General features: G+C 40.7%; 2 protein-coding genes across 3 annotated transcripts; one reads left to right on the top strand and one right to left on the bottom strand.

Annotated features, from left to right (window-relative positions):
* The first annotated feature begins 30967 nt into the window (after positions 1-30967).
* plppr1 (phospholipid phosphatase related 1) lies at positions 30968-96137 on the top strand. Of its 2 annotated transcripts, XM_056233897.1 has the most exons (8): positions 30968-31182; positions 49605-49701; positions 75532-75720; positions 81644-81776; positions 85729-85979; positions 90782-90958; positions 91970-92101; positions 95406-96137. In XM_056233897.1, exons 2-8 carry the CDS (start codon positions 49642-49644, stop codon positions 95436-95438), a joined length of 975 nt encoding a protein of 324 aa, XP_056089872.1. In that variant the 5' UTR covers positions 30968-31182; positions 49605-49641; the 3' UTR covers positions 95439-96137. The 2 variants fall into 2 exon arrangements, with proteins under 2 accessions (XP_056089872.1, XP_056089873.1); XM_056233898.1 differs by lacking the exons at positions 30968-31182; positions 49605-49701 and having other exon boundaries at positions 75502-75720.
* Positions 96138-106552: 10415 nt separating this feature from the next.
* Positions 106553-128517, bottom strand: grin3a (glutamate receptor, ionotropic, N-methyl-D-aspartate 3A). The gene is made up of 9 exons (XM_056233899.1): positions 127380-128517; positions 119846-120450; positions 116151-117201; positions 115920-116065; positions 110526-110641; positions 110263-110414; positions 108718-108882; positions 108487-108557; positions 106553-107683 (listed from the first exon to the last, which is right to left on the bottom strand). Exons 1-9 carry the CDS (start codon positions 128091-128093, stop codon positions 107347-107349), a joined length of 3357 nt encoding a protein of 1118 aa, XP_056089874.1. The 5' UTR covers positions 128094-128517; the 3' UTR covers positions 106553-107346.
* Between the last annotated feature and the right edge of the window lie 15662 nt (positions 128518-144179).

Genomic DNA, 144179 nt, shown 5'->3' with positions numbered 1-144179 from the left:
GGGAGAGACTGTTATATACACCATAGCCACGCCCATTCTGGCGGGCTATGATGCAATGAGCGCGCGGGCGCCTCTCATTGGAAGCGGGTTCAGCCCCGCTCTCCCATAGGCTTAAGCAGTTCTCTCTGAGCGAACCAATGAGCTGCTAGCTAGCCTGCTCTAGGTCTGCCGCAGAGGAACTGCGTTGTCAATGGATACAAATTATGAAATAATTTTTTGGCTTCAAACTCTCAGCAAAGATGAATCTTTCCCGCAGCGTAAGCTAGCTTACGCAATACGAGAGAACCTCTCGTAAGAGAACCATGGGTTGCCTATCTATTTTACAAAAACGTACCTGTGGCAACCTTTCTGAAAAACGCCCAAAACGTTGCGTTGTGCACGTTTCACAACAGTTTTAAAGTGAAGTGTCAATTCAGTGGCGCCAAAAGCATGTTCGTTTTTTTCCTGAACAGAAGAATGTGAATATGACAACGTTTTTACATGTCCGCAGTTCTGAATTGAAATATCCGGTGAGTGGCGCTAAAAGATTAATGCTCGATCACGTTTTAAAATAACGTACACCTAAACCCTAAACTTATCCGATAGTGTTAACAAAAGCAAATGTGGCATAAAAACGCAATTGTAACCATGCCATTTTAGCTTGTTTTTAAACTCTTTCATCATGACTTTTTTACGAGATTCGCACCCGAGCTCTCCGCATCAAAAGTACAAATCTGAACCAGCAGAGCTACTGAACAAGCTTGGTATGCGAGAAAAGCCGAACATATGGAGCTGGTTAAGTGATGCAAACTCCAAAATATATTAGTTTACAAATCATGCACTATGGTAAAAAGTGTTTTGAGGTCATGACATAATTGTGCAAGGAGCAGCGTGAAAACAAGTCATTATTAATCCATAATCTGCCCTGTGATCATAATTGTGTGTGAAAACGATTAAAAATTCTTGCTGGTTTACTGCCTAGTGTTCATTTCTCTTAGAAACTGGTACGTGTTTTGATGATGATCCAATGATGCCACAGTTACGTTTTTCCAATGAGCCTGTGTTGCTATTTTGGGTATCATAAGGACTAGCCTTTGGCTAAAGTTTGCTTGGCTTTAAGCAGTAAAGTCTAAAGTGATGTTTTATGACATGCTACGTTGGCATTTATTCATTGATAATTTTTCTGTAATATCGTTTATTAGCTTTAGTGCTCCTCTGGTGTCTTGTCACATGTACACGTATGGCTTTGAATGTGGCACAACTAATCATACATTTTAATGCTTAAGTTTAGTTTAGTTAGATCGTTTAATGCGATCACATTTAGCTTAAGCTTTGGGTGGTTGCTGCTTATGTTTAGTTCAGTTACCTTGGTTTTCATCCGTTTCTATGGTATTTTATTGTTTGTTTGATTAATTAGCACGCCTGTTATTCATCGCATTGATTGGTCTGGTATGAGTATTTAAGTCATGTGTTTTCATTAGATATAGTTGCATTATTCTGTTATAGTTTTCATAGTTTCTGTATACCGAGTATCTTGTTATTTTGAGTTTATGCTTTGACAGAATTGTTGCACCTAGATCCTGACTTTTCCATCATTACCTGCAACCAGCACTTTCATTTACTGCTGTATGGAGACACTTCATGGGTGAAATCCATGCAATAGGATCCAATAGGAATCCACGCAATCTGGAACTACTTGTGAAGGTGAAAGATTTCTCCACACATATTTCACATTGTGTTCCAGTTGGTCATGCGAATTCAACAGAAGCTGCTTGGTTTGAAAGGGATTTCTGTATGAGCTGTGCTTCATAAATTGCTAAAATATTGACAATTGACGTTTTGCCTGCACATTTTGGTTGAATTTGCACCTTAAGGCTTTGAGTTAACATGAAACCAAAAATGTACCTCTTTAACACATTTCTATCTGTCTTATTTTGTGTGATTTGTCAGTGCACATAATTCCAAAGAAAAATATGATGCCTTCATAATATTTAATCTAAAATGAATAACTTGCTTTGCCTCTAAAAAAAAAAAGTTCCCTTTTTGGCTGATACCCTCTTATTTTTCAGTCTCTCCCTTCAAAGCAGCTGTCATAGAGAAAACACTTATCATGATCCAATCAATTCCTAATGGGTAAAGCGAAGCCAAAATAAATAACATTAGAGAAGTAGAGAGAAGTAGGTTACGAATGCTATTTCATGTTGACTTTAAAGCTTTGCACAATCTCTGGGTCACTGAATTATTTTGATAGCATATGTGGCACGTTTAATTACTTCACAAAATGCCGTGGGCAAAAAACATTGAGCTGTGAACAACTGCAGAATACAGAGAACACATAGGATATGCCACTTTTGTTGCTTTGATGTTTTTAAACGGTGAGATTATTCTCTTACATCATCAAACAGAGAGACTCATTAAATATTCATTTAATTCCTAGTTTTTATATGTCATCAGTGGGTCCCAAAAGCTGGTTCCCGAGGGAAATATCAACAGCTGTTATGTTTTGAGTCTGTTTGTCACATTTTGAGTTTGTTTCTGATCTTTTTTCCTGTTCTGTGTTTCTTAGGGTACGTTTACACGAAAACGATATGCTTAAAACGGAGACGTTTTTCCTTTGAGTTCTCCGCGTACAGATGACATCATTGTCAAAACGATCCCCATTCACACGGTTCGCGAAAACGACTAAAAACGCTGTATTCTGCTGGCAGACCATTAGATGGCGATGAAACACTATAGACTGAACACGTAATACGCATGTGCATGACATCATCGTCTTCAGAGATTCGAGTTTTTGCTGTTTACACGGAGACCGTTTTCAAAAACTTGCACTTTGAAACACGTTTTTAAAAGTTTGCGTATTCAGGCATCCAAAATGCTGTTGTCGTGTAAATGAACGGCCAAAACTCAGAGATTTATTGAAATTTTTTTGTTAAAGATGTTGTCGTGTGAACAATTAGTTCGCTTTCTAGTTTGCTATTTAGTTCTGTCCTTTGCCTGTGTGTTTCCGGTAACTGATTTGATTTGAGTTTCAGTTCAGGTGTGTCTTGTTGATTGGTCTCATTAGTTCCTCGGTTTGCTGTGTATTTAAACCCTCAACCCTGTGTGTCTTTCAGTTCTTTGTCAGTTCTATGTCATTACTACATTGGTTGTTCAGTTCCAGAGATTCTTCAGTGTTTTGTAAAGTTTTGAGTTTGTTTAATCAGGCTATGTTTACACGGAAACGAGAGTTACAAATGTAACTACGGTTCTATGAGTTCTGGATGACCGCCAGAGGCAGTGCTTCCCACTGAATATTATCTCTCTTGCTCATGCTCAGGTCGAGTCTAATAACAACAAAGTCATCACATGACCAGGTACGTCATGGGGATCCCCTCTATTTAACCCCGTGACATCCTGCAAACTGTCTCTATACAGAATCTTCTCGCGAGACTCCGAGTGACAGGTGCTCTGGCGGTCATCCAGAACTCATAGAACCGTAGTTACATTTGTAACTCTCGTTCTATTTCGTTCTTACTGACCGCCAGAGGCAGTGCTTCCCACTGGATGACTCATAACAACAAGGTCACAAGGAGGCTACTCCTAACCTTAAGCTGAAGTTGAGGGTCCCAAGAGGACAGCCGCTTCCAGAGCACCAGGGGCTGCCACATTAACCCTGTAGTATCTGGAAAAGGTATCAGTGGATGACCAATTAGCCGCTGCACAAATGTCCATTAGAGGTACACCTTTTAATGCTGCCCAAGATGTTGAGATACTTCTTGTTGAATGGCATTTTATGCCAGCTGGCACTGTCAGGTTGTTTTCCTTATATGCTTGGACAATGACCTCCACCACCCAGTGTGACAACCTCTGCTTTGACAGAGGCTGCCCTTTTCTTGGCCCGCTGTAGCAGAGAAAGAGTTGGTCTGACCGTCGCAGTTTCTCTGTGGCCCTCAGATAGCCCCGAAGGGCTCGCACTGGGCATACTTGTTCCATTGGACTGCGCTCTTGTGTGTCAGACACAGAACGATCAAGTGCTACCAACTCAATTGGTTGATTCCTAAATGAAGTTGAGAGCCTCTTGGGTAGGAATGAGGGGTTAGGCCACAATGTCACCATTGTTCCATCCGCATTCCAACGCATACAGGACGTATTGGTTGACAATGCGTGGAGCTCACCAACACGTTTGGCTGACGTTATTGCCAAAAGGAATATAGTCTTTATTGAAAGCCACTTCAGGTCACAATGCTCCATTGGCTCAAATGGGTGTTGTGCAAGTGTTCTTAAAACCAGACTGAGGTCCCATGCGGGTACTCTAACGGTTGGAGCAGGGTGCAATCGCTGAGCACCTTTCAGAAAGCGGGTGATTAGAATATGTGACCCTAGTGATTGACCATTTACCTTTACATGCTGGGCAGAAATTGCAGCCACATATACCTTTAGGGTAGAGGGAGCCCTGTTATTGTCTAGCAGTGACTGCAGAAAACATAACAACATTGGCACTGGGCAGTGGTCTGGGACCAAACTTCTTGGTGTACACCAATCAGTGAAAAGCTTCCACCTGCAAGCATAGATATTCCTGGTGGAAGGTGCTCTAGAATTCAGGATTGTGTTTTGCACCTTAACATCACAAGACTTCAACAGTAATTCTGGCTCTTCAGCGGCCAGACACAGAGCTGTAACCGATCTGGGTTTGAGTGCCAAATCTGCCCCTGCAACTGAAGGAGCAGGTCCTGCCTCCTGGGTAGGCTCCAGGGCTCCCCATTGAGAAGCCTGCATAACATTGGAAACCAATGTCTCCCTGGCCAGTTCGGTGCCACCAGGAGCATCCTGTAGTTCCCTTGAAGAACTCTGTGGAGAGTTGGCAGAATTAAGGGGTTCGGGGGAAAGGCATAGAGTAGAAGATTTGGCCAGGCATGTGCTAACGCATCCTGACCCAACGGGCTGGACTTCTCTGTCCAGGAGAACCACAGGGGGCAGTGGGTCGAGGTCTCTGAGGCAAACAGGTCCACCTGTGCTCTGCCAAATCGTCGCCAAATCATCTGAACAACTTCTGGATTGAGTCTTCATTCTCCTGGCAAAGGTCTGTGGCGAGACAAGAAGTCTGCCACCACATTCGACACTCCCGGTATATGCATCGCCCTGACGCTTGCGAATCGAGGGAAGGCCCATGTCAGGAGGTCTTGTGCTACTCTCAAGGACTGACTGGACCTCGTGCCGCCTTGATGGTTGATATGATATACCACCGATGTATTGTCCGTTCTGATGAGAATATGGCGATTCTTTAGGGCCGGCGCAAAATGCTTCAGAGCTAATTGCACTGCTTGGAGCTCCAGGGTATTTATGTCTTTTGTGGCTTGCTCGGGTTTCCATAATCCCCTGATCATCCTGTGCTGCCACACTGCCCCCCAGCCACTTAGTGAAGAATCTGTCTGTATTATCTCCCGGCGAGAGGGAATCACACCCAGAGCTACCCCTTTCGTCAGGAATGACCTCCTTTTCCATTGTTTCAAGGTAAGAAGGCATCGTTCTGTAACTTTGACCAGCCTTCTCCTGTGCCATGTGGGGTTCAGGTGAAGACTGTTTACCCATCTCTGATAAGGGCACAGCGAAAGTAGGCCCAATGGTATCAATGCCGCTGCTGCTGCTAGCATGCCCATCAGTCTGAGGACCGCTCTGAATGGCAGCTTGACCTGTTTCCGAAAATGCTGGAGTAAGAGCAATATGCTGTCCACCCTCTGAGGTCATGGGAATGCTTTCATTGATCTCGAGTCTAGAGTGATGCCTATGAATTTCACAGACTGACATGGGGTCAACTGACTCTTGCTGAAATTCACCCTGAGACCCAACTGAGTGACATGGGCAATCAGCTGATTGGTGTGTTCTGTTGCCTGCCCTTGAGATGGAGCACAGATGAGTCAGTCGTCCAGATAAGGGAGCACCTGTACCCCCCTGGCTTGTATTGGGGACAACGCTGCCGCTACACACCTGGTGAACACCCGAGGGGACAGGGACAGCCCAAATGGTAGGACTCGGAACTGATAGACCTGACCTTGAAATGCAAAGCGGAGAAAGGGTCTGTGTTGCGGTGCAATTGGGATATGAAAATAAGCGTCCTTCAGATCTATTGTGGTGAACCACTGTAGTGGTCTGACTGCCTGAAGGACCTCTGTTGTGCGTAGCATGTGGAATGGTAAAACCTTGAGGGACTGATTGAGGCCACGAAGGTCGAGAATGGGCCTTACGCCGCCATCTTTTTTCGGAATTATATAGTACACTGAGTAAAACCCATTTAGCCGTGCTGACCATTTTACTGGTTCTATGGCGTCCTTTTCTAGGAGTTCGGCTACTTGTCTTGACAATGCCAGTGAGCTGTTGGGGTCTTTGACAGTAGTCATCTTGACCCCATTGAAAGCAGGGGCCCGCCGTCGGAATTGCAGCCTGTACCCATGAGATAGCGTTGCTATTAACCAAGGGTCTGAAGTGTTCTCTTTCCAGAAATTGAGCTGCTGGTGTGAAAAACGTCCGACGGTTGGCCCCAGGCCTTCATGCCCTGCGAGCCTGGGCTTTATTGTCTCTGGGGGGGGGGGGCGCTGACCTGACGCCCTGCCCCTTGGAGCCCGAAATACTTGTTGTCCTCGTGCTCTGGGGTACTGCACATGCTGATCTAGTTGCCTTGGCTGGCTCCTGTGAACAGCACCAGAACGAACTAAAGGTTGAGAGCGAGTAGGATACCGTCCCCCATACCCTAGTCTAACTTGTGATGGTGGAGTTCCCCTTAGGTCTGCCAGCTGCTGTCTGGTCTTATTCGTCTGAATGCTCTGTTCCAGAGTTTGCTGTGCCGCTGGTCCAAACAGTTGGCCTGGGACTACAGGGAGGTCACGAAGTGTTCTCCTACAGGCCTCTGACAATGGAGACTGTGCCAGCCATACTTGCCGGCGTGCCTGAGTGAGTGTTGACATGAGTCTACCCAACTCTCGTGACATGAACGCGAATGCTTGCAATGATGCATCGCTTAGTATTTGGGCTGAAGGATCACCCCCAATAGGTTGGAGAGACTGGGATAGCGCCAGCATAAGATGGGAGAGTGAATTCCCTATGCGACCCATGCGTGCTGCAGTATTGTACGCTTGACTAAGAAGATCGTCCGTTATTCTGCACTGAGGTCGTGGGCAGCGAGCATTAGGTCTCCAAGCCTCTTCCAGTGATATGATAAAAGAGGCGATAAATGGATCCACTTTCGGCATCTGACCCAGGCCATAAGAGTCTGGTTCGTGCATTGCTGCCAAGGCCCTGCTTGCTGTGGTATGATGAGTAAGTGACTTGGGATTAGCCCAGCACCTCTGTAGTTCCCCAATATAATCCTTGGATGGGGGAATGCTAAGAGCAGATGGTTTTGCCGTTCCTCTGAAAAAGGCACTGGAGGGAGCTGCCACTGTAGGGGCAGTGTCCAGGCTTAAGCGTGCCAACGCAATCTGAAGGGCTTGTCTCACCACATCCTGATCTGATTCTACTCCTTCAGCTGAACCCTGTGCCGAGTTCTGAGAGTCATCATGAGAGAAGTGAGAGTGGCTTACTGATAAGAATTCCTCATTTCCCTCCTCCCGAAACTGGTTTTGAGAGGCTGCCATGGACAGCATATCCTCCTCAGGAACGGGTAATTCCTTAATAGGGATTTCTCAACATCGGTGATGTCTCCCTTGGTTGCAGATTTAGAATTAAAGACTTAATCTGGGCAAACTCTGAGGTCAACACCTCCACTCTATTGGTTAAAGAATCCTCTCTATGTCTCTTACTGGTAGAGCCCTCTCACCGTTTCCACCCTTTTCCGCTTAGCCGGCACTTTTCCCTGCCGAGGGGCCTCTGAGGTCAAGAGTGCCTCTACTGCAGCTAGTCTGGAGGTTCTCCGCTCCCACGACATGGTGCTACAATTCATACAGGCATCCTCAGTGAGGCCCTGCTTCAAATGTTCCAATCCTAAGCAGGATGGACAGCAGTCATGTCCATCGTCCTGCTGTAAAGTGGCCCCGCACACAGTGCACGTCAGGCTAAGCTGTTCCATACTGCCACAGCAGTGCTTTATTGAAGGCCAAGCGAGAACACTCTGGTAGCCACAAAAATTCTATACGGTAAGGTACCGAATAATTATTTATTTTATTTTTTTACACAGCCAAACTAGTGGTAATACTTATCCCACTGTTAATAGAAGTACCAGGTAGGTAGCAGTCCAGAAAACAGAGCGAAAACACTCGTATATAACGAAACTGCTTGAAATATACTACCTATATAAGAAAAAACAAACAAAAACAATGAAATTGGATGTACATAGCTACATGTGTAAGACTATGTAATTTATAAAAATACTTACCTAATTTGAATGCTCAATATGAATACAAACAACTGCCGTGAACGCCGATGGTCTGTAACGAAACATATATTGTTGTTCCTGGAGCGCACACACTCTTACTGTTCGCGATAATTAATCACTATGTGGCTTTTCTTCGGAGCGAAACCACTCTGATATGCCACTTATACACGTTTCATCAAAGAAACAATATGTGCTTATAAGTAACTTACCGCGCTCTGGCAGCGACCGGAATAAACAGTCGTGTTCCAACAAAGCAAGTTTGTCTTCAATCCGCCGCAGCCTCTGGAGGACGCACAACGCGCGGAAGAACCACGAAAATGACAAAAATGTCATTTTCGTCAACAAAATTGTTTGTTTGCAAAATTGTCTCCAACAAAAATGTTTGTTACTAGGCTGTGAAAGACGGAATCCAAGTATTCTGAATGAAAGATTTTTCTCTTCGACCTGTAATCTGCACGTATGCGAGAAGATTAAAAAGAGACAGTTTGCAGGATGTCACGGGGTTAAATAGAGGGGATCCCCATGACGTACCTGGTCATGTGATGACTTTGTTGTTATTAGACTCGACCTGAGCATGAGCAAGAGAGATAATATTCAGTGGGAAGCACTGCCTCTGGCGGTCAGTAAGAACGAAATAGAACGATCTGAAGAAAAAACGCAAAAGTGGCGTTGCGTTATCACTTTTTATTCTGCGTTTAGACGAGCGTTATGGTTGGGAAATCCGCGTGCATATATGGTGACGCAAAAGTGTGTGAAATTCGATGTAGGCTAGTATGCACTCCAGGCGGCTAGGTGGCAATGTGAAGCACTGCCACACAACAACACCAATATCTGAGAATATTTTGTACAACTGTTGAAAATATTCTTGTATGTTTTTCAGAGCTGCTAGGTCAAATTGAAGGTCCGACGTATGGAAATAATCTGACATTGTTGGTTGTTATTTTCCTGTACTGGCGCATGCCTGTGACGTAAACGCGTACGCGACGAGAGCCACCGTGAGCAGATTTGCGTTTTTACCGTTTAGACGGAAACGCGACGGTGGAGCGTTTTTAAGATTTCCACTCTGGAGGGTGGTTTCACTTTTTTGCGTTTTTAAGCCCCCAAAACGCCGTTGCCGTGTAAACGAAAGGCACATCCGAAAAAATATTTTTACGTTTTCACCCGGAATCGTTCTCATGTAAACGGGGCCTAAAAGAAGCTGCTGCATCTAGATCCTGACAACTTTCCTTTGGGCTGCAACCAGTGATCGTGACAACAGCAGGGAGATAATGTATGCAATAGCTGTTCTGAGTGATATAAAGAGCGATTATCTTTTATATTTATATCTGAGCTGAGTGTGTGAGATAGTGGGACCTGTGTGCCGATAGGAAAAAGCAATTGATTTAACTTTGTTGTCGAAATTAAAATAGATTTTTAGATTTTATGATGTTGTTTTTATGGTTGTTTTCCTTCAAATGTTTAGTTTTTTATTCTGGTCACTTTCTTCAGACTGCACACAAACATCCATGTGTATAATCATGTTTTTAAATGAACACTGAAAATAATACTTGGGTAAGAATTATCTAGGATATTTAAGATGTATTATAATATTTTTTACTAATTATTGTATTTTAAATTAAAGAATCCAAAGGGAATCACTATTGGGAATTAAGAATTCAAGAATTCATTACATTTATATAGCGCTTTTCTGATGCGACGGCAGCCATGCTGCGCCAGATCGCCCACCACACACCAGCTTACTGGTGGAGAGGAGACAGAGTGATTAAGCCAATTGGTATATATGGGGATTATTAGCAGGCCATTATGGACAGAGGCCACTGGGCAAATTTGGCCAGGATGCCGGGGTTACACCCCTACTCTTTCGAAAGACATCCTGGGATTTTTAATGACCACAGAGAGTCAGGGCCTCGGTTTAACGTCTCATCCGAAGGACGGAAATAATTAGTCAAATAACTCCTAATGTAAAAGAATCTAAATGGTCATAACAATATTTTTTATATGGTATAGTTTTGACATGTTGTCTTGTCTCCAGGACAGGAAAGCATGATCATAACCACCCACAGTTTCTCCCAGACATGTCTGCAGCAGGAAATGATTCCGATATATCAAGATCAACACCACCTGACATCAGATATTTCTTTCCCTTAACATTCCCAAAACATTTAAGGACCTGCAGCTTTAGGTCAAGGGGTAAACGTTTGCTTGGTTAGCCAAAACTGAACATTCTGCAGGCAAAAAAAAAAAAAAGAAAGAAGAAGCTAGGGTTGGGTTGAAAATATTAATTTCTCCATTTGAATCAATTATCATTTTCAGACAAAAAGGATCGTTTTGTAAAAAAAAATCGATGCTGTTTTCGGTTGATGTGTGAATAAAACTTAACTAAACGATAGTAGCGGGCCTCCAATCCAATAAATCACAATAAGTTTTGTTACTTTTGATATGAAACAAAGCCTCAGCTTTCGAATAATGTCAATTTTAATACGAAATTCAAACAATAAAGATCGCTGTAGTGCGAAGTGCATATAAACTGATCATCTTCTCCGCTTTACTACTAGTTACAGCATGAAATATGCATGAATGAACATCAGAAGGTATGTCGAAAGATATAGTACAACTTACTGAAATTTATCATGTAATCGTTCAGTGTTTTAACCGCGGAAAGATGTGAATAAAACTGCTTGTGGACAGTAACGTTACATTTACCTGAGAAATGTAAATCTCATGGGACACAATATTGCACCCGTCTTGCATTGGTTGTACACTCATCTTTGCAAATATCATCTGGTTATTCCATTCATATCAAACGAAGTATAGTGATAAAATAGCATGAGCAGTGTGATGATAGTGTGCTAATTTGGAAGGTGTATTGAATAGCTGTTGGTCCATTATGTCAGAAGCAAAACCATTGAAATGTCATACATTAAAATGTATTAAGTTGCTACAAATAAAAATAATTTGTGAATCTTAAATGAAAATACAATGGAGCACATATGCATATAGCCCTGTGAAAGAGAAAAGATTCAACACTGTCTCCTTATTTACATGCACACATGGCCTTGTTGTCCAGTCATGTGCGAAACAAACAGAAACCATAAAACACAGACCTACACCGTGACGAAATCTGATTCATGGTGTGTGTGTTTCCCGCATAATCTGCTGTTCTAACTCAGCCATGTTTTCTGGAGATCACTCCTGCCATTGCATCCGTTGTGATGTTACCATGGCTACATTCTCTCCGCTGAGGTTATTTTTAGTGTCTGCGAGCTCTCACCGCAGGCACACACGTTCTGTGCTGAGCCAAGATGGCAGCAACGGAGAAGAATGAGGAATATTGTGGCTGTGGATTGTCTGTATTGTCTCCGCTAAAGAAGATTATGTGTTTGGAATAGCAGCAGTGTTCTGGAATATAAACACATGGGGTTGAAACAAAGAAAACAGACAGTAAACAGTGTTGGGATGTGTGTATCACAGCTCAAGCAAAGCACTGAGAATGCACACGATATCAGATTCCCCATTGGTTTTGGGTTTAGATCACTTCTTTTTGGCGTGGATATGTGAACTGTTCCTTCTACACTCTAAGAAATTAAGGTTCCAAGAGTTTTTGTTGTTGTTGTTTTTGCAGCGATGCCATAGTAGAACATCCATTCTGGGTTCCCCAAAGAACCTTTCACTGATCAGTTCTTACAAGAACCATCGTTTTCTTAGTGTGAAGATGCAATGGGATAATTTCGTGGATGTTAAAAGATCTTCGTTGATCTATAGAGGCCAATAAAGAAGCTTTATTTTTAAGAGTGTGAGAAGTACATTTTCATGCCCCCATCATATCACCTTAATATACTGGATAAAATACGCAATAAAAAAACTAAAACATTTAAATAATATTTATTAGTTTTCTTTTATCCCAGTATCATAAAAAAAAAAAGAACATTATAAAATATTTCACATAATTTTAGTACTTTTAGTACTGCTGGTTACCAGACCAATCAGTGTAGTAGTTGTCTTTCACCAACAGAGGGGGCTGCACTGATTGGATGCATGCCTCTAATTTATTCATGAAGAAAATCAAAATAGATTTTTTTTTATGGAATATTGCAGGAATATAATATATTTATTAGAAATGATTTACCCGTACACATCATTATTATTATTTTTAATTCATGTTCCCTGATAACCTTTAATCAAAATCACTTCCCCTCTTCTTGCATGATGTGTTTACTGGCGCGAGGGCGGGGCAACCTGTCACTCACATGAGATCCACCAATAGCAAACCACAATGATCCAACCATCAAATCAATTCCCCTTGGACAAAATCAAGCCCTGCCTTACATTTGTTCTTGTCCCAGAAGCCGTTTCACTCGGATATGTCACAGTAGGGAAGAGAAGACTATTACAGCTTCCGTTTCATGTCGACTTTAACCTGGACAGGAGCAGAGCACTATTAGAGACGTTGTTATTGGTTTCAAGGTAGTAGTACATTAAAGAAATAGTTCACCCAAAAATGAAAATTATCCCATAATTTACTCGCCCTCAAGCCTTAAAAAAAAATGTTATCCAGTATATTAAGATGATATGATGGGGGCCTGAAAATGTACTTCTTACACTCTTCCTATTCTATATGACGTTCTTCTTTCAGCCGAGTAAAAAGTAATCCAAACATTAATAAATATGGTTTTTAAATTCCAGATTACGTATGACGTAGGCATAGCGTAAGCCCGTATGGATTACTGTTATGATGGATGGATGCGCTTTTTGGAGCTTCAAAAACTCGGACTCTTTTCAATGCAATTACAAAGCCAGGAAGAGCCGGGATATTATTTAATATAACTCTGATTGTGTTCGGCTGAAAGAAGAAAGTCATAAACACCTAGGATGGCTTGAGGGTGAGTAAATTCTAGGATAATTTTCATTTTTGACTGAACTATTCCTTTAACTATTCATTTTAAAGTAATTTGTTTTTATGTCCTGTATAACGGAGCCTGAACAGCGTGTGGGATTGGTTTGCACACAAGTTTTAAGGCTCTTGAATGCTCTGCAATAACAATGCAGTAATTCCACCACATGCATCTAAAATATTGTTTTCCATTTGTGCTCAAAATAACAGGACTCATTAGGAATAGTGAAGATCCTCTCCAAAAGCGCAAATACAATTTGTATTATGTTTTCATATATATATATATTTTTTTGCTAATGTGTTTGTCACAGTTTTGGATGATGTTTTCGTCTTAGTTTTCGTTTTTGTGGACTTTTAGTTTGTTATTTTCAGTCACATATGTTTCCTTTGTTCAAGTTTCCCGCCACTTATCAGTTGTCATGGTGATTCATTTGACCTGTATGTATTTATCGTGTATTTAAGTTAGTTGTTAGTGGTATTTTTTTGTGGTTGACACAACTGTCTCGCATTCGCACAGCGCTGGTGATGGTGACATTTCTGCTATTTGCATAGAAATAATTGTCTTAAACTCTACTGCTGTGAAATGTCACCTACGACCAAAACACTGTCATCTGTAGAAATGTCTGCAGCACAAAACAACATCATCATGACAGATTACATCTGTAATATTACATCTGTAACTTGGCCTCTCTATTGCCATTTGTGGTTGAAACAAAAAAATAGCGTCTCACTTGTAGTTCTTTTATGTCAGGGTTTTTCAGCGTGGATAAATCTGATGGTTTGAGAAGTCCTTATTCTTACCGGTGAGCATCATATCAGAGCGGAAGTCCCACTGACTAAGAATGATTAATAATTGGAGGAATTATATTATATCTTCCACTGTGGTTCAGGTCTTTTGATTGCACTCTCAGAAGTTCGAGATTTCTTCGTTTCACAATAGGTGACCCCAGAGATCAATGAGGGTTGCCGTTTAGAATGGTCCAAGTTCATATTCTTTGCAACACTAACCACACAGACAATATAGCCATGCAGTCATGACGTAAACACACATGGTCATATGGGTTTCACTTTATTTTGATGGTCCCTTTAACACATTCTGTTGACTATAAGTAACATTGCACCTACAAGTCTACTAACTCTCATTATAGTGTTAGTGGAGTATTAGTAGACTGGTAGGGTTAGAATAAGTTGACATGTACTTGCAAACTTACTTATAGTCAGTAGAATGTCCGTTGGGGTGCATCACAATAATGTCTCTGCAAATCCGATCTGGCAACTCAAAATGTTAAATAATTGTAATTCAGTCACAACAGACTGGGCCATCTGACCAATCAGAGCAGAGTATATGTCCAAAACTAAATTACGAACCTCAAATTTAACATAATAAAGGCACTTTAATCATTAAATATTTGTAATTTTACTCTGTCCAATCTTTGTAGGCTATATACACTCACCTAAAGGATTATTAGGAACACCATACTAATACTGTGTTTGACCCCCTTTCGCCTTCAGAACTGCCTTAATTCTACGTGGCATTGATTCAACAAGGTGCTGAAAGCATTCTTTAGAAATGTTGGCCCATATTGATAGGATAGCATCTTGCAGTTGATGGAGATTTGTGGGATGCACATCCAGGGCACGAAGCTCCCGTTCCACCACATCCCAAAGATGCTCTATTGGGTTGAGATCTGGTGACTGTGGGGGCCATTTTAGTACAGTGAACTCATTGTCATGTTCAAGAAACCAATTTGAAATGATTCGAGCTTTGTGACATGGTGCATTATTCTGCTGGAAGTAGCCATCAGAGGATGGGTACATGGTGGCCATAAAGGGATGGACATGGTCAGAAACAATGCTCAGGTAGGCCGTGGCATTTAAACGATGCCCAATTGGCACTAAGGGGCCTAAAGTGTGCCAAGAAAACATCCCCCACACCATTACACCACCACCACCACCAGCCTGCACAATGGTAACAAGGCATGATGGTTCCATGTTCTCTTTCTGTTTACGCCAAATTCTGACTCTACCATCTGAATGTCTCAACAGAAATCGAGACTCATCAGACCAGGCAACATTTTTCCAGTCTTCAACTGTCCAATTTTGGTGAGCTCTTGCAAATTGTAGCCTCTTTTTCCTATTTGTAGTGGAGATGAGTGGTACCCGGTGGGGTCTTCTGCTGTTGTAGCCCATCCGCCTCAAGGTTGTGCGTGTTGTGGCTTCACAAATGCTTTGCTGCATACCTCGGTTGTAACGAGTGGTTATTTCAGTCAAAGTTGCTCTTCTATCAGCTTGAATCAGTCGGCCCATTCTCCTCTGACCTCTAGCATCAACAAGGCATTTTCACCCACAGGACTGCCGCATACTGGATGTTTTTCCCTTTTCACACCATTCTTTGTAAACCCTAGAAATGGTTGTGCGTGAAAATCCCAGTAACTGAGCAGATTGTGAAATACTCAGACCGGCCCGTCTGGCACCAACAACCATGCCACGCTCAAAATGGCTTAAATCATCTTTCTTTCCCATTCTGACATTCAGTTTGGAGTTCAGGAGATTGTCTTGACCAGGACCACACCCCTAAATGCATTGAAGCAACTGCCATGTGATTGGTTGATTAGATAATTGCATTAATGAGAAATTGAACAGGTGTTCCTAATAATCCTTTAGGTGAGTGTATATTCCAGACCTTCACCAAACATTTACACATATTATTTGTTAATATTATTAGGACTAAATGCATTAACAAAAAATATGAGATTAATCATGATTAGGTATTTTAATTTATTGACAAACCTACTAGAGATAATATCATGGAACTAGACATGCAATTTTACAAAACTGAGTAATTTTAAAACGTACTCGGTTACTAACGTAACCTCGGTTCTCTCTAGAGAGGGAACGAGTACTGCGTAATAGCTTTACGCTAGGGGAAAAACTCTTTTCCGCGAGATATTGAAGCCAAAAATTATCCTTTAATTTTTTATTAATGCAAAACGCTTTGCAGCAGCAAGCAAACATAGGCGAAACAGCTCGCGCGCCTATTGGTTGCTCTGCAGCAAATGCAGCAGCCTATCGAGAGAGACTCTGCGTGACGTAATGACCAATGGGGGCAATTCGCGCCCATATCGTCACGTCCCGCCAGAAGGGGCGTGGTCTCGCCCTATAAATATGCTCGTTAGGCTGATACAAGCTGGTTTTTATCGCTGAAGCGAACCAGAGCGTATTCCACGCACGGCAAGATACGCAGTACTCGTTCCCTCTCTAGAGAGAACCGAGGTTACGTTAGTAACCGAGTACGTTCTCTTACGAGAGTATCTCTCGTACTGCGTAATAGCTTTACGCTAGGGGAACACAATGCAACACGCCGTGCGTAAAGGGATCCAACACCAAAGTCCCAGGGGCCGAAGCCCAGGGCTCATGTAGTGCATAATCACCATAAACTCACATAGAGTAAAGGAAGAGAGGCTGGAAGCGTCATTCCCTATAAAAAAAAAAAAAAAAAAAAGCACCCAGCGGGGCTATTATATGACCATCAAACGCGCAGCCAGGGTGAAAGCATTCAGCCTGATCTGGGCGGCCATACGTGAGTCAACACTCATGGGGCTGCAGTAAACTCAGCATCTGGGCCGCAGAGCGGGGCAGATAGCACTGAATTTAGACCGCCAAAAGCTTAGCTTGTAAGGCGGGTACCTCCAGGTTATAGTATTTTATAAATGTAGACGGCGAGGCCCAGCCTGCGGCCGTACAGATATCTTGCAGGGAAACCCCGCTAGACCATGCCCACGAAGAGGCCACGCCTCTCGTGGAATGCGCCCTGACACCCAAGGGGCACTGTAAGCCCTTCGCAGAGTAAGCGAGCGCGATGGCATCCACTATCCATCTGGATAGGCTCTGTTTTGAGGCGGCGAGTCCCTTGGAACGCCCGCCGAACAAAACAAAAAGCTGCTCCGTCTGTCTGAAAACAGACGAGCGTGCCACATAAGCTCTCAATGCCCTGACGGGGCAGAGGAGACTTGCATCCTCCTCCTCACTGAGAACCGGAAGGGCAGACAGGGAAATGACCTGGGCCCTGAACGGCGTGTTGAGGGATTTCGGGACATACCCGTGTTTCGGTTTGAGAATGACCTTTGAGTCATTAGGCCCAAACTCCATACACGACGCGCTTACTGAAAGCGTCTGTAGGTCCCCTATGCGCTTCACTGAAGCGAGAGCCATGAGAAACACTGTCTTGAACGACAGGTGTTTCATGTCCACCAGCTGGATTGGCTCGAACGGGGCGCCTTTCATGGCCTCCAAGACCGTGGAAAGGTCCCACGTCGGGACTGAAGGGGGCCTTGGAGGGTTCAGCCTCCGAGCTCCCCTAAGGAAACGCACGACTAAGTCGTTTTTCCCAAGCGACTGGCCAGACACCGGTTTTGCAAACGTTGCTATGGCCGCCACATATACTTTGAGCGTGGATGGGGTCCTGCCCTTATCCAGTAGCTCTTGAAGGAAGGAAAGCACTTCCGCAACCCCGCACTCCACAGGTGAAAGGCTCTGGGCCTGACACCATGTAGAGAAAACAGACCATTTCGAGGAGTAGAGCCGCCTGGTAGACGGAGCTCTAGCCTGCGCGATCGTGTTTAACACTCCCTCTGGGAGGCTAGCGGGTACCCGTTGATGGCCCATGCGTGCAGGGACCATAACTCCGGGCGAGGGTGCCAGATCGAGCCCTCCGCCTGAGAGAGGAGGTCTCTCCTCAATGGTACAGGCCATGGGGCAGTGCTGGTCAGCTGCATCAGGGCAGGGAACCACGTCTGGTTCGTCCAGAGCGGGGCTACAAGCAGCACTGGGCATCCGTTTTCCCTGATTCGTTCCAACACCTGAGGCAGGAGCGAGACAGGAGGAAAAGCATACAGGGGGCAGCGGGGCCAAACATGAGCCAGCGCGTCCTTGCTTTTCGAGAAAAACTCCGGGCAATGAGCGTTTTCTTGGGACGCGAATAGGTCCACCTGAGCTCTGCCGAACGTCTTCCACAGCAGCTGGACCGTCTGCGGGTGCAGCGACCATTCCCCTGCTGGAACGTTGTTCCTGGACAGTCTGTCTGGTCCCACGTTCAGGTGACCAGGCACGTGCGCCGCTCTCAGTGAGAGCAGGTTGTGCTGAGCCCAAACCAGGAGGCGTTCCGTCAACCTGTAAAGGTTTCGTGACCTGACGCCGCCCTGGCGATTTATGTATGCCACCACCGACATGTTGTCCGACCGGACCAAGACGTGGTGGCCTGTTATCTGGGGACAAAAACGCCGTAGCGCTTTGTCGACTGCTATCATCTCCAAGCAGTTTATGTGAAGGAGCTTTTCCCGTTCTGACCACAGGCCAGCTAGCGGTCTGCCCTCGAGCAGCGCTCCCCACCCCGAGGTGGAGGCGTCCGTAGACACCACCTTCACGCTCGAAGCGGTCCCCAGACTTACACCTGACTGATACCAGTCGGTTTCTCCCCAAGGTTTCAGAGCTGAAACGCACTGAAGGTCGACCCTGAGGCGAAACAGACCCGCTGTCCATGCCCTGGGTGGAACCCGCGTCTTCAGCCACATCTGCAGTGGGCGCATGCGGAGCAGGCCCAACTGGAGTACAGAGGCTGCTGAGGCCATCAGCCCCAGCATTTTCTGAAACCTTTTGAGCGGGACTATCGCGCCGTGGCGGAAGGATTTCACGCCGCGCTGAATATTTAGCACGCGCTCTGGTGACAGGCGTGCTGTCATGGACAGCGAGTCCAACACGGTTCCCAGAAAGGAAATTTTCTGACTGGGAGACAGTGAGCTCTTCGCCCAATTGACTGTGAGGCCCAGCTTCTCGAGGTGCTCGAGCAATGCGGCCCTGTGTTCTATGAGCTCCGATCGTGATCGAGCTAGAATCAGCCAATCGTCCAAGTAGTTCAGAACTCACATGCCCTGAAGTCTCAGGGGCGCGAGCGCCGCGTCCATGCACTTCGTAAATGTACGAGGCGCTAGGGACAGGCCGAACGGCAGGACTGTGTATTGATATGCCTGGCCCTCGAAGGCGAATCTCAAAAATCGCCTGTGATGGGACGCTATTTGTATTTGGAAATAGGCGTCTTTCAGATCTATCGACATAAACCAGTCCCCGAAGCGCACCTGCGCGAGGATTTTCCTGGTCGTAAGCATTCTGAACTGGCGCTTCACAAGCACTCTGTTCAGCTGCCGCAGATCTAAAATGGGTCTGAGACCCCCATCCTTTTTCGGTACCAGAAAATATCTGCTGTATAGGCCCCCTTCGCTCTGAGCCTGAGATAAAGGTTCTATAGCCCCTTTGCTCAGTAGTTTCGCTATTTCGGCATGAAGTAGATGAGATACTTCGTTTTTCACCGTAGTTTCGACGCGCGCCGTATAACGGCGCGGGCGTCGAGCGAATTGTAGCGAATAGCCTCTCTTTATAGTGTTCAGCACCCATTCTGAAACCCCGGGAAGCTTTGACCACGCATCTGCGTGAATAGCTAGAGGCAGAATGAAATCCGGGCTCTGGCCGCGACAAAACGGCAGCTCGAGAGCCTGGGCATACTGGGAACACAACACCGTGTTTACAGCGTTCGAGGCGGGGGGCGCGCTGATCACAGCGGGCGACCTGGCCGCGCTCAGCTTTTTTATGGCAGATTGTGCAGAAAAAGCGAGCGGGGGAGATCCCGTGGGAATCGGCGTGTCTGTGAGAAAATGTGGGCGCGGGGCTGCGGGCACATTTAATACACTGAAAACACTGTCGTTCATGGCCGACTGAATGTGTGTTGGTTTCGTTTTTACAGAAACCAAGGGACACGCAGCATGTAGTGTGAGCGGGCATGGTGACATGGGCGCGTTTACTACATTGTTTGCACAATCGACCTGAGTCGAGTTTATTTGTGCTAGCCCTGCACCGTGGCAGGCTGTGTCTGGGTGTGGGAATGGGCACTGGGTGGGCATTCTTACAACACTCATAACACCATCGGCCGTGGCCGGATTGTTTGTGCGAGCCCTGCATTTTTGCGGGCTGTGTTTGTGTGTAGAAATGAGCCCTGGGTTGTAGGCATTTTCAATACACTCATAACACCATCGGCTGTGGCCGGAATATGAGAAAATACACCATTTATGTGATTTATCTGGGTCGCCGTGGGAACAGCATTAGTGTGCAGGCAAGCGGGCATGGTACTGGCTTGCTTACTGCAAAATACACTGGAACAGTCACATTTTCTGGAACTGAACGAGCGAAAATTTCAGTGGAAGTCTGGCCACGGCGAGACTGAAACACAGTCAATTTCCTAGGAGGCTAGGAAGACTTGTGTTGGTTTCGTTTTACAGAAACCGTGGTAGTGTATGTGGGCACTGGGTTGTGGGCACATTCACTACATTTAATGCACAATTGTGCGAGCACTGTACCGTGGCGGGCTGTGTTTGTGTGTAGAAATGAACACTGGGCTGTGAGCATTTTATTACACTTATAACACCATCGGCTGTGGCCGGAAAACCAGAAATACAATGATTTTTCTGGGTCGCCATGGAAACGGCCTTTATGTGCAGGCAAGCGGGCCGTGGTACCAGCTTGTTTACTGCAAAATACACTGGAACAGTCGCATTATCTGGAACTGAACGAGCGAAAAGTTTCGGTGGAAGTCTGGCCGCGGCGAGACTAAATTTTTATCTGCTGCGAGAGCCGGGATCGAACACGGGTCTCCCGCGTGAAAGCTTCAGGTTCCGCCACTGGGCCACAGGGAGAACTACACTAGCGCAAGCAGATAAGAGAGCGTCATCACAGTTTTGTGTGTGTCGGCGTTTGTATGCAGGTGTGCGTGTTATACAACAGGCTCATTGCTGCAATAATGACATTTTCAGCCGCTCAAACTAGGAGCTGAGAAATGTTTGAGAAATGGAGATTAATCCGGCCTCGGCGGGGACTAAAACACACTCTTTTCTCATTTGCCGGTGACGCACGCCCATAGAATGCTGGCCCGTTTCCTTGACGACTCGCGGACAGAAGGCGGAGGTCCACAGAGCTCGCCTGTTGCGCGGCGGTTGCGCGGGCGCTTCCCAATCGAGGCCGATGCTATCCACGGCCTGAGAGAGCAGACGCATCAGCCCAGTCTCAATGCCGGCTCTCTTACCAGTGGTCTGGCGGGAAACGCTAGCGGAGGGGAGGTCCACGGAGCTCGCCCAATCCTCGCTATCGGATGCCAGAAGAGAACACACCTCGGTGGGTTCGTCAAACTCGTGGATGGACGCGGCGGCAGGCGGCGGCCGTTGTCCGTCAGTGAGCGACTCGAGCGAAGCCGGCGAAGCAGGCGGGCGAACCGGCGAGCTTTGGCGGGCTGGAGATAGCTCGGGAGCGCGCTGGGCGCGGCGCTTTTTACGGCGCGGCGTCACGGCGGGCTGTGGTGAAGGCTCGGAGAATGATGCCAGGCGCGTCCTCAGAGTCACCATGGGCAAAAGCTCGCAATGAGGGCATCCGCCGTCAGCGAGCGCGATAGCCGCGTGATCCTCACCCAGACAGGAAACACAGATGACGTGTCGATCTCCATCGCTGAGCGGGGCGCGGCACGAGCCACAGGAAGGCATCTTTAAAAAGACGCTGCTCTTTTTGTGAGAGAAGTGTAAGTCGCGTCAAGTAAGCGAACAAACACTTCTCAACAGAGAAATACACACAGAGTATTTGAAAGGATATATAACGCCGGAAAGCGCAGCAGGTACGGCAGATGAAGGCGGCGAGGCCAGCGACTCCAGAGCTCGTCCCGCTGAAAGGCTTGCTTCGACGGCGCGGCTTCTCACTCCGGATCCAGCGATGCGTGTGCTTCGCTGAAGAGGTAAAAATCAGCTTGTATCAGCCTAACGAGCATATTTATAGGGCGAGACCACGCCCCTTCTGGCGGGACGTGACGATATGGGCGCGAATTGCCCCCATTGGTCATTACGTCACGCAGAGTCTCTCTCGATAGGCTGCTGCATTTGCTGCAGAGCAACCAATAGGCGCGCGAGCTGTTTCGCCTATGTTTGCTTGCTGCTGCAAAGCGTTTTGCATTAATAAAAAATTAAAGGATAATTTTTGGCTTCAATATCTCGCGGAAAAGAGTTTTTCCCCTAGCGTAAAGCTATTACGCAGTACGAGAGATACTCTCGTAAGAGAACATCCCCTGTAATAGGAATTGCACATGATATTCCCCGAGGTCTGCTGGGACTGCCCTGTGTGCAATATGATGAGGAGAACCAGAATCACAAATGTCACAGAGATGTTCTATTCGGAAGCGGTTGAATCTGTTATGCTGCTATATTTGTATTTCTCCTGGTTTCTCACGGATCCGCTGAGCCAGAGACGGGAAACCCAGCAGGGATCATTGAGTAAACCCATCACACGAGAGGTCAGATATTTCCACGCGACTTACTTTCTCACGCAAACACAAACGTCAACAGTCTTTCTCTGCCTAAGTTAGAGAGTCTGAAGACATTTTTCATTCTGTCTCTGAGGTATTACTGTCTGTGGCCATGCAGGAGAAATTAGTTTATACCTGACAGTGGTAAAAAAAAAAAAACACTTTAAAGATGAAGTGTGCCATCTGGTCCACTGGCAAAAACTGCAATCATAATTGCAAATACGAGAGTAAAGTAAGTAACTAATTTTTTTTTTTTTCTGTAGAAATGAGGTGAAGTTCATGCTTTTCTGTGTAAAAGTCCTGCTTTTATAGTAAGATTTTGTTTGTGGTTTGGTATATTCATATTCATTGGTTTTAAAACATTCAATATCCGGTGTCATTGCACACCATTAGTTGTGTTTCCATTCAAAGTTGGAAATTTATCTTATGCACAAAATTTGAATATCGCATAAAACATTTGCGAATAAAGCAGCGTTTCCTTCTGTTTCCAGCACAAAATAATAAATTGATGAAATTGATCTTCTGGTTAGTCCGGTTTTCCAATCACATCCACATGAGTGACTTTATAATCCGAGAGATTTATTCAGTAAATGTGCTTCCATCGTAGTTTATGCGCACGTCGTCTTATAAGATAAACAGTTTATCTGCCTTAATTGAGCGCATGCGTTTGTTATGCACATTTTTAGAATTCATGCAAATCCTGGCATTTCCATCCAGTGTTTTTTATGCAATATCCCAAAATGCACATACATATAAGACGGTGTAAATATAGCTATAAACCTCAAATCTGGTGCAATGTGTCCTTATGTGCCACGTTTGAACATACGTACAGATAATTTGAGGATATCTAAGATTTCAAAATAACCACGGTTTCACGTTTTCAAAAATCTTAATCTTGTTATAAATCATCTTAATTTGTTAGAGTTTTATCTTTTTTGCTCTACTATTGAGAACATTTTAGGACCTAAATCACGTGATATCATATATATAAAAAAAACATATCAAACTGAAATTAATTCAAAGCACTCTTTAGTATATTTACTGATACAGAGTGGTCTTAAAAGCAGTTGTATGGGTAGATTTCGAGCTGGGAATGAAACGAGGAATACCTTTGTCAGGGTGGGTTGGTCTCCCTGGGGTCTCATTTACAAAATATTGGCTCAGCCAAACTGTCTACACATTGATTTAGTGCCGTCCTAAGATACCTATGTCCCAGCCTCTCGCATCGCCATGGCAACCCCTCAGTGCAAGGGCCGGGGATGTTGTGTTACTTGATAAAATATCAGTCGGGGTCTATGCATACAGATCACCCCTCAATGCTGGCTTTGCCAAGAAGCTGTTTTAAAGTTAAACAACCATTAAGACCTCAAGAATCGATGATGTCTGCGGCTATAATTGTGTATATAACTATACTTTTAGATTCTCTGTGCTTGGGAATGCCTCCTTCAGTATTTTGAAGGGGTTTTATGGGTTAAAGAGCCTGACATTTTCTATTTTAACAATTACAACATGTTTTCTGAACCAGGAAGCATTCATACAGTCTATGTAGAACACAAAGGATGCTTATTCTCAAACTTGCTTTGACCTGGTGCTGTTCATCTCAGGATCCCAAGGCCACTCATCCTCAGCTTTCATATGCAAACATTTATGTTCTGATAAGAATATTTTGGGGCTCAATGAATTTCACCTTCTACTTTCAAGGTTTTTCCACTTTTATGTGGTGCGATTGAGTCCAAAAGCGTCGGACCTCAAACCTCAACCTCAGTCAACACAGTTTACTCATTTACTAAATATCAAACTATAACATTTCGGTACGATTTGTGCTGAAGGCGAGCAGAAATGAGATATGACTTCTCTCTGCTTGCAGTGCGTCAGTCACGCTGGTCTGTAAAGTGAGTGAGACGCACACAAACACAGTTTTATTGAATCATGCGCCATCAATAGCGGTTCACTTCTGCGATTGAGTACGATTGCCTTCATATCAGCAGTGAACCGTACTGGAGTTCACATGAACCGTAGTGCCGTACCGCCACCGTTTTTACGTGGACTCGGGTACGGTTCACGGGTGCGTTCACATCATCCAAACGAACCGAACTCTGACGTCGATCAAACCCGCGTGGCACCAAAAGCGCTAGTGTAGCAACCCAGGGGTTTGGTTGGATTAAAACGAACTCAGGTGCGATTGCTGGCGCTTTCACACTTGGTTCGATTGCCTGTTCCGAACCCGAGTTCGATTGCTCCCCCCGCCCCCGCCCCCGATGGACTGTGTTCACATTATATTATTTGTATCCGAACCGCGGTACGCTTGCGTCATCAAGCTGCAGCTGGCGCGTAATCATGTTGCTAGGTAACCGGCGCCGCTATGAATGAAAAGGCGTCAAAATGGATAGAATTGCTCGCTTCACATTTGTTCTTCTTTTTTTTAAACTTTGGTTTTGTTTTCAAAGAAAAGATACAGAAACACACTTGGGTATGTCTGCCGCAAAAGTACTAAAATCGTTCCAAAGACAGCTGGGTGTCAGCCGAAGAGAATTTTTGCGGAGGCAAGCATAAATCATCTCTCTGCTCGCAGTGCGTCAATCCCGCTTTTCGTCAAGGTAAGTGTACACACACACACACACGCACTGACGACTGTCCTGTCGACCACATTATACATTATACGTCATCAATAGCGGTTCACTTCCGCGGTTTGGTTCGATTGCGTTCATATCAGCAGCGAACCGTACTGGAGTTCCAGCCCGTTCTCATCCTTTGGCGTCATACATGTGACGCTTTGTACATTTCGTTGAAATCTTACGCACATGGCATCCTTTAGCATCAATATGAGGCGCAGAACCCAAGGCGTCATACAGGTGACGCTCGTCTAAATCGGACGCACATGGCATCCTTTAGCATCAATATGAGGCGCAGAACCCAAGGCGTCATACAGGTGACGCGCGTCTAAATCGGACGCACATGGCATCGTTTAGCGTGAATATGAGACGCAGAACCCAAGGTGTCATAACCGTACCCTACCCCAGACCTAAACCTACCCATAACAGTGCGTGTTATATTGACGCTAAAGGATACCATGTGCGTAAGATTTTGACGAAATGTCATATGGCGTCACCTATATTACGCCAAAGGATGCGAATGCGTTGGGAGTTCACATGAACCGTACCCCAGACAACCTTTTTAAGCAGACCCGAGTACGGTTGGCGGGTACGCACCCGAGTTCTGAAGACAGCGTTCACATCATCCAAACGAACCGAACTCTGACGTCATTCGAACCCGGGTGCGCACCAAAAGTGCTAGTGTGAAAGCCCCAGCCCCCTTAGTGCGGTACATTTGAAGAAGTGTGAACGCTGCCATCTGAACCCTGGTTTGTGCCAGACAACCGGACCGAGACGCTGAAGAGATGAGTCTCTCTCCGCTTACAAATGAACTCTGGTGCGGTTCATCTGAAATATGAACTCAACACGGGTCAAAGACATCTATACGAAGCAAAAACAGGACATGATGTCACAAGATGTGACCCTGAAAAGGACAGATTGCTCAAGCACACCTGTTTTTTTCTAGTCATAGTTCCTCTCTGTTGTTCACGAGTTCACACTTACAAATAAGTCAGATAGAATAAATGCATGTTTGGCGTGCTGTCCGAGGAGAGGGCTCCGGGCCCGAACCCAGAGTTTTTCACAAATCAGTATAATATGAGGATTTGATGCACAAGAAACATTTATTATTATTATCAATGTTGAAACAGTTGTTGGTCTGTCAGTTGTACAGTTTTTTTTTTTTTTTTTTTTTTTTTAGGATTCTTTGATGAATAGGAAGTTCAAAAGACTTTTGTAACATTATAAATGTCTTTACTGTCACTTTCGATCAAATTAATTATTCCTTGATAAATAAAAGTATTGATTTCTTTCCTCCAAAAAATAAAAATAAAATTCTCACTGACCCCAAACTTTTGAACGGTAGTGTATATATATATGCTTCCACTTGTGGTGATAGGGTACACTTGTAATTGTTTGGTGACGAGTTGATTGGAATGATTTATTTGAACGTGCTCCTCCCGAACCTTGTTTATAAAACATCATTTATTGTGATAACTATAGTGTGAACTCTGCTATTCTTTTATATTTAGAACGATTTTTAGGACTAGGCCTATATCATCATTGTTAGTTATCTTTCATGGTGTGAACAAGGCAAAAGCTGAAGCACAAATAGAAAAGTAATACGGTCTGATGAGTTGTCTTTCACCAGCTTGAAGTACACAAACACACAATCTGTGATGCCAACTGTCTGTGCGGGACCTGTAATGGTTTAGACATATATTTCATGGGAGTCTTTAGAGCTGATGATTGTTCTTAATTGTTGTTTTACAGAGAGAACATGAGGCCATTGTCAGGCCCAGATGCACTCATATGCTGCAAACACAAGATCCATATAATAATACTAAACGGTCATGCTCCCATAATGCCATGTAAACACATTAAACTGGGTATGAACGTCAGAACAAGCAAACTCCTGTCACCAAATAGATATTACCAAGATATTAAATAGATATTATCAAGATGCTCTTTGATTTAGTTTTCCACTAATGCAATCAAATTTAACCAAATATGTAAATAATGTGATCAAAAGTATCTAACTAAAATATTATAATTTAACCAGAAGACATATCCACAACTCGCATATCTACACACTGCCGGTCAAAAGTTTGAAATCAAATTAGTCTCTTTTTGAAAGAAGTCTCTTCTTAACACAGTCTCATCCCAAGACGTTATATGACTGACGCTTTTGACCATACGTCCACATCCGACGTTTTATATATATATATATATATATATATATATATATATATTAAAAAGTAATTGATGTGATCAAAGCTAAGTTTCCAGTATTATTACTCCAGTCTTCAGTGTCACATTATCCTTCAGAAATCAGTCTAATATGATGATTTGATGATCAAGAAACATTTCTGATGATTATTATCAATGTTGAAACCAGTTTTTGCTGGTTAATCTTTTTTTTTTTGTGTGAAAATGGTGATACTTTTGTCAGGATTCTTTGATGAATGGAAAGTTCAATGAACAGCATTTATTTGCATTTATTATATTACATTTACTACAGCATTTACTAAACATTTTGTAACATTATAAATGTATTTACTGTCCCCTTTGACAAATTGTCACTCAATTTAATGCATTCTTGATGAATAACGTTTTATAAAGAATACATTTTTTACAATCACCACAAATGTTTGAATGGCATGTTTCTTGAGCATCAAATCAGTATAGAATGATTCCTGAAGGATCATGTATTTATAATATATACATTATATATATATATATATATATATATATATATATATATATATATATATATAGCCTACAGTTAGTGTGTGTGTGAGTGTGTGTGTGTGTGTGAAATTAGTTATTTCAAATATAGCCTTCAAGGAATGTCAGATGAGATTTTACATTTATTAATGCAGCTATGGAATGAGGATTTGGCCTGATAGTTAATGATTAAACACAAAGGAGGGTCTTCCCCTCGCAGACGCACTGAGCTGCTGGCCTGAGGGGGGAAACACACACACACCACAAAGCAACATGCGCTCTCTGCATTCCTCCAGTCTCTTTGTCCAAACTGCATACATTAAACGCTTGACGGCACATCCTTCCCGCAGACAGATGCGTGTGTGTAGCGCCTGCCACGACACATTATCATCTAATAGCATTGAAACATCATTCTGATTGGAGGGCGTTAACAGGACGTGTTCTTATTCGTAAACATGCTTCAGATGGACATAATTTGGCGTTGAGGTTTGGGTTTTTAAGACGAAAACAGTTCAAACACGAATGGAGAATCCCGCGCTCTGTTCTGTCAGTAGCATTCACCTCATAAACACTCTCACAACCTTTTCTAATTATTAATTCAAGAACAGACGCAAACGTAGTCAACTGCGGGTCAAATCACAGTAGGCTCATGTTTGGAAACCATAAGGGGGCCCTGCTCGTTTGTCTTTACTTTTCACATTTGAGTTTTGTCCACTGTCCAAATCGCAAATGAATCTTTTGAACCGATTCTTTTTAATGATTCGGTTGAAAACATTTGCGAAGTTTAGGAGTAAAAATGTGAGTTTGGGACAATATTGTTAACATTATGGGCGATGTGTAGTAATTATTAATTACCAGTTATTATTAATATAACGAACTCTGCTTAAGATTCTAGTAGCCTAGTGATGCTTGAAAAATAACACAACAAACAATCTATAATTCATACAGTATTGTGAAAACAACTGTAAACCGCAAAATTGTCAATTGTTATCTAGAGAGAACAATTTGATTAGTGATTGTCAGAACATTTTTAGATTATAAGACAGTAATTAATTTGGTCACGGGGACATTTTTAATAGGCTAGTGGATAACAACACTAGCAATAGAAAAGCAATGGCAAAAAAATGTGCATTGTCTGTTGCTCTTAGTGTAGCAATAGACACAGAGGTAACTTTACCAAGCAGTTTTTTGATGGTCAAGGCAGCACGGCTAGTTTGAACCTGTTGTAAAATCTTTGCATTTTCTTCTCTTTAGTGACACACAGTATATCCAGTGAAATGGCTTCTTAAACAAGAACAAATATAGGGGCGGGGCTTGATCTTGTTGAATTGGATGGTTGAATCGTTGTGATTTGCTATTGGTCAGTCTTATGTGAGTGACAGGTTGCCCTGCCCTCGCGCCAGTAATCACGTCATCAGAGAAGAGATGTCACTAGAGGGAGGGGATGAGATTTTGATTAAAAATTAGGCTACGTGGCGCATTAAAAAATTAAAGCTGCAGTCGGCAAGTCTGGCAGATTGAGTGGATTTAGGAACATTTTGAATGTTTACAACTCTCATGCACCTCCCCCACTATCAACGGATACCCTCCCACAGTCCCCGAGTTCATGCTCGTCAGTGCGTGTGCACCAGATTTTCAGTGAACGCGCCCGTCTCATCAGCATCCATCAACACCATGGAGTATTTGGAGGTATGCTGTCCTGGCTAATCTACCGATAGATTGCAATTGCTAACGTCATTTATACTCTAAATGAGCTTACTTGATTTTCCGCCATCACTCTTCGTTACTGCGCGAACTTCCACGAACTTCAGGCGTGTGCATGTGATTGTAACGTGCGCGAGGGGTGGCGTGTGCCCGATCTGTGATTGACAGTCAGATCTCACACCCCCCCTGCGCTGATTGGACATGATGAATCGGGAGCTGTGGATTTTTGCAAAACAAATAACACGCTCCAGGTGGAGTTAGAAGCTCTGGTTTTTTTCTAAAGCCACTTTATTTATGTTGTTCTGTCAGATTATAGTGTCGATTTCACTGAATATGATTAAAAAAATGTTGCCGACGGCAGCTTTAAATAATAATATAGGCTATATATATATATATATATATATATATATATATATGTGCAGGGATAAAAAATTTATGATGCTGATATTGATATTCAAATTTCATCAAAATATCTTCATTTGTGTTCCGGAGATGAACAAAGGTCTTATGGGTGTGGAACGACACAAACTTAATTAACGACCGAATTTTTGGGTGAACTATCCCTGTAAAGGTGCAGTGTGTGATTTTTAACGGCATCTAGTAGTGAGGTTGCAAATTGCAACCAACAGAACTTACGGTGGCCGAAAGGGAAAAGATCGTCGTCTGAGACAGCCGAGAGTAGCCAGTTAAGCAATAAAGTTTCTATACAAAGATAAAGTAAGAAAATATGTTTCCTAATTATTCAGTAAAACAATATGTTATTGCGAATGTTATTGTTAGTTGTTCATCATTGTGTCAGTGTTTTATTCGCTGACTATAGCTAGCTTCTTTGCACGAAGAACAACATAGTGACGAAACGCGTTTGTCCGTTTAGGGCCACATGGCGGTGCAAAATGGCGACTTAACACAGGGGACCCACGGTGTATGTAGATAGAAACTGGCTGCTCATTCTAAGGTAATAACAAACATAACAGTTCATTATGTAATGTCTTTACACCACTGAAAACATTTATGTATATGATAGGCTATTGCATTTCCGTCAACAGATTCTCCTAAATATTACACAGTGCACCTATAACAGTTCTCAAAAATGACTCGGAATCGATTATTTTATGCCAGTTCACTAAAACCGTCCGTCCGAGTAATTAAATGAAAAGAATTCCTACCCAGAATTTCCCTATTTTACAACTGCTACTGCTAGGCTTCCGAATATTAATTACATCACGCTGATAACCCTACTGGACGAGCGTCGCGTTGCGTCATAAATATTCATGAGGCAGGACTGGCACATTCGGGCTCCCGGGCGGCTCCGCCTCCCACTATTCTCAGCGTCTCTCTCTCTCTCTCTCTCTGTGTGTGTGCGTGTGTGTGTTTGTGTGTGTGTGTGTGAACTCCTTGAGCATTCACGATCGCCTCTAATCACTGATCTCCAATCAAACACCAAACCCAGCTTCGCAGAAACGCGGCAGAAAACACAGATAATGGAATATCCGTTTTCCGAATCTATGGCTAAATGAACACTGATGGATTAATTGGGGGAATAATATACACCCATCGCACGGTAAGTTGTTAGAGGAGGTCGGAGGGGTGAAATGATGAAGCATGTGGTAGTTGTTGCAACCTGCTATTGTCTCGTGCGTCCACTGATATTTTGTGTCCGTTTTACATTTGTTGGCAAGGAAACGGCGAGATTTCTCAAACCTCCTTTTATTTGGATATCCAAAATAAATACGAATGAAAATGCGGTAATGGTGTGTAATAGTAAATCGTGTAGAACTTGGGTTGTTCGGACACCTAGTGAAAGCTATGCTGGAAACAAGTGATCTTCTCATACGTTCTTGAGCTTCATCTTCATGATGATTGACACTTGTCCTCATGGCATGATGCATCAGCTATGTAGAATTCGCGTTTAAAATGCACTAGTAGGGAAGTTTCAAAGATTTTGTGCTTTGACAAACGAATTAAATGATAGGAAGCCTCTATTTACGAGCGTTGTAGTTGATGTTTATGCATTTGCATGGTTTATCATCTGGGGTGTCAGTAATGCTGGCCACACAGATGGCTCCACATAAGCCTTGGGGTTCAGCTCATAGGAAAATGCATTCAATCAGATACATATTTTGGACAGAACTGCAGAATTTAGTGATCTGTGTAATGATTCAGGGTCTCCTGCAGAATTTTTGGGATCTTACTGCATGCAGAGAACAGAATGCAGGACTGTAGTATATTCTGAAGACATGAAGTGGTCACATGATGGGGAACCCTCACATTAGTGGGCAACACATTGCATTGCATGTTTAAAGGATGGTCTCTGGTTGCTGTGGTTCCCCAAATTAGGGGTACGGAACTTGAAAATGCATTAAATTAAAAGTGATTACATGTATTTTGTGTGGATTTTAGTCCGTTTGACTCTCGCTACCTAATACTGGATTAGTAAATTGTAACCCATAGAGATACAAATAAGGCGTGTTTATTGGATTGGTAAAATATGGGTGTTTGGGCATCTGAATGAAGTCTCAGTTCACTGAAAAAAATGTACAAAATTAATCTTGTGCATCTGTCCCACATGAATCAAGTAAGTTAAACAAACATAATTTGTTAATGTAACTTCAAGATCATGGAATTAAGTCATTTTAAGTGACCCAATTAAGTAGTTTCAAAGTGAATTTTATATGGCTCCCTCCCTGAGTCTGACATGATTCAGGCATTTGATTTCAAATATTTTTGTCACACAACTGAATATATAAGACTGCATTAGCTAGTTAACAAACTATTAGCTAGAAATAGCACATTAGCATCTTAAATGCTAATCAATAAATGCTCCTTCAGCAAAGCAGTTTAGAAACTAGCAGTGTCAGTCCACAGCCTATGCTCCACTCTTCTCCACAATGGTAACCTAGTGTAATTTAAAGGGTTTTAATAAATCCAACATAATTGAACATTAATACACACACTATAGTATCAACAAGGCTTCCCCTCTTCTCATCTTGCTCAAAGACACATAAAATAACACTTAATTTCAACATTTGCTCTCTCTTGATTCAGCCATATTCAAAGCAAGCTTGGAACTAACAAGCACCCCTGTTCAGTTAATGCAACACAATCCGTTTGTATTGGGATTACATGAATGATTTAAGTAAACTTCAATTTTACATATATTTAAGTGGATTGAACACAATTAAATAAAGTTAGGACAAAATGTATAGCAATTGTGTTGCTTTAGCTCATTTTAACTGAGCAATTTGAACAAGCAGCAAAAATATTTTTTTCAGTGTTGGTTATTCAACCAAATTTGTTTTGGCTTTTAAAAGTTTCATTCTAGAGTGACTTTTTTGTGACATGGTACGATTTTACTACTATTTGTACTTACTGTACATGGGTGCCTTCAGGATTTCATCTGATGTATGGACTATGGACAGAGAGAAGATTTATCAAACGTTTAGAAAAAAAAAAATGCAATTATTACCCTATTGGCTTAGATCATATTAGTTTACTCTAGTATGTTTAACTTAACTTTATTACATTTGTCAAACAAAATTTTCTTATGTTGGTCTAAAGTGTAAACCAGCAGTTTCATTCATCATCATAGCCTACACTGTATGTAATGAACACATAAGAAAAGACTGCCCATAGCCTGAGCACAAGCGTTCAAAAAAAAAGTTACAGAAACTCCTTTAAATGTCCAACATACCTGACCATTAGGGTTGGGAATTGAAAATCAATGCCAATTCTGGAATCGGATACACACAAAATGGTCATAATATATCCTCGTAAACCCAGTCGGCTTTGTCTTAAGTGAACATAAACAGTTGGGAAAGAAAACGCATATATTGGATCCTGCATGAGGTGTAAGGGTGTGTTCACACTTGGCAGGTTTGGTTTGGTTAAAACGAGCTCTGGTGTGTTTGCTCTGTTAGTTCATTTGAATTAGTATAAATGCTGCCATCCGAAGTTGAACCCTGGTGCGCACCAAACAAAAGCGGACAGAGACCCCTGAAACGATGGGTCTTGGTCAGGGTCGCGGGAAGTCGGGGTGTTGGGGTTGCGGCAGCATGTTTAACATTTAGTCATGTATTAGTAATAAACATTTTAAGTGTGGGCTATTAAAAAAAATGTTATTTATATATTAAATTGTTTTTTAAAACATACGCGCTGAGTCTGACATCATAGTGTGACTGTTTGCGTAGAAAGAATTCGTCAGCTATACTCCTGAGCGCAAGTCCACCGCCGGTGTTGTGTAAGGAGGTGCTCTAGGCAGGGTTTTGTGTTCATTTCTATTTCCTGTCGCTGTGGTGGCTCTTTTATTTTATATGACAGTGTAAACTGCTCAATAACCCTTTTATTTAAAGACTTAATTTATGTCCCATTGCATTACGATTGAAAGCAGTATAAGGCCAAAAATGTGATGTGCAGTCAAATGTCCGGGGGTGTTACCGGTGGTCAGCCGCAACACTGGTTACATCACTTGCCCACAGCAGCATCATTTTTTTTATAGTAATAAAAATTGTTCAGTTACTTAGAGTACATACAATTAAAAACTGAACACATCTGCTCAATTCAGCATGATCCGAACAAGAGTTGCAGCAGGATTCAGATTTCACCTCACTCTCGACTGACAAGACGATGGCGGAAGATCTGGTTTCAAAGCAAAATGTAAAAGCTCCTATTTAAGCGAGTTTATCATTGTTCTGATTTGTTGTTTTTCATTAAGAATAATAATGAGCCCACCATTCAAGCAAGTGCTGTGCCCGAATTGCCGCTAATTTGAAAGCGAAAGTAAAACGCGCATGGTCATTCATAACGGTGTGTGTCCACTGGCACGGAGCAGAGCGAGCGTTTTCAGTTTGAACATCCCTTTGGAAGTTGAGCCTTCCAGTGTGACCGGTGTTGTCAGGAACCATGACTAAATGCATTTGTTATTTTTATTTTTTTTATCCGGACCAAAAGAACCAAGAGAACCGAACTACAAGTGCGAACACACTCTTAAAGTGACATCAGCCTAATAAACCTATTGCCGCCTGGGCCATTAGTGAATCAAAATACAAAAGAAAAAGAAAAAAATCACTCATTGATCTTGACTGAGTAACTTTAAAAAACATGAATTAATCTATGTTTTATTTATAAAAAAGAAAACTATGCAGTGTTGTTTTACATTTGATTTCAATTTCTGAACTTAGTTCAGTTGTATATATTTGTGATATTTCTAATTTGCTTAGCCTATTTCTTTCTTATTGTATACTGACTGTTTACTTGCCTTTAAATAATGCTTGAAATGTATAATAGTCTAGTTTATTGGTTGGTTGTTCTTTAAGCTGCTGATTTTTGCCCATGGTATTCAGCTGCAGTGTTGTTTTGCAAAAAGACTAAGAAACAAATGTTTTTTTTTTACGATATTGGAATTGAAACTGGGAACCGGTAAGCAGAATCGGAAGCACAGTGCGTACAGCCGTATTTAATTATTTACCTCTCATATACTAAATATGTTTTTGAGCTTTTTGGAGCAAAAAGTAAGTCAACCGTTGTCCGTGATTCTTGCCAATTAGGACATCTTCTGTCATTCCTTCAATTCTCTCAAATCACAAAGCCCCATCGCTAACCCTAACCCTAAAATCTGATTGCCTGATAGGAGTTCCTGGACATAAAAGGATGTTGATGAGCATAGCCTGTCTAGGAAAAGAGAAGGCGGAAAAGGAAAAGCCTTACAGAGGGGTTCATTTAGTAACATCTGTACATGTGGAGAACACATGTCTGATAGACGGATTCAGACTGCCTGAACTGTCAAAGAGGAGGCTAATTCCTGCTCCTGGATTATTCATGGCAGTTGTGAAGAAATGTCACAATTTTCTGTGATAAGAGAGCTTACAAATATGATTTATATTGGCATTTATCAGCATCCCCCCCCCCCCCCCCCCCCCACCACCATCATCCAATGGTGCGAGTTTGAGTCGGGACGAACCCGTTTGTTGAACAATGGATGAATGTTTTCTTGTTTTTTTTCATATATTTAATTTACGATGTGATTGAACGTAGTCACCACCTTCAAACAACTACAGAACACAATTACTTGACAATATTAGTAAGTTCATTATATGTTAACTTTAGCGTGTTTTTCCATCTACCAGAAGGCTGGTTTAGGGTTTCCAGAGTCATAGAAGAAACCTGGGAATTTAAAAATGGAAAAATTCATAAATCTACAGATACACTACAGTTCAAAGGTCTGGGGTCGGTAAGATTTAAAGAAAAAAAGAAAAAGTTTTTCTGCTCACCAAGCCTGCATTTATTTGATGAAAAATACTGGAAAAATGGTAATATTGTGAAATATTATTATTTAAATAACTGTCTTCTATTTTAATATGTTTTAAACATATTAAAGTTTTAAGCATCATTACTCCAGTCTTCAGTGTCACGTGATCCTTCAGAAATCACTCTAATATGATTTGATGCTCGAGAAACATTTCTTATTATCAATAAGTTTCATATTTCTGTGGACATTGAAAGATTTTTCCAAGATTCTTTGATTAGAAAGTTCAAAAGAACAGCATTATTTAAAATAGAAATCATACAACATGTATTTTCTGTCACGTTTAATCAATATAATGCATCCTTGCTGAATAAAAGGACAAAAACCCTTACTGACCCCACACTTTTGAACGGTATTGTGTGTACAGAATATATACTTTGTTTATTCGGACTGTATATTGCGTGGACTCTGCAAAACAGCACAAAAACGCAGCAAATATCATGTAATTTGTTTAGTCAAAAAGAAAAGCAAATATTGGGACTGCTTTCCTGAAGATCTGATGGTTCAGCAAATGAAGCGCCACACTTGATGTATGCTAGCTTCAGTAGGAACATCTGTGAGACTGAGACAAGTGCTGTGTTTGAGCACATTGTGTTTGCCAAGGGCTTATTTGTAGATGTTCATTTGGAAAGTGTCCTGGCAGGGTATGAGCAACATAGACGTCTACTTGATTGTTAAGTTGTAAAAGCACCATTTAATTGAAACCGTTAAGAACTGTGCCAGGTCAGATATCCGTCAGACGGGAAGTCGGCCGGAATGGAGAGAACAGGAAGATGAAGAATACCGAGATCCGCTGTGACCCTTTTCATTCTGCTGAAGTTTCTTTCTGAAACTCTGTTCGAGTGCCGTGGTTAATTCTCTAATCGGAAACGCCTCAGTCAAGATTTTAATTACCCAGCAGTTGAAATGCGAAGGAGAATCACGGTAGAACAACGGCGGACTTTCCTGTCTGCCAGTAATGGATTTTCCCCCGTCTGTTAATTGCTGGTGGATTGGAAAAAGGATATAGCGCAGAGCTCTTGATTCGTTTGAAGCGAGGATTATCCACGCGAGACTCTTTGGATTTATGTTTTAGTTCCAGAGAACACATTTAAACTGAACTCTGCTTGACTGCGCTTCATTTGCTCATTTCTGCGCTGGCGTTTTTAAAACGGGTTAGATGAATACTTAACCCTTCAGAGTTAAAAACATAATTCAGTGTCACAGTTAATATACAGAATGTCAGAGCGCTGCTCCATGCACATGCTAACACTGGTTTGTAATGTTTTCTCCTGGAAATGTGAGTGGCGTTTGCCATTCAAAGCTTTCTAGAGAGTTGTGGCTGGTTATTAGGTGTTCTGTGTGGTTCATAATGTTGCTCTGTGGTCACCAGGGTGTTGCTTACAGCATTAGCGTTATTGTTCTGCTTTCTAGGGGAGCGTCTCTTGACCAAATTTCCATATACCTAGGTCTGGATGCCATTAAAAAAAAAAAATTTGCGATATTTTGTTTTTCTGTAGCTATATTTCAATATGAAAATACTGGAATTTTCACCAGATGACTTGAATAATATTTGGATAGAATTATCCACAGTATAATAATTGCGGTGATTTTGTTGGGAAGTTATTTTTTTTTACTGAAACTTTGTGTGTTCACACTTTTGTCTGATTCTTTACAAGAACCAGCTCAAGCCCTTTCAGTCAAAGACTTTAGATATACAGATGATGCACTCGTATTAACGGGAGGAAGTACAACGTGCAACTGTGAACTTACAATACCAGTATTTACAGCTTTTCTCAATTTTTTTTTAAACGTTAAACCCAGGTTTTTTATTATTTTATTAATCAGTTGACTTGATTGAGTTGACCAATGAAATCTGCTGCGGGGCAGGGTTTGCGTATCAACATGAAAAATGTTAATTATAATTTATACCATTCTGAAAAATATTGATAAAATAGTTCAATAATACAATTGAATACAATTATTTGTATTCTATGTGTTTTAAAAACCCGCAATGTAATGGAACTAGTGACAGATCACTTCTTCCGAATTTGGCAACATCCAAGTGAAACGGATTATCGGAAGAAAAAAAAAGTAGGGAGGGGTCTTGGTTGTTGATTGGTTGGATGCAGATCTGAATGCGGGCTTGCTGTGAGAAAGGGGCGGAGTTTACAGTATGTGGACGAAATGATTGGAGAAGTCCAGCATAAGTCACCCGAGAGAAGTCTGCCGTTTCACCAGAAGTTCGAGTTATGACATTTTAAACATTACAAGTTCAAAAAAGTAAAAAAAAACAATATGATGGATGATAAGATCCTTAAGGCCGCATTTACACTGCAGGTCTTGATGCCCAAATCCGTTTGTTGACTATCTGATTTTTTTTTTTGGATGACCAGCTGTCACCTTGTAAAAGTGACCCATATCCAGGGCCATATCGGAGGCCTTTGGGCTCTTGAGGGCCCCTTTATCCACAGAACTATTATCTACATTCACTCAATCTTCTTAATCACAAGTCGCAAATTATCAGCCTTTGGTTTTGTTAATCGCATTTATTCCTGCAAAATAATGAAGATTGTGCATCTTTTAACGTCTGTCTGTCTGTGGCTTCATGAATGAAGTTATGCTTCATATAGAAAGATAATAATATAGATTGTGCTGTCTCAACACAGAACTACTTATAATGACACCACTTCTTGAAATGAATGTTTTGTGATTAGATGTGGACTGCGGTCTTGAACTGAACGTGTCCGGTGTGCGATACCTGTGAGTTGCTAGACGGAGTTCATCTTGACACTTCTCTGGACACATGCATTCAAAGCGATAAAGCGTCATTTTAAAGAGACCATCAACTCATTATAAAATGTGGTTATAATTTTTTTTTACGGCATCACCATGCATTAATGCGGCCCTGACCATATCTGATATCTGCATTTACACAATACACTTTTCAGACTTTTACCTTCTGGAAGGCGTTACAGTCTGGTTAAAACAAGAACTACCAGGTTACGGTATAGCTTTTTTCCAGTAGCTATAAAGACTTAGACTATAAACAACCCAAGGTAGTCAATCACAGACATATATGTTGAGCACGTGAACACGATGGCCAATCACAGACATATATGTTGAGCTTGTGAAAACGATGGCCAATCACAGACACATATGTTGAGCTCGTGAAGACGATGGCCAATCAGAGACATATATGTTGAGCTTGTGAAAACGATGGCCAATCAGAGGTGTTTAGCATTTTGAGCGCTGTTGAACGAATTCATAGAGGGAAATGCTTGTATCGTCACATTTTTTAGATTTCAGTACCGACTTGGTACCGAAGCAGGTACTTTTGACAACAAAGAGTTGACGTCATTTGTCACTATCGCTTCTTCAATGACGTATTAAACGACTCGCATTGACAGGAATATCTGATCTGTCTGCTTACATGGCAGACGAAAATAAATTAGTATCTGATTCAAATCATATTTATTTCCTCATATGACTGAGGCCTGAAACCATTCTGAGAATACCGGAATCCATGTTTTTTTTTTTTTCTGCTTACACGTTCGTGGGTCATATCCCATCTGTGCCATATGGGAGAATTGGGTCACTTGAGCCATATAATGTAAATGCAGCCTAAGATGCATTTAGAAAATGGAGGAATTTACATTTCATGCCAACTTTAAGCTTAGAGTTTTGAGCCGTTAGCTTAGCAACATGCTAACACTTGTATCTTTGTTGAAATCAATAGCATCTAACGCACATGAGGAGAACTAATTGAGTTTTTCTAAAGAGTCTGTGCCTATGAGGAGCGCTCCACTTCAACCGTGGACAGGAGGCAGCTTTCTATGTTGTGTAGTTTGTGTACCAGTTGGTGCTTCATCGTTTATCGGAGCTGGGCCTCATGAACCCCCAGTACATTAGTGGCTTCTGACTGGTATCACATTACACTGATGGCAGTCAGAGAGACGTTTGTGCTGGAGAAATGTCACAGCTTGTCCCTCGGGACAGTGCTTGGATCACAGGCTCAGATACAGTATACAATGAGCTGGACAGATGCTGCGTTGGCTGGGATGGACACAGCCAGAGGGCTTTATCTGACATCAACATAGTTCTGGAGGATTTCCTACACATTCATGCAGATGTCTTGCAAACAGCTAGTTTGTCTTATACGGTATTTTTACGGTTCTGAAAAACCTAGACAGTCATTGCATTGGTGATAATAGAGGGCGAGCACATTCAAATATTTTAAGGGGCATAATGAAAATGTACTAGAATACAAAAAGTACACTAGGATTTAAAATATTTATACAAACACACACACACACACACACACACACACACACACACACACGCACAAGCACACGCACACAGATTATCTCGCCGATACTAGTAAAATCTTTATATTGAATAATGTGTTAAATCATGTTCTTAGTCTCAGCCTATTAAATGCATATATAATGAATTAAATGCCAGATATAGGTTATTGAGCCACCAAAATACCAATAATAACCAGGAGAAAAAAATATTTATGCATAATGCATGACTTTTTATTATAAACAAACCTGAAATAAACTTGAAATCTATGCTATTTTTTTTATCAAAAAATGTTAAAAATAATATGCAGTGCACTCTTGCTCTTATCTCTTATCTGCTACATATTACAATATAAACACCACAAAGTAAACATTGGCATATTACATCAATAGCAGATCATAAGAAATTTCTTGGCATCCTCTTAAAGTTTAATGATCAAATTATAGTCTGTATTGCCATTCCTGTTTAAGACCTCTTAACATAATAAAGAAGATTGTTATTCCACTTAAGGTATATTTTTAAGACTTTTTAGGACCTTCAATTTCATAATCTCTTTTTATTCTCACTTTTTATTTTCATCTTAAAGTTTGCATACATCTATATTTATTCCCAAATAAATATAAAATGTAGAAAGTGTTTTTTCACTTTCAATAATGCAACAGTTGCCTAATATTTTTTTTCAATAAAACATGCTTTATTAAAACACTAACTTAAATTAGCTCGTCTCACAATATATTAAATTGTTTATTAATATTACTTAACATTAATTAAGACAATACATTAATTTAACATAACATTAAATGCCTTTTTCATTATACAGATATGAGTTTAGTAAACTTATAATTCTGTGAACAAAACCAAGGCTTTAATGGCATGCCCAGTATATTTAAAAATGTTTTGGAGTTAAATTCAATTTATGGGATATAATACAGCTAAGATGACAATTGATTGATGCACTTGATTAGGATAATATGATTATTTAAAATATTTCATATGAGAAAGATATTGGTATATTACTGACATTTTGATTTTTTTACCCCCACATGTGAATGAAAGATTTATTTTGTGTTCTGGGTTTTAACACATAAGTGCATTTTTAAAATATATAATTTCAATGTACACTAAATATTTGGAAGTCTGGTCGCAGTCTTTTTGACAACATTTAAAAATCTTATACTAATACTCAACTGTTTAAATGTACTTAACATGGGGGTGATTTTTTTTGTTGTTGTTTTTTGTGTGTGTGTAAAATGCTGTGTTATGTTAAAAGGGGCATATAATACCCCTTTTAACAAGATTTAATATAAGTCTCAGGCGTCCCCAGAATGTGTCTGTGAAGTTTTAGCTCAAAATACCTCACAGATAGTTTATTATACCCTGTTGTAAATGAATTCCAATCATTTTTGATTGGAAGGAAAAACATGCTGTTTTCATGCATGTATCTTTAAATGCAAATGAGCTGCTGCTCCCCGCCCCCTTTTCCAGAAGAGGGCGGAGCCTGTACAGCTCGTGCCTCCGATACTTTTCCAAAAACTTAAACATCTGTTTGGTTTTGATTATCATCTCTATCGCAGTCACACTCGCACTCATGCGACATTGCAGTTCTTCATTATCATGAAAGTTTATTATCTGCATGCGTTTTAAAGTCCGCACAGAGAGCTGGATGTCAGACGGAGCGTCCCGTGAGTATTAAACTAAGTTCTCTTTCACGTCTTATTGCGCATAAACTGTCAAATACACGCAAGGATATGTCAAAAACACAAAGTTCACATAAACACAGGCGGTTATGTCGCATGTGTATATTAGATCTGTGTATTAAAGTGAAAGCAGTGTAATAACAGTATCTACTGCTATATGTGCTGTTAATATGAATCAAAGAGCAAAAGAAAGACTGAAAATCAATCACTGCTCTCGACTGAATAACTTTAGTAGCTTTAATAAGAATACATTTCTTAGGTGAATGCTGCTGTTAAATGCTCTGGTGAGGAGATAAACATGGACTGTGTTCAGCTCAGTGAGGGGAGGAGCTATGCTAATAAGGCGGAGTCTGTCAGCAGTTGTGGGCGTGGCCTAATCATATGTGCCGTCACAAAAACTAAAGTCTGCAAATGGCTTGTTCTGAGACACTGCTTATGATTTATGTGGATTAAAAAAATCATTATAGGGTGGTTGTGCACACACACAGGATTTTTGCATAATAGGTCCACTTTAATGTGTTAACGTGGGTATTGAGGAACTTATAGGCACCCCCTCCAGCTGGTGATCCCATTAGCAACTGCCTCGTTCGCCTATGCCTAGAAACGGCGCGTTATACATGAGTGATGGCTCAAATTGTGTGGCTTGTTGAAGAGGGTTTCTGATGCTAATTCTAATAATAAGCAGTTGGCATTATGGATGATAAAGCAGAAAAACTCATATACTTGGTCTGAAGGAAGGACCCCAAGCGATAGAGACTGGTGGGTGGACTCTTTCGACTTGGGCCGGTAAACAACAACCTAGCAATGCTCTAACATCCACCCACAATACCCTACAATAGCATCATTGCAACAAGTTTGGCACAGGCAAGTGCAAATCCATCATACACATACATTTATTCATTTAGCATACAATAGTAAGGTGTACAAGTGAAGAGCACCAAATGACCACAGATGGAAACTTAGTTACACTTAAAATGAAAAAAAAATTGCCTTTAGACACTTTGGGGTCTAATGAATAAATACCTATAAAATGTATGAAATTAGTTCTTCAAAAACGAACCTGCAGCATATAGAAGAAAGCTATTGACAAAAGTGGTTCAAGACATGAGACAAGGACTAACATTTGTACTACATCCACCATGTTCCCCTTATCATGTGACCAACCAGCATCAGTTGTCACTTCACTGCCATTCACAAATCCCGTCCCGTGGCCTCATGGGATTGTGAAGTGTGCACTTGATGGACACTTCACAATCTCAGCGGAAGTTCTTGCCAACTGTTTTTCGAACACACCACTCTTTTGGCTTACTGTTTTCGATTAGTATTTTAATATTTAGTATTTTTTCCCCTAAACACAGCATTGGGTCACAATCCATTTGGTTTTTAAGCCTATGTTCCTAAAAAATCTGTTACGTATAAATTTGTTCACGCAAACATAGGAAGTCATAAATGCTGACAATTTTTTTTTTTACAAATTCTATGTTTTCAGTTTTGTTTTATTTTTGCATTTTGAAAAGTATGAAAAAAGCAGTTAATTAATATAAATTATGGATGCACAATATATCGGCCTCCATATCGGTATCGGCCGATATATGTTCATTTTTAAGGTTATCATTATCGGCCCAATAAGAAAATTTGGCCGATATATTAAACCGATAAATGGGATTTAAACCGCCTGTCGCAGATATATCGGTATCAGAGTATATGACGCAGATATGCCGCCAATATTAACTTTTTTTTTTTTTTTTTACAGAACGTATAACGTGGATAAAATGCTTGTAAATTGTGTAACTATGTAGTTTGTCCAGCATTGTTTGCTAATGGCGACCCAGGTCACTGTAGTGACACCGGTCAACCCTCTGACTTCAGTAAGGAGGTCTCTTCTTCAGACACGGTGTAGACACGGCCCACACATTAGCTTCCACTCCACTGACAAGGTATGAAACATGGCTAGCTAGCTAATGTAGCAAACGAGTATGATAAGCTCGTTGTGAGTAAAAGACGGGGGCATTGTTTATTTACTTTATAGCATTGCATCTCACCAGGTGACAACATAGCGTTAAATCACCATTCAACAGACTCATGCCACCACCGCACTGGTAACTAGTTAGCAACTTACCTTTAAGACACCGCTTGTCTGCTGCCTGAACAAGACCCTAATAATTTTAAGCCCTAATATCGGTATCGACATGCATATCGGTGCATCCCTAATATAAATACAATAATGCTGCATCATTATTTGTATTATTTATTAATAAAGTGATTCAGAGCTTCACAGCATATTTCAAAACAAAACCCTGCATTGTTCTTTTTTGCCAAATAAAGCAGAGCTTCAAAGAGCTACACAGCAGAGCTTCAAAGTAAAAGTAAGACAAGGAAAAGTATTGATATATTTGGCGTAAGTTGACTTGCGTAGGCCGTCTTCTGGAAGCTAGTTATTTTAGTTGATAAAGTTTTAAATATGGATATTTTTCTTACACAAACGCATCGCTTCTCTTCAGAAGGCCTTTATTAACCCCTGGAGCACTTTTATCATGAATAGATGCACTTTGATGGACTAAAGACAGACACCCATTCACTGCCATTATAAAGCTTGGAAGAGCCAGGACATTTTTTTTTATATAACTCCGATTGTATTCGTCTGAAAGAAGAAAGTCATATACACTTGGGATGGCTTCAGTGTGAGTAAATCATGGGCTACTTTTTTTTATTTTTGGGTGAACTATCCCTTTAAGGAACTGTTTGATTGAATGCAGCTGTGTTTTCCATCAATCAGAGATATAACAAGAGATAACATATAACTTGTTGGCAATGTAAGACTTCAAGCCTTGCCTCTGACAATGTGCTTGTACTTTGTGAAGATGGACTATTGGGGCTTCGCTTCTCCTGAAGGTGTGTTTTTGATTTTAAGTGGCCATCATAGATCTTCTTTCAAGTCCAGTCAACTGTGTTTTGACAGGACTTGCAGAAATCCTTGGGATACTGCTCTGCTCCTACCTTACATTTCAGACGGCCTCTTTGGCAAGCTCTCAAAATCCAGGTATTGTGAAATGTATTCATGTAGCACCAGTCAAAAATCCTACAGTACTTACTTACTCGGGCGACATATTGTTTGAATAGGCTATATGATTTGTAGGACTTTCTTCCTGTCAGTGAGTCTTGCTGTAGAATGAAGAATACGCTCTGAAATGCGAATCATACGATCTGAGTTTGTTCGTATTTTTTTCGAGTTGTAGGTAAAATCTCACTAATTTGTAAAATACTTACAAATTGACTTGAGATTGTGTTGGGTTTTCAATGATCAAGTTCCACTTTTAGTACTGTTATGTTCGTAAAAGAGAGGTTATATTTGTTTCCAACATATTAATGTCCTTTTTGTTTTTGTTTACCAATAGTCCATTTCTCATTTTAATAGCCTACCAGCTGTGTGTAGGATTATATGCAGAACCGGTTCAGTATATTGGTAATTAGTACTAGGGATGCACCGATATGCACATTTTGGCTGATACAGATAACCAGACAAATCGGGTGGTGATGGCGCAGTGGATAAGACACATGCCTTTGGTGTGAGAGACCCGGGTTCGAATCCACTGTGAGACACCAATGTGTCCCTGAGCAAGACACTTAAACCCTAGTTGCTCCAGAGGCGTGCGACCTCTGACATATATAGCAATTGTAAGTCGCTTTGGATAAAAGCGTCAGCTAAATGAATAAAAAAAAAAAAAAAAAAAAATAACCAATAATTCTTTATATTTGAAAGCCGATAACCGATATTGGCCGATAAATCTAAATCCATATTTTATATAATTTTTGAGAGCCTACAAAAACAAAAGTCTCTATTAAAAGCCATGTCCCAAACACACAATTATAATGTTCTCATTATCATTTTATGCAGCTTATTTGACAGCACATTACACTTTACTGTATTCTCCTTTTTGAAGTGATTCCAGTCATATTTCAAGCAAATCAAATCCATCATGGCGAAAACTGCGCATCTGAAGTGTCTCAGCTGAAGGAAAATAATCAATTTTTTATCGGCTTCAATATATTGGCCACATTTTCTTATATTAGCCGATACTGATATGGAGGCCGATATATTGTGCATCCCTAGTAATTGGTATTTTGTTTGAGAAGTACATGTAACGCTATCACTGCAGCTACACAACTGTAACATTGGAATTGCTCAAAGCAAAACAATACTGTGTTATTTCAACACAGAAGGGAGAACATTGTTCATTTAAAAGTTCATTTGAATGTATAACTATGTAACAAAATATTGTGTTAGTAGATGAGGTTTATTTGTTTTATTTATGTGGATATGTGGGTTGTTTCAGAAGAAGCGGTTGTTTGTATTACCAAAATACATTTTTCCACTCTTGTTCCCAGTTTTGCCAGTTTGATGGAAGTGTTAGTTTCATGAATCATTGTCTGGGCCCGAATGAAAGGATGTTTAGTATTGCATTGCCATTGATGCAGTAATTCGGCACAGGCTAAAGGAGTGACCAGGGCTTCGGTTTTTCCAAGAACAGCAGATGGAGAAATATGTAACTGCTCCATGACAAGAGCATATTTATTTCCAGGGATATTGGTTGATTGGTTGTTTCTTTGGAGACTATTATGGGGTGGAGACAATTCAGGACTTGGAAAAGCCTTTCATGCGTGGGTAGATGGGTAAACAGGGGTGTCCATAGGTGGCCGATCACAGTGACTGGGATGTATGCTGTAAGATTATTTTTTCATTTCTTTGTATTTGTGAAATGAAGTAGCAGTGAGTGAAAATGTAGTAAATCCCACACCAGGGTTCCTCAAATCTGGCCGTGGTGGGCCACTGCTCAAACCCTGATCAAATTCACATACCTGTGATTGTCTAGTAATATTTAGTTTAGCTTGCTCAGGTGTGTTCGATCAGGGCTGGAGCTGAACTCTGCAGGGCATTGACCCTCCAGAAAGCCTGTCCTACACTGATTGTTTTCAGTGTACCTTTTAGAGTTACAGTTAGGACCAGACCATTGACCCCAGTTGCAGAAACTTAGCCACTATGTTAAGACTGTGTCTTAATCTGACCAACTAGCAGTTAACCAAAGGGTTATTCCATCTTTATTTTATTATTCAAATCTACCTTTTTTTTGTAACTACTTTTGTCAAACTTTTGGGCTTTATACTCACCGGATTACACCTACCGGTTCTCAATTTTATTTAAGTGAAAGAAAAAAGCTTGTTTTTTCAATTTTTTTTATTTCTGTTAATTCTCTGTGATGGTGAAGATTGATATTAAACATTATTTTGATATTTTAGAAGTGAAGAGAAAACCATTAGCGTTATTTTCCTCCTAAAAGATGGCACTTGTTTTGATATTTTGATATCTAAAGCAATGACATTCAGACATTTTGAAATGTGGCTTAAAGTCGTCATGAAAGGGAAGTGGTGATAGTCTTTTCTTCCCTATTGTGAGTGACGTATATCTAGGGCAGTGACGGGGGCAGTTTTTTGGTAATCGGCGGTGGTGTCTAAATGCATTTTAGGCCATGGTTTATCCAGAAGAGAGATGGCAGACTGAACAACCTCACATGAAGCTCATGAAAGCACAAGAGCAGCACAAGCATTTGTAATGCACTGAATTTTGATGCAATAGTTCACTGTGAGTGTGTGATGTGTATTTGCTCTAGAAAACATAGATAGGCACTCAATTAAAGAGTCTCCATGGAAAACAATTGGCAGTTCTGATATGTGGCTTTAAATTTGCTATGGAAAAAGTTTGGGTCAGTTCCGAAACTTGCTGGTCATTGTCTCGAGAGCTTGACCCACCAACTACCTCCTGTCATTTCAAATAGGATGGAAGTTTACCTCAGGTTGGTGGAGACTGTTGATTTCTTATTTTCTTTGCTACTGGCGTCACCAAATGGAATTACAAAAACAATAAATGATTTAAAACAAGTTCCCAAAACAGTCTCCTCTTCCATCGGTTAGTCAAAGGGCACATTTACACCAGTCCTGTCACTTAATGCTTGTTTTACTGATCAGATAGCTATCTGATTTGTTAAAATGGATCCATGCTGTATGCAAATTTGAATTCACGTCAACCAAAGCAACAGATATGAGCTTTATTTTATCTATCATCAGCTAATTTCAAGATCAAAGACCGCAATAGAAGAGAGAGTGGGATCAGCACTGGTAAGATCATTTAGTTTAATTACTTTTAATGAAGATGATTGTGTGTTGAGCGTCGTCCGCAACTTACTTCCAGTGATTTCGTGTTTCAGTAGCGCTTTCATATCTGGCTGAGACGCCAGAAAGCCTAAAACTTGCTCTCTCTCACGTTTATTTCTTAACATTTTGGGAGGAGTAAAATTCACATACGTGGTTTCAACAACCATATGCATTTCCACTTGTCCAGTTTGGTCTGGAATGAGTTTCAGACCACCTCCTGAAGTGGTTTGAGTGATGGGATTTAAATCTGTCTTGAAAGCGTTTCGGAGGGCATTTACACCTGGTCTTTTCACGGCCGGATAGATATCCCATCAGAGGAAATGCATGAGTGGACCGGGTGTAAACAGGTCCAAGTATTTCCACCCCAAACCTACGCCATGTGTTGTTGCATCAGGCTGGTTCAAACGTTCAACCAGAGCAACGTTTAGATAGTCACAATGCCAGTGTTTATACTTTTCTGAGAATAAACTTATAAGCATATTAAGCTGGGATAGGAGAAAATATTTTGAAATAAAATAATGCACATTTCTGCTTTAATTGCTGCCCTAGGAGACGGCAAATTTGCATAATGAATCTCCTGTGTAAAAGGTTTTTTGTTTTTGTGTATGTATGAATGATGTATGAAAAGAAAAGCAGAAAAAGTGTGTGTGTTTAACCTTGTGTTTCTCTAATGAGAATGTTGCACAGTTAGTCTTTTTTCTGTCATTCTGTCTTTGTTCTGTTTCCGTTCCACTGACTGGATGCCCTTCAATTTCGGCGTTTGTTATGAACTCCTATTTGTTTTGGTTGTGGCATATACTGTTTTGGGTATTCCACAATTCATTTGAAGACATTTATGATTTAGCTGAACTCATTTGCAGTGGAATATTAGCAGTTTACGACCTCGCACAGTTTGGGTCAGAATACCGAAATGTAAGTAGCCAATGCAGTAGAGCTGTGAAGCTTTGTAGCCATAAAACTCAGAGGAGAATTAGCATTGCCAAACCACAGGTTTTCTCAGGAATTTTCTTATACTTTAAAATAATTGTTTTCTTTGAATATATTATTTAATTAATATTATTATTTATTCCTGTGATCATTACTCCAGTCCTCAGTGTCCCATGATCCTCCAGAAATCACTCAAAAAATGATATGATGCAAATTTTTGTGTAAACTGTTTTTTTCAGGATTCTTCAATGAAGTTCAAAACAAAAGGATTATTTGAACACTTTTGTAACGCTCTAATGTCTTTGCTGTCTCTCTGATCAATTTAATGCGTTCTTTGCTAAATGTATATAAAGTTTTTGATGCACCAGACGTTTGAACAGTAGTGTGTGAATTTGTGACATGAAATACGTTACTTTACAAGTGTAATGGGCGATTTACTATTTCTTGTTTCTCCACATTCTTTCTCCAGTTTTTCTTGTCTCTGCATTTCACAGAATGGTAGTAAATTCATGATTTTTATTAAATGCTCTATTAATTGTGACTTTTTTTTACTTCTTTCTCCTCTAGATTGCCAGTTGTGGAACTTAGACTGAATTGATGCAAAATGGCTTCAGATAATACACACCGTAGTTACTCCATCATACCATGCTTCATATTTGTAGAGGTAAGTTTCTTTTACAGCCAAAACAGTAATATTTAACTGTATTTATATTTCACTTGCTATCATATTCTGTTCTCCATTTATCGTGCTGTTCCTTACTCTCTGATGCGGCTTTAAGACGTCCTTTCTTTTCTGAAACTGGCTGGATATTTAATTTAAACTTCTGTCAAATCCAGTTTAATCACTGGGAACTGTGTGCCGGCACTTCAAAGCGCTCTTCTCCCTCCGCGAGACGAGTTGTGCATATCTCCCAGACAGCACTGTTGGGTTTGTGAGATGAACCGCTGTGCCATTTGCCTGAACATGAGAACATGCGATGCCAGATATTCAGAGCTGTGTGTTGCTGATACTGTGGAAAAGTATTTAGGACATCCAGCTTTGTTCTACAGCAGAATTATGTGCTAGTATGGGATCATAAACTATGTGGTGGAATTGTAGCCTGGTGGTCAAAGATCTATTTTTTCAAGCTCTGCAAGGGTTGAGCAGTGAACTATCATCACCATTGGATCTTTGATCATGATGCCTCGGGTTACTCATGGAGGGTTTAAGACACATGGAGAGAGCTACCTATACACCTTCACATTCATCTCAATGGCAGATGCTAGGCTGGATCAGGAAATATTGAATGCTTGTCAAAAGGATACCTCTTTCTCAACTGACAGTGAGTTAACGTCAACCGTGTACTGTATATACTGTACATCCTACTTACCTGAGTACATACACTCGCATAAAAACAATACTATATAGCAAATCTATCTCACAGCTCTGTATATAAATTGGGATATATATACAACTTTATACCCATATATATTTAACTTTACAGTACAGTCCTGTAAAGTTGCAAATCTCAACTATAATATATTATAACTGTATTATAACCCAGCTATAAGTATGGCCAACTTTATCTGCATACATACAGCATGCATTTAAAGGACTATAGCATATCTCAATTTTTGTATCGCTTGCATCATTGCAAAATGTAAACTATATCATCGTTCAACTCTAATCTGCTAAATGTGACTTTAGGGCATGAAGATATTGAGATGTTATAAACATTGACTTCATGATTTTCTGTAAAGCTACTTTGAGACAATGTGCATTTTCTCAGTTAGTATAGGGAGCTATTTTCTTCGGTTGCCCCTTATGTGTGGGGTTCCTCAGGGCTCAATGTTGGGACCAGTCTTGTTATCCCTTAATATGCTTCCATTAGGAAATATTTTTGATAAACATGGCATTCATTATTCATTTGTATGCTAATGATTCTCAAATTTATCCTCCAGTGAAACATGGAGAGCAATTTTCTCTCCAGTCTCTTTATGAATGTCTGGCTGAGGTGAAGTGTAGGTTGGCAAAAAGTTTTCTTCAGCTGAATGAAGTTAAGACTGAGTTTATTCTATTTGGTAAAAAGGGATGTGTGAAGGACGTTAATGATCATCTGGGGATACTTCCAGAAAAAAAAAAAAACGTTCTAGTGTAAAACCCTTGGTGTCATTTTTGACACAACTGTTAGACCCACCTGAAAAACTTAAAGCTGTGCTTATTTCATTTGTCTCTTTATCCCATTGTATTTATTTGTGCTATCGTTTGCAGTTTATTTATTTTTTTCTTATTTTATTACTGACTGTTTACTTGTCTTTTTTTGTTGTTGTAAATTTAGTTAAAGGTTTCAGATAAAGCCTGCCTGTGTAAAGTATTGCAACATCATTATTATTATTAAAAATTATGATAAAATGATAAAAAGATAAGATGATTAAAAAAAAGTTTGGCATCGCAGTATATATGGCAGTGGTATTAAAAATGGTATCAAAATATCAATATTTTTCAAGGTATCATTTCAAAGTTAGAAATTCCAGTATGTGACAACACTATAATTCATATTAAAATTATTTCTTATAATTTGTATCATTACACTTGCAAGAGTTAACTCTTGAATTCATTTAGAAAAATATGCACACAATAATCAACAAATTATATAAAAAGAAATCCATATACACATTTAGAGAGATTAAAATAAATAAAATACCTGGTTCTGTAACAACACCTTGTGATCTCCGTGTCTCGCACTCGACGCCGCGAGTCGGGCTTCAAACCAGTGTGGTTTGGCCTATTAATAGCTTCTCACTGTGGTGTTGATTTATATGCTGCATCAATGCATCATGTTTGTTGTGCTATTAGTTTATATCAACATCTTTTTGCAGTATCCGCTTTAATTTTTTGTCTTCAGAAAGACAAGTTGCTGTCTCCTCTAATTTGAATGAGGATGGGGCATCAACATCTACGCTTGCCGTCGCCATGTTTGCTACTGTTTAACGCAGGAATTGCACTTAGGAACATTTTCACGATTTTCTTAGAATTTATCTTTTGAACTTTTTTCTTCGTCACCATGAAATCAAAATTCATAATTCTTATTTTCAATCGAATATTGCAGTATTCATCTGAAACTATTTTTTTTTTTTAAATTCATGTCTCATAATCTTGAATCACAATAACTTTCCCTCCCTCTTGCAGCTCATCTCTTCTCTTCTCTGATGATGAGGGCGGGCTGTCAATCACATGAGATCCACCAATAGCAAGCCACAACCATCCAATCAATTCCCCACAGACAAAATCAAGCCCCGCCCTACATTTGTTCCAGAAGCCGTTTCACTCAGATATACGTCACAATAGGGAAGAAAAGACATCGCAACTTCAATCTCGATAAAAAAGTCAATGTTTACATTAGCATGGTGAGCTTCATGTTGATTAATGTCAGAATATCGCATTCCAATATGTGACAGAGAAACAGTGAGAAATTGTAACTTTTCAAGTAATCCTCCATTGCTAAGAGCACAATCGGTGCACGTATCTGATGCTTTACTTAGCAAACACCACTAATTAGTAAATTATGATAGTGACTAGAGATATATATAGTCTGCTATTGCATACTTGTAACTGTTTTTGATTTTTAGTTGCCTACTGAGTGTGCATTTGAATGACAGCTAACTTCGCCTTTTAGTGCCGGTGATTCTTTCCTTTTGTGACTGCTGCCAATGTGAAATCCCTCTATTTTACGCAAAGTGCCAGGCCACTTGCCAGACGGTGTTCGAGAGAAATCAAATACTAGTAGGTTCTCAAACAGACTACAGTTGGGACTTTTCATGCAAACAGAGATGAAATACACTTGAAAACACAGCTTGTCACAGAGATTCCTTTCACAGGGCGAACCCTCAATTCCACAGTGCTTTCCACTAAATGGACATGTGTGAGTGTGTGTGTATGTGTGTGTGTTTCTGTTCCTCTGCCTCTGGATCTGCTTGAAGCTTTCAAGACACATCAGAGACGGAAACTAGGCCACACAGAAACGATCATGCCGTCTAATGCTTGCTTAGTGAAGATGTGAAGGCGCTGAGAAATACAGTCGTGTGCTCAGTTTCTGTAGAGAGATTATTCCTGCGAAAAGGCTCTCGATCTGAGAAGCGTATCCAATATGGTGACATATGCCTGCTACCTTTCTCTTCCAGCTACTGACTGTGCAGGAACTGGACACTGGCCATCTTCTGATCATGTTGTTCCTGTTTATGTGGTCAGTGATTGGGCTTGTTTTTCACTGATCGACGAATAACAAGTCAAATGAGCAATGAATAATTTGGCTGCCGCTATAAGATCTTGTCTAGTACAAATAATTTGGTGGGGTTTTCTTGGTTATAAATTTCTGTTAGACTGACTTATTTGAGGCAAACTACACATCTATCCTCACCAGTAATGACGACCGTATACCTGGACCACATCACAACCATCTGTTGACCTATTTTCAGTGTTAGCTCTCATCAGAGTAATATTCAGGCATGCAGGCTATAATTATATAACGCATGCATAGTTACTTAGTTATAGTGTTGGCTTCAAAAGGCAGTTTCATGAATTTATAAAAAAATAGATTTTTACCCATGATGCATCCAACACATTCTATAATAATGAATATTGTAACACTTGACGTCAACACTTGACGTAAAGCTAGTCAAATTTGTAGTTTTCTTATGACTCATTAGAACTACAGAAACGCGAACCGATCTGGCAATCTTACATAGCGTGGTTACAGCAGATATAGGACCGCAAAGCGAATCCAGAAGTGCCTTTCCCCCTGTTAAGACTTAATGAACCACTGAAACGATTTTGGAAACATTATTTTAAGGTAAAAAATCTTACTTGGTGTTGCTTTAAGCTGAGGCCATCCTTAAAAATATTTTGGTTTGCAGTAACAGCAAAAAAAAAAAAAAAAAAGGGTCGGTAGGAATTCAAGATTCAATGTAAAAAAAAAAGGATAATTTTGGTCATGGTGATTAGGTCGATATGAATTTAAACAAATTTGCATATCGTGACGTCACGGACTGGGTCTTCAACCCCCATGCCTTCGGGCGCACCATTGCGAACCTCATTCCGATACAGGTTATAGACCACAAACAATTTGAAATCTTTGCAAAAAAAAAAACATATTTATTGCATTAATTCCAGCTGCATTCATTTGGAAAAAAATAGGCAGAAAAAAAAAAGAAAAAAAAGGAGCTACTAGATTTCAATGAAAGTGGATTTTCAGAGGGAAACAAATAAATTAAAATGACTAATCTCACCAGCGCCGCGCCGACCAATAAAACAGCGCGTTTGGCACCATTCGTTTACATTTGACCCATACTGTTACAAGCCCCCTTTCTGGTCTAGGGGCAGGAAAGGAGGGTAACAAAAAGTTGCAGGGAGAGAGTGAGAGATTTGACTCATAAACATCTGCTATTATTAACGGAAATCAGTGTGGTCAAATAGCTAGGCGCATTGTAGGAAACTATAGGCCGAAGTAGTCCTGACATATTATGGAATGGTCGATTTTCTTTTGTGCAATTTAGTAGGCTACATTTCGGTATGGGATGTGCTGTTTTATTGGTCAGGGTGGCGCTGGTGAGATTAGTTCGCGCCGCTCTGACCAGGGGCGTCATGCAAGCCAAAATTCTGGGGGGGCACAATCTGAGACGTTGCAATTGTTTTCTGACGGGTGATATGGATCATGTTTCTCCCCCTGACATTTTTTTAATTCTGGCTGCGAAACATACTATTTCAATGCAGTTTGGGAGGGACAGAAATACCTTAACGGAGCTAGCAGCAACCCTCCTCTATCTGAGGACTAAGTTAAAGTATATGTGCATCTTATATGTGCATTATAAGATGTTTTGAAGGCCAAAAAAACTCCTAAAGTTGAGCTTTGACTGATAGGCTTTTCATTTTTGTCTGTCAGTGAAGAAAGTAAACATAGGGTCAACTGATAGGTTGATTTATGAATCATTTTCTCAGACGAATTTATTTACTGAAAGCTACTAGGAAAGCTAGGTAGCCTAACTAAGTTATTAAATTCATTCACAGTACACATTCATTATTGATCTTATGCCTAATACAGGGCCGTAGACAGGGCTTTATAATCACAGAGGTCCTAAATTTGAGGTTGGTAGGGGGTTCAAATTTTTTATTTCTCTGATATGTGCATTTCAAGACGTTTGAAGGCCAAAAAAAGGATAAGAAATAGCTTTAAAACCATGTCAGTGGGCAGATTATTTGTCAATACCTGCTCTCACTTCTTATCCATCACTCTTTCTTTTTCTCTCAGTCTCCTGATCTTGCCTTCCCCTCCTAAAGCTGAGCTTTTTTAATTTACTTAAGGCTACAAATTGTACTATATTAATTCTCAATATGTACACATTCATTATTAATCTTGTGCCTAACAATGAAAACGTCTTTTCCCCTCACAATGACAGTAAACTATTAGCCTACATTACGAGTCACGTTACATAGGCCTATTTTCAGTTAAAAATGGCGAAATTAGACAAAAGTATATTCGTGTGCCTGATTATTTTTGTCATTCGTTTAACATTTATGAACTAAAAAAACTCAAATATGAAATGTTTAGTTTAGCTACTTACATCTCGCACTTGACTGTACACTGAAGCGTCGAGTCTCACTGCTAAAATTCGCGCTCAGCTTCTGTGAACATAAAGCCCGCCTACTTTGATTTGATTCGTCATCTCAAATATTCTGACATTGACGAGCAGTGACAGACCAATGAGGCTCAGATGAACACGCACGCACACACACACACACACCATGTCCTCTGTTTCTGACGTGCGCTCTGCTCGGCACCGCTGCGGATTGAAGATGAACAACGCGCTGAATCTGATTATAACAAGACTGAAGAAATAAAAAATTATCAGGGAGGAAAAATCTGAGGGGGCACGTGCCCCCTCACTTTGAATGGGCATGACGCCACTGGCTCTGACCATTGGCTGCCGCAAGCAAACACTTCTCCTGCCCTGTCGAGTCTGTCGCGCTCGCGCGTCTCGGTCCATTGAGCCACGCAGATTACAAGTCAGCGCAGCGCGAACTCTGTAACACACCGCGCCGTTTCGTCCTCCTTTCGGTGTGTTTGGCTTCCCACACTTATGTGTGTTTGTTTATCAGAGCCTGCAGTTGCTGTGTGACGCGCGTTCGCGGTGGGCATTTCATGACGAGCTGGACGCGCTCCGAGAAAAGGCCGTTAACATCGATTCCCTATTTGAATTTCGAATAATGAGCGACTAAATGTAGGCTCATACAGACGTATTTCACAAGCAGCCGCGCCGCAGCCATCATCACCGAGCGCGAACCATTGACAGTGAATGAAACGAAGCGAACGCACAGGCCATAGTGTGACATGCGTAAACCAATGGTGTAAACATAATCATAACGCCACGCCACGGGTTTTAAGAAAGAACGTAGCCTACGCAATTTATATTCACAATACTTACTATAATAAATGTATATTATTTGATTGCATTTGTATTAGTTGTTTGAAGAGTAAAAAAAAATTGGTCGGTCTTAATGCAAGTTTACAACCGGCAAGTCGGTCGGACTAAAAGGGGAAAAAATAATAATAATTGGGTCGGTCCTAATTTGACAGGGTCGGTCGGGTTACGGCAAACAATAATATTTTTAAGGATGGCCTGAACAAATCTTTCCCCTGCAATTGATGGAATTTTCCATAATTTATGACACAACGCTTCCCCACCAATGCGTCCATGTTCTCAAAATGAGCATTAAAAACTTGTGCACTCAATTGAGTCAGATAAAATGTGTATCCGATAAGAAAAAGTATGCATAAACGACGATGGAAACACATCATTTATTACACATCACACATTTATTACCGAATAAATTCCTCGATGCGCATCAAAAAAGACGTGACTTTGCGATGGAACGGTATAACTGGACTAGCCAGCGGACCGGTCTCGTTGCACAGCATCTGCATTTGTTGTACTGTTTGTTTTGAAATGGCTGAGCAAAGTCTGTCGTCAAAGTGGTTCGGTATAATTCCCTCCCAGAACTGTCTAACACGACTGCGTTCCCGAACAGCAGCATCTGCCTCCAGAGCAAGATAACTTTATTGCGTTTCCTCTGCGTGTTCTGAGGTGCAAGTAATTTATGATATATGAACTAGTTATATACAGTGGCTTCTCCTACTGCAGAAACTTCCATTTTTCTTAGTGATATTTAGCGCCAAGAAGTGATGATTTTGTTCTCTTCGACTCACTAGATGAAAACGGTGCTTTATTCGCAAATGTTATATACAATTTTGCGCAAATTCGCAACTTCAGATGGAAACATAGCTAGTGAAAATGATCAAAAATTGATTGATTGATTGACCAGTGCGATCTATATAATTCACTTAGGCATTGTGGGAAACACTGCAAGTAGATATAGAAACATATAGTAGATATAGTGGTAGAAATTACATTTGTTCACCATTTTGTAAAGTTCTATGTTCAGTAGGAAATAAAAGGCAAATAACGATTTGCTTGTGCGTATTTTACGAGTAAAATAAATGGCTTTGTGCAGTGAATTATTGGCTGCTGAGAGTATGAAACTAGTGAAATTCCAAAAACTTTTAGAAACTAAACACTCAAACCATCAAGACTGTTAATCACATCTTGTTTTATTTTTTTCAGCCAATAGGTCAATGACTTGACGTACAATTTTTTTTTTTTGCCTATATATAATTTATTTTCATATTTTTTTGAGGACATGAAGTAAAAATCTCCACATGATACAAAGGCCCTGATACCATGAAGACATTTCTGAAAAGAAACCTTATTTCTTAGGGGAAACCAAAAGAATACAACTTTTGTCCACAAAATCAAAGTCATGTGCTGCAACTACATGTAGAAAAATAGACGATAATTTGACCTTTTGTGTATTTTTGTGAGTTTATGTAGTATATAACAATGCAAAATAATGTTTTATAGTGAAAACTAATTTTGGCTCGCAAATTTTGGACCCTGCCTTCCCGAGGTCTGCTCCCTGTTAAGAAACCACCTATTCCCCAATAACATCAGACACAATTAATTATTCATCCTAAAAGTCCACCCACAAAGTGCTGTGCTCTCCGCTCTGAGCTGTAGTTTTGTGTCTCTCTGTGTGTCTGCAAGAATAGTTGAAATTTTTTAAAGCTGAAGATTTATCTGCAAATTTTTCGGACTGAAACTAAACTAAGAACCTGAACAATGTTTGAATGGTTAACATTAGCCACTTTTCCACTGTCAAGCCAAACCATTTCATTGCTTAATTGGTTTCGGTTTCCACTGTGGGGCTGATAACAGAGCTCTTTCGAATGTAATTCAAATGCGTCAGTCGTTGCCTTGGTGAGTCAAGCGCTCACAGACTGTATGAGATGTAAATAACATCCCTGTTAAGGAGAATGGTCAGGTATTGTTAATAACTTGATTACTTTGCTCAAATAGCGCGCTCTGCCAGCTAAAGAGAAATTGGTAGCCAGGCAACAGACAAGTGACCAATCCTGAGTGCCGATGTCACTACACGCATTCTACCAGTTAGCCAACCGTGATGGGAACTCTGGGCCGAGAACGCTTTGTAAACATCATGCCGAGCTTAATCAAGCTCAAGTGGAAATATAAATCGAACCTTTCCTTACCGTTCCTGGAAGCGTTCGGCTCGGCGGTGGAAAAGCAGCTATTGTAGGCCTCAAGGTAGAAAAATGGACTATCCAGCAAACTGTGGAAGTCAGTTGGAAACTGCATCCTGATTTAAACGTTTCCCCCCAATGAACACACACTATACACTGAAAAACAATGGTGTAGAAACAATTGTCACTCAGAAATTGCTAGTAAATCTCGCAAACAATTACCAAGAAATGGCAAGTTGTAAGACCTTAAAGCACATGCGTAAAAGGTATAGTTTTATTTAGCTAGGATGTAACTGCCTAGATGAAAAAAAGACAATTTACAGCTAAAACAGACATTTTATTAAGGAAATATGTTTTAGAACTTTTTGATAGTTATCGAGGTTGAGCCAAAAAGTCAGCGAAAGTACGTTTTTTAAATAATCTCAGATATTTAGCGAACGGTTTGATTTCCAGCGGCGGTCCTAGAGGCAAAGTTGCTCAGAATGAGGAGTTCTACCATGTGTTATGAATGTTGTGGGCATGTGCGAAAAATCACACGATTTACAATCGTTTACACTCGCGAAAAGGTGCCCCCAGTGGCCAATTTCTTTCGAATTTATCACAGGCATAAGGCTACTTTGAACATTTTGGCTTCCCGTCACAGACGTCAATTGAAATTTAGACTTTTTTTGATAATTATTGACAATCAGATTCCAGATAATCTTTATGCACTGGATTGGTTCCGACTGGGATTCCAAAATACCCGAAAATTTCACCAGAGTGACGTTCGAAATCCGAGACGTGTGTTTTGTTGTTGGGCCAAGGCTTCCAACGATATAAGACAGTTGAGCCTACACCGACAGTTCAGGAGGTATGAGCGATTACGTACTTTTGCTGTCGCTGTAGCGCCCCCATCAGGCCGATTGGGGCAAGCCTTGGTGATGTTGTAGATGCAGTGGGTACTGGCATCCCTCAAAGTTTCAAGTCTCTGCGACTTACGGTCTGGTCGATCACTTTTAGGGGAAAATGCTGATCCTTGGAAATTCAATCAATTACAAAAGGGTTTCAGCGCTACGTGCTTGAACCCCTAAAACGCATTTATTACAGTGTACCTTCCAACATCGACAAATACTCTGCTTTATCCACACTGTTGTAGACCGGTTTCAGCATGAACTGCATGTATTGTGCTGTCAGTTGATACTCAATTGCGTATGATTTCAAATGCATTGCGTCAGAAGATGCAAGAATGATAAGAGGATTTCTGTTCTTTTAAACCCCACAGAGAATCAGAGATATACTGTCAAACTGTCTCCGTTTATTTGTTATGTTCATGGAAGAATGTAGTGAAGCTGCTCAAATCCAGGCGTATAGCCATGATTGACACCTGCTTTAGAAAAATGTTGGCGGCATTGACAACAAATCTGAATACTAAAAACAACAAATGCTTTAAGTGCTGCCTGTCTAATTATTTGTATGAGAGTTTAGGACAGGCCCACTGGGGAATATTGGAGACGTAATTAAACTATTAAAATAAATGAGCTGAGTCAAATTTGACTGAGTAAACAGATCTCTCTTTTTCCACAAGCACACATTAAGCCTAGAATCTTTAACCCAAAATTGGAAAATGCCATTTTTTATACTCTATTTCATGTCATTTCTTAACTTGTATGCTGTTATTTAGCTTTTTTTTTTTCTAAATCTTTGAAGGTCTTTTTTTCCCATAAGATGAAGGTTCTACCAAATGAAACTGATATTTTTTTTTACAGTCATCTAGTCTGCTCCTCCACTAAACCTCTGAAATCTCATTCACATTCAGATTCAAAAATGTAATTACAATGAAGGATTACAATGAATTATGTCATTTCAATGAATAATTACTTATGACTCATTATGGTTATTGTATATTTCGTAACTGATCACAAAGTGCTAATAACAAATGTCTTTACTATCAATTTTGATCAATTTAATGTCTTTGCTGAAAAGTATTCACAAAAAGTTTGGTGGTCACAATGCACTGTCATTATATGTGGAAAAGAAGAGTGTGAATACTATTTTATTTTAGTGTGTTTTATAGAAACCACATTAGAGTTTGAAACAATATAAATAAACAATAACAGAATTTACATTTCCTTGTGAATTATTCCTCTAAGCATGTGATCTTTCTTATCTTGTGAAGTCTGGTCACATTAGTTAGTAGGTCATGTCTCTTTGAATATTTAATTGTTTGTGAGCTTCTTTTGATGTTTATTTTAGCAAAAATGATCATTATGCAAATTATTATTTTCTTCTCATTTACTTTAATTTGTAACCAGCGAGAGCTATTTCAATTAACTACCCAATTAACAGAAAATATCAATAAGTTGATGTAAAAATCGAACACAGCTTCTGCCTCCATTGTGTCATTAGTAAGAAAACAGTATTTTTGCATTTTAAATTGATTCAATCTTTAAATTCATAGGAAAAAAAGATGATCAGTTGTTATAATATCTGCCTAATCCTCAAGGCCTTGTTTGATCATGCAGTGTCAAGCGCACTGCCACACTGTAAACTATTTTTACAGCACGCATTACGAAAATAGAGTGCATCATCTCCTCGTGTAATTGGTTTGATTCTGCGGTGAACAGAATGATGAATCATGGTTCTCTGAAGTCGTTCATCATGTGTGTTTTAGGGCCGCGTCCCACTGAACCGCTGGTGTTGTAAGTTGTCTGACTTGTCGTGTTTATGATGCATACAGCCTGTTATGATTGATTCTGCTTGTCTGGAACAGCTGTAGTGTTTGGTTTTAGATGTGATGTGCTGACTGTGTTGTCGCCTCTCGTCGGCTGGGTCTCGGTCAGAAAGCTGTGCTTGAACGCACCAAAATGACTAAAGCCGTCTGTCAACTAGCACGGCCCTATGGCTGACGGTCGGCTTGGTGTGGACTGGATTTTTGGCATCTTTCTGAGGATATGTGAGTGGTGCTTGTCCACTGTGATTGGGTGTTCTGAGTGGTTGTTAGTGTGTTGCGAGACGGTTGCTAGGGTCGTCTGGGTAGTTGTTAGGTAGCTTATTGCGGGTCCAATCGAAAGCCTATCCAGTCTCAGTGATTTTTTTTTTTTTGTCTAAGAGATTCACTCGAAATTGTAAAATCTATCATTATTTACCCATCCTTATGTCGTTCCTAACACAAAAGAACATTAAATAGAATAGGAAATTATGAAAGCTTCTTTCCACCAAAGAATTAAAAATAAACAAGGTAATTGCGAGTTATAGAGTCCAATTCTAAGGAACTTAGAGACTTTATTCCTCACAATTCTGACGTTATAACACGAAATTTGCGACTTTTTATCTAACAATTCTGACTTACAATTGCGAGTTTAAATATCGCAATTCTGACCTTTTATCTCAGAATTGCGTGATATAAAGTCGCAAATTTCGTGTTATAAAGTCAGAATTGTGAGATAAAAACTCAGAATTCTGAGGAATAAAGTCTCTAAATTCCTTAGAATTGGACTCTATAATTCGCATTTGGCTAAGCCACACCCTAGAATGTAGATTGACCAATCACAGCGCAGCCAAGAACGAGCTCCCACAGAGGTCCGACACTTTTTCACAGCGCTCCATTGACTTTAACACAGCCGTCTCATATTTTTGGTCTCTGCAGGCTATTACCGTCGTAGTTTTATCAAAAATATGGTTAAACGTTGTGCCTGGTACGGTGGCCCAGTAGTGCACAACACAACGACATTTAAAAAGCAAACATAAGTTCACAACACAACGGAATTAAGCCACAACACAACGGAAAATGAGCCACAACACAACGGAAAATGAGCCACAACACAACGGAAAATCTACAAAACAAAGAAATAAAGCCGCAACACAACGGAAATGCTCCCGACCACTAGAGGGCTCTCGGGCGCGATAAAGTTAGTTTTCCTTGCCATTGTTCAATAGAGTCAGCAGTCTATAAAAAATATATCAACACCACGATTAGTTTTAACAGTATGTATAGCTAACCATCATTCAAAATCACCTACGTGCATTATAGCTGCATATTTATATTTTTTATATTTATAGAAAGCTTTGACGCGCTACCACAGCGCATGATCCCTAAGGGAACGTCTGTCAATTCCTCCAAGTTGTTAAAACATGTTAAATGTCACAAAGCGTGTGGTTCCTATTGTGGCCAGACTGACTTATTACAGGTGGAATTGTGCCATTACTTTCCTGTAATTCTGCAATTCGCCAAATGGTTTTTATTTGAATTTATCAAATAATATTATAATAAATTATACGTTTTAACCACTTGGTGGAATTGGCAGACGTTCCTTTAGGGATCATGCGCTGTCATAGCGCGTCCAAGCATTCTCGTGTATAAATACGCAGATATAATTCATGTAGGTTATTTTGAAGTAATATTTTATATCGATATACAATGGTTACACTTAAAACTAATCGTGGTATTGATATATTTACGTTAGACTGCTGACTGACTCTGTATTGAACAATGGCAAGGAAAACTAACTTTATCGCGCCCGAGAGCCCTCTAGTGGTCGGGAGCATTTCCGTTGTGTTGCGTCTTTATTTCGTTGTGTTGTAGATTTTCCGTTGTGTTGTGGCTTATTTCCGTTGTGTTGTGGATTTTCCGTTGTGTTGTAGATTTTCCGTTGTGTTGTGGATTTTCCGTTGTGTTGTGGCTTAATTCCGTTGTGTTGTGAACTTATGTTTGCTTTTTAAATGTCGTTGTGTTGTGCACTACTGGGCCACCGTAGCCTGGGGCATTTGTAACACAGATACGCGTTTCCCAGAGAGGTTGGAGGGGGTGTCCGTTTTTTCCCCTTCCCAAACCGAAGTCAAATCCTGACAAGTGTCGTCTAGCACAAGCTGCTAATAAATACAACGTTATACTCGCGTAGTCCGTTTGCTTTGTAATAACGATTATAGAAGTGAATAGAGACCTACCCAGCTTTGCATGAACAGTGTTGCTCCTTGATATTGTGAGTCCCAGCCTCCGTCTCCATTAGTAGGATATGCGGTGGTTCATTTTTTGACTGTGACCAGTATGCTTTTGCCTCTATTTGGATGCCATGTTGTTCCTTGCGTTTCACCTGTATGTCGTGAATATAGCCTTCAAACGTATATTGCAGACCCTTTGCCTACTTCCATCAGACACTTTATTTGCTGCTTTATAAAAGTTTGATAAAATGTCAGCAGGAAGAGCTGTCACAGCATAAGCCATGTTGATACCAGACCCCAGATGAAGTTTGTTTGTCGGACGTAGCAACAGTAACTAAGGGGGGGCGGGGCTTAGCCAAAGGCGAATTGAGAGTTTATATCTCACAATTCTGAGAAAAGATGTCAGAATTGTGAGATATAAAGTTAATTTCTCGCAATTCTGACTTTGTACTTATTTCTCAGAATTGCAAAATATAGAGTTGCGAGATGTAAATTCGCAATTATGACATAAAAAGTCGCAATTATCTTTTAAAATGTTTTCTTCTGGCGGAAACAAGTTTCCATAGAAAGAGGAGCAAGTTCGGCAAAAGCCGGATACGAACTCTGGTCATTTTGCGTCACGACATGTGCCTTTTCCCAACACTATTATTGCTTTTGACAAGCATCTTCTGTAATTTTGTTTTGCCCAACCAGACATTGCAAAAACAAAAGTCTCACCATTAAAAGCCATGTCCCACGCACACAATTATAATGTTCTCATTTTTTGCAGCCTATTTGAAGGCACATGTTGCACTTTACTGTATTTTCTTTTTTTGAAGTGATTCCAATCACATTTCAAGCAAATCAAAAGCATCATGTTGAACAGTGCGCATCTGAAGTGTCTCAGCTGAAGGAAATAATCCATTATTTATCGACTTAAATATATCGGCCACATTTTCTTATCTAGCCGATAACATTAAAAATGAACATATATCGGCTGATACCGATATGGAGACCGATATATCGTGCATCCCTAGAACAACATGAGGGTAAGTAAATGATGACTGAATTTTCATTTTTGAGTGAGCTACAGTATAGCTCTGGTCCTTCATTTACTGTAAAGTAAAGGGGATTTTTTTAATCAATTGGACTGTTTTATTATCCATATGGCAAATCACAAGTCCGACTGCTTAGAAAAGTAATATCCTTAGTTCTTAACAACCCCCAAGATTTGCACCATCAGCACAAAAAACACAATGCAGGACAAAACCTAAACCTATGAAGCTTAACTGAGAATTGTATGGTCTGTGGTGGAAGACGAGTTTATATGTGAATTGTTTTTTTTCCCCGCAAAGAATTTTAATTTTTAGATGAACAATTCCTTTAAAGCAGCTTGGCATCCATTGTGATTTGGCTATTGTGTAGAGGGTGGCATTCAGATGCTGTGGTAGTGGCAGTTTGAAGGGCTGATGACACAAAGTAGGGCTGCATGATTTGGGGAAAAGATCTATTCTCAGAAACATTGTGTTAAAAACATTTTTTTTGTTGTTGTTGTTGCTGTAATTCTTTATAGGGCTGCACAATTTGTCAAATATTGTGATTTTTATATTTGATAGGCCTTTTGTGTATAGACTTAGATCTTTGAGTTCAGCTCATGAAAAATGGGGGCAAAAACAAAAGTGTTGGGTTTATAATTTTGTTCAGTGTATACATATGCATAGAATACCCGGATGACCTGCAACTTTGGTCAATGAGCTGTAAGTAATTACACATTTTAGTATGTCTTTCTTTATTGGTGAAGAATTTGACTGGATCAAATAAAAATGTAAGATAATGACCAGATGTCACTCACAGACAACGAGGTTTTGTCAAAATTGTAGCATAGTACTGTTTGTAATGCCCACTCCACTGCTTAGTAGGCAGTATGCAGTGATTTCAGATCAGTATGTAAGCAAGCATCTCTCTCTCTCTCTATACACACATTCTGTCGGCCTTGTCCGCGTTGTTCCCTTGTGTAGTCGCGCACTGCCCTCTGTAGGAGAGCTGAGGCAGTGTGTGGCGTCTGGCTTGTTTTGTATCATGCTGATTATTGCAGTGTGTTGGGAAATGATCACATGATCTCACGGACGGAGCTGTAATTAGTGTATCCAGCATAAAATCACTTTAACAGCGGAACAGATTTGGTCTTAATCATCCCCCCTTTACGCATTAAAGATGTGATGAGTGTGTTGGCATGAGATACTAATGAGACTGTTGTATCAAAGACATGAGAAAGAACAGTTAGTTGTTAACCAAAATTGTACTTAGTTTTAAAATCGGTGTTGTGCAAATCTTTATTAACAATGTATATTAACTGTTTTTTGTTTCATTACTCTTGAAAAAGAAGTGCACTTAATTCTATTTTGCAAGGTTATTGCTTAGTCTTTCAAATGAATTGTCATTTTTAATTACTAAATATTGGCTTTATCATGACAATATCACATTGACATAATACACAAATGGAATGACTTATTTGCAATTATTAGAAAATGAAAAGAAATATACTGGACACTAAACTGAGCAGTTGTATTAGGGTCCTCAGTTGCTCGGGCCCTAAAATTAGACCATGTCGGAAATGTTCAAACTCAGTCCATGAGAGTGACGGATATTACTTATTTGTAAGGCAGCCTTTCCTTCCGTCATATAAAAGCCTGTTTAATAAGCTCTAGGGAGAGATCTTGGTGTTGTTTGTAGTGCAGTGTTTTTCTGGATCTTCATGGGATTTGCTCAGAGCTCTTTGTTGTAAAGCGCTATTAAGTGTACTGTGTTCAGTCCTTAGGGTTCATAAGAAGAACACTTTCATGTTCTCGGAAATACTTTATTACCCACATGTACGCTGTAGTTTGACATTCTGTGCATTCACAGGGCAATAGTTCAACATATATTTGGAACAAATAATGTGCCTTGCCTAATTATTAAATAGAAAGCATTAAAATGTAATATAACAATGCATCATGTTGGATCAGTAGGTTAAAAACAAAAGACATTAAAAAACAAAAAAATTACAGGGCCCCCAGACTAATATTTGAGAGCAGTAGAACCAGTGCCACTGAGTTCAAAAATAAGTAATAACAAATTAAATTGTAGGTCATCACATTAAAAATAACATTTAAATTGGATAATATTTAGAGCTTTGAAGTGTAATTTAGACTTAATCGAATTAAATTGCAATTACTTAATTTCAATCTACTTAACTTAAAACTAACAAGTTTTTCTGAGTTTTGTCTACTTAAATTGAGAAAAATAAGTAACCCCAACTTATCGTACATGAGTACTTTTAATTCACTTGTGACTGATTTGATGTAATCTCCTTTTTATTAATTTCTTTAAAGTCTTCACACAAATTGTAGGCTATACAATTCTTAAATATAAAATTGTTCAAAACAACATTGTTTATTCCTGTACTTCCATAAACCCCACAAAAAACCTCTTCTCTGAGAATTTAAATTGTCAATCTTACTTTTAATTTCAATATATTCAGAAAAGCAAAAATTGTATTCAAATCTACAACATTCCCCTTTGACTAAGTGGAGAAAGCACTTTTTCCACATTAAAACTCAGATGGTTCTGCTGATGCTGTAAAATGGTGGCACCAGTGCAACCACTATAGCAAAATGTACTCGCACCAGCAAGAAATGTAATCAAACTGATATAAAAATGGATTGTTTTGATCTGGATTAGCCACATTTAAAGCCATTGTAAAGTAGCCAATATAAACAGATTTGTAACTGCATATAAAAATACTTTGAAAATGCACAACACTCATAGCAATCCATAACTATTTTATGTTTTGCGAATTTTTTGCTAATTTGTTCCATATAAATCACATCAAATAAATTCAAAAATTCATGCAAAATTACCACCCCATGAAATAGTTGCTTTCTTCACATGAGATCCTTTTAAAATGCACCAATGTACAACATTGCTGCTCAACCGTAAACGACTACACTTCATTACCTGACTTTAACACTGATTTTACCCGTTCAGGCCGAGTGGAAGTCAAGAGCAGAGCACGAAGCTCAGGAAATAGAGATGGTAAACAAACACTCAAATTGGCGTGCCACAATGGCGGAAAAGCCTTGAATAATTGGCCAGCCTGCTATGTAACACAAATGTTTGCTAGCGCTAGCTATTAAAATAACTAGCTAACAACACTGGCAAGCTAGATAACATTGAATCCTGTATCTAACTAACAAGTTAATACTACTTGCCTCCAACTCACATCGCAGCACTGTTCTGAAATCCTTTCAAAGTAATGTAGCTAAAGCCACACTAAATGTCGCTAGATGACTGCGGTAATCAATAAGGTACCATGGTATGTATCAAAGCAATGTAGCATAGGATTGCTTCCTAATATTACCTCAAGTGATTTTTGTAAGGCTGTCTATTCCAGTGAAGTATTAATTTTACACTTACCCTGAATAACCCTTATGTTCCACCTATAGTCTGATATTCTGAATTCAGCTACTAAAAAGAAAAGTGCCGTGTCAGTGGTTAGCGACTGTAATTGGGTTAGACATGCTTCCCTTTCGGCACTGTATGATGCCCTTATATTATCGCTTATGTCAAGCATGAGGAATCATACGTCGGCTCATGAAATACTAATGAGGTGCTGACTCAGTACATTGCTGCAGGGTTGAGTTTGTGTTGTTTCAGACTCCGAGTTTGAGAAGTGCAGTGAGACAATAGTCAACCAGCTTTGATATGCTCTTCTCCTGTCCTGATATGACTTCTGATGTGGTGGTGTGGCCTATCACTTGATTTAGAGGTTGGTGTCGTTGCCTAGGGGTTAAAACAATTTCTTGCAAGAATAATGTGGAAACAGAATTTGTATTTAAATCCCATCGTTCATCTTAGACCGTTTTCAGACTTGTTGATCTTTTGTTCTGAAACAGGGACATGAAGGGAAATAAAATTAAACCAACTAAAGAAGAAAAAGTGTCAGGTTTCGAAACAAACGCTTCAAACGAGCCAGTTTTGAAAACTAAGGTTGGGTTGAAAATGATTTTTCGATTTGAATTGATTCTCATTTTGATAAACCGATATCGATTCTTAAATCCCAAGAATTACTCTTTTTCTATACTGTGATTACATCTATAATTACACTTTTGAGACTTCCCTTTCACTTTAACCCACCCTTAAACTTACCCAGACCACCAAACCTGTTCCTAATCTTACCTGTATCCCACCTCAATAACAGCAAATGTGTTTTACAATACTAGAAAGGAATCACTTGCGCATCAGCCTAGCCAGTGCTAGGATTCAGGTTTCTATAATTTACACTCTTAGTTGATTATAGACCACGTACACATTTTTTTTTGTATATGTATGTATACATATGTATGTATGGGTGTATATCTATGTGTATATGTATATATATATACACTCACCGGCCACTTTATTAGGTACCCCATGCTAGTAACGGGTTGGACCCCCTTTTGCCTTCAGAACTGCCTCAATTCTTCGTGGCATAGATTCAACAAGGTGCTGGAAGCATTCCTCAGGGAGTTTGGTCCATATTGACATGATGGCATCACACAGTTGCCGCAGATTTGTCGGCTGCACATCCATGATGCGAATCTCCCGTTCCACCACATCCCAAAGATGCTCTATTGGGTTGAGATCTGGTGACTGTGGAGGCCATTTTAGTACAGTGAACTCATTGTCATGTTCAAGAAACCAATTTGAAATGATTAGAGCTTTGTGACATGGTGGAAGTAGCCATCAGAGGATGGGTACATGGTGGCCATAAAGGGATGGACATGGTCAGAAACAATGCTCAGGTAGGCCGTGGCATTTAAACGATGCCCAATTGGCACTAAGGGGCCTAAAGTGTGCCAGGAAAACATCCCCCACACCATTAAACCACCACCACCAGCCTGCACAGTGGTAACAAGGCATGATGGTTCCATGTTCTCATTCTGTTTACGCCAAATTCTGACTCTAACATCTGAATGTCTCAACAGAAATCGAGACTCATCAGACCAGGCAACATTTTTCCAGTCTTCAACTGTTCAATTTTGGTGAGCTCTTGCAAATTGTAGCCTCTTTTTCCTATTTGTAGTGGAGATGAGTGGTACCCGGTGGAGTCTTCTGCTGTTGTAGCCCATCCGCCTCAAGGTTGTGCGTGTTGTGGCTTCACAAATGCTTTGCTGCATACCTCGGTTGTAACGAGTGGTTATTTCAGTCACTGTTGCCCTTCTATCAGCTCGAACCAGTCTGGCCATTCTCCTCTGACCTCTGGCATCAACAAGGCATTTCCGCCCACAGAACTGCCGCTCACTGGATGTTTTTTCTTTTTCGGACCATTCTCTGTAAACCCTAGAGATGGTTGTGCGTGAAAATCCCAGTAGATTAGCAGTTTCTGAAATACTCAGACCAGCCCTTCTGGCACCAACAATCATGCCACGTTCAAAGTCACTCAAATCAACTTTCTTCCCCATACTGATGCTCGGTTTGAACTGCAGGAGATTGTCTTGACCATGTCTACATGCCTAAATGCACTGAGTTGCCGCCATGTGATTGGCTGCTTAGAAATTAAGTGTTAACGAGCAGTTGGACAGGTGTACCTAATAAAGTGGCCGGTGAGTGTATATATATATATATATACCGGCCACTTTTTTGTTTTGTTTACTTTGGCGTAAACAGAATGAGAACATGGAACCATCATGCCTTGTTACCACTGTGCAGGCTGGTGGTGGTGGTGTAATGGTGTTGGGGATGTTTTCCTGGCACACTTTAGGCCCCTTAGTGCCAATTGGGCATCGTTTAAATGCCACGGCCTACCTGAGCATTGTTTCTGACCATGTCCATCCCTTTATGGCCACCATGTACCCATCCTCTGGCTACTTCCACCATGTCACAAAGCTCTAATCATTTCAAATTGGTTTCTTGAACATGACAATGAGTTCACTGTACTAAAATGGCCTCCACAGTCACCAGATCTCAACCCAATAGAGCATCTTTGGGATGTGGAGGAACGGGAGATTCGCATCATGGATGTGCAGCCGACAAATCTGCGGCAACTGTGTGATGCCATCATGTCAATATGGACCAAACTCCCTGAGGAATGCTTCCAGCACCTTGTTGAATCTATGCCACGAAGAATTGAGGCAGTTCTGAAGGCAAAAGGGGGTCCAACCCATTACTAGCATGGGGTACCTAATAAAGTGGCCGGTGAGTGTATATATATATATATATATATATTTTTTTTATGCCTATGTATGGTAGAGCCCGACCGATATGGTTTTTTGGGGGCCGATACCGATATTAGGGAGTAAAAAAAGCCTGATACCGATATATCGGCCGATATTATTTATGTGTATATTATAATACAGTAGCAATATTATTTATGTGTATTATAGTACAGTATACCAGTCAAAAGTTTGGACACTTTCCTATTGGTGTGTACAAACTTTTGATGGGTACTTTACACAGTAGCTATAAACAGAATAAATATATTTTATAAACACGTTTTGCAATGATCACTCAAATGTGGTAATCAAACACTTGTGTGACACAGATAGCCTATGTAATGGAGGCAGGGGGAATGATAGAATGAGAATTATACAGCTGAGCTGTAACCAAACTGGTTTGCATTGCATGTTATATTATATTATATTATACTCTAAATACTGTTGCATAATCTTCACTAACGACTTTGTCTTTTAATTTAGTCATAACTTGTATCAATAAATATATAAAAAGTGTCACTGACAAAACCTTATTATCTTCTATTTTTACTCTTAATTCCTCTAATCTCTACCAGTGGAGGAAGAACTCAGATCTTTTTACTAAAGTAAAATTAATAATATCATAATGCAGGGCTCCAGACTAACTTTTCCACTGGTTGCACTGGTGCTACCAACTTTCTCAGTTGGTCGCACCAGCATATGATTTGGTCGCACCTTTTTTTTTTTTTTTTTTTTTGCTACATGCCATGGGATTAATCAATGCATGCTGATGAATAGTGGTTTTAATGGACCAAGGCTAGCAAAGGCTTTCTGGGTTGCAGCAGAAATACCTGTAATATATTAATTATCATTGCCAAATTTCAGGATTTTCATGGATTTTGGACAGTAATTTTAATCTGTAATTTTAAGCATTTTACATTTGAATTATATACAATCTATCTATTTACATTTGAATTATATTCTATCTATCTATCTATCTATCTATCTATCTATCTATCTATCTATCTATCTATCTATCTATCTATCTATCTATCTATCTATCTGTCTATCTGTCTATCTGTCTATCTATCTGTCTATTATCATCTTTCTATCTTTTAAAAATCATTAAACATTCAAATGTATGCATTACATTTTAAAAGATTAGAGTATTATAATAAACTGATACAGATTTTTCGTTATCAAAGTTTATAGTTTTAACTAAAAGCAGAAATCTCACACTCCTTACTTCTGCATTTTATAATAATTTCCTTTTCCTCTGTCGAGCGATCATGAGAGTAATCGCTCGACAGAGGAAAATATAACCGCTGAAAAGACGTAGGAGGAAGGGGCTCTGTGTTTCGTGAGACCATTTTTATCATTTTTATATGCCTTAATTCGTGAATTCGTAATTGGCGCGTTTCACCATCAGTGTGCAATGCGCGTGACGTCTACGTTCGTCAATAAATAAACTGCACGTGTCTTGCGGAAGAACACTGTAGCCGGAACTTCTCTCCGTTAATGTCTATGGCGAGTCACGCAGGCACTGGGCTACTCCGCACTTGAGCCGACCCCGGGATAAAATAGTCCGAATATAAACACTTATTATAGGCGTACCGTAGTGATTCAGAATAAGTCATAAACACGGTTTGGAAAATGGATTCATGATGTAGCCTACTCGTTCATTTTGAACATAAGTTACGGACTGCAGCAGCTGATACAACGGCGTTCTGTCGCTCAAGCGTCCACTCGCACAAATGCGACCACATAACATTTTAACTCGCACATTCTCAAAAAATTTTAAATTAAACGTTTTTAATTACATATGTACAGTACTTTTATACTATTTTAAATAATTAGTAAGCAAAATGTACTAAACGTGAAACTAGGCTACTCTTAATGCAAAATGGCCCTATATAAAGTGTTATAATTATATACATTTTTGGAATATTGCTTGATGTTGTAACGTAGCGTTATCAGGCAGAATGAGCTTTAACACTGTCTACACCGGACGCGGCCGTTATTGCTCGCGTCGCAACAGCTGTTTACCCGAGACAAAGCAGAATCAGTTTACCGTCGGAGATTTGTCGCTCGCGCCACGCATTTTAATCAATGTTTCATCAACCAATTGCCTTAATAAATAAGAAGTAGGCCTAAATATAGCAGACAATATAATCAGGACTTCTCAGCTGCGCGCTTGCAATAGTCACAAGCTCACACAATACGTGACAGAGGCTTGTAGCAGAGAAATCAATTCTGTGAATTACACTGCGCAAATCACAAGTAGCCTAGGCTACTACCCACCGGATGAAGAAGGGTTGGCTCTACATAAAATACCATTTTATTTTATTTTATTTTTCGTGTTCGCATTTATGAGGAAAAAACAATGTTACAGACGCGACAGTTCAGCACTAAGGACGTGAGCGCTTTGAAAGCGGCACTAATGCTTTGAAACTTTCACATAGACATCAAACAGAAAGCACAAAACCTTTCGTTTCAAAGTGAATTTCGTTTTGTATTAATTGTATCTTAATTTTAATCAATGTTTCATCAACCAATTGCCTGGATTTAATTTATAAGAAGTAAATATAGCAGACGATAGATAATCTCGACACGGAGGCGCCTGCGGGTGAACTGGAGCTCGTCTCATGAACCGAAACTCAGCGTATAGACCTGAGAATTGAAATATATCTATATTGAAATGTCTACTTTTAAACAGAACAATTAAAAACGAAAGACAGACAGACTCATGTAATCGTATGAAATGTGCATTTCTCTCTGGCACGCGTTCACTGAAGATTGCGAGTCAGCATCGTCAACTTCATCTTTGGCTGACACTGACTGAAAACACTTGTTTATTAATAAACAATTAAAATGTCTCCTTGCTATATTTGTTGTATTCATAATCATTACTTTTGCCAGTTCTTGTGACAGCTTTTAGGTGCTTTATTGGCAGCGCCACCCTTACATGAATCACCGCACCCGCATTTTTTTAAATATTCATTTATCGGCCATTATAAATGCCGATACCGATAGTTAGGAAAATGCCTAAAATCGGCCGATAATATCGGCCCGCCGATATATCGGTCGGGCTCGTGTGGGTGTGTGTATGTATGGTTTAGACTTGAGTGCTTGTATAAGATTGCGTAATTGTTGCACCACACCCACCTAGGCCTGTGGCCAATACCTTGAATTTTGACTCTTTAAATTCTGTATATTGTTGCCATTGACTGTTTGACTCTGAAGAAGACGCATGTGCGTCGAAACGTTGGCCATTTTGTACTAATAAATATATTAAAACGTTCTGTGCTCCGGTCCTGCTCCTTGGTCCTAGTTAGACCTTGGGTCCTTTTTCTCAGAGTGTTTTACAATACCTTAAAGGAGTAGTTCACCCCCCCCCCCCCAAAAAAAAAAAATTTAAACCTAAGATTCTTTGTTTGTTCTTTGTTTTTGTTTTGAACACAAACGAAGATATTTTGAAGAAATATATAGTATTAAGAGTAAATTATGCATAATTACAAGTAACTAGCCCTAAACCAGACTCTAACCCTAATCGTAACTATATACAGTATTAAGTAGGCTACATGTAGTTAAATATTACTCCGTACTTATTTGAGTAAGTACAATGTAACCATTTTTTTCATACTATGGAAGTCAATCAAAGCCGTGTTTCCACCAGAGGAACTTTACCCAGAAACTAGGAACTTTGGGGTGGTACTCCGTTTCCACTGCAGGAACCGCGGTCTAAATTAAGTTCCATTTAAAAATGTCCCACCCCCGAGAGTTCCTGAACTTTGAAAAAGTAGTACCTCGCAAGCAGGGACTTTCTGAGGGGGACATTTTTAAACGGAACATAATTTAGACCGCGGTTCCTGCAGTGGAAACGGAGTACCACCCCAAAGTTCCTAGTTCCTGGGTAAAGTTCCTGCAGTAGTACTCCGTGTGTTTCTACCACAGGAACTTTACCTAGGAACTAGGAACAATGTATCGTGTCACAATATATCGCAAAACTAAAATGCATTATGTATCATGGATAGTGACAATATGTATTGTGTATACTGTAGTTTACCCAAAATGAAAATTACTGTGTGAGAAGTTTTAAAACTAGTTTTAAACTAAAAAATAAAATCCCAGGAAAAGTACTACCTAGCAAGCAGGAACCGCGGTCTAAATTAAGTTCCGTTTAAAAATGTCCCCCTCAGAAAGTCCCTGCTTGCGAGGTACTACTTTTTCAAAGTTCAGGAACTCTCGGGAGTGGGACTTGGGCGCTGAACATGCTGATTGGTTGAGTTCATGTCGCATTTTCATTGGTTGACTCAACGCAGCATTTCATTTCATCCACCATTTCTTTTTTTTTTTTTAAATGCGGTACTACGTCACCAGACTAATTTGCCTAGTCTTCACTGTACTTTAGTGGGAATGCATAAAGCAACAGATCTGGGGGGAAAAAAGCTCCTTGAACAAATTGTTGCGGCTAATTTCGGTGGTAACGTGGCTAAACTGTGCCTTCAGCTGTACTCTCTGCAATGCTGTCTCAAATGTTTCATGAAAGGCCCTTTATGTAACCCTGCTGGAAATGAAAGAGGATACAAATATGACTTCCGAGTGGGCCTAATGCAAACAGAAAAACAGATGGACACCGCTGCTTACAAGAGGTTTTCCGAGCGGAGATGAGACCAATTTTTGAGAAGTGTTGGCGAAATGGTGAAAGATCTCGACAGATACTTCTGTTAAGTTTGTTTCTTTATGCTGTCTTTCCAGTTGGTCATCATGGCCGGGACGGTGCTGCTGGCGTACTACTTTGAATGCACAGACACGTTTGGGATCCACGTCCAGGGCTTCTTCTGTAATGACGCTGACCTGATGAAGCCGTACCCCGGGCCGGAGGAGAGCAGCTTCATCCCTCCTCTCATCCTCTACTGCGTGGTGGCAGCGGCGCCCACTGCCATCGTGAGTACACATGGGGCAAGATGGTCCAAGACTAGTCCTCCAAACTAGTTTACTGACTAGTTAATACTGAGGTCAACTTGTTTTATAATTATTTTTTTACATTTTAATTCTTAGTTTCTGGTGATTTTAATCATTGTGAGTAGCAACGGTTCAAGATGTTCGACAAGTCGTCTAAATTAGTTTACTGACTAGTTAATTACTAGGGGTGTAACAATATATCATGTCACAATATATCGCAATACAAAAATGCAACATGTATCATGGATAGTGACAATAATGTATTGTGTATAGTTCACCCAAAATTAAAATTACTGTGCGAGAAGTTTTCAGAGTTTTAGTTTCAGTACTACATTAAATATAATGTATAAAAATGCAAAGGGGGAACATTTGTGAAAATATCTACTCAGTGACAGAGGGCAAGCATAATCGTCTAAAATAATTCTGTATTTTCAGCTGTATTTGTGTACATTTTGCTTTTTAGTTTCTGGTTTAAGTAAGTCATTTTACAAGGTAATGAGGTAAAGATAAAAAAGTTAACTGATATTAACAAATGAAACCTTATTGTAAAGTGTTCCCTTTTAAATGAATAACCTTTTAAAAATAATTTAAATACATGAACACCAGAGGGCACTGCAATACCAACACACACAAATACTACATGCATGCTTTTTTTTGTTTTATAGTGTAAAGCATAAATGGGGAATTAAATGTAATCTCCAGAGTGGGGTTTCTGTGTGACCCATATCCTTTTAATAGGCACATGGACCATAAAACATCAACCACTAAAGACAATTAGAGTGAATTTATTTCATTCTGCTGAAAATGATGATCTCAGTTTTACAGCCTTTGTTTGGGCCAAATGTAATATGAAGCTGTTAGGAGTTATACAGATTAGACACACCATGAGGATGTACGCAATAATTTAACTGTATATTTTATTAAGAATAACTACATCCCACCACTGACATTGAAGTTGTTATTCTTGATGTGCTGGAGGTTGAAATGAACAAATTCAGTGTAGATCCTTGTCATGATTCTGACTTTGGTTTGGTCAATCAGTATCCAGACAAAAGGAAGGAAATTAAGCTTTTATTTTTAGACTGTTATGATTTATTTTCCATTCTGAGGTTATTTTCACTGCAGAATAAAATGTGAAGTGTGTTTCCAGAACCTGAAGTTTGGGTGTTCTGGGTGGGCGGTTACTGGCTCAAAAACCCACTGTCAAGTATCTATTATATTCATATGAGGTTTATTGTTCGTTTTATTGTTGGCCAGGCAAACATCTGATGGTCTAAATAAGTAACACACCTCTCCTCAACAAGCCTCAAGATCTCCTTAGTACATAAATTTAAGCAGTACAACAAATACTACTACCATACTTTATAAATATTTTATTATTATTATTTGTGTTGCTTTTTAATTGTGGTAAAATGAATTGGGAATATGTATCGAAGCTTGTTTGCGGCACAACATAAACATTTTGTTTTACAATTTTGTCTTTTCTCTCACAATTGAAAGTTTATATCACAAAATTCTGAGAAACAAATTGCAAGAAACAATCTTTTTCTTTTCTTGTTTTTCTCTGAATTTTGAGACAAACTTGCAGTTGCCTCATTGCAAGAAATTAAGATATGAGATGAGCTGCAATTACCTTGTTTGTTGTTTTATTTCACAATTCTGAGTTTACAGCTCATAGTTCATACTTTTTTTCACAATTATGATATATGAAGTCAATAATATTGAGAAATAACCCTGCAATTGCGAGAAAAATCAGCACTGTGAGATATAAGTCGGGAATTGGCTGGGAATAAGCGAATTAATTAATGGCACTTTTATTTAATTGAGTTGTCTTTGACTCTTTTGTGTTTGTTTTGTGATTGTGTGATCTAATTTGTTCTGCTATCTTGGCCAGGTCTCTCTTGAAAAAGATATTCTATATCTCATTGAGGCTAATCTGGTTAAATAAAGGTTAAATAAAAAAATATATATATATTTAAATTTAGCTTCTTTTTTTTTATTCTGTGGCGGAAATCAATTTCCGTAGATATGCATACTGCAAGTAAAAAAATATATTTATTTTTGCATAATTTTATATAACAATTGATTTATTAAATGGAATATTGCTCATAATAGCTTTGATTACGTTCAGGCTGAATATGTATTAATCTATATCCAACCTGTAGGTTTCTTGTACCTTTTTCAAACAGTTTTGGACATTCCTAGTGTAGTTATTAATCTTTATAACCCTGCCTATATCTCAAGCAACAGACTGGAGTTTCATCTGTACTGTACTATTATTCTAAGAGATGAACACTGCAGTCCAATTCCACCATACCAAGCTCAGAAACCAGCTTTAAGCAAGCCAGAGTTTTACTCTAGAGATAAAGAGAGTGACTCCCTGTGACACAAACTTTATTTCTCCTCTGTATGGCTGAAAATAGAAAACCTCTTGCATTTGGTAACTTGAGAATTGGTCAGTGGCTGAGTAATATCTGACTTCAAAGTGGCCTGTGAAATGCTGTATCTTTCAGGTGAAAATTCCCCAAACGGCTCCACTTTTGTCATTATCATTCTTTTCAGCTCAAAAGGTCTTTCTTGGTAAATTCCGTCTTTTAACTTTGCTATTATGTTTTATGACTGTTTTGCCGTTTGTATAGGGACGTACACATGTACAACGTGACTGATGCTGTGGGAAACATGCATCCAATTTAGCAAATCTACTTTATTAAACTGTCAAATTGAGATGTTTTTAAGTTTCGAAAAGAGTCTACACTATTTATATTGATTTTCTAATGATGTATGTTAATGGAAAAGAAACTTGTATAATTCCTTTGAATCCTTGAAGAAAATGTACATGCAATTTTATCATTGATGTTCCCAGCATAGATAAATAAAACACATTTTTGTGTGAGGAACAGACAATTTATTTAAAGTCGGCATGAAACAGAAGTTGCGATAAGTTTCGATTAGTTCAAAATGGCATATTTAAAAGTTTTTTTTTATTTATTTTTTATTTATTAATTCATGCCTTAAGTTAAAATAGCTTGAATGTAACTCTACACCCTTGCCTCATTTAGTATATGTGGAACCATGAATATTCAAATTAGCCCCGCCTCCACTCACTCACACCAACTCAGGCCCTGTCCCAAATGGCACACTCCGGACTTGTGGACTTCCTCAGAGTCCACACTTCGGTGACGTCATGTAGTGCAGACCTATAGGGCCCTTAGCGCGAGTCAACGAGGGCGCATTGAGAGGGATTTTTGGGACAGACTCGATCGTCACGCCGGAAACAGGAAGACGGTCTGATTGTTATGGACAGGAGCTACAGGTTCGGGGAAATATGCTGCCTATTGTTGTTGTGTTTAAATATGACTCAGTAAAGCCATGGAGCGTGTGCGTGGAGCCTGCATCTATGCGGGCTTCGCGGAAGACCGCTTCAAGGGTACAAAGGGGGCGCTGCTGAGCACACTTCAGAGCGTTAAAATGCTAAATGGGACGGCCTACGGATTTGTAGACTCGGCGAGCACGCGCAGTTTAAGTCCACGAGACCGAAAGTCCGCATGAAGTGCGCCATTTGGGACAGGGCCTCAGAGATCCACTTAGTCAACTCTTCTGAGGTAAACCAAAGTCCCTTTCTATATCTATTGTCTTTGGGTAAACGCTGCATATGGCAAGTGGAAATATTGGTTTAATTCAGCCATATATGTTTGAACCAGAAACTGATTCAGACGAAGAGGAAGAGTGAATTATACAGGCTTGTATACAAGTTGATGTATCAGAAAGGTAATGCATTTTAATGTATCGCTCTCTACAACGTCGGACACATAACGGTAATTAATATGATTAGCCTTTTGCTTGACTACGTTATCAAACATCTAATAATGTGTTGCGAATGTTACACAAACCATGTTTCCGTTCATCATCTCAGAGTCAGACCACTGCCTTCTAACAATCATCAGAAACACTTTGAAGAACTCATATAGTTCATCATAACATCATATGCATAATTCACCCGCTATATTGCTAAATGTACATGATTTTTCATATCAACAGAAAAATATACCGGGATAACCTGGCATCTCTCGAGACTCACCTGCTAGTTCACTGTTAATGATATGCTAAAGCCCGCTGGCACGTTGATCTGATTGGTTACACGGTAGTTTGTGACGTCAGAAACACCAGCGATTTCAAAGCGTGTTTTTGAGACTGTCTTTGGTTCACTGCAGTTTTAAGGAGAAAATACTCAGAAATGGTTTTGACTTATGAATTTACACATGGTTTGTCTTAAAGCGTATTAAAAACACCACATAGACAACATTAAAAGCTTGATTTTCACCACAGGGGGACTTTAATCTCAATTGTCATTTGTGTTTAGATTGAATATGAGCACATATGAATCATAATCAAAAGGCATTTGGTTCTGAATGATGTACTGTATGTTGTAGCCAACACAATCTGCTAGTTTGATTATGCATAATTATGGATGAGATTTTAGAGATTTGATGGAAGGAAAGTATGGAGAGAAAAAAAGAGCTGTGTAAAGATTCTTTGAGATGTTACTATTGTGCGCCGCAAATAAAATAACAGCATACGGGTTTGGAACAACGTGAGGGTGAATAAATGATGACAATGTTCATTTTTTTGGTGAGATATTGCTTAAATGTGACTATAATATTTGATGTTTATGCTTTGAATATTGCTACTTTTCAAAAAATGAAATCTGTGCCAGGTGACAAAGTTTGAATTTGGTTTGCACATCGTCATTATTATTACCATTAGTGCGAAACGCCATGTTTAGTCACAGTTGGCTTATTAAAAATAATACAAGGGCGAAGTGAACTGATCATTAGAGGTTCACTCAATTTCACGGCACAAAGGACTTCTAAAACCTGACTTTGCGAGTAAAATGGAGATAGAAACTCTTTGAACAAACTCTTTCAACAAAGAATTTCTAAATATGTCATTCTAACATTCACAATGTCCCAGAACATTATTTAGAAACTTCCAAGAAATCATCACGGTTATGATATCACTATATGAGTGCCCACATTTATACACTTTATGACCCGTCCTGATATACAATGGTAAATGGACTGCATTTATATAGCACTTTCAAAGACCCAATGGCCACCAAAGCGCTTTACATATTGCCTCACATTCACCCATTCACTCACTCATTCATACACCGACGGCAGTGTCAGCCATGCAAGGCGCCATCCAGCTCGTCGGGAGCAGCCGGGGTTAGGTGTCTTGCTCATGGACACCTCGACACTTGGTCAGGTGGGACCGGGGATTGAACCACCAACCTTCTGGTTTGTAGACAACTTACATGACCCACTGAGCCACTGCCGCCCCACAAGGTTTTGAACCTCACAGACGACTGCCTCATAAACAATAAAAACACCAACATAAAGTCCAGGCCTGGTCCTGTCTCGTCTTGGACTGTCATCGCTCCTCCTTTTGTCCTTCCGGATCTCCTTCCATGAGACTTAAGGCCGTGTGGCACGCAGGAGACACTCATTAGCACTCGCGCCACTGGCCTCGCTCCGTTCCCAAGGCTCTCGGTTCTCGGCTCTCACAGTGAAATGTACCAAACAAACAAATAATGCTAGTACTGAGACATTCACATAAATAAGCACTTTCCAAGCATTAGGATCCTTTGGAAGGTAATGGCATTTCAGGTGGATAAATCTGGAACCGTTCTTTACCGTCCTTGGAACCGTTCAGCCCGACATTGGGAAAGTGACCATTTACACCAAAGTGTGACTGTTTTTGGTGCAAGACAACTTGAATAACATAATGACTTAAGAATATAGTTCCTCCAAGTAATGAGCAAAATCCCAAAATATATAATAGACATGAATCTCGCATTATGCATTAATTAACTGCTTAAATCAATTTTTTTTATTTCTGTCTGTAGATATTTGTTGGGGAGATCTCCATGTATATCATGAAGTCCACTAGAGAAGCCCTAATAGCCCAGGAGAAAACCATTGTGACTGGAGAGTGCTGCTACCTAAACCCTCTCATCCGCAGAATCATTCGCTTCATTGGTGAGTCTTCTGTTTTCATTAGTGTTAAACATTTCAGCTCAGGATTGTTTGGGTCCAATATGGATTTTCCAGTTGTTACAACTGATGGCACCACGGTGAGATAATGCATAGTTGGGATTTTTGCTAATGCAATGACAGTGATTTCTCATAAATAAAGGCAAAACAAAATGAAATGTTTATTATTATGGATGTAAGGGATGATTACTGTCAATTTCTTGACATTTAAAAAAAGATATATTTTGATCATGTATTATAAATGATAAACAAGTTAATGATAAAGTAAAACATTAGTCTGCAGTTTGCTTATTGAATGTTAAAAATTATTCAAATATGTTGTTGAATGGCTATAATTTCTATTCTTAAAGTAATTTTAATCTTAACATTTGAAAGAAAAAAGTTTTAGTGGTGTTGGCATTGATAGCACTTAGTAAAAATATGCTGTTAAGCAAATATCATTTAAAATATACTTTGGGAACACTGTGTAAACATATTTATTAATTTATTAATTAATTTAAAATTTGAAAGGGTCATGAAACCCTAAACTTAATTTTTCCGTAATTTTAACAGTTATGTGTGTTGAACATCATAGAAGATAATGTTACCTTCCTTTAGTTTTAACATTATTTTTATCTTCCGGGTTCAAATTTGTCTTCGTGTCAACATCACAGGATGTACATGCTACATCGATGACTCAACTAGTGTTGTCAAAAATGTCAATATTTCGATATGTATAGTTACTGAAATCTCTATAATGGTTACAATACTCCTTTTCTGCAGTATCGATACACCGATCCCAGCTGCTCTGTCTTGCTCTCTTCTCTCTGACGGTGAATTGACACATACCTTGCATTACCACAGGTTTCGCGCTCACACCAAAAGAGTGCGCACCACTTAAATGATCAAATACACAAAATTATGTCAAAATGACCGTCTTGGCGAGTATTCAGTTAAACACAGTCAGTTTTGGAACTTAAATAGTTCAAATAACGCTTGTTGTAACAGTATATTGGATCCATGCATAAGCTCTTAAAGTGACAGCAGCCTAATAAATCTGCTGCGAAAGAGAAAATCACTCACTGCGCTTGACCTGAATCACTTTTGTAGCTTTAATTGCAAACAATAATCTGTATTTAATTTTACAATGAAGACTACCCAGAGCTATTTTACATTTTATTACTTTAATAGTATTTCTTACCTGAATACTACAGTTAGACCCACCTGAAAAACTGTTTTACTTTTCTCTTTATTCTATTGTATTTGTTTGTGCTATCATTTGCAATTTGTTAATTTGTTCTTATTGTATTACAAACTTATTACTTGTCTTTTTTCTGTATATTTAGTTCAGAATTTGAAATAAAACCTCCCTGTGATATGTGTACGCTCTCTAATTATGAGATAATAATACAAATATCTGTATGACAGTATATTATGGTATCGAATATCGATATATATTTCAAGGTATCTGATCGAAGTTGGAAATTCCAATATTGTGACACCGGTAAACTCAAAATTGTGTCTCATAATTAATAATGAGACTGCTTGTCCTTATCTTATCAGAAGATGCCTCGCTTAATTATTCGTGACAACACGCGTTGATTTCCTTTGACAGACGCTTGAGACTGCATACAGAACAGGGAGATCGCATACAGTAAGTAAGAGATGCATTAATGGAGCAAACAATTTGTTTTTGCTTTGTAAGTTTCTGCATCATATAAAATCTCTTCAGTAGATCCTGAGTCTTCGACACAAACACGATTCATCCACACACTGTGAGAGGAACCGGTCTTTACAGCTAATAAAAATGCCTCAAAATAAGCCTAAAAAGTTATACATTTCCAGAGCATCGCAGAGTACAAATGCGAATGGTTGTGTGCTTATTTGTGCATTACATTATTGCTGTCACAGGATATGTACAGTATTTGACATTTGGCTCTCAGAAGTAAAAGTGCAAGACACATCCAATAAATCTTTGACAATGTTTGGTGGTATGATTTACCTGGAGATTTTAAAGTAAAACCGCAGAGCTGTGGCTGTTTTATTGATTGGGAACAACACCACCTCCAAAACGCATCAATTTTAAATGTTTTCTACAGACATAATGAGAGACACAAACACAACTTTCTATGAAAACTTCCACTCACCGTATTTCTTTTATGCAGTCAAATTTCTTTTAGTACACATTTCCATGTTCCCAACCAAGTGCTCGATGTAAAATGAAAGTAAAAGCATGGGGAGCACTTGATTTAATGGATGTGATGCATAATGTAGTGGGGATTCTGGTAATGGTGTCCTCTGAGGCTTGGGATTGCAGTGATATGGACCATCGTATTGCAGCCTTTTCACAATATTGAGCAGTTGTGGCTGGAGAGAATCCCAGCACTCTTTTTTTTTTCTGTTTCACTCCAGCTGTGGTCTTGTTTTCAGTAGCTCAACTTTTTGGTCATATAGGAAGCCTTCATACTTTCAGAGGCACCATGAATTGTAATCTAGTTCACTCCAAGACACACAATTTCACAGTCAAACAAGTGCCACGGTAAAGTCCACTGTAGGTGAGTTTAACAAACCCAAGTGCAGTTAAAGGGATAGTTCACCCAAAAATGAAAATTAGCCCATGATTTACTCTCCCTCAAGCCATCCTAGGTGTATATGCCTTTCTTCTTTCAGACGAATACAATCGGAGTTATATTAAAAAATGTCCTGGCTCTTCCAAGCTTTATAATTGCAGTGAATGGCCGTTTCTGTTTTGAAGTCCATCAAAGTGCATCCATCCATCATAAAAGTGATGGATGGACTAGTCATTGTTCGTTTTACTTAAGTTTTCGCAGTTCCCCCTATTAAATCCAGTCACTCAGCAGCTCTTTTGCCACTCAGTCCGGCTGAGGTGTGTGTTCCGGCGGGAAAGTGACGTCAACGCATGCCCTCTATAGTGCACGATACTGAACTGAGTTCTCTTCTAAGTCTTTTTGTACTTAAACTGACAAATACACACAAAAATATGTCAAAATATGTCTGTTATGTCTTAAGTGAACATAAACAGTTGACAAAGAAAATGCGTGTAACAGTATATTGGATCCATGCAGCTCTTAAAGTGACAGCAGCCTAATATTACTGCTGCCTTCTCTATAATGTTAATCAATCAACAAAAGACAAAGAGAAATTCACTCGCTCTTCTTGACTGAATAACTTTTGTGACTATTTGTAATGTATATTTTATTTATAAAGTCCAGTTCAGTTTCTGTCCCTGAATACCTGAAAAACTTATAACAGTTTATTTTAATTGTATCTTTGTTCAGTTGTATTTAATGCTTGAAATTTAGTTCGGCTGGTTGTTTTTGCTATGGTATTTTAAAACCATAGGCAAAAGTTCCTTGTGTAAGTGTTCTTTAGCCGTGGATTTTTGTTCATGGTATTCAGCTACAATGAGAAGACTTTGAACTAATGTGAATGATATCTAAGTTTTTTGTTGTTGTTGTTTTTTCACTCATTGGAATCAAAATTAGGAATCCATAAAAATCGTTAAAATTCAAACGATACCCAACCCTAGACAAGATCACATGAGGGTAACAGGGAATCACATGAGTCCCAGTAAAAGACATGACATGATAAACATAAATTGAAAACATGAAACGAGAACCGAAATCATCTGGAAAAAGTCAGACTGAGAGAGTTCACATAACTAGAGGACATCATAATTACATGCAGAAGATATTAAGCTTAGTGGAGTAGTTTTGTTTGTGCCAAATGGTGTATGCAAATGTAGCTTTTGCTCTAGTGGGCATTTGTAATTACTTCTGGATGAAGATAAAAATAACACTGTTCCATCAAGACTGCATTGGTATTCATGGGCGTCCTCCAAACCCTTGTCTGATTTGCTTATATTTTCAGAGCTTTGATTGGGAGTAACAAGCTGAATATATTTTTGCCTCTTTTTTTTTTTTTTTTTCTACCGCAGGTGTCTTCGCGTTTGGCCTGTTCGCCACCGACATCTTTGTCAACGCCGGCCAGATCGTGACTGGCAATCTGGCGCCATATTTCCTGAGCGTCTGCAAGCCAAATTACACTGGGTTGGATTGTCACTTCAGCCACCAGTTCATCGCCAATGGAAACATCTGCACTGGGAACCAGGTGGTCGTGGAAAGAGCCAGGAGGTCTTTCCCATCCAAAGATGCTACGCTCAGTGTCTACTCTGCCGTCTATGTTACTGTAAGCATCCTAAATAGAGTCGTTTTATTTCGTATGTGTTGACCTGGTTTCAACTGGCCCATATTTCATGAGTTGTTAACTTTGAAAAGAAGTTTGCTTTACACAACCATGTCCAGTGCAATAAAGTGGCAAGTGATTAGTCTTGAAATGCCTGTCACTGGAAACTTGAAACATGGTCAATTGCGTGAATAAGTTGTATACAGGGAAAACAAGGTGAGCTACACTGCATTTTAAATGTAAAGACGAGGGGCTAAAGAATTTATTGGGTCCCACTTTATTATATACTACTATGTAATGACCTCTAAATTAACCATTTGATACAATGCACTTATTGTGTACATGCATGATTTTGCATTTGTACGTATATTCAGAGCTGGATTAACGCAAAGGCAAACTAGGCACGTGCCCGATTAGCGGGAAGGTGCCCAGACAGAGGGATAAAAATAAAAAAAATAAAAAAATGTACAAATGTCCTATCTACAATTTATTTCAATATTTATTAATTAACTAAAAAAATAGTGACGATGTTTATCTTAACCATAGACTGTTACATTACGTCACATTAACGCCAGCCCATCAGGTGCTGCGAAGCAAAAGCCTAAATAGGCACGCAAAGAAGCACAGCTCGTAATGCAGGTGTGTGCGTTGTCGTTATCTATTTTGGAGTGATTGCAATGTATTCTAAATATAAACTTGTACTGTAGATCAGCGTCATTTCTGGGAAAATCTCACCGCTTTATTTCGAGTTTAAAAGAGCGCGAGCGTCATTAACGTGTCCAGACGCGGCGCTTTGAATTTGCGCGTACAATGAATAACATCGTGTCGGGAGCTGACTAAAAACGCTACAAAAGCAAAAGACAAGACGTTTGTATTCAAAGTTAAAAAGCCAACCCACTACTACATTTTTAAATGTTTCAAATAAAGGATCTCATGGGTCTATCTTCTAAATTCTGCTGATGATTATACCTGTCTGACATCATCGCCTTCTTACGCCAATAATATTAGTTTAGAATTTTTTTTTCTAATCAGTAGCGATCGTGTCTTTCTCTTCCACTTCATTTGTGTATAGCATATTTAAGCTAGCAATGCATAATATCATATTACTTATTTTAATAATATGACAATATCTGCAGTCAATATTGATTAAATGGGAGGGGAAAATCATGCCCATACCGCAGCAATGAAAAAAATGATAAAAGCATATATCACTGAAGTGGTATTCTGGAACTGTGAATAAATTGAATAAAACAGCAAAATAACAACAATAACAATAACATCTTCATTAAACAAAAAAGAGATTACCTTAGATAAAGTTTGATTAATATATGTACATACCGTAGCCTACTGGTAAAAAGTCTGGACCAATTACTATTTTTAATGTTTTTGATTTTTTGTTTTTTTATTATGCTCTACAAGCCTGCATTTATTTGCTCAAAAATACAGCAAAAAAAACAGGAATATTCAGCAAGGATGTGTTAAATATATCAAAAGTGATAGTGAAGACTTTTTTAAAACAACTTTTTAATAATCAAAAAAATCCTGAAAAAAAGTATCACAGGTTATAAAATAAATATTAAGCACCATTTCGAACATTTGATAATAAATCAGAATATTATAGTTTTCTGAAGGATCACGTGACACTAAATTCAGCTTTGCATCACAGAATTATATTTTAAAGTATAGTAAAATAGGAAAACCATTATTTAAAATTTGAATAATATTTCACTATATATTATTTTTCTGTATTTTTTATCAAATAAATCCAGGCTTGATGAGCATAAGAGACTTCTTTCAAAAACATAAAAATAGTAATGTGTCCAAACTGATGTACTGTGTAAGTAAAAATATACAACATTTAAAATTAAATGTTGTATAAATTAAAAGGTTAGGAATCATATTTGTTTCAAGAGTTTTTTTATTGGTGGTGGGGGGGGGCCTCCAACATAAATATTGCCTAGGGCCTCCAAATGTCTAGAACCGGCCCTGCGTATATTTAATCATATCTGAATGTAATTACAGCTGTAGTTAATTTCTGTGATTACATCGATAATTACACTGTTTAACCCACACCGCCAACTTGTCCTAATCGTACCCATATCCCTCCGCAATAACAGCACAACATAAACACAATAAGTACATTGAACTTAATTAGCCTTTCTAACGCCAGACCACGTATCATTTAGAATGATACGTGGTCTGGGAACCAAGTTAATTTTCTCGTATTTGAGGCGTGGTTTACGAATGCCCAGAGCCGTTTTTTGGGTGCTACGAATGTCTATCAAATGCGCCTGTACGTAGCTCATAGCCAATCGTTTCAATTATACCAGATGACGTATGTAGAGCGACAGACATTAGACGAGGAAGACGACGATGGGTCAGAGATTTATGTGTACACGAAACTACTTAGAACACTATCTAATTAAGGCTGCATCGAAAGGTAACTTTGCGTCTGCTGCCATGTTGGATCCATAGATATACACAAATTCGGCGAAACACGGAAGTAAAGCAGCGCCGCCATTACTGCGGGCCTTTGCTGCTAAGAAGTAGCGTTGGTCCCGTAGGCGGCTGTAGCAGATGTTAGCTGTACGAAATGTTATTTCTATGTAGTTTTTTTTAGTGCGTATGCTGTCCAGTGATGCCGGGAAGAGCGTGTTGTGTGTTTGGCTGTTTTAACAACAAATAAAAGCGTTTGTGAAATTCACAAACCTTGCGCATTGACTGCCCATGTTTACGGCCATACGGATTACACAGAGTTCCTGGCGCGGGCGCGGGCGGTAATGCTCTCACTCTGTGTGTGAATTCTGTATGCTGGCAAATCCTCTAATTATAACAAACAAAGTGTATATATTAGGAAAGATTCATTGTGCAGTCAGCTTCATTGATAATAACAGATATGTGTGAGATCACGATGAACTGTTGTCAGCTTTTTAGGAATTATTAAGGGAGCGCACTTGCGCGCATTCAGTCATGACAAACCATGCACGCAGTAAACTGCTTGCTTTTATAACAGTGTGGTTTGTGTGTGTTAATGCTTTAATGAGATAATTTATCAGGAGCATTTATGCTGATGTGTATGGTGGCGACACGTAGGCTAACTTGAAACTATTTGGAGGTACAGAGAAAAAAAGTATTTTTGCGGGCGGGAGAAAGTAACATAGAAAGTAGTTGCAGGGCTCTCAAGTGTCACGCATTTCGGTCTTTTGTCACGCTCTCCCGCCACACATTGTATTTCTCACACTGAAAAACTATTTATAATATGTAATATGCCGCAGCGCCCAACATTTCTCTGGCCGCGCCGCTCTCACCATGGAACCGGCAGGAATCAAGCGCGTCTCGAGGAAGTTCATGCAGTCGTGTCCTCATATAGGCAAATAAACAGCTCGAGCGTCACATGTGCTTCAGCGTGTGTGTGTGTTAAATGAAACTGCGCGTCGACTGCACCATTCATTCACAAAGAACACGTAGGATTCGTATTTAAATAGTATTATTGCGGGGTATAGTATTATTACAAAACAATAGTAGGGGAAACACTGAGTTATTTGCAACTTGTGAAGCTTAATTGTGAACATGTTAGTAAACACAGCTAATAATGACAGCGTTCGGTTTTATTGTTGTCATCAATTAATACACGTCTTAATTACATTACATTACATTTGGCTGACGCATTTTCACATAAATACATTCTGTTGTCAATAAATTACCTTTATCTGTAAGTTTTGGCCACTACCTGACATCATCTACCCAATGTTCCTTTTCACCAGACATTTTCTTTCATGAGCAGGATCCGCTTTTATTGAAACGTCATTAGAGAGCACCCGGCAAGTGTCACAGCGTCACCCTGCAGGCCCGCAGTAATGGCGGCAGGCAAGATGGCGGCGCCCATAGAGTTCGCGGCGGATTTGTGTATAAACACACTGCTTCGGTGTGTCGTTATCGTCTTGCTGCTCCCTCCCCATTCTGTGATTGGTTCCCTAGATGAGGCGAAAATCTGGACCATGGCATCCATACTGCCTTGCAGCGTGAATAAACCCAGGCTTGAACTTAATAATATTTTAATAAGTGCATAGTAGTTAAAGATGTCTAATATAAAGTTTATTCTTATGCAAAGTTGATACCAATACTAGAGAAATTCTCAATAGAAATCAAGATGAATATGCTATTAAAACTTGCATTATTGTATAAATGTTATCAAAATAAATGAAACGATGGCATGCGTCCTTCAAATATTTCTCAGTTATGTAAGGTCATAAAAAATAGAGAACAATGGTACAAATTACAAGTAAAAAAACAATAGAAGACACAACTGTTTTTCACGCGTCTAACGGAATTATTCAGGTAAACGTTTAGTAAATAAAATGCAATACAAAAACAACAAAGTACAAACGTAAAATACTTAACTAAATGATTGATTTTTATTGCAAAAAACAAAACATTTATATATGCCTTTACTAGATATAACCGACATTACCATACGAAGGCAATTTGTGTAACTACACATTTTGTCAAAATTGATTTTATTTCTCACTCTCTCACTGATTTCGGCCTTTAATGCGTTTCATTGTCAGATTAGTGATGTTGAATTGCCAGGGTTTGTGTTTTTTTTCTTTATCTCTCTTTCATGGGTATAAGAGGTTATTTTCTCGGATTCTGTTCTTTATAATTGGCAATAATTTCCCTGAGGTGGAGCAAGCGCTGTGTGTTTATTTAAGCTTCATTTCCTCAGTCACCTGCTGCTGCACAACACATCCAGTTAATGAATCGGTTCCTTAACGTGTGTGTGTGTGTGTGTTTGCCTGTTTCAGATGTACATCACAAGCACCATCAAGACGAAAAGCAGTCGTTTGGCCAAGCCTGTGCTCTGTCTGGGAATCCTGTGCGCTGCTTTCCTCAGCGGCCTGAACCGCGTATCAGAATACCGCAATCACTGCTCGGACGTTATTGCTGGCTTCATATTAGGAAGCTCCGTTGCTCTCTTTCTGGTGGGTTTCATAATTTGCTGTCATTGTTTAACTCAAATAATAAAATAAAAAAATCTATATTTTCTCATTTTTAAATATGTTTTTTATTGTCTTATTGATATACAAAATACAATATTGTGCTCTGTATATGAAAGTGATATCTTTAGTAAATAACATGATGCATCATAAAATTGGTAAAAATTTGATTATTTTGGTTGTCATGATGCTTTTTTTTTTGATATGCAAGTATTTGGATGAACATTTTTTTTGAACATTTCCTTTAAAATTTTTGTTCATCAAAGAATCCTGAATACATACTATCTATACTATATACAGTATATACTATATATACTGTATTTGAAGCAGCACAACTGTTTTCAACTAGTAATAATCAGAAATGTTTTTTTTAAGCAGCAAATCAGCATTTTAGAATGATTTCTTTAGGATCATGTGACACTGAAGACCATAATAGCGGTCACATGATTCTCGGCTGCTGAGAATTCAGTTTTGCATAACAGAAATAAAATACATTTCAAAATATGTTAAAGTAGAAACCAATTATTTTAAAATGTATTTAATAATATTACTGATTTGACTGTATTTTGAAACAGTGCAATAATGCAGCTTCTTTCATAGACATTAAAATATCTTACAACTCCAATTTTTTTTACCGTTATTGTACATTTAGTATTATTAATAATTGTTAAGCTCCACCACATTACCGACCAATAAGCTAACTTAGCTTTTCTGTTCGCCATATTTTTTGACTGAAGTATTACAGAAAATCTTCCTTTCCACTAGTTTTCAAAATCCTTAGGTTCCATTTTATATATAACGGCATAAGTTGTAAAATAAAAATTTTTTTCTCTTTTTGAATTTTTTTGGTGTAAATCATATTTTTTTTTGATGATCAATAATTTTATTATTATTATTTTTTACAAATTTATATTGAGAAATAAAGTTTTTTCATGACTTTGCTTTAGTCGGTATGATAACCATCCCAATCCTCAAAAAGTTCCTTTCTCACCGTAGGGAATCTGTGTAGTGAACAACTTCAAAGGGACCCTCTCCACTCCCACCAAACAGAAGCAGGAGGATTACCGCGGGCTTCCCTTGATGACGTTCCCTCGTGTGGAAAGCCCTCTGGAGACTCTCAGCGCACAGGTAATGCCATCATCTGTGGCCTTCAGTAAATCATCCTTCTCACAATCAGCTCTTGCTATTTTACACACACTCTAAAAATAATGTGTTGGCTCAACAAAAAAAATGAACGCAACAATTTGCATCAATGTTTTTGAGTTATGACAACTTTGAGAATGTAGCTTGTCAACCAACAAGCTACATTGAGTTAGAGGAACTTAATAATTTGTAGCATAAACACATTTTTTAGTAATCAACTTAAAAATCTAAGTCGTTTGAACTACTAGAGTTGTAGCCCTGGAACCAGTTAACCGTATCCATTTCAGTTCAAATCAACAGCTGTCATAGCACATGCTAACATAACTTATTTCGCGTGTATATTTAATGAACAAGTTAGAATTAACTCTTCATTCCAACAGTTATTATCCTTATCCAGTCCGATGCAAAGCATGCTGGGAACTAGAAATCCACTGCCTAATTTATCAAGACAATTTCATTACGTTACTACAACCTAATTAAAAAAAGCAGATTAACGCATAAATTTGAGTTTAAATTAACTTAATATAGTCTGTAATGTAATGATCAGCATTATTATGTCAACAGAACTCGATAAAATAATGTTTGCAACTTAAAAGGGTTAATTAAAACAATAAATTAGCATTTTTAACTTGCAACTATGCATTCATGTAAGTTGTGGTAACAGGTCCCATGAATTACTTTTTAGAGTGATAACTTGCATTAAGTAATTTCTTTAAGGAATATCACACAACCCAAGAGTGTTGCACTGAATATCAGGATCGTTAGAATGAGATCATGCTGATATTCAGTACAACAGCATGAATGTGATGTTACAGTTATATAAACAATCATTTCATCTAGAGTAACTTAAATTGCAGGCACAATGTGGTTTAGTTGTTTTCACTTCGCTAACACGTCGCGTATATCAATATTTGCTGAGAAAAGCCAGCAAATTAAGCTAAACTATCAATATCAATGACTACATTGTGGCACACTAGTAACTTTCCCTATCCATTATCACTGACTTTCAGTCCACAGCAATGCATTTTACTATAGAGATGCTTTGGTTGAGTTAGTCGTTCACACATGACAAGTTCTTGTTTTGTCTGCAATTGCTTTATTTATATATTATTTATTCTATAATATATATTTTTTTGTAATTTTTGGTATACAGGTCCTTCTAAAAAAATTAGCATATTGTGATAAAGTTCATTATTTTCCATAATGTAATGATAAAAATTTAACTTTCATATATTTTAGATTCATTGCACACCAACTGAAATATTTCAGGTCTTTTATTTTTTTAATACTGATGATTTTGGCATACAGCTCATGAAAACCCAAAATTCCTGTCTCAAAAAATTAGCATATCATGAAAAGGGTCTCTAAACGAGCTCTTAACCTAATCATCTGAATTAACTAATTAATTCTAAACACCTGCAAAAGATTCCTGAGGCTTTTAAAAACTCCCAGCCTGTTTCATTACTCAAAACCGCAATCATGGGTAAGACTGCCGACCTGACTGCTGTGCAGAAGGCCATCATTGACACCCTCAAGCAAGAGGGTAAGACAGAAAGAAATTTCTGAACAAATAGGCTGTTCCCAGAGTGCTGTATCAAGGCACCTCAGTGGGAAGTCTGTGGGAAGGAAAAAGTGTGGCAAAAAACGCTGCACAACGAGAAAAGGTGACCGGACCCTGAGGAAGATTGTGGAGAAGGACCGATTCCAGACCTTGGGGGACCTGCGGAAGCAGTGGACTGAGTCTGGAGTAGAAACATCCAGAGCCACCGTGCACCGGCGTGTACATGAATGGGCTACAGGTGCCGCATTCCCCAGGTCAAGCCACTTTTGAACCAGCAACATCGGCAGAAGCGCCTGACCTGGGCTACAGAGAAGCAGCACTGGACTGTTGCTCATTTTTGCATGTCATTCGGAAAGCAAGGTGCCAGAGTCTGGAGGAAGACTGGGGAGAAGGAAATGCCAAAATGCCTGAAGTCCAGTGTCAAGTACCCACAGTCAGTGATGGTCTGGGGTGCCATGTCAGCTGCTGGTGTTGGTCCACTGTGTTTTATCAAGGGCAGGGTCAATGCAGCTAGCTATCAGGAGATTTTGGAGCACTTCATGCTTCCATCTGCCGAAAAGCTTTATGGAGATGAAGATTTCATTTTTCAGCACGACCTGGCACCTGCTCACAGTGCCAAGACTTTTTTTTTTGTATTAAAAACACTTCTTTTATTGGTCGGATGAAATATGCTAATTTTTTGAGATAGGAATTTTGGGTTTTCATGAGCTGTATGCCAAAATCATCAGTATTAAAACAATAAAAGACCTGAAATATTTCAGTTGGTGTGCAATGAATCTAAAATATATGAAAGTTTAATTTGTATCATTACATTATGGAAAATAATGAACTTTATCACAATATGCTAATTTTTTGAGAAGGACCTGTATATAAATATGCAGACTGACCAAGCTGTTTTTTCAGTGTCTTACGCCATGAGCCATGTGTGAAATTTAAACGCGTTAAACTTTTCAAAACTCTATAGAACCCAATAACCTGCATGTTTTTAATGAAATGTCTTTATATATATATATATATATATATATATATATATATATGATGTATAAATTAAGAGGGATCTCATAGCGTCAGGATATTACACAATAATTAGTGAGACAATAATTTTGTAAATTTTTAATCATGAAATATGTATTTCCAGTATTCGCCTTCAGCAGTATTCCCAACATAAGTTTCAATCTGGCTGGTATTTGCCTTGCGTTTTGTAAACCCGACTGAAATGTTAATTATTTGGCTCCTTAATAAAACCCCCAAATGGCTTTGATTTTGCAGTTTGTCTATTTATTCTCCAAAAAGAAGCATTTTGTCACATTATACAGCAGGGAGTTCCAATGCTGCTTCCTTCAGGCACTGTTTTCAGCAGGGAATGTCTTGTCAGACAGATCTATCGCCAGTAAAATACCTGGAGCGCCTGAGCAACAGATGTGTGTCAGAGTAATCCTCCTTTGCTTTGGACACCCGCTTAACACCCCTAGAGCATTTCTAGAGCTGGCTATGCAAGTCACTGTGTTTGGGAAACAAGGAAAATCATGTGTTCTGTCACGATCTGGACAAGTACAATAATCAAAGGAATTGGCATTGAGAAATGACATGTTTTGCTCCGTGTCTCTCTGGTGTTTCTGTTAAATGCGCCTGATGGGTAATAAGCATTTAAGTGACAAGCTAAATGGTTATTATAACCGCCTGCAACGGCACAGCACGACTCTGAATCCAATTGTGTTTGTCTTTCAGAACCATTCGGCGTCCATGACTGAAGTCACATGACTAAGGGGGCAGCACAGAGTCACTTTCGCTTCACCTCAACACTTCTAGGCACAAAAAGTTTTTTGTACTGTGGCATACTGTAAAAAAAAAGAAAGAAAGAAAGAAAGAAAGAAAAAAGACAGTATTATGTTGTAACTAGTTGTACCTAGAAGCAGCTGTTTTGTACATTTTGTATAAGAGAGTGCTGTAGCTTTCCCTCATAATGTCAACACTGCTCAATTCATGTCCAGATTTCTGCCTTCTTTGTCATGTTTTACATCACAAAGTAAATATATACAGTCTATATATATAATGTAATTCAAATATCGATGTTGTTATGTGGTATTTGTACAAAGAATGATTTTATTTAGATTTTTTTTTTTTCTGTACATTTTTGGACAAAGATCATTTTGTATTCTTTTTGTTAACTGTATAAAGCATTTTGATCAACTTTGCCTGCTGATTTTCCAGGAATGTTTTTGGTATACCTATTTTTTGGTGTAAGTTTGAAAGAAAACATGTTGAATTGTTACACGTCGTTGTATCGGATTCTCCTCGGGCATCTTTGAATGGCCATGTACTCAGCATGTAATACACAACACTGTTTGAATAACCTGTTATTCTCGACTTGTGTTTTGTTTTTCTTTAAAGTCGGCATTTCATTTGAAATGCTAAATATATTTTCCTGAGTAGTCTGTCAAATAAATAGTCTGTAGCTGAGTCCAATAATTTGAGTTGGCTTCATTTTTAAGAATGTTAATGTAGTTTGTGCCATAATTTCGTGATGACAAGAATGCTTTTAATCTTATTACTTCCACTTTAGTTTAAAACACTTTTTTTCAGCCAAGTGGTGTTTAAAGGTGTCCTATTATGCTTTTTTTTGGTACAAATATATATATATTTTTTCAGCTCGTTTCAAGCCGCAACACCAGCGTTCAATGAATGCTTTTTTTTTTTTAACAAATCTAACAATAACCACTCATAACAAACATAAGTATAGGGAAAATAGAGAAACAAAGAAATAACAAACAAAATAACTACAACAAAATATTAAAGCTGTATTAATTGAATTAAATATTAATTGTGAAAATGCTGACATTAGACATAATGATTGTAATTAGCAATCATTATGTCTGACTAATTGACACAATTAGCCTATAACTTGCCCATTTTATAGGCAAATAGACCAAAGTAGAGATTGACATTGTTACCAACATTGTTTTATGAAACAAGCAATGGACATCAAATCTGATTTGCAAGCACATTTCTGAAAAGGCAAGACAATGTTAATTCGGTTTTTTTTTATCACAGACAGTTTTGCTTTACCCTTTTGCTCATTATTTAAATTGTTAATTTCGAACAAAACTGTACAGTGAACATTATGTAGCTTTAATAAACCCAAGTTAATTTAAATGCTATATTCAAATTAGGCCTAAATCTTTTATTGCAATCCAATCTGCCCAGTACTTTAAGAAGCTTCATAAAGCTTCAGTTAAAATTGGTCTTGTACTGTGTGTGGTTCTCTGGGCAGAACCCATGTGACTAAAAGAAATGTGTGAGGTGGGAAAAATCCATTTCACACTGCTGAAAAAATTACTGTCATGAGATACAAAGTTTTCAAAAAGTTTCTTAGAAAACTCTGGAACCCAGGAACTGTAGAATCTGCAATACCTGCTACAATGATATCGGAAAGAAAGAAAATGGCGCTACTTAGCAAAAAAGATGAAATGTAATATTCACATTAGTTGTGTTATATCACATTAACATGAAATTAATGAATTGTTTTATAAACTTTATAGCTTTTACTTTATGCCTTTCTGGCCAAAATAACTTTCAGCATTGCAGTCTTAAATCCAGCAACTGCTCTTTTCACATCTATCACCACCACCTTTGTCTGTCGTTTTTCCTCCAAGCGATAATAGGATTATTATGAAAAATGTTCCAGCATTATAGATGGTATTAAGCTTTTGCTTGCATAACTCTCTTCTTGATACACCAGTGCTCTGAACAGCCGTCAGATGTACGTTTTCCTGAAAGTTCCTCTTTTGAACTCTTGGAATTATGCAGTTGAACAGCTACTAAAACACAACCCCATTCTTCATCGAGTAACACTAATGATGTGCTGTTAATGACCAACACAATTTAATGAACAACATTGAGCACATGGTTTAAACCATCTATTGAGGAGAAACAACTCAGAGGATCTTGAACTCTTTGAAAGATAACTTCCCAGTGAATGCAGTTTTGACCACACACTTCTCTTCACAATAGAACTCTATGCCAAAATACATTTCAGCAGAAGAGTCTGTAAGAAAAAAAGTGTTATTCTCCAGTTATATGGGCGAATTAAAACAGATAGTTGAATACATAGCAAAAAGTTTGGAGTAAACAAATCATTGCCCACCAGCACCAAATCCTCATCCCAGCTGTGCGTTTAGTTTGAGAGAATTGTTTCTGCTTCAGGGTTTGAATGACTTGGAGTCATTAACGGACCAATGCACCACAATGTCAGTACATCTGTGATCTAAAACAAAAGTTATCCAATCTGACAATGCCAAGCAAAGGCATTAAAGATGGAATTGACAAACTTTTCAATTTGAGGTGAGCTAGCTTTTGAAATTATTCTAAAGTACTGTAGCAGTGGGTGTTTTTTCGGTCAGAGAAACACATCATGTTAGTTAGAGCCTAATTTCAGTATCTTCAGCCTCAAGTCATTATTATACAAAGAGAATGAAAAGTTGACTTAAATCTCTAATAAACATCTCGAGGGGTTTAGATGCAGACAGTTCATGTGCGAGGGCTCTGAAGCAGCAGTGAGCTGTAGACGGGTTAGGAATAGGGTGGTTTAACTGTGCCACAGAGGAGCCATCTTTGCCTTTTAGAGGATTCAAATTCAGTCTATGCGATAATTAACATCTGCTGAAAATCATATCTTGCCTGCTTGTGTTCTTACGGTCTTTGTAGCACCATACAGTTTTACAGAATAAGATTTGTATGAATTATCATACATACAGTGGCACGGAAAGGTTTGTGATATTTGGTATTCTCTTTTGATTTATATTTGGAGAACAAAATGGTTGTTCATTTTCAAAATTAAATGTAATGTTGCACAAATGAAAACATTTCAATTAAAATAGTTAACATTGACTCCCTATAATTAACCCTGTGAAAAAGTAAATTAATATTTGTAAAACTAATAAGTAACACAAGTAACCTCTTAGTCTTTTCCATTTAGAAGTAAAGGCTTGCATTGTTTGATTGAGTCTAAGAACCTTAGACATATCTTTGTAATACTTTCCAAATAAATATATCTAATTTTCTTAGCTGTTTTGGTATGTACCTGTATTAATTTTGTGGTGATATAATGGAAAAGTCCAATATACACTCACCTAAAGGATTATTAGTAACACCTGTTCAATTTCTCATTAATGCAATTATCTAATCAACCAATCACATGGCAGTTGCTTCAGTGCATTTTGGGGTGTGGTCCTGTTCAAGACAATCTCCTGAACTCCAAACTGAATGTCAGAATGGGAAAGAAAGGTGATTTAAGCAATTTTGAGAGTGGCATGGTTGTTGGTGCCAGACGGGCCGGTCTGAGTATTTCACAATCTGCTCAGTTACTGCGATTTTCACGCACAACCATTTCTAAGGTTTACACAGAATGGTGTGAAAAGGGAAAAACATCCAGTATGCGGCAGTCCTGTGGGCGAAAATGCCTTGTTGATGCTAGAGGTCAGAGGAGAATGGGCCGACTGATTCAAGCTGATAGAAGAGCAACTTTGACTGAAATAACCACTCGTTACAACCGAGGTATGCAGCAAAGCATTTGTGAAGCCACAACATGCACAACCTTGAGGCGGATGGGCTACAACAGCAGAAGTACCACAGGGTACCACTCATCTCCACTACAAATAGGAACAAGAGGCTACAATTTGCAAGAGCTCACCAAAATTGGACAGTTGAAGACTGGAAAAATGTTGCCTGGTCTGATGAGTCTTGATTTCTGTTGAGACATTCAGATGTTAGAGTCAGAATTTGGCGTAAACAGAATGAGAACATGGATCCATCATGCCTTGTTACCACTGTGCAGGCTGGTGGTGGTGGTGGTGTAATGGTGTGGGGGATGTTTTCTTGGCACACTTTAGGCCCCTTAGTGCCAATTGGGCATCGTTTAAATGCCACGGCCTACCTGAGCATTGTTTCTGACCATGTCCATCCCTTTATGGCCACCATGTACCCATCCTCTGATGGCTACTTCCAGCAGGATAATGCACCATGTCACAAAGCTCGAATCATTTCAAATTGGTTTCTTGAACATGACAATGAGTTCACTGTACTAAAATGGCCCCCACAGTCACCAGATCTCAACCCAATAGAGCATCTTTGGGATGTGGTGGAACGGGAGCTTCGGGCCCTGGATGTGCATCCCACAAATCTCCATCAACTGCAAGATGCTATCCTATCAATATCGGCCAACATTTCTAAAGAATGCTTTCAGCACCTTGTTGAATCAATGCCACGTAGAATTAAGGCAGTTCTGAAGGCGAAAGGGGGTCAAACACCGTATTAGTATGGTGTTCCTAATAATCCTTTAGGTGAGTGTATATGTGATAAGGTTCAGTTCAGACAGGAAGGAAGAAGACAGGGGTCGGCTTGAGCTGGGACGTTCACTTTTATTTAGGTCATAAAAATAAACAAACAGGTGCGCACAGAGCGCGTTCACCGTGCACAGGCACAGCCAAAATATAATAACTCAGAATTCGTTGCAATCTCTTTCCACAGCAGCACACGCGAGGTCCCAGCTCGTTTCTCTCTCTCCTCTCGCTCTCACACGCCGGCTTATATCCGGTCTCTCCACGCCAATTACTGAAATCAGACACAGGTGTTCATCATCTGCACTTGACCTACTTACGCTCCGCTCTGCTCCGTCCTCTCTCTCCCGCTACAGACTCCGCAAAACCACGCCCCCCTCGCCACATACCCCCACCGCCCGACTCAGGCTGGGGAGCCATCCGGACTGCAGCCTCCCCCCCCCCTCCTCCTGGAGAGGAAATCAGCTACAGCCATCTGTACACCCGGCCTGTGGATCACCTGAAATTTAAATGGTTGTAAAGCCAGATACCAACGGGTGATCCGCGCGTTGGTATCTTTCATGCGGTGGAGCCACTGCAGGGGAGCGTGGTCCGAACAGAGGGTGAACTCCCGCCCCAGGAGGTAATAGCGGAGGGTGAGAACAGCCCATCGGATAGCCAAACACTCTTTTTCAATGGTGCTGTACTTCGTCTCTCTCTTAGAGAGCTTGCGACTGATGTACAGCACCGGCCGCTCTTCACCCTCCACCTCCTGGGACAGTACGGCGCCCAACCCCCTGTCCGACGCGTCTGTCTGCAGAATAAAGGGGAGAGAAAAGTCAGGAGCATGTAAGAGCGGACCGCCACACAGAGCAGCCTTTATGCGGGTGAAAGCCTGCTGACACCGCTCCGTCCACTGAACCATATCTGGTGCCTCCTTTTTAGTTAGATCAGTCAGCGGGCTGGCGGTGTCCGAAAAATTAGGTACAAACCTTCTGTAATAGCCCGCCAGCCCCAGGAACTGTCTAACCTCCTTTTTGGTCTTGGGTCTTGGACAAGTCGCAACTGCTGCCGTCTTGTCAATTTGTGGACGCACCTGTCCATGACCCAAGTGAAAGCCCAGATATCTTACTTCCACCCGCCCAACTGCACACTTCTTCGGGTTGGCCGTGAGCCCCGCCCCTCTCAGCGTCTCTAGGACAGCTCGCAAATGCTGCATATGTCGCTGCCAATCGCCACTATAAATGATAATATCATCAAGATATGCAGCGGCATATGCAGCATGCGGCCGGAGAAGTCGGTCCATCAACCGCTGAAAGGTGGCTGGAGCCCCGAACAACCCAAACGGAAGAGTAACAAATTGGTGTAATCCAAACGGCGTTGTGAAAGCTGTTTTTTCTTTAGTCATGGGAGACAAGGGGATCTGCCAATAACCCTTGGTTAAGTCCAGTGTCGAATAAAAACGAGCGGTACCTAGTCGATCAAGCAATTCGTCAACTCTAGGCATTGGATATGCGTCGAATTTCGACACTGCATTCACCTTCCTGTAATCCACACAGAACCGAACTGAGCCGTCCGTTTTAGGGGCTCGCCCAGTCACTGTTGGATTCTTCTATCACTCCCATTTCTAGCATTGCCTCTAATTCAGATTGAACTACCTTTTTCTTGTGTTCCGGTAATCTATACGGCCGGCTGCGAACAATCACGCCCGGCTCAGTCTCAACATGGTGCTGAATGAGATTCGTTCGACCCGGCAGGGGTGAAAACACATCAGCAAAATCTGCTTGTATTGATTTGACATCAGTGAGCTGCGAGGGTGAGAGGTGCTCTCCACCAGGGGCCAGAGCGAGAGATTGAGATTTTGAATTCACTTCTGGCCCAAGATCCTCCTCCCCACTTATTACCGTCGCCAGCATCACTGATTCTGCCTCCGACCATTTTTTGAGCAGGTTGAGGTGGTATATTTGATGTGCTCCACCCCTGTCCGTTCGAGCTACCTCATAGTTGAGATCCCCAACTCGCCGTGTGACCTCAAAGGGCCCTTGCCACTTCGCGAGTAATTTTGAACTAGACGTAGGGAGTAACACAAGCACTTTATCTCCCGGTGTAAATTGACGTAGTCCAGCCCCCCTGTTGTACAACCGACTCTGTCTGTCCTGGGCCTGCAACAAATTCTCCCTTGACAGCCGCCCCAAAGTGTGGAGTTTTGTTCTCAGGTCCATGACATATTGAATTTCGTTTTTACTATCAGAAGGTCCGTCCTCCCAAGCTTCCCTAAGGACATCCAGCACCCCACGAGGCTGACGCCCATAGAGAAGCTCGAAGGGGGAAAACCCCGTGGAGGCTTGTGGGACCTCCCGTACAGCGAACAAGAGGGGTTCTAACCACCTATCCCAATTTTTGGCGTCTTCGTGTACGAACTTTCGAATCATGGATTTTAACGTGCGATTAAACCGTTCGACCAAGCCGTCTGTTTGTGGGTGATAGACGCTGGTTCGAACCGATTTAATGCCCAACAACTCGTAAAGCTCGCGAATAGTACGTGACATAAACGCCGTGCCCTGATCGGTGAGAATTTCCTCCGGAATTCCCACCCGGGAGATTAGTTGAAACAGTGCACTCGCCACGCTTTTAGCGGAAATAGTGCGGAGCGGCACTGCTTCAGGATACCGCGTTGCATAGTCCACCAGGACCAATGCAAAGCGGTGTCCCCGTGCTGACCGTTCTAATGGCCCGATGAGGTCCATACCAATTCGTTCGAAGGGGGCCTGCATCAACGGTAGGGGGCACAATGGTGCTTTTGGGGTGGCCGGTGGATTTACCAACTGACATTCACGACATGCCGCGCACCATCTGCGCACATTTTCGTGAATGCCCGGCCAAAAGAACCGGGCCATGAGACGGTTTAGTGTAGCTGTCTGTCCTAAATGCCCGGCCATAGGATTATAATGAGCCGCCTGGAAAAGCATTTCCCGACGGCTTTTAGGTATCAATAACTGGGTTGTATCTTGTTTTGTCTGGGCATCTTGGGTCACCCGATACAACCTATCTTTTAAAATTGCAAAATAAGGATATGAGAGCGGTTGGCCAGGAGAAAGAAGCTGTCCTTCGATGGTACGAACCTGTTCAAATGCATTTTTCAGCGTTTCATCCTGGGACTGTTCCAAGGGAAAATCATCACGCCCAGGGAGGATGGTTCGCTCCTGAGCACTCTGCTCCCCTGAAACAGACCCCAGCGGTTCCAGATCAGCCTCCACCAGCTGTGCCACCGCGATCCTATCCTTAGGTTTTTTTTCCCAAGAGGCATCCGAACACAAATACCCCAACAATTTATTAAACAACGGCCAATTAGTACCCAAAATTATCGGATGCCGGAGGTGCTGGTTAACTGCCACCTCTATTCTATGCTTTTCTCCCCTAAATTGAATATCCACAGGCAAAATAGGATACTTCACCACTTCCCCGTGCACACACCGAACCTTAACCATGCGGCTATTATCCAATGCCCTCGGTTGAATCAGGCTTGGATGAATGGAGGATTGGTTACATCCTGAATCCACCAAAGCCTGATATGTACCCCCCTTGATACTCACTGGTATTTGGTATAGGCCAGCCTGATCGGGGGCAGATTGTGGCGCATCGGGGACCCGGATCAGTGTCCCCACCTCCATCACTGGACACCGGTCAATGAAGTGTCCCGGGTCCCCACAGCGCCAACAGGCCGGCCCAGACTTTACCACCGCCCTGGCGGCAGGAAGCGGGTCAAGCGATTGACGTGGAGAGAGCGGCATTGGATGTTGTGGAGAGACGAATCCAGGGGTCGAGGTCCCTCCCCTGGGAGGAGCCCTGGGCGTGGCTGTTGGCTCCGCCGGATAACCCGACCTCCAGCGGGGCGCTGGCTTCGGCGGGAGCCCTCCACGTGACCTGGGGAAAGGGACAGGTTTGGGAAGAGAGAGAGAAGGAGAGTGAGAGAGAGAGGCAGATGGTAAGGGGTCGCCGACCCCCGGGCACGCCACCATCTGATCCTCCGCCAACTGGATGGCCTGATCCAGCGACGCCGGGCGGTGGCACTGGACCCACTGCGCAGTTCCTTTCGGCAGCCTGGCCACCAACTGCTCCAGCACCACACGATCGATCACCTCCTCGACGTCGCTGTCGTCGGCCATCAACCATTTGCGACAGCAGTCCCGGAGCTGCTGTGCCATCACGAAGGGTCGGCCGGCCTCGTCCAGGGTTAGGGTCCTGAACCGCTGTCGATGTTGCTCCGGGGTCCGACCGACCCGCTGAAGGATGGCACGCTTGAGGTCCTGGTAGACCAGGAGATTCAGGACTGGCAGTTGGTGTGCGGCTATCTGCGCTTCCCCAGACAGCAGAGGGATAAGCCGCATTGGCCAGTCCTCCATGGGCCATCCCCGGTCCTCTGCCGATTTCTCGAATAGGTCCAAGAACGCCTCTGGGTCGTCCTGAGATCCCATCTTGTTGAGAGGCAGAGGAGGTGAATGGTCTTTAGATGCGGGGATGGCCCGAACCTCCCGGTCCACCCAGCTCCGGAGTAGCTCGCGGTCCTCATGCTGAGCTTGGAGGAGCGCCTCGAACCGTTTGTCCTGCTCCTCCTTGATCATCAGCATTTGTTGGTGTTGTTCCTGGTGAAGACCGGCGAGCGACTGGATTACGTCTGCAAATGGTGACGCTGGCGGGGTCTGCATGGCGGCGGCGATCTTCTTCCCTCCCGGGTTTCGGCACCAGTGTGATAAGGTTCAGTTCAGACAGGAAGGAAGAAGACAGGGGTCGGCTTGAGCTGGGACGTTCACTTTTATTTAGGTCATAAAAATAAACAAACAGGTGCGCACAGAGCGCGTTCACCGTGCACAGGCACAGCCAAAATATAATAACTCAGAATTCGTTGCAATCTCTTTCCACAGCAGCACACGCGAGGTCCCAGCTCGTTTCTCTCTCTCCTCTCGCTCTCACACGCCGGCTTATATCCGGTCTCTCCACGCCAATTACTGAAATCAGACACAGGTGTTCATCATCTGCACTTGACCTACTTACTCTGTAGCTCTGCTCCGTCCTCTCTCTCCCGCTACAGACTCCGCAAAACCACGCCCCCCCTCGCCACAGTATACATGAAATTTAAATTCATCAGAATTTAATTCATTCATTCAGCACTGCTTCTATTGAAGGGGGAAACCCGGAACTGACACATTTTCATTATGTGTACTTAATTTAGACTTAAAATTTAGATATACAACAAAGTTTTGTTGTTTAGTGGTAAATATTACTGGAAAGAAGTTCATAGTTCAGGGAAGGAGGAGACGGGAACCGTTGAACGTTCAACATAACTTTAATGACAAAATAAAGAAATCACAAAACGAAAGTAATGTGGCAGCCCCTCATGGATAACTGCTGCATAAACAAAAACAAAGCAGCAACTTAAATGTCCCAAGCCTGGTCTTCTCTCATCCTTCACTGTCATCACTCCTCCTTTTATCCTTCCAGAGCTCCTCCGTGGATCAAGTCCGGTGTGACACACAGGTGTCGCTCCACGCTCTTCTGGCCTCGCTTCGCTCCCATGGCTCCCTGCTCATCACATTTACCCCATCGCCCTTTGCAGACTGCGCTTCAAGGCCTTCATGGTGGTCACAGTACCTAGGGGTAAGTATAGACGAGGCGAGAGAAAAGCAGAAAGAAGGATGCAGAGAGACAGAGGCAAGAGAGGAAAGAAAAAAAAGAAAAAAATTCTTGGTCCGGTTCCCAAAACGCACAGTCATCCGGTCCTCCACCAGCTGGTTAAATCCTCCGTGATGCCTGGTGGTGGCACTGGATATCTCTCGATGGACGGCCCTTAACTCCACTGTCTCCTGACTGGAGGCGACGGCTCCTTCCATGTCGGTATCAGGCAGCGAGTCCTGCTCCATTCTGCCTGCTCTTACCCATACGGCGGACAGGAGCAGACTCCATCAAACTGTGGTGACTCCTCTGGCTCCTTCCGATGGCAGCCGTCCCTCCCATGCTCAAGCAGAAGGCAATGATTTCATCCGTCCCTCTCAGGCAAATCACTCCTCGATGGCGCCACAGATTTCCCACAGCGACAAGGGCTCTTTAACAGCGCATTCCTCCTTCCTCCCGTGTTTCGGCACCAATGTAATAAAGTTCAGGGAAGAAGGTGGCGGGATGGCCGAATGTTCAACGTAACTTTAATGACAAAATAACAAAAAACAACAAAACAAAAGTAAAGCGGCAGCCCCTCATGGACAACTGCCACCTAAACACAACATAAATGTCCCAGGCCTGGTCCTTCATTGTCATCTCTTTTCTTTTTATCCTTCCAGAGCTCCTCCGTGGGACTCAAGACCGGTGTGACTCATTAACCACCGCTCCCATGGCTCTCAGCCCCACCCTGCTCATCACATACACCCCATCGCCCTTGGCTAAACAACAACAAAACAACAACATAAATGTTCCAGGCCTGGTCCTCTCTCGTCCTTCATTGTCATCTATTTTCTTTTTATCCTTCCAGAGCTCCTCCGTGGGACTCGAGACCGGTGTGACTCATTAACCACCGCTCCCACGGCTCTCAGCCCTACCCTGCTCATCACATACACCCCATCGCCCTTGGCTAAACCACAACAAAACAACAACATAAATGTCCCAGGCCTGGTCCTCTCTCGTCCTTCACTTAAAAAAAGGAACTGGAAATGTTAGTTGGAATCAGAATTGGAAACCAGAACCATTCATTTCATCTGATTCTCATAATGGGCACACCAGATCTCATCCAAATTAATTAATTATATTGAAAAAGACACTTGAAACTAATTTTAGAAGATTTGAAATAAATAAATCTCACACAAATATATCTCAAAGCCATTTTAATTTATATAAACATAACCATTCAAGGTTAACAGTGTGTGTTCAAGGTTAACACTTTCTTGTTACAACTCCAGAGACAATGGCGTGGCTTTCTTCTTAGAATCAATATGCAGGAGACGCTATCATACATCACAGTTTGACACCTTAAATAAATGTCATTTTGACACATGAATGTCTTCCCTTTAGGCAGTTACGCACTGTCTTTTTCTCGTCCCCACATAAAAACAAGGTATCCTCAGAATTGAACTTCTGGGAATATCGAAATACACACCGCTTATATCCAATTTGACTCCATCTGTCCCTTTTTCAGGTTCAGTTCATTGAGGAATAAAAATTAAAATTAAAAAACGAAATAAAAAAGGACTTCAGAGAATGTGCTGAGAAAGTCTTGCTTCCCTTAGGAGCCGCAATTGAAATAATCACCCAGTAGGTCCAAGCCTTTGAACAATGTAACCCATAAAACTCCAGCCATATTTCCCACAAGTCTAGGACTCGGTCGAAGTCTCTGTCTTCTGATACTGCTCCAGATCTTTTTTCTTCTTCATGGCAAGCTGCAGTTGCTTTTTGATAAGCTGGATTTGTGTTTCCAGTTCTGTCAATTCCTGTACTATTGGGTTCTGGGCTAGGCCCAGCAAGTCGGTTTTTCCGTTAGATGTGGCCTGTAATGGAAGCTGTCTCTTCTCCTGTGGGGACAGCAGTTCTTTACAGTGTGAACATTCCAGGTCATTTTGTTGTCCATCTTGATTGGACAGTTTTTGCCTGTTGCAGTTGGAAGTTCCCAAAGAGTTCCATGGCATTTGTTGGTTGTTTCCAACATTGCAGCTTAGTCGGGACAAGAATGATATCACAAAATCAGTACATAAATACACAATTTAGGAAGCATGTCATGCAAAGTAATAGTTGTTACAATAATGAAAATCCTGTCATCATTTACTCAAACCTTATGTCATTCCAAATCCATATGACTTTCTTCCGTACAACACAAAAAGAGAATTTTTGAAAGATGGGTTGCTCTTTTCCATGCATATGCACCAAAACAAATCTATTTTTACTTGTTTGCTATATTAAGTGTTCTGAAGGCATATTATATATTTGGGTGAGAAACTGTCACTGAAAATCTTCAAATCTAACCTGGCTTTCCTTGTCGTGTTCATGAGAGATGCAGAAATCATGAATGAATTGTTCTAGTGGGTCAAATCTTTTAATGAACTGCCTCATCTGTTTCACAAAATTGGTCTAATAAAAATCAGAACAACAAATAATGCCTTCAAAAGACCTTTACTAATATTGTAGCACACAAGTCATGTGACTAATTGTATGATATATGGTGTTTTATGTCATTTTTAGAAATGCGAAAGCTCCAATTTATTGTAATTACAAGAAAAAGACGAACAAGAACGTTCTTCAAAATTTCTCTTTCCATCCTGGAATAAAGAATGTCATATCGATTGCAGAGTTAACTAAAACTATTTCAAATCTTGTTTGTTAATAGAAATAAAGCTGATAAAGCCGAATAGAAAATGTATACTTAAATTGAAAGAAGCACAATTATCCGAAAATGACACTACTTCAGGACTTGAATTCAATGTTGCTTGAATGCTAGACAGTATTTAAAAGCAGTTTACCTTTTCTCCGGTTTTGCAACAGTCTGTAATTTGTCTTCTTTGAAAGTCGGGTTAATTGCTCGATGTAATCTCTGAAAAACAATTAAATTAAGTATTATTCAGGGAAGAAGTGCTAAAAATTTAAAAGTGAATACATTTGGAAAATCATTCCCTTGATGCTACAACGTGTCACCAAGATTACATGTAATTATGTTTAATAAAACCAGCCTAGAACTCTACAAATGCACGTACTTGACTGGTGTGGAGCCAGTACTTAAACTGTGACGACTCCGGTATTCTGGGTATCAGCCAGCGATGGACGATGTGTTCACCTAGTGTGGTGAGGAGAGACAGGGCCACTCCGATGCATAGCATGACAAATAACCCTGAGAAGTGCTTTATCCCCATCTGTAAAGTCTGGGGATGACAACGGAAAGTCAAGGTTAGAAAAGAGGAATAGTTCACCCATGAATGAACTTTAGCATTTAGTCACCCTCACATAAAACCCCTTATTATTTAGCAAAACACAAAAGGAGATCTTCTGCACAACTTAAGTAGCCAGACATTTTTATTGTCAAACAAAGACACACACACACACACACACACCAAATTAAAAGTAGTTTGAATGACTCTGTGCTTGATATTCCAAGTCTTGTGTGTGAGGAACAAATCATTGGCTGGAGAGAAACATTTTCAGAGAAAAATGCCAATCTCTGAAATCCCTTAAACTCAAATGAGCGAACAATACATTTGTGTTTGAAGAAAGAAAATAACGCATGATTGGAATGACACGAGGGCGAGTAAATCATGACGAAAGTGAGATCTGACATTTTTCAATAGGATAAAATGTTGTTGGTTGTTAAATGTAAGTTTTAAAAGTAGCATTATTTAATACCACAAGTTATTTTTCTTTTGAAATAATTTAATACCTTTATTCACCAAGGACGCATTAAATTGACAAGTGACAGTAAAGGGTTTTATAATCTTTAAAAAAAATATATATATATATATAAAATAAGGATCTTTTGAACTTTATTTATATCAAAGAATCCAGAAAAAATAATTAACATTTGAAAAATTTGAGGCAATGAATATATTCAAAGAAAAAACAGGTATTTTAAATTGTAATAATTTTTCACAATATTACTGTTTTACTGTACCTGATCAAATAAATGCACATTTGAAAAATAAGAAGCAAAGAATATATTCAAATAGGAAACGGGTATTTTAAATTGTAATAATATTTTACAAAATTACTGTATATCTGATCAAATAAATACACATTTGAAAAACATCAAGCAAAGAATATATTCAAATAGAAAACAGGTATTTTAAATTGTAATAATATTTTACAAAATTACTGTTTTACTGCATATCGGATTAAATAAATGCAGCCTTGATGAACATTAGAGACTTCTTTCAAACACTAACACACACACACACGCACACACACACACACACGCACGCACACACACACACGCACGCACGCACACACACGCACGCACGCACGCACGCACGCACGCACGCACGCACGTACGCACGCACGCACACACACACACACACACACACACACACACACACACACACACACACACACACACACACACACACACACAAATGTCAGAACAATGATTTAGGTGATTTAGTTTTTTTTTGTTGCAGTCCTAAAAAAGACCCTTCCATAAGTCCCAGCCCTGAATTGTGCATATTAATATAGCCTAACTATATCAATCCTATATTTCAACAGTGAACACAAAATGAATGCATTTCTGATTTTCAGTTTGTATCATGACTTACCTCTGTGACTGCAAAGCTTCTTTTACCACAGGGTACCACCTTGTACCACTTATCATGCAGCGTGTCCATAAATCCATCAGATTTGTACTGACTGACCAACTCAGAGATATTTGAAGTCAGAGGAGAGTTCTGTTTGAGCCCAATGCCATAGCCTGTGAACAGAAGGATTATTTGAGCTATTAGAGCAGCGTGTGCACAGTAGTTCATTCACTCTGTAACCTATAAACAAATAACAAGCGACTAAGAAACATTAATTTACTTGCCTTCAATTGCAAATGGCTTTCCAACTGTCAGCATTTTGCAGTCTGCATCAATAGACACTTCATAGTCTAAAAGAGCTTTGTCCATTATAAAAGCATCCAGCTTTTGGGGATCATCCCTGAAATAGTATCAAACAGTTTGCTAATATACTGTGAATGTACAATGTCATGTAGTCACAATATGAACTTTTGATCGTTGAATCAGTCAATTAGTCCTGAAGTCCTCACAATGAATTAAAACTACTAGAACCAACTACCTATTCATACTCATAGGAGGGAACATAGAAAGTCCATAACCTGACTTTACTACTAGCAGTTGCATCCTTGTTTATCCTATGCGATTCAAAATGTTATCTTGTAAAAACACGTGTTGGATTGATTGAAAAGGACAGACCTTGCTAACCTTCTTAGGGAAATGTTGCAAATTTCATCTACTTCTCCTGAAATCTAATCATTCTGTCCTGCTTGAAGGAATTATATACTGTGGCAATATTTTGGAGTATGTGGTCTGATTTGAGGGCCGCATCAAATCATATCCTGAAGGTTGTGGAGACTCAAAAGAGAAGTTTCAGACTTGCAACAGAGGATACGAAAGGAGGAAAACATCTTTAAAATTGAGTTAAGTGCGGCCTGTCGAACACATCCGTGACGTCTGAAAACTCTTGCCATTGACTTATTTGCTTTGGTCATTCCTACAATTACAGTTTTTCTCAGTCGCTTTGGTACATTTCTCGAATCATCCTTGACCTTTGCAAAACAGTAAGTGCATTTCTCAAAACAATTTGTACAAATAGCAAAGCACCATGGATTAGCTGCAGAAGCCAGTCTCTTGCTCAAAATCCTTAGTTCATCTCTCAAAAGTAAATATCTGTGTCAATGAACATGTCAGTGCCATCAGAATGACAAGTCCTTGTGTCATTGTGTACGGATAAGACAGTCAAATTGCTTAGTCATGTTGTCAATATAACAGTGTACCCTGGAGAAATGTTCTGATGTAAACTATGGCTAAAGTTTTGATGACAATTACTGTAAATTGTAGGTTACACCTTAGTGTGTTTGGGAGTTTGATTGCAAGAGACTGGACAAGATTCACTTTTACGCTTTTACTGTTTGTACTGTAATTTGTTGACAGACCATGTCATTGAAATACAGAAAGGAAAAGACAGCACTGCATAGCACAAAGGAAAAAATAATGAAATGTGAGCAGGACAGATTTAGAAAAACAGTCTAATGGAAATGTATATAAATATGATTGACATATTATGACAACTTGTTCAACCATTTTGCATGTAAAGACTTATGCTATGAACCAATGCCTAAATGTTGTGGGGGGTGAGACTATTCAACATATAACACCCATTATAATACATTTTGATCAACATGACATAAGCAACTGATAATGTAGGAAAGAGCAGAGAATTGTACATAATCGTTTGCATGCATCATGTACCAAAGCATTAGCAACTTGTTCAAAGAAATGAGAAACTGCTTTGTTGATGTGCACAAGTGACACAATGATGTGTAGATTGAACAAGTAGTTTTGAGAATATCAGTTCTGATCTGAGAAATGTACCAAAGCGACTGAGAACATTTTTGGCCATAACTTCTAAAAAACAACAATGACAACAACAAAATAGCTAGTAAATGTATTGTGTATGTATAGAGAAATGTAGAGAGAAAGTATCAAAAAAAAAACATGTTTTCTTTGAATATATAGTTATAAAGGATGGACAGACAGACAGACAGACAGACAGATAGATAGATAGATAGATAGATAGATAGATAGATAGATAGATAGATAGATAGATAGATAGATAGATAGATAGATAGATAGATAGATAGATAGATAGATAGACAGATAGACAGACAGATAGACATAAAGAGAGAGATATACAGACGATAGATAGAAAAATAGATAGACACAGACAGACAGACAAACAGACAGATAGATAGATAGACAGATAGATTGATAGATAGATAGATAGATAGACAAACAGACAGACATAAAGAGAGAGATATACAGACGATAGATAGAAAAATAGATAGACACAGACAGATAGATAGATAGATAGATAGATAGATAGATAGATAGATAGATAGATAGATAGATAGATAGATAGATAGATAGATAGATAGATAGATGGATGGATGGATAGATGGATAGATAGATAGATACACTGAACAAAATTATAAACGCAACACTTTCGTTTTTGACCCCATTTTTCATGAGCTGAACTCAAAAGGCCTATTTCTCTCAAATATTGTTCACAAATCTGTCTAAATCTGTGTTAGTGAGCACTTCTCCTTTGCCAAGATAATCCATCCACCTCACAGGTGTGGCATATCAAGATACTGATTAGACAGGATGATTACTGCACAGGTGTGCCTTAGGCTGGCTACTATAAAAGGCCACTCTAAAATGTGCAGTTTTATCTCACAGCACAATGCCACAGATGTCGCACGTTTTGAGGGAGCGTGCTATTGGCATGCTGACTTCAGGAACGTCCACCAGAGCTGTTGCCCGTGAATTGAATGTTAATTTCTCTACCATAAGCCGTCTCCAAAGGCGTTTTAGAGAATTTGGCCACCCAACATCCAATCCAGTACATCCAACTGGCCTCACAACCGCAGACCACGTGTAACCACACCAGCCCAGGACCTCCACATCCAACATCTTCACCTCCAAGATCGTCTGAGACCAGCCACCCGGACAGCTGCTGCAACAATCGGTTTGCATAACCAAACAATTTCTGCACAAACTGTCAGAAACCGTCTCAGGGAAGCTCATCTGCATGCTCGTCGTTCTCATCGGGGTCTCGACCTGACTGCAGTTCATCATCGTAACCGACTTGAGTGGGCAAATGCTCACATTCGATGGTGTCTGGCACTTTGGAGAGGTGTTCTCTTCACGGATGAATCCCAGTTTTCACTGTACAGGGCAGATGGCAGACAGCGTGTATGGCGTTGTGTAGGTGAGTGGTTTGCTGATGTCAACGTTGTGGATCAAGTGGCCCATGGTGGCGGTGGGGTTATGGTATGGGCAGGCGTATGTTATGGACAACAAACACAAGAGCATTTTATTGATGGCATTTTGAATGCACAGAGATACCGTGACGAGATCCTGAGGCCCATTGTTGTGCCATTCATCCACGACCATCACCTCATGTTGCAGCTTGATAATGCACGGCCCCATGTTGCAAGGATCTGTACACAATTCCTGGAAGCTGAAAACATCCCAGGTCTTGCATGGCCAGCATACTCACCGGTCACCCATTGTCACCCATTGAGCATGTTTGGGATGCTCTGGATCGGCGTATACGACAGTGTGTTCCAGGTCCTGCCAATATCCAGCAACTTGGCACAGCCATTGAAGAGGAGTGGACCAACATTCCACAGGCCACAATCAACAACCTGATCAACTCTATGCGAAGGAGATGTGTTGCACTGCGTGGTCACACCAGATTCTGACTGGTTTTCGGACCCCCCGAAATTTTGTGTACATAGAAAAAGTCTTAGATTCTTGAGTTCAGCTCATGAAAAATGGGGGCAAAAACAAAAGTATTGCGTTTATAATTTTGTTCAGTGTAGATAGTTAGATAGATAGATAGATAGATAGATAGATAGATAGATAGATAGATAGATAGATAGATAGATAGATAGATAGATAGATAGATAGATAGATAGACAGACAGACAGACAGACAGACAGACAGACAGACAGACAGACAGACAGACAGATATGTAGCTATAATGGACGGACGGACGGACGGACGGACGGACGGACGGACGGACGGACAGACAGACAGACAGACAGACAGACAGACAGACAGACAGACAGACAGACAGACAGACAGACAGACAGACAGACAGACAGACAGACAGACAGACAGACAGATATGTAGCTATAATGGACGGACGGATGGACAGATGGACAGACAGACAGACAGACAGACAGACAGACAGACAGACAGACAGATATGTAGCTATAATGGACGGACGGACAGACAGACAGACAGACAGACAGACAGACAGACAGATATGTAGCTATAATGGACGGACGGACGGACAGACAGACAGACAGACAGACAGACAGATAAATAGACAGACAGACAGACAGACAGACAGACAGATAGATAGATAGATAGATAGACGGATAGATACAGTAGATGTGCTTATAATGTGCTAAATTCCTGCAAATAATCTTTCACTATAGCATTTACTCTATAGCTGTGTGTAAAATGTGTTCTCACGCATTTGGGTGCTAATTAAGAAAAGTGATTGTTTATCCTAGGTAAATCAATCAATCAATCAATCAATCAATCAATCAATTTGTGATAATTGTGTTTTCATCTTGCAATTTGGACTTTATCATTCAAAATTGCCAGTTAATATCAGAATCAGTATTGTGGGATAAAAAGTCACAATTAATACCTAGGATATCAAAATATCAACTGTGGGTGGTAGATCCTTTTTCTTAAAAAGCACCCAAATATACGAGAACGTGCTTTACTCACAGCTCATTAGGAATGAAAGAGAGGGAAGACGCGTTTGCATTCGGGTGCGTTCATTCATGCTGTTTGTGAAATTACAGTCTGACAGCAAGATTTTTAAATTATTGATTCAATCTGTTCATCTGGATGAATTAGTTTACCCATTTAGTAGCACATTGTAAGCTTGGAACTTGTTGGAATGAGTAAAAGTATGAGCAATACCCACAATCCTGTGCTTACTGCCATACTCAGAATTTATAAATATACATTCTGACTTATAACAATATATTCAGATTTACAATTATATTATTAGACTTACACTATATATTCAGGATTTACATTTGTACATTCAGAGTTATAACTATATGTTCATATTTATACTTATATATTCAGACTTATAACTATAAATTCAGATTTGTAACTATTTATTTAGACTATTACATTTGGATTTAAATGTATATATTCAGGCTTATAAACCTATATTCAGATTTGTATCTATATATTCAGATTTTCATTTATATATGCACCATTACATATCATTATTTCCGGTTTGGTCATATTTATTATAAGTCAGATCATGCAATGAGAAGGAATTTGTGTTTTGCACCTTAAAATGTATGCTTTGCAATGAGTTGGATAATTTAACAAGTGGACATACAGTATGTGTTTTGCACAATGTATGCTTTGCAGTCAGCCAGGAATACGAGTAGGAATATGCGTTTTCTTACATTTCAAACATCAGTCAAACAAGTCTATTCATTCCTAGTCTTGCCCAGTAAAACCACATAGATTTGTACAACATATCAAGAAGGGGAAAGCCATCTAAAGAAGGACATGGTAGAGGGCATCCAGTGAATTAGTGCTGCTTCAGTGGTCGATGCCACTTTGCAATAACGATTACAACTTACTTAAGATGATCTATTCCGTCAGGGGTTGTAGGGACATTGTATCGTCTCATGTATTCATGCATCTCTGGAAAGCTTTTTTTCACATAGTCCTCAGCGCTGCTCTCCCGAACAGTTCCAAAGCGGAAACCTTGAGATGGATGGTGGAGCTTGAAAAGCAAGAGGATCATTTTCAGCAACCAGTGAGTATATTTTTAACCTCTTAACCATTTGATATACGCAAGTTACTCTTACCTTGGGATCATGTATACCTGAGAGTTGCTCGTAGGTTTTCTCACCAACCATTACAGCGGCGAGATTAGCTGTGTACGTTGACAGGCAGAACAAACAGAAAATGGCCCAGAGGTTCATGAGGAATCTGCCGGTCCAACACTTTGGCGGCTTAATGGCGGCAGTCCTGCCGAATAAGATTGAGTAGCAAACGTTTAGCGCAGAGGAGAAAGAAAAGACACGCTCCCTGTTCCTCCCCCTTGGGGTCATCCCGAAAGGGCTTTTCCACTCGTACAAGGTCAGGAACACGGCCGTCAGATGTAAAGACACAAATATTCCCAGCCACATACTCCAGTGCAGAGGCCACATGAAGGCGCCGATGGGTGCGGCAGTATCCATAGTCCTGACAAGGATTCCCAGGCTGGTGGAGAAGAACGGGCTGGTGAAGTCAATGACCTGGCTGCGTGCCGAGTTGATGCTGAAGGAAGTGACAGCCAGATGCGCAGCCCCGCTCATGAGGTCCCCGACCAGCCCTGACCAGCGACCGCTCTTGTAAGCTCCGTATTTCCCATCTCCCACAATGTAGAGGTCAAACTTAAACCCCATGTCCTCTGCCAGCTTCTCTAAAAGATCGATGCAATAGCCATAGCAACATTTTTTAAACTCCATGGGCACGGTGTCATTGGCACTTTGCAAACCCTGAAAAAGACTTTCCAGCAAGGCTGTGTCGTTTGTTTGGGGGTCAAGGCACAGCTGGCCAGCCGGGCACAAACCTTCTTCATCAACATCTCGGGTGAAGACAAACGGGTGTTCTACCAGGGTGACGACTCGCAAGTGCAGACGTGAGGAATGCCGCCAGTCTCCCCCTGGCTGAGACTGTCTCTTGTTAGGCCAAACACCGTAATCCATAACCACTTTGCCTTGCTTCCAGTTGCCGAGACGCGTCCACATGGGCTTGCCTATTGGGTCATGCTGTAGATTCCATATGAAGTGATGGCTTTCAGAGACGATGGCAGATTCCTCTTGAACACTGATGTAGCCGCTCAGGCCGTCAAACAACGTGTTGGCCATGTATCTGAGAATCAAGAGAAAATAGATTTTATCCAATCCAATCTAATTCTAAAGCAAATACAACGTCAAACCAAAATAAGTGTGTGCTTCCAACAAACAGAACATTGTCATGCGTTGTTGTGGACGCGTATGTAGTTGTCTTTATTTTGCATGATACATCCAAGAAAGATACTTGGTGTAATTGTCCTTTAAACAGAACCTATCACAATTACCACAAAAACACTTAAAATACCACAAAACACAAGGCCTAAGCCAACTTGCACTGGTATAGCTTAAAATATCTCAGTGCCATTGTTTTGTCTCAAGATGCACACCAGTAATGTATTTTTCTAAGGCATGTTTATAAAATCTACAAATCTCTTAAATGAAATAAGGCCTTGAAAGCTCAGGGTGCTTTCACACTGGCAGTTTAGTTTGGAACGGGGCACAGATCCCAGATAATGTACCTTTACCTTGGATACGAGCAAGAGTAAGCCTGCAGTGTATTAGCACATAGCGCATGGAATCAGGGCAACACATTAATGGAAATCCACTGTCTCCTCAAAAGAGTCCGTTTGCAAGCAGCAGAAAACCACCTTATGCCTCTCACACATACACACAGTAAACCTGTGTTGTTCACTCAGCTGTGCATAATAGCACAAAATTAATGAAAAAACACAATATATTGACTATTTTTTATCATGCGCCGTGCACGTTTGCGATGACGTAAGATGCACGCAAATGCACCAGGGTTCGATAGAATCAAGCTGATTGTGAAACCATATCAACGCTGCGGCGGGGGCGGGGGCGGGGGCGGGGGCGGAGGGGTTATGGGCGGGAACAATAGACCTCGGGATCGGACCGCAGCAAACGAGCCCAGTGTAAAAGCACCCTATAGCCCTGTCTGTGAAACCTGGCCTTAGAGTAAATAGCTGCTTCCTAATAATGAAGCCTGATATTTTATAATTAAACTAAATGCTGATAGATATAGTTTAAGTCCCACCCTACAATACAGTATATATAGTTTGGGCAGTAAATATAAAATGGCATTACTGACTTTCATTCACTTCACTTTCGGAAAGCATTGCTGTTTTTGTCACATTTTTGCTTTAATGAGATCCTTATTTTGGGCCATATAAATACTGCTCAAATTGCAAAATATAAAACTGACTATATCATCTGAAATGCTTGTAAGAAACTGTCCCTTAAATGGCTCCTATGTAGCTGCGTTTTCTTAACATGTAGCATCATAGCATGGCTAACTACTTTTCATCAAAATAATATTTTTACAATTAGCATTTATCTGTAGATTGACCATCTCAAATGATTAGCAAGTTCACATTGAACCCATTGCCTGAGTGTTAGCTGCACTATTTAGCCTTCTTGACTGACCTTCCAATTTAGGGAAAAGGTATTGTTGTGACATGTATTTTTCTGTCTTCGATTTAGAGTTTTTTTTTTTCCTGCAACGGTGTAGCTAACGGTAACCCTGTTAAATCAGTAATGATAGGAGTGCTGAGCATGTGAAATTTAAGCCCTGAAGCAGTTTGGATAGAAGTTGGCGAAGTTGTTTCCTGACAGTGCAGTGTTGGAGAAAACACTCTTGATATGCTGTCTTAAAAAGCTCCCCCCGGCTGTGGATGAAGAGGATAATCCTTATAGAATATGCAGACGTGCTGTATAGTCACAGATTATCAGAATTCTGACATGGTTCATTTGGTCTGTCAAAAATTGTCAAATTTTACATCATGTAAAAACGAACCTTTCTGAAAGGTTGAGAGTATTTCTGAGAGAGTATCTCTGTTCCTGCTTTCTCTGCTGCCTTCTAAGACAGCATTCCAAATTAAATGGAACCTCACAAGTGACTGATCTGAAACACTCTACTTCCTCAGCAATTATGTGTCTCGTACATATAGCACTCCACCCAAAAATGAAAATTGAAGTTTGAAGAACGATTGGAACTTTGGAACCATTGACTTCCATAGTATTTATTTTTTTCTACAATGGAAGTCAATGGTGCCAAACAACTGTTTGGTTCCAATCGTTCTTCAAAATATCTTCCTTTGTGTTCAGCAGAAGAAAGAAACTCATGCAGGTTTGCAACAACTTGAGGGTGAGTAAATAATGACAGAATTTTCATTTTTGGGTGGAGTATCCCTTAAAGTGCAGGAAACTTTACTTCCAATGCAGTTTGGTATTAGCATGTTGCTAAGCTAATGATGTGATACATAAAAATTGTAAATATTTACTTTAACTAATCTATTTTAGTAATTTGAAACTGACACAATGCATTATGAGATTATCTTCTCTACTCATTGTAAATGTGAATTATTTGGCTGAAAGAATGTACACTCTTTTTTTTTTTTTCACAGTGATGCCTACAAGAGCAATTTTTGGTTCCCCAATGAACAGTTCTTGGTTCTCCAAAGAAAAAATCAGTTCTTGAAAGAAGAATTTAATCATCTAAAGAGCCCTTCTCCACTTTAGGGAACCTTTAGCGCAATGGAAAGATCCCATGTTAAAGGTTTTGCATGGAACCATAGAGGAAAAAAAAAAACTTTTATTGTTAAGAGTGCAGCCCTTGCATTCAGAGCATGCCAGTCATGCTATTTAATTAAATAACACAAATATTACAATTACAAGACCAGACAGTGTGCCAAATAAAATACCTGGACAGAAAGGTTCCTGATGTGAGATTTTTAGTCTCAAGTCTTGCCATACAGTTTGTGATGCCAGGAATCAGTGCCAGCTCTGGAGACACAGTGGCAGCTGATCCCACCGCCCGCGCCACCAGCTCCAAGGCATCCTGGACATAATGATCCAGTGAGGGCTCACCCATACGACCATGTGCAAGAAGACCCAACGGTAGCCCCTCTGTCCGTAATTCCTCCACGTTTTGAGAGTCTCCTATAATCCAGCGGTAATCAGGAAGGATCAGTCCAAACTTTGCAATGGTGGTAAAGATTCTCCGTATATCCCTGATGTCACATCCAAAGGTCACTATAGTAGATGTTGAGTCTTTGATGGACTCCAGTTGGCCTTGAAGGGACGTTTGAAAGTCACTTTTGGAGCTGCTGTTGGTGGATATTTTGAGAACTGTGCCCAGATGAAATTTGGAGCTGTTATGGAGCAAGAAGACAAAGTCTGAAATGTTCATCTGTTGACACATCACCAGACTGACATCATACCACGTATTCATGGACAGCAGGGAGAAGATGAGATCTGCTTGAGGGGTTTGAGGATTTCGCATGGCCATCTGGAAATGGAGTGGGTTCTGTTGGGAAGAAACAAATGAGGATATCATTACAGAGAAATTTGTGTAAGGATGGGTCACATTGGTCAACAATCCATCATCAATTGGTCAATAAGTGACGTTGACTAATTCATCAAGACCTTGTTTGTTTTTATATTTAGCAGCAGTGCTAAAACTAGCATGATAATAATAGTGTGATGTGCTTTAGCTGTTATATGGAGTTTTGTGGCCGTTATTTTTAGTCATTTTTACATGTTAGCTTTGAGGTCTTCTGTATGGTACTGGGATTCTAAAAGTTGTTGAAACTAACCTTTAGCAGACATACACATTTTGAAAAAATGCAATCCCTTACTTTTGGGAAAATCAACCAGAAATATTGATGACTTGATCTTGAAATATTGATCTTGCACTACACTAATTGAGAATGTCCCTGCACCTAACATCTGCCGCTGACAAGCAAGAATGAAATCATGAGGTGCATAACAATCGGCATACTTATGCCGTTTTGTAGTATAAATAGTTTGGGTAGTGTGTATACACTCAACATTCCAACATTAAGAAGCGCACTTATTTAACTGGAAAAACAAAGGGTGGAATGTCAGACACATTTGGACAACTGTTGCAGCCATCAGACTTACGTAGATGCTGGATGACAAACATGCCATCTAAATGTCATACACTAGACAGTAGAGTACATAGTGCGTAGTTTAAGTACATTGTGTATATAGTGTATAATTTGGGACACAACAATGGTTCATGGCTGTGCTGCAAGTTCAATTCCCAATTCCCCAGTTTCAATAGAAACTATGTCAAGGCAAGAAAGACGTCAAACAAATTCATGTGGGACTTTTAACATTTAGGGTTGTATTTAGGAGTCAGATGAATCTAAAACCTAGCCTGTCTAATTATACTTGTGTAATTATATATATTTTTTAACAGATTGATCTACTACTCGTTCAGGCAATTCTCCATCAAAAAAAATAAAAAAATGGGCCAAGCCAAACCTGTCAAAATATTTAGTGGTCTTTTAATGGTCTTAACCATTTTAATCACAAATCACTGGCCAGGAGATTAGCAAGAATTCCACAAAGACTGTAGATAAAGCACATAATATCTTTCTCCAACTTGCAGACAGCTTTTTACTGGAAGAAGAGTCAGTGTTAAAATAAAAGAATAAAAAATAAAAAAGGTACTTGTGACTTTTTATCTCACAATTCTGACTTTATTTCTTGCAATTGCGAGTTAATATCTCACACCAAGCATTCATAACAGTTCATGAGTAATTGAAAAATGTCTCCCAGTTGGTTTGAGTTTAATGTGAGACCAAATATTCACTATATGGTTCAAATCTGGACTCTGACCAGGCCAAAACATGTTCTCAAGCCACTTCTTGGTTGCCTTTGCAATTTGACTTGTTGAAAAATAACATCTGATCATTCCACTTTAGATAAAAACTTTTCATGTGTGGGAAGCAAGCCATTTTGCAATAATCTCCTGTACTCTAAAGCATTAAATGAGTTTACAAAGTGAATTTTCTCACCCATACCAGCAGCTAAAAAGGCTCTCCACACAATGACACTCTTCCTCCATGCTTCACTGTGATGGAGATGCATTTATTATTATACACTTCCCAGCCAAAACAAAGTTGCTGTTTGGATTTAAATAGGCAGATGCTTAAGAGTCAATGATTGGATCATTATTGCTGTGATTATTATGTTTCTAGCATGTTATATGTTTGGCAACAGTTTTTCTAATCCTAATTGATCGAGTATGTAGCTTTTCATTTCTTAAACAACCATGGAAGACACATCATGGCCATATTTCAGGATGACATTGTCAAGATTCATCAGGCTCAAATTGTGAAAGAATGGTTGTGAGGGACCTCTTGATGGAAATAACATCACAACATTCATTTTTATTTAGAGGTGCATACATTTTGGTCAAAAATGGACCAAACAATAATCACTGCAATATTGATCCAATCATCGACTCTTAAGCATTTGCCAATTTAAATTTAAAAAGCAACTTTTTTGTTGTTGTTGGTCAATGCAGTGTATTTCTCACCAGATTTTTGAAGACACCACTGGAACATCACCATGCAACTCGTGTTTTATTGTGATTCATCACTACACACACAAATATCTATATTCTAGCCAAAAACTTCATTCTGTCTTAGATGTTTTAATGCATTTTCTTAACTTTTGCTCATTTCCTGACCAATCCTTTTTGGGCTTTGCACATCTTTTCCTGTCTCCCAAACAAAGGGAAGGCATGAGTTTTAGATCCAACAGATATTTATCGTAATGCATGATTTGATGGACTCCTTCTGTTTGCAGATTTAGTTTCTGAAGCGGATTCTCCTCTGAGGAAAACAAATTTCGATTTTCAACATGATGTCCAATTGTGCAATTCTCTGTCCCTGAAAACAATTACTTTAAGCGGTCTCTGGTTCCATTTGTAATGCATTGAAATAGAATTGTATCTAGAGGGGCAACAACTTCAAAACTAGTTTAAAGCATTTGGAACTTGATGAGTCCTTTGAAAATAGTCAAATTGGGTCTGATTTTTGTTTAATATTTGTGTAGCATCTCCATGCCATATTTAACTGCATCATGCTGCTTTAAAGACAAAGGCCAGGTTTTACAAAAAGGGCGTAGATTAAGCCAGGATTTGGCCTTGGTTCAATTAGGATATTTAAATAGCTTTTATAAACATACCTTAGAATTTTTTCTTTTTTAACTGGTTTGCATCTTGAGACAAAATAATGGCACTGACATATTTTAAGATATCTCAGTTAAAACAGCTTAAACACTAGGCTTAAGCTTTGTCTGTAAAACGGGGGAAATGTATACAATTAGCCTAAATGATTTGATTTTGATTTCAGAAATGTTGCTCATTTCATTGGACCAAAATTGATTTAATTGTTGGGTTTTCCTGTTACTTAATGTCCATTAGCATGACCAATGGTCAAAAGTGTGCTTTATTGACTCTTTCAGGTCATTCCCAGGTATAAAAATCAATCATACCTATCAAAATATGGATGTATAGTCCACAGATCAGGCATACCATTATGACCACCTTGCTAATATTGTGTTGGTCCCCTTTTTGCTGCCAAAACAGCCCTGACCCGTCGAGGCATGGACTCCACTAGACCCCTGAAGGTGTGCTATGGTATCTGGCACCAAGATGTTAGCAGCAGATCCTTTAAGTCCTGTAAGTTGTGAGGTGGGGCTCCATGGATCGGACTTGTTTGTTCAGCACATTCCACAGATGCTCAATTGGATTGAGATCTGGGGAATTTGGAGGCCAAGTCAACATCTCAAACTCGTTGTTGTGCTCCTCAACATTCCTGTACCATTTTTGCTTAGTGGCAGGGCGCATTAAAGCCGCATGGGCACCCTACTGGTCTGCGGCTATGCAGCCCCATTCGCAACAAACTGCGATGCACTGTGTATTCTTACACCTAAATCAGAACCAGCATTAAGTTCTTGAGCAATTTGAGCTAAAGTAGCCCGTCTGTTGGATCGGCCCACACGGGCCAGCCTTCGCTCCCCACATGCATCAATGAGCCTTGGCCGCCCATGACCATGACGTCGGTTCACCTTTTCCTTGGACCACTTTTGATAAATACTGACCACTGCAGACCGGGAAACACCCCACAAGAGCTGCAGTTTTGGAGATCCTCTGTCCCAGTCGTCTAGCCATCACACTTTGGCCCTTGTCAAACTCGCTCAAATCCTTACGCCCATTTTTCCTGCTTCCAACACATCAACTTCGAGAACAAAATGTTGTTCACTTGCTGCCTAATATATCCCACCCACCAACAGGTGCCGTGATGAAGAGATAATCAGTGTTATTCACTTCACCTGTCAGTGGTCATAATGTTATGCCTGATCGGTGTATATCAGATGTGAAGAGAACTTCTAAACGTTTTCCCACTAAGTACAGTGGACATTCAGAAACATTTATTACATGAAATCTGGAATCTCATTGTTTTAATGATATAATAGCCATTCATAATATGACATTGTCCTGCAAAGGAAATCAAGACCTTAACAAACCCTGGCAGATGAAATGCTTAGCGGAGCCGTTTAATTTCCCCTGGGGCTGCAATTATGTGATGGCAGAAAACAGGCTAATCAGAATTGATTAAGGAAAAGCTGTCCAGTGATTTATTTCAAGATGTTTTAACAAAGTCAGACTTATTTTCTGTAGGAGTTGTCATGAGATCTCATTGACTTAACCAGTGGGAGAGCAATAAGTACCACTAACAAGTAAAGAAGAGACACTTAGAGCCCTATTTTAAGGATCTAAGCACATGGCCTAAAGCGCACAGTGCAAGTGCACTCAGGTCGTGTCTGAATCCACTTTTGCTTGTTTAACAACGGGAAAAATGGTTGGCGCTCCCAGCGCATGGTCTTCAAGGGTTGTCCCTATTCTCTTAATGAGAAATGGGTGTGTTTTGGGCGTAACGTGCAAAAAACAATCAGAGTGTAATTTCCCATTCCCTTTGAAAGACAGTTACGCTCGCGCCATGGCGGATTCGCTATTTACATGGCGGAATTTGCAAGCGGAAAAACTGAACGCTTCTCTAGCGAGGAAACGGATCTGCTCTATGAGCGAGGTTAAAGCGAGACCATCTACGGGACAAGCCAGATTCCACCATATCTTTATGTACACAATATTAATTTTTTACATTGTAATCCTTTTATTGTTATACTGTAGACAGAGTGTACATGTGTTGTGGACCCGCCTATAGGCCCACATTACTAATGCGCCCTTTAAATAACAAAACAAATACTGCGCCACTGACTTTAGACCAGGTTTCAGTTGGTCAATGGCTCAGTCTATTTCAGTTGCCTCAAAATAGCAACGCGCCAACAATACGCCTGAATACACCTGGTTTTCAGACCAGCAGCTCATGGGCGAACCAATGGGCACAGATGCATTTGCTATTTAAACAATGTGGCGCAGGACGTGAAAATGATAATTGCGTCGGGCTGAAACTAGCAAAAATGCTTGCATCGCACCTGGCGCTGCATTGCACCGAGCGTATGATAGGGCCCGGAGAGGTTTTAAGTGGCTCCATCATCCAGAATATGTTTTATCTTGAAGGAGCCCATGATTTGCAAGCTGGGATACAGCCAGGTATTACTGCTGTGTCATAAAAAAGCACTGGAGGGTGATACAATTATGTGCGTTTCAAGCAGTTTTGAAGATGAATAGTTAAAAATGGCTGATCTGATAAACCCCAGTTCTTCGGGCCAGTGGAGAATAGCTTGTCTTTTCAACATTGAATCCTTCAAATTATTCTGAAAGGTATTCAGAATGACAAATGATAAATCAATCAAACGGTGTATATAATATAAAATAATATAGTTGTTATTATGGTCTGATATAGGCATGTTTGCTGGTTTATAACAGTTTATAAACACGACTTTTTATGAAGAAATCAATACATTTTAAATCAGTAAACCTTCAGGAAGGAATTTAACTGTAAATTGTAAGTGGGCTACAAACCTTTTCTCTTATTAAATGGTTTTAATCTTACATCGTTTACTTTCTCAAAATGGGATTAGTCTATATTGACACACAACAGGGCTGAAATTAATGGAGGCTCGTGGCAAAAAGGCCATCAAAATAAACAAAAAATTCCTCAAAAATTAAGTTATGCGGAAAAAAAATGCCCCAATACGAGTCCCTGATTTTTATATTCATAACAATATAGTTAAGCAATAAGCTATCACACGAGCAAGAGTGCTGTTTCCCCCTAAAAATCATATTGCAAATGTGATATTGATCTCACAGTTAAATAAACAAGAAGTTAATATTAAGTTAAATTTTAGACACATATTGTCTGTTTTTGCTCCTTCAACGAAAATTTCTCCAAACAAAGAGAAATGTGATAGGATAAATCTCCATGTAAACAAAGACCTGACCAGAAGATGGTGCTAACTTCAAAAGATCAGATATAAAACAGCTGCTCAGCCCTCAGCAAAATGCATTTTTACAAACACCATGAGCCACAGGTATCGAAATTGCTGTTTTGTGATTAACTTGGTTAACTGTTTTGTGATAAACATATTCATTTAATGAAATATATCCAACCCCAACTGGCCTCAAACACCATCAGTGCTAGTTAGATCCAGATACAGGCAAATGTATTGAACATTTGATACCAATCCTTCAAAAATCCGTTGTCACTAAATATGAAAGATGCATCAAAATTGACCCTGCCATTTGTTTTGACATATTGCATTCACTGAAAAGTTATCACTCACACCACCAAACAACACCTGTCATTAGACTGCAACCTACAGATATAAGCCAAATATTAAAGAAAATGATAAACATAACCAACTTTAAATTTGAGAACATAAAAACAGACATATGAAAATGTATTTACTTAAATGTATTTATTTAATTAAACTGACAGGAGGAATTTGTTAATTTCAAAACGAAATGACCTATTTTACAGCTGTGTATTTAAAATTGTAATATACATTTTCTCTCTGATGATGCTGACAATTCTTAAATAAGCGCAGTTTAAAATCATTCTATATTTTCAGTTCGTTATTAATATAATTTGAATCATCACTATTTGTAATAATTAGGCTATTGTACACGTTATTTTTGTATTTTCTAAGTAATCCTAAGGGGAAATACATTTTTGAGAAGCAAAGTGTAAAATCACGCATTTAAACCTGAAACCCTTAAATAGCTACTAAAAGTTTATTCATTCATGCTTGATGCTTCCAACAATCTCATTCCTCAATTCCAAACATATCAACATATGTTTCCTCTAATTCCACTAATGCAGTTCGCCAACATTGCAGCATTTATTTACATTTCTAAATGAAAAATGAAAAAAAAAAAAAAAATGGTGCTGAATAAATTTGCAGCAGCATTTCCCGAATAAACATTATGATTTATTATGATAATATACACACCTGACTCTGGCGTTTGAATACCTTCTGGACGACGCTGATGACTGGAATCTGTAGCGTTGAGGAAATAAATTCCAACTTCACCAGTTCGTCCCTGTTTTGTGGAAACGCGATGATGGCAGAAACTCCTTGCACGATGACAGTGTGGCAAACACTTTGCAGGAACGACACGGGATCGCCACTGGCAGATGTAGACGACGAGGAGAAGGAGAAAGCAGGTAGTTCCCCAAGTCCTGCTTCCACAGCCATGACTATCTCAAGGGTGAGGTTGTAGGGTAAAAGCCCCACCACTCGATTGAGAGTCTCTGTAGCGAGTAGAACAGAGTCTCGAGGTAGAAACACAGCATCCGTACCCACTTGTTTGAGTGCGGTTTTACTTTTGGAGGCCTTGTTGGGGTTATTCGCTGAGCTTTTAGTCCTAATACCCCTCCATGCTTGTTCGTGCACACTTTGGATGACCATGTCCCACTCTTCCCGCGTTTCCCTGTCTGCATCCCAGTCCGCGTCTCTCCCGCTGAGATGATCCTGCCTGATTACTCGAGGATGCAGGTGCAAAGCTCCGACTCTCACCGTGTGTCCGATCCTCTTCAGAATCTGAAATGGTTGTGGATGCGCCATAGATGCTGGAGGAACAAGGATCATTATCAATGCGCTCGGCGCAAGTAAGGAGAGCCACACCAACCTGCCCAGCGCACCCCCAAACCAAGAGCCCGGCATTACTCCAAACAAGGCTCGCTCAAGCTCTGGAAACGACGGGATCCTCGTCCACCTGCGCGCCCGGTGGTTCCTTCACAGCGCTGGATAGATGATGGATCACCGGTGAATCTCCTAGACGCAGCAAAGTTACGCTCCTCTCCAACAGGCTTCTGAGGGATCGCCAGCAGTGCACATGTCCAACGCGGCTCAAAACACTCGTTGCTCATCTCAAAAGCGATTGTGGGCGAAATATTCCCGTTGTGAAATAATCAAGAGGCTGTTGTTTTCACGCGCTCTCCAAAAACAGCCGAAAAGGCAGCTAACTAAAATGCAAAGTGACCGTAAAACCACCAAAACGCGTTTGTTCTCCAAATCAATGTAAGGGATGTCCAAGAATATAAAAGAAAGAATATAATTTTTTTTATTTCTCTTTATTTTTTTGTATGCAAACCTTTATTCCATCCTGTTTTTGATCACGACAAATCGTGACTGATCTACAGAAATTACACGCAAACTATTCCAAAACAGAAACGAGCGTTTGAATGGCTTACATTACAGTTTTTAAACGCAGTGTATCGCAGTGGAATTGTTCCGATAAACTCCCAGAACGGCGCTGGAATAGTTCGCATTATTGCACTGGCTGTGCTGAGCGTTTAACCCGTTCACTGCTGCACTGACACCTCTGCTGCTATAGACACACATCAATCATACATTCTGCATAGCATAGTTGATGGATTTTTTTTTTTTTTTTTTTTACCTAAAATATGGGTCAGGGATCATTAGCGTTTATGCACATTTCCATCTAATATTTGCACATGATATAAGCATAAACACAAATTAAATGAATGATTGCTAATATACATGTATGCACGCACATTTTCTCAAAAAAGGTAAATCAAAACAGATAAACAAATAGAACACATCAATTCCAATTTGATTTTGTCTGTATAGTACTTCTCACAAGTACAAAAAAATTGAATAAATAAAAATCTAAAGTAGATTTAAAAGATTATCGCACCAGTGGACAAGTTAAATGTGACAATGTGGCGAGGAAAGCAGATGTTGTTTATGCTCATGCTGATACATTCAGATTAATGGAAAATGTGTAGCATCTCCAATTTTCAGTCGGTAGCTGTTGATCTGTTGAATCTGATAAGAATGATTCTTATTGGTTAGGAAGTATAACCTCTGCCTCTCCCTTGAATCATCAGCAGCCGTGCCGTCCTATCACTGCGCAGTGCTGACTTACGGCAGGAGAGGTTGGATAAGAGGAGGGGCGTGACACCAGAACACTGCTGTCGGTGAGTGATGAACAAGAAAAATCTGATGGCTGTTGTACCTCATCAGTCACCACTGCCATAAATCTCACACACACTGTTCTTGTGCTGAGACTGTGCAGCCAGTGTATCGGTTGCCAGGTCCATGAATGTCATCGCGTAGACGTGCTTTCTTCTTCAGATTTTGATGCACACTGATGCATGCAATGATAACACAGTGTTGCGACCCAGGGTCAGGGAGGAAACATAAACGAATAAGTCTGTACCAGCCGTTATCATGTGCTTGTTTCTTTACACCACTCAGATTAAAGGCAATCACTTCAGGATTGGGAAAAACCAAAATAATTAACAAAAGATGGTGCCAAACCCACAACCACTAGATAACCTACTTGAAAATAAATAACAGCGGACTTCCTAAGTTAACTACACAGTATTTACAATCGAAAATAAATGGCACCCGTTCCCTATCCTCTGTGGTGGAGAAACACAACAACGCCAACTCTATTCCCACTCCCTCTCCAGCATCCGTGGTGTATTTCAAAGGATGGCAGTCTTCAGATGACGAATCAACTGGTGAGCCTTCATGCGTCCAATTAGAGCGAAGTCTCCTAAGAGAGAGAGAAACAGAGAGAAAGTGGCCCTGGCTGTCGCACTTAGGGTGCTTCTCATTTCTTATTTGTCCTCTTTTCCTTTACTCTCTTCCTTTCCCTGCGTCCTAACTCCACCCTCATTAGGATGCGAGGAAAGAATGCAAGAAAAGAAAATGAGCGTGGAGGAATGGAAGGAAAGCTCATTTGTATATTGGAATATTCTTGATCACTCAAGTGTCGCTTCAAAGCATCACCAGCTGTGCTGAAGGGATCTGCCCTAATGTTGTCGAGTTTGATTTTTTAAGAAATTCATAATAAATAATAAAGCATATGCCCTGTTGAAATATGTGAGATGTATGGTTTATTTAAACTGCAAAGGTAAAACATAAATACAAAGTTATGTCATGAAACTCTAGATGGCGCAGACTCATAAGTTCTTATCTCTTAAAGGGTTAGTTCACACCAAAATGAAAATTATGTCAGTAATTACTCGCCCTCATGTTGTTCCAACCCCGTAAGACTTTCGTTCATCTATAGAACACAAATTAAGATATTTTTGATTAAATCTGAGAGCTGGATCACTCCTCCATAGGCTTCTTAAGGGACTGAAACTGGCCGGCCCAAAAGTTATGAAAGACATCGTTAAAATAGTCCGAGTGACGACAGTGGCTCAACCTTAAGTTTATCAAGCGACGAAAATACTTTTTGTGCGCAAAAAAACAAACAAAAATAACAACTTTATTCAACTATTCATTTCCTTCTCTGTGGGCCGTGATATTTCACGTAGTGAAACTACGCAAAGCTTCTAGGTTGCACGTCACACGCAGGCTCACTATTGGCCGATGCTGATCATCTGTTGATGCGTGACGTAGAACCTAGAAGCTTTGCGTAGTTTCACTACGTGAAATATCATGGCCCACAGAGAAGGAAATGAATAGTTGAATAAAGTCGTTATTTTTGTTTGTTTTTTTGCGCACAAAAAGTATTCTCGTCGCTTGATAAACTTAAGATTGAGCCACTGTCGTCACTCGGACTATTTTAACGATGTCTTTCATAACTTTTGGGCCGGCCAGTTTCAGTCCCTTAGAAGCCTATCGAGGAGTGATCCAGCTCTCAGATTTAATTAACCTGTTAAGCTGCAACCCCATTTTTGAAAAATCCCCAGATATGGCATTCCCAAACTGAAACAGATACAGTTCATGAACCCTTTGTACTAAAAGCACAAGTAAGATCTCATTTGAAAGCTGACACCTGGAAGTTTATTGTAAATGTAGAATTAATTATTGTCATAATGAAAAAAAATAGTTATAAATAGCTTCAAAGTTTTGTAAAGTTATTATACATTTATTTTTATGAAACATCTTCATGAAAATAAAATTGAAGTTGGCATTGTAGCAATCTAGAAATGCACTGCAGCTAAAGCCACATGTCTGGCCATGTTATATTTAAAATCTGAAGATGATAAGTCTAAAACTCTGTATTTAGTTCAATGTTTTTCAAGATCATGTCATATGACTTTATTTTGATTAGACTGGTGTTTATTGTCATCTTATAAGCATCTATTCAGTCTATTGCCTCTATTGTTTTGTGATGCAAAAACGAGCCCCATTCAGTCTCAGTCTCCCCTGCACATATTCACACCTCTCCAGCCTGGTTATTGCTCTTAATATGCTTTTCCTTTGTCTGCATTATAATCACTAACGACTAGCAATTCACACTGTTTCAATCCCTCATTTCTTTTATAAAAGTTCTCACTTCACAGTGAAACTGTATCAAATGCCCTTTTTGAAAAACGAAACATTTCAGTAAGCATTCTTATTTAGAAAAAATCATAAAAATTACACCGAAGTTAGGTAGCAGGTGCTCAGAGCTAGCTAGCATGTTAGCTTAGCACACCATCAATACACGACAATTTATGAGAATAAAACTATGTTTGTGCTCCAAACTTACTTTATAGCGCAAGTCGAGTGTTTTAAATAACTTTCTGTAATCTGATTTGGCTTCAGATAAAAAAATCAGATAGAAACTATATTATTTTATTGTATTCTGCACAATTTGAAAGTCTATCTCGATTAGCATTACATTATACATATAATCTATTATTATGAAAATACCTGACATGGCTCGAAGAACACAGGTAAATCAAATATCATTGCAATCATGTTTATTGTCTTCAAAACATCTTTATCTGCACTTTACAGCGATCTCTGGAAGTTCTCTTTCAAGCATACGTTTCGGTGTCTCACTATGGGATACGCCCCTTCCGCGTATTCCTCAGAAGCCCTATTACATTACGCCAGCCCCAATTGGCTGGCAGACATGACGCTGTGTCTGGGAGTGGCTACCCCACCCCTCCGTATAAGAGGAGCAGCACAACGTCATTACGACATTCAAAAACCTCTTCTCGCTTCACACCAGAAGCCTAGAAGCCTTTGAAACTTTCTACGAACTCTTGGACGAATTACTGGCAACCACGCCGTTTTTCGTCTGACTCCTTCGATTTGCATTCCAGCCGATTGCAAGGACTGTTCGATACTATGATGGCTGCAGCAATGCAGACTATCCAGGCTAGTGAGGGAGATTCTGTGCGACTCTGTTCATGCGGGAACAAGATCTCATGCAAGGACACACACCAGGTCTGCTCTGCATGTCTCGGGCTGAAACATGCTCAACTGGCGATCGAGAATCCCGGCACGTGTGAACACTGCGCACGCTTCACCACGAAGAGCCTTCGTCGCAGGCTAGCACGCCAAGCTAGCCTGTCGGGCCAGGATCCCCTCATGACTCCTAGCCCTGCACCAGCTGCTACTCCGCAGGTATCCATTCCTGTAGAACTGCCCACCACGGCAGCTCTATCCTGGAGTGAACAGCTCGATGCGTGCATGCCTCTTTCCAGTCTGCTCAGCACGGATGAGGAAGAGGATGCGGTCGAATACGAGGAAGAGGGGCAATCGGATATTAATCTCTCTGACGAAGAGGAAGACTTTGAAGATTCTCCATTCCTCCCTCGGCCTGCGCACCCGGCACAACTCCTCGTGGCGGCGGGATCCACGGAAGAGGCGGACAGGACACCATCCTCCCCGCTTCTCAGTGTTGACCTGCAGGACGTGTGCAAACGCGCTGCGGGAAAACTTAATATTCCGTGGCCGACCGTGATAGCAGAGACTGCAAAGTCTCGCTATGAGGGTAAGAGACTACCGAGTGCAAAACGGGCAGCACGACAGCTCCTTCCTGTTTTCCCGGAGCTCCTGGAGGAGGTAGCGGTTACGTGGAAGGACAAGCCGTTCACAAGCAAGATGCCCGTGCAGGGTGGCTCCGTTCTAGATGTAGAGGGGATGGAAAAGGAGGGCCTTCTCCGAATGCCCCCCATGGAGCCATTAGTTGCCGCGCACTTGCAACCGAAGCGCACGGCGGCTGCAAATCCGACGCTGCCATCTAAAGCTGACCGTTTCCAGTCAAGCATGACTGAACGTGCTTACAAAGCAGTCGCGCTCTCTGTAAGGGCTATGAACGCGATCTCTCTGCTGACCGCATACCAAGCGGAGCTGCAGGACGAAGTGACTACCATGCCAGGTCAGACACACTGGGAAGAGATCTGTGTTGTAACGGATCTCTCTCTGCGTCTTCAGAGATGCGCGGTTCAAGCCGCCGGGAAAGCCATGGCCACAATGGTTATCCAGGAGAGAGCTCGATGGCTTAATTTTGCTAATCTCTCTTACAGGGAAAAAGAAGCCATCCTAGACGCACCGGTAGTTGCAGATGGCATTTTCGGCTCAGCTTTGACACTGATGCAAAAGAGATGCGAAGAGAAAAAGAGGGATGATGAGGCCCTGCAGCTCTGTATGCCGAGAAAGACGCAGACTGCACCACCTCCGCCACCCCGACAGACCTTCGCACAGGTCACGGCCCGCCCACCCCCCAACTTTCGCATTCCGAAACGGCAGAGACCTAACGTGAATGCAGCGGGTCAGAGCGGAGCACAGGAACAGAGAACTGCCTGGCCTAGGAAGAACTATCCGCCTGCAGCAGCTCAGACGGTCCAGTCAGCCCCTCAACCTCATCCTCATCCTCATCCCCATCTTCAGGGAGCGAGGAGGAAGAAGAAGACGGTTTGACAGGGTCTTCACCAGGGAAGGGAGTCAACAGCCCCCCAGTTCGCTAACTCCCGACCCTCACATGTTCAGCGTTCGTCAAATCACGAGTTCCACTGTTCACAGATGTTCTGTGGGGAAAACAGCGCCCGGTTGGGCCAGGGGAAGCAGAGTGGTGAAAAAGAAAAGAAACGGTGCAGTGGTGCACACCAACCCACTAGTCACAAGCACTTTTCATGTACAAAATTCAATAAAGTTTTCACTGTACCCCCAGAGAATGTTGCAAAACACAATGCCCCAAAAAATGTGGCAAAACATGTTAACAGAACACATTATAACATCACCTCAGGGAGCTTTCGATCCCTTAGAGGTGATGAGCCACACAGACTCTGTCCAAGCGCTAAGTGCCCACGCATGCGCAGTACAGACCACGAACTCATTTATGACTCAGCCACACGATGGCACCAGAACGCTGCAAATAAACAACTGGCGAGAGTGCACACAGTCCCGCTGGGTATTAAAGACAATACAATTCGGGTACAGACTGCAGTTTGCCACTTCCCCCCCGCACTTCAAAGGGATAATTCATTCTCATGTGCGGGAAGAATTAAAACATGTTCTTCAGGACGAAATTTATTCACTACTGAACAAAAGGGCGATAAGAGTGGTACCACCCGAGAAAAGCCACAGTGGGTTTTACTCGAGGTACTTTCTAGTCCCAAAGAAAGGGACTCGTGCCCTTCGTCCCATATTAGATCTACGTGCACTGAACAAATACTTAAGAAAGTACAAGTTCAGAATGCTCACTCATTCTACACTCCTGAAACTGGTGCGCCCAGGCGATTGGTTTACATCGATCGACCTGAAAGACGCATATTTTCACAAAGATATACCCACCCCACAGGAAATTCCTGAGGTTTGCTTTCCTCGGAGTGACATACGAATACCTGGTTCTCCCATTTGGCATGTCTCTGAGTCCAAGAGTATTTATAAAATGTACAGAAGCGGCCCTGACCCCGCTCAGGGAAAAAGGCATCCGTCTCGCTACTTACATAGACGACTGGCTGGTGACAGCTCAGTCAGAACAGGAAGTGAGATATCACACAACCATGCTTCTGGAACACATACAGAAACTGGGCTTAAAACTAAACACCGAAAAAAGTGTTCTGATTCCCGCACAGTCCATAACGTATCTGGGGCTGTCACTGGACTCGGTGACCTTCAGAGCGCGACTGTCACGGGACAGGGTGGTAAAATTCACCCGATGCCTGAATGAATTTCAGAGGGGGAAAAATGTCTCTTTCCGCACATGCCTCAGATTATTGGGACTGATGGCCTCAGCCCTAATAGTTATTCCCTTAGGCAGACTATTCATGAGAGAATTTCAGCGCTGGGTAGCGTGGGTAGAGACTGGACCCATTAAGGCACTGCCGAAGGAGAGTGAGAGTGACGTCAGAGGCAGTCTTTGCACTGCGTCAGTGGAGACACCCAACCTTTCTGGTTCAAGGGGTACCCATGGGCGTGGTTCAGGCCAGAAAAGTCATAACGACGGACGCGTCGCTGTACGGATGGGGGGGCATCTACGAGGGCAGGATAGTGAATGGAAGATGGGGTCATCATCTGATCAATCTTCACATAAACTATCTGGAAATGCTGGCCGTGTTTCTGACAGTGAAGCATTTTCTCCCTTTTCTGAAAGGGCATCATGTTCTCATGAGAACGGACAACACTACAGTTGTGGCGTATATAAATCGACAGGGAGGCCTCAGATCACTTCCCTTACACATGCTGGCACGCAAACTGATTTTGTGGAGCAATGCCAATCTTTCATCCCTGAGAGCGACGCACGTACAGGGTGTCATGAACCGGGGTGCGGATCTGCTGTCCAGAGGCAATCCACTTTACGGGGAGTGGAAATTGAACAAGGAAGTGGTCGAACAAATCTGGGAAATATACGGCAGAGCGACAGTGGATCTGTTCGCGTCGCACGACAATGCTCAGTGTCCTCTGTTTTTCTCCCTGAAAGATCAGAGCGCGCCTCTGGGGATAGATGCACTGGCACACGATTGGCCTCGCACTCTCCTCTATGCGTTCCCACCGATAGCATTAATATCCCCAACACTCTACAGAGTGAGGGAGGAGGGACTAAAGCTCATATTAATAGCTCCGAGGTGGCCGGGGAAATACTGGCTGGCGGAGATCATACATATGCTGTACGAAGACCCCTGGCCTCTCCCGTTACGCAGAGATCTACTGTCACAAGCAGGGGGGGAGATCTTTCATCCCCACCCAGAACGATTGGCACTATGGGCCTGGCCAGTGAGTGGTTCAATTTGAATATGACCGGTCTATCTGACAATGTTATCAGAACCATACAGAATGCTAGAGCTTCGTCGACTAGATCACTCTATGAATGCAAATGGGGCGTGTTTGAGCGCTGGTGGGCGGCTAAGCACGAGATTCCCTTTCAGTGTTCAGTGGCAGTTGTTCTATCATTCTTACAGGATTTGATAGACCAAGGGAAAGCATTTTCAACCATCAAAGTGTATTTGGCCGCTATTTCTGCTTGTCACATAGGGTTTGATAATAAAACCGTTGGGCAGCATCCTTTAGTATGCAGGTTCATGAAGGGCGCGCGTCGCGCTTTACCAGTTTCAAAACCGCTTTCCCCTTCATGGGATTTAGCACTGGTACTTGATGCTCTTTCAATGTCCCCATTTGAGCCACTGGACGAGATCGATTTGAAAATATTGTCGTTTAAGACGGCGCTGCTGTTAGCCTTGGCTTCGGCGAAGCGCGTAAGTGAGATTCACGCACTTTCGGTGCATTCAGCATGTACACAGTTCATGCCCGGGGATGCAGGGGTGGTTTTGAGACCTAATCCTGCATTTATGCCCAAAATAGTTAATTCTATCACTCCGTTGGAGTTAAGAGCTTTCTATCCACCACCTTTTGCTTCTTCAAAACAGCAAAAGCTAAATGAGTTGCTCCCAGTGCGTGCTTTACGCATTTACATTGAAAGAACCAAAGGGTTCCGGGAGTGTGATCAGCTGTTCGTATCTTGGGTGAAACCACGTAAGGGGAAGCCAATTACTAAGCAGCGTTTGTCGCACTGGATAGTGGAGGCGATTTCACTGGCATATTCCAGTAAGGGTCATGAGCCCCCAGCTGGTTTACGCGCACACTCAACAAGGGGAATGTCAACTTCGTGGGCTCTTTTTAAAGGAGTCACGATACAGGATATTTGCTAGGTTTTATAAACTGGATGTTACAGCTCAGACTTTAGCACATGCGGTATTGAGCGTTGGAGTTGAGTCATGACTCAAGACTCGTCCAGCCTGGAGGTGGTGCTGTGGTTGGCAGAGGACTTCGAGGCAGGCTATCTGGCAATACGGGAGTTAGGATATCCCATAGTGAGACACCGAAACGTATGCTTGAAAGAGAACAATAGGTTACTTGCGTAACCCCGGTTCTCTGATAGCATTAAGTGAGGTGTCTCACCAGATCACCCTCCTTGCTGTGTGAAGCGAGGAAGAGGTGTGCTTGTTTTGAATGTCGTAATGACGTTGTGTTGCTCCTCTTATACGGAGGGGTGGGGTAGCCACTCCCAGACACAGCGTCATGTCTGCCAGCCAATTGGGGCTGGCGTAATGTAATAGGGCTTCTGAGGAATACGCGGAAGGGGCGTATCCCATAGTGAGACACCTCACTTAATGCTATCAGAGAACCGGGGTTACGCAAGTAACCTATTGCTTTGTTTTTGTGTCAGGACTTCCTGAATGTCACATGATTATGTCTCTTCTTCATGTGATCCATATATGGACTGCATACGTGCACACAGCACCCTCAGACTGCCAGTATGAATTGAAAACACAGTACATCAGAGTATACAGCGCTCAAAATGATTACATCGACGCATTTGGGTATAAATTCAATAAATATTATTCCTGTCTATAGAAATCTGATGTAAACCTATGAGAATCTATCAATATTTCTCCAAATCTGCACATGTTTGAGCTAAAAGCCCTGAGGGACGTTGTTTTGTCAAGCGCTGTCATGACGATCGCACATTTTTTAATTTCATAACTCCTGACACAAATTAAGACATAACTGTCACTATAAGTTTCTCAGAATACAATAGTGGTCAAATACTGAAACTTGAGTCTTATATCGTTTTAATGATGTATAGTTTGTCAAGTTAATAACATTAAATATGATAGTAACTTTGAACTATTTAAAAAAAAAAAAACGCTTCAGAGCGCCCACGCACTGGTGAAGCTTAACAGGTTAAATATCTTTATTTGTGTTGCAAAGATGAACGAAAGTCTTACGGGGTTGAACAACATGAGGGCGAGTAATTACTGACAGAATTTTCATTTTGGGGTGAACTATCCCTTTAAATTTGCTTACAATCACGTCATTATCTATAGGGCACAGCTGATTGGTTTCTGCTGTATCTGTAGCCAATGAGCTCGCTGCTCAACATTCAGATTCTTGCCTATTGTTTGCTGTGGCAGTTTGCAGTGCGCTTTCAGAAACCCTACACCCTCCCCAGCTCCACCTGTCTCTGCTACGTGTGTGTTTGTGCGGCAGTAGCATTTCTTTAGCAACATGTCGTGTGTGTATTGGCAGTGGCAAATTACGTACTTGCTCTGACCAGGACCAAACACATTAACATTGTCATACTCATCATTACCATGCCAAACTTTCTGAGAGTTGTCAAGACAGAATTAAAATGATTGTGACAGACGTGAAGGGGGAGGAATTGTTTACGTGCGTCACGTTTTTCGACAAGAATTGAGATGTCCTTCAAGATGGCTAACTAAATTACGTTGAGAAGACGCTGCTGTCTGAACAAACCACAGGCTTACGAGAGGAAAGTGTACACCAATTACATCCTGCATGTTAACTTGATTAAAAACTAATGAACAGCTTTCTGTTGTTTGTGTAATTTAGCTGTAATAATATGACATTAATTGCGATCTCAAATCTATTATTCAGCAGAAGTTATTACTCCACCACCTGTACGTGACGCTATTAATGACAGTTCTACTGTTGAACCAGCGTGGTTCAGATGACAGAGGTGTGAGCATGATATGGTTTCGGGAAACAGACGTGACTAGATAGACTCTGCTTCACTCTGATATAGGCATTGCAATAGAGGAGTTGATCACAATGTTCATCTCGTGCCGAAATGAATAATTAGGACACATTTTTGGGTAAGATAACATTGGATGACTAAAAATACCTTACATGAAACCTCATTTAAATATTTGAACTCAGAGGCGGCTCTTGGATTTTAAAACGGAGGAGGCACCAGGCAAATTAAATGTAGCGGTCTGGGGATCCTCTCCTGATGATTTTTGTTTTAACTGGCTTTGTTGGTGCACTTTATGACATAAAATGTAAAACGAGTTAAAAGAGCACATTCGGCCATTTAGTGAAGCTGATTGCTGAAGCCTATTACTTAGGCATGGAGTCTTAATTCATTTTTAATTTGTAGCTGCTGTTAGAATGGTAGCTTGGTAAATTTGATGGTGATCAAATATTTAATATCTCTATGCTCCGTAAATAAGGTGTTTGCTATTTTATCAGCGGTAGTTCAATCTAATATCACATAATTTACATCTCTGCGTTCGGGGAAGAGCGGCTGTGATTACGACTTCAGTAATATTTGATGGTGTTACCAAAATTACAAACAAGAAGTTCACATTCTGAGACATGAAATGAAATGAATGAACTGGAAATTTTATTAACATCAAATCGTCCCTCTCCCATTTTCCACCTCAACATTTTTAGGTAGGCTGTGCTTCCTTTGCTGAGCCGTCACTATTTGAACTAAGATTGATCCAAAGATAAGATAATCTAAGATAAGATCCAAAGAACTAAGAACTTTGGATGTTCTTTTTTAAAATTTTAAAATAAAATTAAACCACACCACACCGAATGGCTAAAGCAAACATTCATCTTTTACAGTTATAGGGCCAGATTTACTGAATAAAAGTGCAGATGGGAGTGGAAAGTTCTGTGGATGATCTACTGACAATGTGCAAACTAAAGAACACAGATGTAGTTCATTTCCATAATTCATCTCAGGGTAGCAAACAAGCAGAGCCAATGATAATCAGGTGCGGGTAATCTATAACAACACAGGTGCAAACAATTAAAAATAACGTGGCTCTGTAATGATCATTTCGGATAACGTCTTCTTCTGGCATTTCGAATAAATAAACATATGAGGAGAAAATAATGGGCTGAGCAGTGATGAGTTCAAAAGGTTCCACAAAACAAAAGATTTATTAAATAAAACAAACTCAACTAATCCACAGTTGAAAAGGAGGCAAAATAACAGCGTGTAGGAATGACAATACCGACAACTGAATTGAGCACAAGGATGAACTTAAAGTCCCTGTAAAGGCAATTCTAAAAAAAAATTCTAAACCCATTATAAATGTTAGAAATGTATTGCTAAAACATATTACAAAGACTGTGAACTGTGAAGTACTGAATTGTGGAGTTAGACCGTTAAACAGTTTTTCACCATTGCAATTTTCCGGATTTTTTGGGCGGGGCTAAAACGGGGCTTGATGACGCACTGGAGCCCCTGAGCTCCTGGACACGCCCCTATTTGATGACGCACTGAGGCCACTGAGCTCCTGGACACGCCCCTACTTGATGACGCACTGAGGCCCCTGAGCTCATGGACACGCCCCTACTTGATGACGCACTGGAGCCCCTGAGCTCCTGGACACGCCCCTACTTGATGACGCACTGAGGCCCTGAGCTCCTGGACACGCCCCTACTTGATGACGCACTGGAGCCCCTGAGCTCCTGGACACGCCACCTACTTGATGACGCACTGGAGCCCCTGAGCTCCTAGACACGCCCCTACTTGATGACGCACTGAGGCCCCTGAGCTCCTGGACACGCCCCTACTTGATGACGCACTGAGGCCCCTGAGCTCCTGGACACGCCCCTACTTGATGACGCACTGGAGCCCCTGAGCTCCTGGACACGCCCCTACTTGATGACGCACTGAGGCCCCTGAGCTCCTGGACACGCCCCTACTTGATGACGCACTGAGGCCCCTGAGCTCCTGGACACGCCCCTACTTGATGACGCACTGAGGCCCCTGAGCTCCTGGACACGCCCCTACTTGATGACGCACTGAGGCCCCTGTGCTCCTGGACACGCCCCTACTTGATGACGCACTGGAGCCCCTGAGCTCCTGGACACGCCCCTACTTGATGACGCACTGAGGGCCCTGAGCTCCTGGACACGCCCCTACTTGATGACGCACTGAGGCCCCTGAGCTCCTGGACACGCCCCTACTTGATGACGCACTGGAGCCCCTGAGCTCCTGGACACGCCCCTACTTGATGACGCACTGAGGCCCCTGAGCTCCTGGACACGCCCCTACTTGATGACGCACTGAGGCCCCTGAGCTCCTGGACACGCCCCTACTTGATGACGCACTGGAGCCCCTGAGCTCCTGGACACGCCCCTACTTGATGACGCACTGGAGCCCCTGAGCTCCTGGACACGCCCCTACTTGATGACGCACTGAGGCCCCTGAGCTCCTGGACACGCCCCTACTTGATGACGCACTGAGGCCCCTGAGCTCCTGGACACGCCCCTACTTGATGACGCACTGGAGCCCCTGAGCTCCTGGACACGCCCCTACTTGATGACGCACTGAGGCCCCTGAGCTCCTGGACACGCCCCTACTTGATGACGCACTGGAGCCCCTGAGCTCCTGGACACGCCCCTACTTGATGACGCACTGGAGCCCCTGAGCTCCTGGACACCCCCCTACTTGATGACGCACTGAGGCCCCTGAGCTCCTGGACACGCCCCTACTTGATGACGCACTGGAGCCCCTGAGCTCCTGGACACGCCCCTACTTGATGACGCACTGGAGCCCCTGAGCTCCTGGACACGCCCCTACTTGATGACGCACTGAGGCCCCTGAGCTCCTGGACACGCTCCTACTTGATGACGCACTGAGGCCCCTGAGCTCCTGGACACGCCCTTACTTGATGACGCACTGAGGCCCCTGAGCTCCTGGACACGCCCCTACTTGATGACGCACTGAGGCCCCTGAGCTCCTGGACACACCCCTACTTGATGACGCACTGGAGCCCCTGAGCTCCTGGACACGCCCCTACTTGATGACGCACTGGAGCCCCTGAGCTCCTGGACACGCCCCTACTTGATGACGCACTGAGGCCCCTGAGCTCCTGGACACGCCCCTACTTGATGACGCACTGAGGCCCCTGAGCTCCTGGACACGCCCCTACTTGATGACGCACTGAGGCCCCTGAGCTCCTGGACACGCCCCTACTTGATGACGCACTGAGGCCCCTGAGCTCCTGGACACGCCCCTACTTGATGACGCACTGAGGCCCCTGAGCTCCTGGACACGCCCCTACTTGATGACGCACTGAGGGCCCTGAGCTCCTGGACACGCCCCTACTTGATGACGCACTGAGGCCCCTGAGCTCCTGGACACGCCCCTACTTGATGACGCACTGGAGCCCCTGAGCTCCTGGACACGCCCCTACTTGATGATGCACTGAGGCCCCTGAGCTCCTGGACACGCCCCTACTTGATGACGCACTGGAGCCCCTGAGCTCCTGGACACGCCCCTACTTGATGACGCACTGAGGCCCCTGAGCTCCTGGACACGCCCCTACTTGATGACGCACTGAGGCCCCTGAGCTCCTGGACACGCCCCTACTTGATGACGCACTGAGGCCCCTGAGCTCCTGGACACGCCCCTACTTGATGACGCACTGAGGCCCCTGAGCTCCTGGACACGCCCCTACTTGATGACGCACTGGAGCCCCTGAGCTCCTGGACACGCCCCTACTTGATGACGCACTGAGGCCCCTGAGCTCCTGGACACGCCCCTACTTGATGACGCACTGAGGCCACTGAGGCTGGCTCCTCCCCTAACAATAGAGCACATTTGCATCAGTTTGGCGCTCAATCGCGAATTACTGTCAGTACTATTACTATACAGCCTACAGTTTGCTAGCTAGCTATGCCTTCGACACGGAAATGCGTAGGCTGCTACCTGGATGTGATCATGTACAAAACAGATCGGTGTCTTTATTTAAATTTCCTAAAAACGATCACATCAAGAAGAGGTGGATTAATTTTGTGAATAGCCAACCTTGATGGAGAGCTGAGGATCACCGCCAACACCCGCCTCTGTAGTGATCATTTTACACGGATAGTTTTATAAACTTTCGTTGGAGACAACTGGGATTGACTGATAATCCGCTGTTACTGGTGAATGGGGCCGAACCGACTATCTCCCGCCTCGGCCTTCATCCTCCCGTCCCGAAAGCAGTTTCAGCTAATATCACCGTCGGCAGCTTTCCCGCGAGTGGGCGTGGTTTCAGCGCAGCCAGCGGACACGCCCCCAGCGTTTGAGAGCAGAGAATACTGCTCATTTCTTCAAGATTTTGATAGCTTATTTTATGTACTTGCCAGCTTTTTTTATCATTCAAATTTGGCTAGGTGGCTAATAACACATTTTTCTGTGGTGTGGCAAACTCAGAACACATACTTAATTTTGACTTTACAGGGACTTTAAATACACAAGGTGTGTTCGACATCGGCTGCAGAGACGTGAAGCTGGACACTCTCTGGTTCCCGTAGTGACGCTTGCGCTGTGTTTGCATACTTAAAGAGGATAAACTATAATCGCATCTGAGTAAGATGTCAACATTTGAAGACCCGAGAGTTTGCCTGGTGTGCATTTTATAATTGTTCTTGCTATTTGGGATAAGTAGGACCTAATAAATATAATAACTAAAATTTGTTTTTGTACAGGAAGTAGTTTTTGCAGAAAATGATGTCCTCATGTGAGGACAGTGGGTCTATGATTTACCATATGATGTCCTCGTATGAGGACACAGTACTAGCAATAAAAAAAAAAAACTTGTGGTTGTAAAATGGTTGTAATTCAAGAATGCTTTGGAATATAGACATATGGTTGGTCTTGTTTTTAAGAAAACATTTGCCAGATTATTGTAGAAGTGAAATAAATTATGAAAGTGAAACATAAAAAAAGTTATATAAGTTTGAGTTTATGAAAATATAGAATGTAAAATATTTTATATAAAAAAATGTATATTA

The sequence above is a fragment of the Rhinichthys klamathensis genome, unplaced genomic scaffold (assembly GCF_029890125.1).
Source record: "Rhinichthys klamathensis goyatoka isolate OS25496 unplaced genomic scaffold, OSU_Roscu_1.1 h1tg000380l_1, whole genome shotgun sequence".
NCBI classification, from domain to species: domain Eukaryota; kingdom Metazoa; phylum Chordata; class Actinopteri; order Cypriniformes; family Leuciscidae; genus Rhinichthys; species Rhinichthys klamathensis.
This window is presented reverse-complemented; position numbering and strand designations above follow the sequence as displayed.

What these genes read in the sequence shown, in the direction of transcription:
- plppr1 (XM_056233897.1), top strand. Translation starts at nt 49,642, where the DNA reads ATGGCTTCAGATAATACACACCGTAGTTACTCCATCATACCATGCTTC. An exon ending in ACTCTGCCGTCTATGTTACT is followed by an intron (nt 85,980 to 90,781) that starts GTAAGCATCCTA and finishes TGCCTGTTTCAG; the next exon opens with ATGTACATCACAAGCACCAT. An exon ending in GCTCCGTTGCTCTCTTTCTG is followed by an intron (nt 90,959 to 91,969) that starts GTGGGTTTCATA and finishes TTCTCACCGTAG; the next exon opens with GGAATCTGTGTAGTGAACAA.
- grin3a (XM_056233899.1), bottom strand. Translation starts at nt 128,093, where the DNA reads ATGCCGGGCTCTTGGTTTGGGGGTGCGCTGGGCAGGTTGGTGTGGCTC. An exon ending in TCAGGAACCTTTCTGTCCAG is followed by an intron (nt 117,202 to 119,845) that starts GTATTTTATTTG and finishes CTTGATTCTCAG; the next exon opens with ATACATGGCCAACACGTTGT. An exon ending in GAAGCTTTGCAGTCACAGAG is followed by an intron (nt 108,883 to 110,262) that starts GTAAGTCATGAT and finishes TGTCATCCCCAG; the next exon opens with ACTTTACAGATGGGGATAAA.